Here is a 144,179-nt window from a genome sequence, read left to right on the forward strand (position 1 = left end):
TGAGGAGGTGGTATCTTTACTGACCGCAGTTCCTAATCCTAACACCAACACTAGCAGTAGCCGTGGGATGTTCCTGTCACTCCCTAGACACCTCGTCACAGCCTGAGAACTAACTACCCCTAAAGATGGAAAACAGAAAGCTATCTTGCCTCAGAGAAAACCCCCAAAGGAAAGATAGTCCCCCACAAATATTGACTGTGAGTGGAGAGGCAAATGACATACACAGAAATGAAAACAGAATTTAGCAAAGGAGCCCAATAATAATATAGATAGACAGAATAGGAAAGGTTACTGTGCGGTCAGTATTAAAAACTAAAAATCCACGCAGAGTTTACAAAAAGGATCTCCACACCGACTCACGGTGTGGAGAGGCAAATCTGCTTCCCCAGAGCTTCCAGCTAGCCTGAAGATATCATGATGACAAGCTGGACAAAAGAAACATAACATGAGCAGAGCAATTAAGTCCACAGCAAATGGACAACCAAAGAACTAGCAAAAACTCATCTTATCTGAAATGGACAGGCCATAGGAGAAATCCAAGAAGAGATCTGAATCCAACCCAGAAAACATTGACAGCTGGCATGAACTGAAAACCAGAGCCAGGTTAAATAGCAAAGCCAGGAGAGACGATCAGTGAAAGCAGCTGCTACAGCAAAACTCAAGGAGCAGCACTTCCACTCGAAACCACCAGAGGGAGCCAAAGGGCAGAACTCACAAAAGTACCATTCACAACCACAAGAGGGGGCCCAAGAACGGAATTCACAACAGAATTCTGCGAGGAGAATTGCCTGGCCACATGCGTGTCTGCTGTGACTTCAAGCGTTCCGGAGTCACTTCTGGATTTTGTGGATGTGTTTTCTGAGAAGGGTTGTTCAGAGTTGCCGCCACATCGCCCCTATGACTGTACTATCAGATTTAAACCAGGGGCCAAATTGCCTAAAGCAAGAATGTTTAACATCTCCGGTCCGGAGAGACAAGCATTAAAGGATTACATTGCTGAAAGTTTGAGCAAAGGGCACATCAGACCTTCATCCTCGCCTGTGGCAGCAGGGTTCTTCTTCGTGAAGAAGAAAGATGGCGGATTACACCCGTGTTTGGATTTCAGGGAATTGAACCAGATTACGGTTCGTGATTCATACCCTATGCCACTAATACCAGATTTGTTCAACCAGGTGGCAGGTGCTAAGTGGTTTACCAAGCTTGATCTCAGGGGGGCGTACAACCTCATAAGAGTCCGTCAAGGTGATGAGTGGAAGACGGCTTTTAATACCCCTGAGGGTCATTTTTAAAATTTGGTGATGGCATTTGGGTTGACTAACGCACCTGCAGTGTTCCAACATTTCATTAATGATGTGTTTTCGCATGTTTTGGGGAAAATTTGTTATTGTGTACCTAGAGGACATTCTCATATATTCTTGCGACCGTGATACTCATTTAGATCATGTCAGGCAGGTGTTACAACTTCTCAGAGAGAATAAGCTGTATGCTAAACTTGAGAAATGTGTATTTTCTGTTCAAGAAATCTCATGTGCAATCTCATGTGCATCTCATGTGTTTTTTCATAGATTTCACAAGCCATTATGCTATTCACATTTCATGTATCGCACATTTCCTTGCTTTAGTACAGTAAAATTGAGTGCAGCCATTGATCTATTTGCTATATAAGTCTTTTTTGGTTATGCACCAGTTCAGACTAGATTGCTGTTCAGTCAGTTTTCCTATATTTACTATGTACTATTTTTTCTGACTTGAACGCCCCGCCCTTCACCATGCTGTGATTTTAATTACATCCAAACACAGTTGGTTCTGACTTTCCTATAAATGCTGGCTTTACCATGTTATTAGCCATAGGTAAGTGTTCACACTAGGCAGACAGGAAAGGTACCCATCCGATCTGAGATTACCTTGATGTTTGGTGGATGGGCTCACAATTTTTGGCCAAATCTTGTGCTAAGCATCTCATGTGTTTTTTCATAGATTTCACAAGCCATTATGCTATTCACATTTCATGTATCGCACATTTCCTTGCTTTAGTACAGTAAAATTGACTGCAGCCATTGATCTATTTGCTATATAAGTCTTTTTTGGTTATGCACCAGTTCAGACTAGATTGCTGTTCAGTCAGTTTTCCTATATTTACTATGTACTATTTTTTCTGACTTGAACGCCACGCCCTTCACCATGCTGTGATTTTAATTACATCCAAACACAGTTGGTTCCGACCTTCCTATAAATGCAGGCTTTACCATGTTATTAGCCATAGGTAAGTGTTCACACTAGGCAGACAGGAAAGGTACCCATCCGATCTGAGATTACCTTGACATTTGGTGGATGGGCTCACAATTTTTGGCCAAATCTTGTGCTAAGAATCTCATGTGTTTTTTCATAGATTTCACAAGCCATTATGCTATTCACATTTCATGTATCGCACATTTCCTTGCTTTAGTACAGTAAAATTGAGTGCAGCCATTGATCTATTTGCTATAGCCGTGGTAATTGCCACAAGGAACACAGTCTTAAGCGTTAGGATTTTAAGGGGTAATGTTGGCAAGGGATCAAAGGGGGGCTGAGTTAGACTATTGAGCACAAAATTTAGATCCCAGGGGGGAACCCGACTAGGGAGTCTAGGACGTAATCTGCTTGCAGAAGTTATGAACCTTTTGATCCAGCGGTGATCGGCAAGGTCCCGGTCAAAGTATTAACTAAGGATTGAAACCTGAACCTTTAGCGTACTTGGGGTAAGCCCTAGATCTAAACCCTTCTGGAGGAAGTCTAGGATTTGAGCAATGTTGGGGTGGAAGGGATCAGGGACACCGGGAATACAGCAGGAAGAGAACTTCTTCCACACTTTGCCATAGATGGCATTGGTCACAGGTTTCCTACTCTTTTGGAGAGTTTGGATTACCCTGTCTGAGAGGCCCCTGGCTCTTAGGATGCCGGCCTCAGTAGCCAGGCTGCAAGGTTAATTTTTTTGAGCCCTGGGTGAAGTAGGGGACCCTGACATAGGAGGTCGGTTTTTTGAGGGAGAAGTAGGGCACCTTCCTGGGCCATATCCATCAAGGCGCTGTACCAGCTCCACCCCGGCCACATTGAGGCAATTAAGATTGTCGTGACTTGGTTTGACCGGAAGCCAGGTTGAAAATCCATGGATGGGCAAAAGCATCGATCCCCTGAGCCGTGACTGAGGGAGAAATATGTTTTCGATTTTGCATTTTGGGCGTTTGCAAATAAGTCAACCTCCGGGTTCCCCCATCTCGAGGTAAGGGATAGGAAGACCTCTTGGTTCAGGCACCATTCCCCGGGATGGACGTCCTTCCTGCTGAGGAAGTTCGCCTGGGTGTTGTCCGAGCCCTTCATATGTACTGCTGAGATTGATAGCAGGTGTTTCTCTTCCCAGAGGAATATCCGTGCTGCAATTAGTTTCAGGCTGGCATATGTCGTGCCCCCTTGATGTCGGAGAAAGGCCACTGCCGTTACATTGTCGGTGTAGGCACGGACATGATGGCCCTGGATGAGAGATGAAGCGGCTATCAGTGCTTCCTCCACTGCCGTTAATTCTCTCAAGTTGGAAGGTCTGGATCTTATGTCCGGGGACCATAGTCCTTGAAAATATGTTTCCTCCACCACAGCGCCCCAACCTCTTCGGCTGGCATCTGTATGAAGAACTTTTAGGGGAAGCTGATCCCAGCTTACCCCTCGCCGTAGGTTTCGGTCATTCAACCACCATGAGAGGGCCGGCTTCACGTGTCCCGGAAGCGGAATCTTTCTGGATAGAACCTTCTGATATTTCCGTGAGTATGGGAGGACGTGAGTTTGGAGGGTTCGTGTATGTGCCTGTAATAATTATAGGGGATAACTCAGGAGACTCTTTGCGTGGAACAAGACAACTACAGGACACAGTTTTATAAGTGGAAAAGTCTATATTACCACACGGTGATTCAAACAGGTGCAGAGAGAAACTCAAGTCCACAACACTTGGTGCAAATAATAAATGCAGCTCAGCAGTCTATAGGAAACTTCAGAGCAAAATGCAATCAAGCAGAAAGTCTATGAAGCACAGTTATTCTTGTGGATACTTGACACGAATAAATCCTTGTCTTAGTCCAGACACAGATAGATATGCTTATAGGCAGTTCAAATCATATCTTAGCTCAACCAGGGAGGCCTGGTTTATAGTCTCAGGTTAATGCAAAGCAGCAGCAGCTTACATGTCCAGCAAATGCAGGTGGAAGTAAACACGAGCAGCAGATGAAGCAGGATTACTGGAAACTTGTGTATGCAGCAGGAACTCAGAGCAGAGTAGCAGGATCACCACACAGGTTCACAGGAGCAGGTGTATAGCCAGGGAGTAATCAGAGGTCAGGAGCTGGATACAAGGCAGAATACTCTAGCACAGACTGAAGGCTGGGGTAGAGTTTTATAGCAGGAAGACACAGTGCACATGAGACCAAAGATGCCATCTTGGAAAAGGGCAGTAATGCACAAAAGGTAAAAAATGTTCAGAGTCCTGACATTACTCCCTCCTTAGAAGCGGCCTCAGGACGATCCTGGACCTGGTTTCTCAGGGAATCTCTGATGAAAACGAGAAATCTTCTGTTGGGCATTGATGTTTTCCACAGGTTCCCAAGAGTCTTCCTCAGGGGGATATCCCTGCCATCTTATCAGATATTGGAGCCGATTCCTGCGAATCCTGGAATCAATAATTTCCTCCACCACAAATTGTTCTTGCCCATCAATCACCACAGGCTGCGGAGGTGGCACAACACGTCCCTGGAAGGTATTAGGAGATACAGACTTTAGTAGAGATACATGAAAAACTGGGTGTACCTTCATTGTCCTAGGCAGCTTCAGCCAGCAGGCCACAGAGCTCACAATACCGTTGATCTTGAAAGGACCAATGAATTTCTGTCCAAGTTTTTGTGAAGGAACGTTTAACTTCAGATTCTTAGTTGCTAACCACACGGAATCTCCTACCTTGAACATGGGTGCAGGTTTACGGAATCTATCAGCCGATCTCTTATAACGTTCTTGAGCTGTGGTCAGGGATTCCTTCAGAACCTCCAGATTTTGTCTCATCGCAGTCAGCCTTTCCTCCACTGCCGGAACCGGATAATTAATTGGAGACCTAGTTAAAATACACGGATGATAACCCAGATTGGCAAAGAAAGGTGTAAATTTAGTGGAGGCGCTCTGAGAATTATTATATGAAAATTCGGCTAACGGCAACAACTCCAACCAATCATCCTGGAGATGGCTGACATAGCATCTTAGATATTGTTCCAGTGTCTGGTTGGTACGCTCAGTCTGACCATTTGTCTGGGGATGGTAAGCAGAAGAGAGACAGACATTAATATTGAGTGCAGAGCAAAACCCCTTCCAGAATCTTGAAGTGAACTGTACTCCACGGTCGGAGATGATCTCATCCGGAACCCCGTGCAACCGAAAGACATTCTGTATAACCAAGCTCACTGTATCTTTAGCTGAGGGGAGGGTGCATGGAACAAAATGAGCAGCTTTAGTCAGGCGATCAACTACCACCATGATTGTATTCATGCCCCCTGATGTAGGCAGCTCCACAATAAAGTCCATTGATATAGACCCCCAAGGGTGGGACGGAACAGGTAATGGTTGTAGAAGACCCGTTGGTGCCACATGAGGAGTCTTGTAACGGGCACATACCTCGCAAGAGAGAACATAGTCCTTGGTATCCTTCAGGCAAGTTGGCCACCAAAAGAATCGGCTCAGGAACTCTTGTGTCTTCTGTACCCCCCTGTGACCAGCCAACTTGGAGTCATGTACCAACTTGAGGATCTGCAGACGGACGACCTCCGGGACGTAGATACGTCGCTCTCTGAACCACATGCCACCCTTAAAGACAAGATTAATATCCACAGGTGGGTTGGCCAGAAATACATCACCTTCATAGGCCTCCCTGCACTCCTTCCACAAGTCCTGATCGTGGATAACTCCAATGAAATTGGCATCAGATAGAATGGTCTTGGACGGGGCCCCAGGTACGGAATCCGCAGCATGGATTCGGGATAAAGCATCAGCCTTCCCATTACGAGAACCTGGATGGTACGAGATAACAAAGTTAAATTGATTTAAAAATAAGTTCCAACGAGCCTGACGAGGAGAAAGACATCTAGCGGATCTAAGGAACTCTAGATTGCGATGGTCAGTTAGCACTATGATCTGTTGTGCAGCTCCTTGCAGATGATGCCTCCATTCCTTGAAAGCCACATAATAGCCAGCAATTCCTTGTCTCCCACGTCGTAATTCTTCTCTGCTGAGGTTAGTCTACAGGAAAAGAAAGCACAAGGATTTAGCAGACCCTTCTCTCCAGTTCTTTGGGAGAGAATAGCCCCCAAAGCATTATCAGATGCGTCCACCTCCACAATGAAAGGAAGTGTTGGATCTGGGTGTATCAACAACGGTGCTGATGTGAAACAGATCTTAAGCCGATCAAAAGCTTCTTGAGCCTGTGATGACCACTTAAAGGGCTTTTCCTTCTTTGTCAAGGAAGTAATGGGACGGACAATATCAGAAAAATTTTAAATGAAGCGTCTGTAGAAATTTGCAAAACCAATAAAACGTTGGACCTCCTTAACGTTCTTGGGTATCGGCCGGTCAAGGATAGCCTGAATCTTACCAGATTCCATGTTCAGCCCCAGGGGAGAGATTATATATAAATATATAAGAACTGTATTTTAGAATGATGGAACTCGCATTTCTCCGGCTTAGAATACAGATGGTTCTCTTTTAGACGTCTTAAAACAGTTTTGACATGTTCTTCATGTTCCTGTAGAGAGTCAGAAAAGATTAGTATATCGTCCAAATAGATCACCACAAACTGGTCCAACAAATCTCTGAAAATGTCATTAGCAAGGTGTTGAAATGTTGCAGGGGCGTTACAAAGCCCGAAGGGCATCACAAGAGATTCAAAGTGTCCATACCGGCATCTGAATGCTGTCTTCCACTCATCCCCTGGACAAATACGCACCAAATTATAAGCCCCACGAAGATCCAGTTTAGAGAACACCTTAGCATGGCGGACTCTTTCCAGTAATTCGGGAATCAGAGGCAAAGGGTAACGGTTTCGTATGGTTACCTTATTGAGTTCTCGATAGTCAACACAGGGTCTCAGGGTCCCATCCTTCTTCTTTACAAAAAAGATAGGTGCCCCTGCTGGTGAGGAAGAAGGACGTATGAAGCCTTTGGCCAGATTTTCATCAATATACTCTTTTAAGGCTTGAAGCTCAGGTGCCGCCAAAGGGTGTACGTTACCAAAAGGAATGGCTGCCCCGGGAAGCAGCTCAATGGGACAGTCATAATGCCTGTGTGGAGGAAGCTGATCTGTATTCTTCTTGTCACAGATGTCAGAGAACTCTTTATAAGCTGGAGGTAAAGAAAATACCTGTACATGTGGTTCCGTAGTTGTGGACTCAGGGACAGCTTCTGTTAACGCTGAGTTGCTCCTTGTTGTTAAGATAATCTCCTTGGTCTCCCAGTTGATAATTGGGTTCTGAGAACGCAACCAAGGAATGCCTAAAATCACAGGAAAATGAGGAGAAGAAATTAGCAAGAAAGAAAGTTGCTCCTGATGATTAGGCTCCAACAAAATTTCAAGGGGTACGGTCTCCTGATCCACAGGCCCAGAGATTAAAGGTGACCCATCCACTGTTTCCATGGTAATTGGAGAGGCTCTTTGCTGAATTTTAATACCATGTTCCTTGGCAAATGCAATATCTATGAAATTGCCACCTGCACCAGAGTCAATCATAGCTGAACTGGAAATCCACTGTCCTGAACACAGGATCTTAATAGGGAGAGAACAGTGAGAGTTCTTTTCCTTCAGCTCCTTGGGGGGTGAAGTCATAGAAAGTGAATGGAATACAGCGTTTAAATGCAGGCTATATTCAGAGATGTCAGATTCATCATCACAGTTGTCATACTCCCCTATTGCTGATAGCACCTTGATAGGCCATCTAGGACACTTAGGACAATTGATCAAGAAGTGGTCAGACTGCCCGCAGTAGAAACATAGACTTTCACGAAGGCGATGCTCCTGGCGCTCATTGATCTCACGCCTCTGAACGGAATCAATTTGCATGGGCACCTCCTCCACCTCCCGAGAGGTTTTACCTGCAGGCTCTTTGGAAGGAAGGGAAAAGTTAGACACACGGTTATATGGGAAACATGCTCAAGCAGGAATTAAAACATAACTTTTAATACAAAACCATAAAAAATATTTAGAAAAATTGTCACCAAAACACGTGTCAATAAAAAGTACCACTAGGTATGCTCAGTAAAATAGCATAACATACATAGGTTAGTACTAATAAGGTATTTCTGTGAGGGCACAGGCAGTGGTCCAGTGTCCTGTCACTTAAACCAAGGAACCTAGTTTAAAGATGAAAATGCCATAAACCAGTGGCATTTATCAAGTGCCAATACAAATAAACAGGTGCCCTGGTTGCATTAATATTAGCAGTCAATCATATAATGAAAAGAAAAGAGGGGTAAACAATTGGAAAAAGATAATAATACTGGAACAATCTCACCATTTGTCGAGGATAGGAGCTCGGGGATTGAGACTTATTGTTAGCCCCTCAGGGATGGACAGGGAATTGTCTCCTGAAGTCGTGCTATGACAGACTCTTCCATTGAAGCAAAATTGGGGCTCCATCTGTCCTATCCTCGACAATTGGTGAGATTGTTCCAGTATTATTATCTTTTTCCAATTGTTTATTATAATTATAATTACCTTATTAGTACTAACCTATGTATGTTATGCTATTTTACTGAGCATACCTAGTGGTACTTTTTATTGACACGTTTTTTGGTGACAATTTTTCTAAATATTTTTTATGGTTTTGTATTAAAAGTTATGTTTTAATTCCTGCTTGAGCTATGTTTCCCAAATTTTGGTAGGATCATGTGATATATTATATATTATTATTTTTTGCTGTTTTCACACACGGTTATATGCAGCAAATTTCTCCTGCCTACGCTCAGTAAGGCGAATATCTATGCGCACACAATGCTGTATAAATGTCTCTAGCTCTTGTGGTGACTCAGAGCGGGCTAGTTCATCTTTTACAATACTAGACAGACCCCTTTTAAAAATAGGCAATTGTGCATAACTGTTATGATCCGGTGACCTTGGAGCCGCATGAGACTTTCTCCGGAGTAGGTGGAACCTGTACTGACCGCAAACCCTAAACTGTCACCGCAACTAGAAGTAGCCGTGGGGTGTACCTAACACATCCTAGACACCTCGACACAGCCGGAGGACTAAATACCCCTATAGATGGAAATGGGAATTCTGTCTTGCCTCAGAGCAGAACCCCAAAGGATAGGCAGCCCCCCACAAATATTGACTGTGAGTATTAGAGGAAAGACACACGCAGGCAGAAATCAGGATTTAGCAAAAGAGGCCACACTAGCTAAATAGGAAAGGATAGGACAGAATACTAAGCGGTCAGTATTAAAACCCTAAAAATATCCACAGCAGATAATACAAAAATTCCACCATCTAACTAAAGACATGGAATGTATATCTGCATCTCCTGAGAATCCAACTTGACTGAAATATCCAAACACAGTCTAAGCTGGACAAGAAAAAACATTGAATAGTACTAAATTGTAAAGCACACAGCATGTGTGCTGTAGAAACAAAACCAGACACTTATCTTTGCTGATTTGGCAGCAGGGCAGGAGGAACCAGACAGAGATGCAAAACCTCCAAGAACAATGGACAACTGGCAAGGGCTAATGAATCCTGCACACCTAAATATCCCAGTCAGAGCTGCAATCAGCAGGGACACCTGCCCAGGATTGCAACCCAGGGACAACTGCATTACTACCAACAACCACCGGAGGGAACCCAAGAGCAGAATTCACAACAGTACCCCCCCCCCTTGAAGAGGGGTCACCGAACCCTCACCAGAGCCCCCAGGCCGATCAGGACGAGCCAGATGAAAGGCACGGACCAAATCAGCAGCATGGACATCAGAGGCAAAAACCCAAGAATTATCCTCCTGGCCATAACCCTTCCATTTAACAAGGTACTGAAGCCTCCGCCTCGAAAAGCGAGAATCCAAAATCTTCTCAACCACATACTCCAACTTCCCATCAACCAACACAGGGGCCGGAGGATCAACAGAGGGAACAACGGGCACCACATATTTCCGCAATAAAGATCTATGGAAGACATTATGGATAGCAAAAGAAGCCGGAAGGGCCAATCGAAAAGACACCGGATTAATAATCTCAGAAATCCTATAAGGACCAATAAAGCGAGGCTTAAACTTAGGGGAAGAAACCTTCATAGGAACATGACGGGAAGACAACCAGACCAGATCCCCAACCCGAAGCCGGGAACCAACACACCGACGACGGTTAGCAAAACGTTGAGCCTCCTCCTGAGACAATACCAAATTGTCCACCACATGAGCCCAAATCTGCTGCAACCTGTCAACCACAGAATCCACACCAGGACAGTCAGAAGGCTCAACCTGCCCCGAAGAAAAACGAGGATGAAAACCAAAATTACAAAAGAAGGGCGAAACCAAGGTAGCCGAACTAGCCCGATTATTAAGGGCAAACTCGGCCAATGGCAAGAAAGCCACCCAATCATCCTGATCAGCAGACACAAAGCATCTCAGATAAGTTTCTAAAGTCTGATTAGTTCGCTTGGTCTGGCCATTTGTCTGAGGATGAAATGCGGAAGAAAAAGACAAATCAATGCCCAGCTTAGCACAAAAGGTCCGCCAAAACCGAGAAACAAACTGGGACCCTCTGTCGGACACAATATTCTCCGGAATACCATGCAAACAAACCACATGCTGAAAAAACAATGGAACCAAATCAGAAGAGGAAGGCCATTTAGGCAAAGGCACCAAATGCACCATCTTAGAGAACCGGTCACAAACAACCCAGATGACAGACATCTTCTGGGAAACCGGAAGATCAGAAATAAAATCCATAGAAATATGCGTCCAAGGCCTCTCAGGGACCGGCAAAGGCAAAAGCAACCCACTAGCACGGGAACAACAAGGCTTGGCCCGCGCACAAGTCCCACAGGACTGCACAAAAGAACGCACATCACGCGACAAAGAAGGCCACCAAAAGGACCTACCAACCAAATCTCTGGTACCAAAAATACCAGGATGGCCAGCCAACACAGAACAATGAACCTCAGAAATCACTCTACTAGTCCTTCTATCAGGAACAAACAGTTTCCCCACTGGACAGCGGTCAGGTGTGTCAGCCTGAAATTCCTGAAGAACCCGTCGTAAATCAGGGGAAATGGCAGAAAGGACCACCCCTTCTTTCAGAATGCCGACCAGTTCAAGGACCTCAGGAGAATCAGGCAAAAAACTCCTAGAGAGGGCATCAGCCTTAATATTCTTAGAACCCGGAAGATATGAGACCACGAAATCAAAACGGGAAAAAAACAAGGACCATCGAGCCTGTCTAGGATTCAGCCGCCTGGCAGACTCGAGGTAAATCAGATTTTTATGATCGGTCAAGACCACAATACGGTGCTTAGCTCCCTCGAGCCAATGTCGCCACTCCTCAAACGCCCACTTCATAGCCAACAACTCCCGATTGCCGACATCATAATTGCGTTCAGCGGGCGAAAACTTACGGGAAAAGAAGGCACACGGTTTCATCAAGGAACCAACAGGATCCCTCTGAGACAAAACGGCCCCTGCCCCAATCTCAGAAGCGTCAACCTCAACCTGAAACGGAAGAGAAACATCTGGTTGACGCAACACCGGGGCAGAAGTAAATCGGCGTTTAAGCTCCTGAAAGGCAGAGACAGCTGCAGAGGACCAATTCGTCACATCAGCGCCTTTCTTCGTCAAATCGGTCAAGGGTTTAACCACACTGGAGAAGATAGCAATGAAACGACGATAAAAATTAGCAAAGCCCAAAAATTTCTGAAGGCTCTTCAAAGATGTGGGTTGAATCCAATCATGAATGGCCGTTCTGAACCTTAACCAGATCCATCTCTATAGATGAGGGAGAAAAAATAAAGCACAAAAAAGAAACCTTCTGCACTCCAAAGAGACACTTAGACCCCTTCACAAACAAAGCATTATCACGAAGGATCTGAAATACCATCCTGACCTGTTTCACATGAGACTCCCAATCATCGGAAAAAATTACAATGTCATCCAAATATACAATCATGAATTTATCAAGATAAGTCCGGAAGATATCGTGCATGAAGGACTGAAAAACAGATGGAGCATTAGAGAGCCCGAATGGCATCACAAGGTATTCAAAATGGCCTTCGGGCGTATTAAACGCAGTTTTCCATTCATCACCCTGCTTAATACGAACAAGATTATATGCCCCCCGAAGGTCAATCTTAGTAAACCAACTAGCCCCCTTAATCCTAGCAAACAAATCGGAAAGCAGAGGTAAAGGGTATTGAAACTTGACCGTGATCTTATTCAAGAGGCGATTATCAATACAGGGTCTCAAGGAGCCATCCTTCTTAGCAACAAAAAAAAACCTGCTCCCAACGGTGAAGAAGATGGCCGAATATGTCCTTTCTCCAAAAACTCCTTAACATAACTCCGCATGGCGGTATGTTCAGGCACAGACAGGTTAAAAAGTCGGCCCTTAGGAAACTTACAGCCTGGAATCAAGTCAATCGCACAATCACAGTCCCTATGCGGTGGAAGGGAACTGGACTTGGGCTCATCGAATACATCCTGAAAATCAGACAAAAACTCTGGAATTTCAGAAGTGGAAGAAGAGGAGATTGACATCAAAGGAACATAATTATGAACCCCCTGACATCCCCAACAAGTCACAGACATAGACTTCCAATCCAACACAGGATTATGTGCCTGCAACCACGGAAAACCCAGCACGATAGCATCATGTAAATTATGCAACACCAGAAATCGACAATCTTCCTGATGGGCTGGCGCCATGCACATGGTCACCTGTGTCCAGAACTGGGGCTTATTTTTAGCCAAAGGTGTAGCATCAATGCCCCTTAAAGGAATAGGGTTCTGCAAAGACTGCAAGAGAAAACCACAACGCCTGGCAAACCCAAAGTCCATTAAGTTCAAGGCGGCACCTGAATCCACAAACGCCATGACAGAAAATGATGATAATGAGCAGATCAAGGATACAGATAATAAAAATTTAGGTTGTACAGTACTGATGGTAATTGAACTAGCGATCCTCTTTGTACGCCTAGGACAGACTGAAATGACATGAGAAGCATCGCCACAATAAAAACACAACCTATCCTGACGTCTGAATCCCTGTTGTTCCGTTCTAGACGGAATCCTATCACACTGCATTGACTCAGGCATCTGCTCTGAGGACAACGCCACAGCGCGCACAGTTCTGCGCTCCCGCAAACGCCGATCAATCTGAATGGCCAGAGACATAGAATCACTCAGACCGAAAGGCGTGGGAAACCCCACCATAACATCTTTAACGGATTCAGAAAGACCCTTTCTGAAAATTGCCGCCAAAGCATCATCATTCCATTTAGTCAACACAGACCATTTTCTAAATTTCTGACAATACAATTCTGCCGCTTCTTGACCCTGAGACAGGACCAACAAGGTCTTCTCCGCTTGATCCACAGAATTTGGTTCATCATATAATAATCCCAAAGCCTGAAAAAAGGCATCTACATTAAGCAAGGCCGGATTCCCAGATTCCAGGGAAAATGCCCAATCCTGAGGATCACCACGCAGCAGGGAGATGACAATTTTAACCTGCTGAATGGAATCACCAGAGGATCGAGGTCTCAGAGCAAAAAACAGTTTACAGTTGTTTTGAAAACTCAAAAATTTGGACCTGTCCCCAAAAAACAAATCAGGAGTAGGAATCTTAGGCTCTAAAACTGGAGTCTGAACAATATAATCAGAAATACCCTGTACCCTAGCAGCAAGCTGGTCTACACGAGAAGCTAATCCCTGAACATCCATGCTAGCACAAGACTCCTCAGCCACCCAGAGAAAAAGAGGGAAGAAAAGACAGAGCAGGCTACAGAAAAAAAATGGCTCTTTCTTCCCTTCTTCTGAGATGCATTTAACTCATTGTAGGCCAGTTGTACTGTTATGATCCGGTGACCTTGGAGCCGCATGAGACTTTCTCCGGAGTAGGTGGAACCTGTACTGACTGCAAACCCTAAACTGTCACCGCAACTAGAAATAGCCGTGGGGTGTACCTAACACATCCTAGACACCTCGACACAGCCAGAGGACTAAATACCCCTATAGATGGAAATGGGAATTCTATCTTGCCTCAGAGCAGAACTCCAAAGGATAGGCAGCCCCCCACAAATATTGACTGTGAGTATTAGAGGAAAGACAAACGCAGGCAGAAATCAGGATTTAGCAAAAGAGGCCACACTAGCTAAATAGGAAAGGATAGGACAGAATACTAAGCGGTCAGTATTAAAACCCTAAAAATATCCACAGCAGATAATACAAAAATTCCACCATCTAACTAAAGACATGGAATGTATATCTGCATCTCCTGAGAATCCAACTTGACTGAAATATCCAAACACAGTCTAAGCTGGACAAGAAAAAACATTGAATAGTACTGAATTGTAAAGCACACAGCATGTGTGCTGTAGAAACAAAACCAGACACTTATCTTTGCTGATTTGGCAGCAGGGCAGGAGGAACCAGACAGAGATGCAAAACCTCCAAGAACAATGGACAACTGGCAAGGGCTAATGAATCCTGCACACCTAAATATCCCAGTCAGAGCTGCAATCAGCAGGGACACCTGCCCAGGATTGCAACCCAGGGACAACTGCATTACTACCAACAACCACCGGAGGGTACCCAAGAGCAGAATTCACAACACATAACTGTCCCAATTGGTATCTACCGCCAATCTCCTGAATTCAGTGGCATACTCAATAACAGAACGTTTAGCCTTGCGTAAAGACAACAAAGCAGATTCAGCGGTTGCACGGCGATTAGGGTCATCAAACATTAATGCCATAGCGGCCAAGAAATCATCCAAGTCATTTAACCGTGGGTCACGAGACTCAATCATCGGATTCGCCCAGGCGAGTGCTCGTGAGGTCAGTAGCATTATTACACACAATACTTTGGATCTATCAGTAGGAAAACGGTCAGCATGCACATCAAAATATAGCATGCATTGATTCACAAAGCCACGAAATTTGTCACGATCACCATTAAATCTGAATAGGGGCAACTTAGGTGGGCTAGCTGGTGGCGGTTGCCCAGAGGGTAAAGTCACTTGTGCAGCTATTTGAGTGCTTATGTCCTGAAAAGCCCGTCCATACTGGGACTCTATGCCAGCAAGTTTGTTTTCCTGGGCTGCCATGCGGTTGCTCAAGTCCTGCCAAGTCTGCCCAAACACTTGTTGATTGAGTTCAAAGCTTCCAAACTTCTTTTGCAGACCTTCCACATCTTTCTGCAGTGATCTAATTATGGAAAACACCTGCTTTAATCTGCTTTCTGCAGTCATTGTTCCAGCAGTCTCCTTTTTTTTTTTAGGCTAGAGTATCCTGTAATAATTATAGGGGATAACTCAGGAGACTCTTTGCGTGTAACAAGACAACTACAGGACTCAGTTTTATAAGTGGTAAAGTCTATATTATCACACGGTGATTCAAACAGGTGCAGAGAGAAACTCAAGTCCACAACACTTGGTTCAAATAATAAACGCAGCTTAGCTTAGCAGTCTATAGGAAACTTCAGAGCAAAATGCAATCAAGCAGAAAGTCTATGAAGCACAGTTATTCTTGTGGATACTTGACACGAATAAATCCTTGTCTTAGTCCATACACAGATAGATATGCTTATAGGCAGTTCAAATCATATCTTAGCTCAACCAGGGAGGCCTGGTTTATAGTCTCAGGTTAATGCAAAGCAGCAGCAGCTTACATGTCCAGCAAATGCAGGTGGAAGTAAACACGAGCAGCAGATGAAGGAGGATTACTGGAAACTTGTGTATGCAGCAGGAACTCAGAGCAGAGTAGCAGGATCACCACACAGGTTCACAGGAGCAGGTGTATAGCCAGGGAGTAATCAGAGGTCAGGAGCTGGATACAAGGCAGAATACTCTAGCACAGACTGAAGGCTGGGGTGGAGTTTTATAGCAGGAAGACACAGTGCACATGAGACCAAAGACGCCATCTTGGAAAAGGGCAGTAATACACAAAAGGTAAAAAATGTTCAGAGTCCTGACAGTGCCTGAGCCCAGGACACTGCCTGAATACACGAAGTTAGGGACCCCAGAATGGACATGGACTCTTAAGGTTGGTGACCTTTGTTGTCTGAACCTGGAGATCCTCTGACGAAGGTCGCGCTGACGATCTTCGGGAAGAAAGGACGTTCTTTTTTCTGAGTCTAAGAAACCCCAGGAATTTTTTTCTTGTGGAGCGGTGCAGGTTCGACTTCTGGAGATTCGAGATCCAGCCCAGGGACTCGAGTATACCTAGTGTCTTCGACACCCCCCGGTTCAGCTGAGATATTGATGGAGCGATGATAAGAAGGTTGTCTAAGTATGGCACGAGGCAAATTCCCTGAAGACGGATGAAGATGACTGCTTCTCTCATAACCTTTGAGAACACCCTCGGAGCTGAGGATACGCCGAAGGGGAGCACACTGAACTGACAATGGGTGATCCTGCGGTTGTGGGAGATTGCGAACCTGAGGAACCTCCTGTGATCCAGATGGATCGGAACATGATAATAGGCATCCCTCAGGTCTATCGCAGCCATCATCCAGTTCTGGCCGATAAGTGGGATTGCCATTCTGATTGACTCCACCTTGAACCTCTGGTATCTGATGAACTGATTCAGAGGTTATAAATTTATGTTCACTCTGCATTTCCCCGGAGGGCTACCTTATGAGGAATAGACGAGAGTAATGAGTAATGGCCTCTGCCTAAATCTGGCTTAGGTACTTGAGAAATTACTTTTTCTCGCAAGAGATCCTGTAATTGTAGGAGAAGGGAGTCCTGGAGGTCTGGGGGCTGTTCTGGGGTAATCCTCAGGCATTGGAGGGGGGGAGGACTCTCGAACTCCAACTTCAACCAGAATTGTATGGTGTGGAGGATCCACTGGTTCATGGAAATAGACTGCCATTGGGCGAGAAATTTCGAGAGTCGGCCCCCACACCGGAGAGTCACTGTTTATCAGGGGTCTGCTGTTGTTGTGGGAACAAGGATGTTCCTGCCTCTACCCCCCTTCGGTTAGCTCCATCGGCCAGATTTACCTTTACCCCTGAACTCCTTCTGGGAGGACTGTTCATGAGGGGGACGAAAAAAACGCTTCCTAGTGATTTTTTGTTCGGGAAGCGAGTTTTTCCTATCAGACACCTTTTCAAGGATGTCATCCAAGACTGGCCCGAACACATGGTGTCCCTGAAAGGGGATGGCGCAAAGTTTGGTCTTAGAGGTGATATCGCCTCCCCATGATTTCAGCCAAAGGGCTCTCTTGGCTAAGTTAAAGAGGACTAAAGACCGAGCAGCCACTCGAACAGATTCTCCTGAGGCATCGCCTAAGAACCCAGTCGCCTTTTGGAGGAGAGGTAAGGAGTCCAGGATTTCCTCTCTGGAGGTCCCCTGGGAGAGGTGTTCCTCTAACTAGCGAAGCCAGAGAACTAGGGCTCTGGCGACGCATGTGGAAGCAATATTTGCTTTCAGGAAATTCGTAGAGGATTCCCAGGACTTTTTTAGGTGACTTTCTATCTTTCGATCCATGGGATCTTTTAATTGGGAGGAATCCTCGAATGGGATGGACGTCTTTTTAGTAACTTTAGATACTTGGACGTCCACCTTATGGACTTCCCATATAGAATTATCACCTTCAAGGGGAAAGCGGTTCCTTAATGCTGAAGGAACGCTAAGGCCCTTCTCTGGGGAAGCCACCCCTGAAAAATAAGATTTTGGACATTTTCATGGATAGGAAACCCTTTTTTACTTTTGGGTTTCAGACCCCCAAACATCTCATCCTGAACTGAGTGCCTTTCCTCCACCTCCTCGAACCCCATGGTGTTTCTTACTATGGAAACCACCTCATCCATATCCTTCGAAGAAAAATAGTATTTTTTCCCCATCAGGTTTAGGGGTGGATGTGGAGCCCTCATTCTCCCAAATATCTTCTGACCCTGAAGTATGAACTTCGCCCGAGTCAGAGTCAGTTTCAACCGATGCCATTTTCCTCTTTTTAGGGGGAAGGACGATGTGACACCAGGGGCTGGGGAAGGGCTGCCATGGAGGTTAGTACCTCCTGCTTAATCAGTGTTTTAACGCTGTCCAGGAGGGAGGGCTGTCCCGCACGTAAAATGTCATCCGTGCAGGGTTGACAAAGGGTCTTCTTATAAGCGGAAGGCAGTCTGGAGCCACAAACGCCACACTTTCGGCTAGGTTTGTTCTTTGGGGCAGAGACCTTTTCTCCCTAGAAGAGAGAAAAGGCATACTAAATGACCCATACTAACAAGTCTGGACAGTGAAGGACCAGCCCGGCTACTCATGATAGGAGGGTGAACGCTGGGTTCTGCAGATGTAGCAGTGGGTTTGTCGCCGTCCATGGTCAAACTGTCAGCAGTCACACAGAGACATAGCGTCTTACCTGGAGGCCCCTGACCAGGATATGAAGGCATCGAGGTCAAGCATCAATTGTGTACTCCTCCTCCCCTTGGTCCGTAGGGAGGATCCCATGAACGACCCTAGCAGTGATCCAGGCATCAAAGCACCTGGAACACAGGAGGTGGCGTGTGCGTTCCAGCATGGAGCCCCAGGACGTGAACCGGAAGTGCGCTGCTGATGTCACATCTGGCGTGCATGGTTCCCGGAAATTCAGCTGCAAGCTGGGAGGAGGACACCAGAGAGCTTCGGAGGACCCTGGCAGCACATCACCGCCCCACTTTACCTCCCAAGGAGGCGCGGGAGGGGCAGGAAGGGGGTCCCGAGTCCACGGAAGATGGAGATGGGAGCAGCCATATGGAGGAGAGGAGAACCGCCCGACTCTCGGCTGCCCAGCATGGTAAGAATTCCAAGGGCTCCGTTCGCTAGCCATGGCAGCACCTGAGAGGAACCTCTTCATGCCCCACTGGGGACAGAAAAACACTGGAGGTAGAAGGAAGGGGAGAGTTATTTAACCTCTTTGTGTTTCCTGTCCCCCATTAGGGCGGGGAGACATCCTCCAAGGTGACTAGAGAAATGCAGTTTTTAAATGAAGGTCTTTGTTATTAAGGGAAAAAAATCCAAACCTACAGGGCCCTGTGTGAAAAAGTGATTCCTTCCATTAAAAAAATAATAATTAAACTATGGTTTATCACATATTTGGGAAGCTGAGTTCAAATTCCCTAACCACACCCAGGCCTGATTACTGCCATACCTGTTCTCAGAAAAGAAATCACTTAAATAGGACCTTCCTGACAAAGTGAAGTAGACCAAAAGATCCTCAAAAGCCAATCATGCCGCGATCCAAAGCAATTTGGGAATAAATGAGAAACAAAGTAATTGAGATCTATCAGTCTGGAAAAGGTTATAAAGCCATTTCTAAAACTTTGGGACTCCAGGTAACCGCTATGAGATCCATTATCATGAAATGGTGAATACATGGAGCAGTGGTGAATAGTGTTGAGCGATACCGTCCGATACTTGAAAGTATCGGTATCGGAAAGTATCGGCCGATACCGGCAAAGTATCGGATCCAATCCGATACCGATACCCGATACCAATACAAGTCAATGGGACTCAAGTATCGGACGGTATTCCTGATGGTTCCCAGGGTCTGAAGGAGAGGAAACTCTCCTTCAGGCCCTGGGAACCATATAAATGTGTAAAAGAAAGAATTAAAATAAAAAATATCGCTATACTTTACCTCTCCGACGCAGCCGGGACCTCAGCGCAGGAACCGGCAGCGTTGTTTGTTTAAAATTCCCGCTTTTACATGGTTACGCGAACTCCCGGCTTGTGATTGGTCAGGGCGCCCATGTTGCCGGGCCGCGGACCAATCACAGCAAGCCGTGACGAAAATACGTCACGGCTTGCTGTGATTGGTCCGCGTCCCGGCAACATGGCCGCCATTAACCAATCACAAGCCGTGACGTCACGGGAGGCTGGACTTGCGCGCTTTTGAAAAAGCGCGCGTGTCCAGCCTCCAGTGACGTCCCGGCTTATGATTGGTCACGGCGCCATGTTGCCGGGACGCGGACCAATCACAGCAAGCCGTGACGAAAATACGTCACGGCTTGCTGTGATTGGTCCGCGGCCCGGCAACATGGCCGCCATTAACCAATCACAAGCCGTGACGCCACGGGAGGCAGGACAAGCGCGCATTTTAAAATTGCGCGCGTGTCCAGCCTCCCGGCTTGTGATTGGTTGATCGCGGCGCAACCAATCATAAGCCGGGACGTCACTGGAGGCTGGACACGCGCGCTTTTTCAAAAGCGCGCAAGTCCAGCCTCCCGTGACGTCACGGCTTGTGATTGGTTAATGGCGGCCATGTTGCCGGGACGCGGACCAATCACAGCAAGCCGTGACGTATTTTCGTCACGGCTTGCTGTGATTGGTCCGCGGCCCGGCAACATGGGCGCCCTGACCAATCACAAGCCGGGAGTTCGCGTAACCATGTAAAAGCGGGAATTTTAAACAAACAACGCTGCCGGTTCCTGCGCTGAGGTCCCGGCTGCGTCGGACAGGTGAGTATAGTGATATTTTTTATTTTAATTCTCTCTTTTACACATTTTAACAATGTTAAAATGTGTAAAAGAGAGAATTAAAATAAAATGTTGTTCCGATACCCGATACCCGATACCACAAGAGTATCGGAATCCCGGTATCGGAATTCCGATACAGCAAGTATCGGCCGATACCCGATACTTGCAGCATCGGAATGCTCAACACTAGTGGTGAACCTTCGCAGGAGTGGTCAGCTGACCAAAATTACCCCAAGAGCACAGCGACGACTCATTCAAAAAAGACCCCACAACAACATCCAAAGAACTGCAGGCCTCAATTGCCTCAGTAAAAGTCAGTGTTCATGACTCCACCATAAGAAAGAGTGGGCAAAAATGGCTTGCATGGCAGAGTTCCAAGACGAAAAGCACTGCTGAGCAATAAGAACATAAAGGCTCATCTCAGTTTTGCCAGAACACATCTTGATGATCTCTAAAACTTTTGGACTTCTGTGGACTGATGACACAAAAATTTAACTTTTTGAAAGTGTGTCCCATTATATCTGGCGTAGTGGTAATATACCATTTCCGAAAAGGAACATCAGGACAACAGTAAAATATGGTGGTGGTCGTGTTATGGTCTGGGGCTGCTTCAGGACCTGGAAGACTTGCAGTGGTAAAACACACCTCTGAATGGCTTAAGAAAAACACAATGAAGACTTTGGAGTAGCCTAGTCAAAGTTCTGACCTTAATCCGATTGAGATGCTGTGGCTGAATTACAACAATTCTACAAAGATGAGTGGGCCATCTCCACTCCCCAAAAAATGAAATAAAAATTAATCAAATTGTCAAATGTACAACAAAATTATTATTTAATTTTAAAGCACCATTGATTACAGAGTGCTGTACATGTGAAAAGGATTTACATCAAAATATTTATATAAAAAATACAGAGGGGGAATGGACCCTGTCCTCTCAGACCTTACAATCCACAGGGTAATGGAGAAGGAGACAGTAGGTTGGAGCAGCTCCGATTGTAGTGAGGTAACAGTGGAGTTATTGTTGGCTGCATGGATTCCTGAACGGATGTATATTCAGATTACCTCTCAAGGATTGAAATGTTGGAGACAATGGGTGCTCATTCAGACAATGAGTTATTTCTCACATATGCAAAAAAAATGGTCCGAGTGTCATCAGGGTTTTGGATTTGAGTGTCATCAGTATCTGGTCAGTTTTCACCGTTAGAGTGTCATTGTCACGATGTGACTGAAGCGGTGTGACACGACCTCACGATAGGTCGGTTACCAAATGGCACAACACACCAGGGACACAATTACAACGGTGGGCTCTGCGATAGGGAATGGGGAAATGGACACCTCCTGAACTCTAAGGATGTGCCCTTATCTTCATATACAGGTTTTTTCAACCTGTCGCCAAGCAGGATACCTAAGCCCTCGCTTGCCCTGCACCTATTATTATTATTTATTTATATAGCACCATTGATTCCATGGTGCTGTACATGACAATGGATTACATAAAAATGACAGCTATCACTTACAGTAAGCAAACTAACAATGACAGACTTGCGGGCTTACATTCTATCCCTAGGTAGCGAATTGGCAAGTGCGGACACTGGTCCCACCGCTGCACTAATACAACACAAAGGGAAGGTATGACAGACAAGGTAAAGAAAAACAACACTTAGATCACTGCTGCAAGGCACAGCACAGCATGAATGAAACACCAGACTCAGCTGAAGAACAACTGCTCCCAGCAAGCTCCTTTTTCCAGCTTGGTCGCTGCAGAATGAACTTAGCACCGACAGTCAGCTGATGCATCAGATGACCTCTTGAAGGATGGTGGGAGTGGTCGCCACCCACATCAGCTGGCCCAGCAGCAAGGCAATTACACTAGCAGGCCACGGGGGGGGGGGGGGGGGAAACTGCATTAACCCCCGATGACCTGAAAAGATAAAAAGTTTTAATCAGAGGGAAACCAGATCTGCCACAAATCCAAAAATGGATTGTAACAGTACCCCCTTTTCAATGAGGGGCCTCTGGACCCTCAACACTGGACCTCACCAATAACCTGAGGTGAGGACGTCTCGATTCACCAGAGTTCACCTTGGCAGTCACCTGACCCCCAAGTTTACAGTGAACGCAGCACGATGGAGATAACGTTGGCGGTACAAATCTCCAGAGCGCAGACCTGTGGAATGAGTTGTGTACGGGCATTACTGTGGGTAACTCCAGCTGGTAAATCCCTGGGCTGAGAATGCCCGAAACCCGATATGGCCCAATTACCCTCGAACTCCAGATTCCAGTACCACACTTCCACCTGATGTTTTTGGTGGACACCCATGCGTATTCATTCACACACAGGTCTGGGCCTGAACGTTTATTTTCACGCATGCATCTGCCACAAGATGGTAAACTCTTTACAGAACCGACAACAGAGGCGTCCCCCTGTGTCACCAAACTCACACCCCCACTATGCACAGGGGGAACCACCACCCTCCTCTGACCCCTCCTCCTAACAGGTCTCTGACATACCAGGTTAGCATGTAATGAGGGTAGAATCTTGCCCCTACTCCCTGGCAGCACCTCTGCTGCCCCCACTGGAGAAGAAGGGGTAGGTTGTAGAAGGACAGCAGAGATCGTAGCTCCCAGGCAGCAGTCCTTACACGACTGGCCCCAGTTGACTACTTCCCTGGACCTCCAATCTATGACCGGGTTGCGTTTTTTCAACCAAGGAAGTCCTAAGACCATGGGAGTTGGCATGCCCTCCAAGACGTAGCACGACAGGGACTCTTCATGGCAAGCCCCTATACGAAGATGTATATTGTCTACGCCTTGGGTAACGCTCCCCTGGCTGAGCAGGGCAGACGCTTAGGGGTCTCGCTAGCGTCCCACTCATCAGACCATGGGTCTGGACAAAATGAGCATCCACCAAATTGACTCCTGCTCCACTGTCCACCAGCACCGGAATATTCTCAGTTACCCCACCAACAACCACCTCAGCAGGTAAGGTACACTGAGACGAGAAAATGGAGGAAATATACACACCCTGGTCGCCTCCCTCCACACGACCAGGAGGAGGCCGCTTTTTAGATGGTGCAGGTACTTTGGCGCGCTGGGCAGATATTGATAAAATGACCGGTCTGCCCACAGTAAAAACATGCCCCCACTCCACGGCGAACCGCAGGCAACCCCGTTTGAGAACAAACTCTTCCTATCTACATGGATTCGTCCGCCTGCTCAGGTGTGTCCTCCTCCCTAGCAAAGACTACAGGGGGCACATTTGGTGTATGCCTCTCCCTCAAGTGTCTATCCACCCGGATGGCAAGGGACATGGCAGCTTCCAATGACCTGGGGGCGGCGTACTGCACAAGAGTATCCTGCAACTTTAGGGACAGACCCTGCATAAAATGGCTCCTAAGGGCAGGGTCATTCCACTGTGTGTCAGTGGCCCACCTCCTGAACTGTGAACAGTACTCCTCAGCTAGCCAGCCCCCCTGCTTGATCTTACGGAGTCGGGATTCCGCCAGGGAGACGCCATCAGGATCACCATACACCAGAGCCGCAAAAAACTCATCCACTGACCGTAGAGATGGAGAACAGGTCGGCAGGGAAAAGGCCCAGGACTGGGGATCACTCTTAAGAAGGGAAACGATGATTCCCACCCGTTTTTCCTCACTCCCTGATGAACGAGGGCGGAGCCTGAAGTATAGCTTGCAGGCCTCCTTATAAACCAAAAATGTATCTCTCCCTCCAGAGAATCTGTCAGGGAGATATCTTTGGTTCTGATTGAGCTTGTACCTGAGCCGAGACCCAGAACCCCAACAACTGCTGCACCACCTCACCATGCAGTTCCTTAAGCTCAGTGGTGAGAATCTGGAGCAGTTGGGCAAAGGCCTGCATTTGGGCCATGGCTCACCAGAAAAAATGTGACGGTCGGTGTTAATGTCACGATGTGACCGAAGTGGTGTGACACGACCTCGCGATAGGTCGGTCACCAGACGGAACAACACACCAGGGGACCCAAGGGACACAATTACAATGGTGGGCCCTGCGATAGGGAATGGGCTAATGGACACCTCCTGAACTCTCCTAAGGATGTGCCCTGATCTCCCTGATGTCCCTATACAGGTTTTTTCAACCTGTCGCCGAGCAGGATACCTAAGCCTTCGCTTGCCCTGCACCTATCTCTAGGTAGGGAATTGGCAAGTGCGGATACTGGTCCCACCGCTGCACTAATACAACACAAAGGAAAGGTATGACAGACAAGGTATAGGAAAACAACACTTAGCTCACTGCTGCAAAGCACAGCAGGAATGAAACACCAGACTCAGCTGATGAATAACTGCTCCCAGCAAGCTCTTTTTCCCAGCTTGGTCACTGCAGAATGAACTCTAAGGCTGCTGTCACACTAGCAGTATGTGGTCAGTATTTTACATCAGTATTTGTAAGCCAAAACCAGGAGTGGAACAATTAGAGGAAAAGTATAATAGAAACACGTCCCCACTTCTGCATTTATCACCCTCTCCTGGTTTTGGCTTACAAATACTGATGTAAAATACTGACCAAATACTGATAGTGTGACGGCAACCTAACACCGACAGTCAGCTGATGCATCAGGTGACCTCTTGAAGGATGGTGGGAGTGGTCGACATCCACATCAGCTGCCCCAGCAGCAATGCAATTACACTAGCAGGCTTTGGGGGGAACTACATTAACCCCCCCGATGATCTGAAAGGAAAAAAGTTTTAATCAGAGGGAAACCAGATCTGCCACAAATTTAAAAATGGATTGTGACAGTCATCACTGATTTTCAAGTGGATAAATTAAAAATGTTCTCCTATCCTATGAATATTAATCATGGACAGCACATGAACCGATGCTATTTGTGTGCTGAATGCGAATTTCAAAGACCCAGAGACTTGTATCGGTACTTTTCATCCTTGACTCTAAAATAACCAGAAATATGAACAGCCCCATTGGCTTAAATGAGTTTGTATTTTATACATGAAAACCATGTAGAGATCATGCACATGGAAAACGTATGTCTGGTGACCTAAGAATGTGAATGTACTGCTAAACCTCTGAAAGCGGTGTGAACAGGTACTGTGTGGCCAGGTACAGTGTGAACAGATACAGTGTGGACAGGCACAGTGTGGCCAGGTATGGTGTGGACAGGTACAGTGTGGATAGGTACGGTGTGGATAGTCACAGTGTGGACAGGTACAGTGTGGACAGGTACAGTGTGGACAGGTACAGTGTGGACAGGTACAGTGTGGATACATACGATGTGGACAGGTACAGTGTGGATAGGTATGGTGTGGACAGGCACAGTGTGGATAGGTACGCTGTGGATAGGCAGTGTGGATAGGTACGGTGCAGCCAGGTACAGTCTGGCCAGGTACGGTGTGGATATTTTGTAGCCTAGTACGGTGTGGATAGGTCCGCTGTGGTCAGGTACGGTATAGTCAGGTACAGCGTAGTCAGGTACGGTGTGGATAGGTACGGTGTGGCCAGGTACGGTGTAGTCAGGTACAGCGTGGTCAGGTATGGTGTGGCTAGGTACGGTGTGGTCAGGTATGGTGTGGATAGGTACAGTGTGGCCAGGTACGGTGTGGTCAGGTATGGATAGGTACAGTGTGGCCAGGTATGGTGTGGATAGGTGCAGTGTGGCCAAGTATGGTGTGGATAGGTACAGTGTGGCCAGGTACGGTGTGGTTAGATATGCTGTGGATAGGTGCAGTGTGAAAAACACCAAAAAAGGAACAATTCAAGAAAACACACCAAAAACAGGCAGAGATGCTTACCTGTCTGAATAGGCCTCAATACAAATGCACAAGCAGGGTGCAGCGGACCCAAATAAAATAGCAAATGCACAGGTGCAATACCTAATGAAACAGCCAGCCTTCAATCAGGGATTGGCCGTGTGGTACACCAATGCACTAAGATAAAAACTGTATGTGGCGTGTTCACACAAGGAATGCAAGCATAGGATAGGATAGGTGCAGTGTGGCCAGGTATGGTGTGGTCAGGTATAGTGTGGATAGGTGCAGTGTGGCCAGGTATGGTGTGGATAGGTACAGTGTGGCCAGGTATGGTGTGGATAGGTACGGTGTGGTTAGGTATGGTGTGGATAGGTACAGTGTGGTTAGGTGCAGTGTGGCCAGGTACGGTGTGGATAGGTGCAGTGTGGTCAGGTACGGTGTGGATAGGTGCAGTGTGGCCAGGTACGGTGTGGTCAGGTATGGTGTGGCCGGGTACAGTGTGGTTAGGTGCAGTGTGGCCAGGTACGGTGTGGTTAGGTGCAGTGTGGCCAGGTACGGTGTGAATAGGTGCAGTGTGGCCAGGTACGGTGTGGATAGGTGCAGTGTGGCCAGGTACGGTGTGGATAGGTGCAGTCTGGCCAGGTACGGTGTGGTCAGGTATGGTGTGGCCGGGTACAGTGTGGTTAGGTGCAGTGTGGCCAGGTACGGTGTGGATAGGTGCAGTGTGGCCAGGTACGGTGTGGATAGGTGCAGTGTGGCCAGGTACGGTGTGGATAGGTGCAGTGTGGCCAGGTACGGTGTGGTCAGGTATGGTGTGGCCAGGTACGGTGTGGATAGGTGCAGTGTGGCCAGGTACGGTGTGGATAGGTGCAGTGTGGCCAGGTACGGTGTGGATAGGTGCAGTGTGGCCAGGTACGGTGTGGATAGGTGCAGTGTGGCCAGGTACGGTGTGGATAGGTGCAGTCTGGCCAGGTACGGTGTGGTCAGGTATGGTGTGGCCGGGTACAGTGTGGTTAGGTGCAGTGTGGCCAGGTACGGTGTGGATAGGTGCAGTGTGGCCAGGTACGGTGTGGATAGGTGCAGTGTGGCCAGGTACGGTGTGGATAGGTGCAGTGTGGCCAGGTACGGTGTGGTCAGGTATGGTGTGGCCGGGTACAGTGTGGTTAGGTGCAGTGTGGCCAGGTACAGTGTGGATAGGTGCAGTGTGGCCAGGTACGGTGTGGATAGGTGCAGTGTGGCCAGGTACGGTGTGGATAGGTGCAGTGTGGCCAGGTACGGTGTGGTCAGGTATGGTGTGGCCGGGTACAGTGTGGTTAGGTGCAGTGTGGCCAGGTACGGTGTGGATAGGTGCAGTGTGGCCAGGTACGGTGTGGATAGGTGCAGTGTGGCCAAGTACGGTGTGGTCAGGTATGGTGTGGCCGGGTACAGTGTGGTTAGGTGCAGTGTGGCCAGGTACGGTGTGGATAGGTGCAGTGTGGCCAGGTACGGTGTGGATAGGTGCAGTGTGGCCAGGTACGGTGTGGATAGGTGCAGTGTGGCCAGGTACGGTGTGGTCAGGTATGGTGTGGCCGGGTACAGTGTGGTTAGGTGCAGTGTGGCCAGGAACGGTGTTGATCGGTGCAGTGTGGCCCGGTACTGTGCCGGCCTGTGGTAGAGGCCTGCAGGGCTACACCATTGCTTCTACAGGTCCTTCTCAAAAAATTAGCATATAGTGTTAAATTTCATTATTTACCATAATGTAATGATTACAATTAAACTTTCATATATTATAGATTCATTATCCACCAACTGAAATTTGTCAGGTCTTTTATTGTTTTAATACTGATGATTTTGGCATACAACTCCTGATAACCCAAAAAACCTGTCTCAATAAATTAGCATATTTCACCCGACCAATCAAATAAAAGTGTTTTTTAATACCAAACAAAAAAAACATCAAATAATAATGTTCAGTTATGCACTCAATACTTGGTCGGGAATCCTTTGGCAGAAATGACTGCTTCAATGTGGCGTGGCATGGAGGCAATCAGCCTGTGACACTGCTGAGATGTTATGGAGGCCCAGGATGCTTCAATAGCGGCCTTAAGCTCATCCAGAGTGTTGGGTCTTGCGTCTCTCAACTTTCTCTTCACAATATCCCACAGATTCTCTATGGGGTTCAGGTCAGGAGAGTTGGCAGGCCAATTGAGCACAGTAATACCATGGTCAGTAAACCATTTACCAGTGGTTTTGGCACTGTGAGCAGGTGCCAGGTCGTGCTGAAAAATGAAATCTTCATCTCCATAAAGCATTTCAGCCGATGGAAGCATGAAGTGCTCCAAAATCTCCTGATAGCTAGCTGCATTGACCCTGCCCTTGATGAAACACAGTGGACCAACACCAGCAGCTGACATGGCACCCCACACCATCACTGACTGTGGGTACTTGACACTGGACTTCAGGCATTTTGGCATTTCCTTCTCCCCAGTCTTCCTCCAGACTCTGGCACCTTGATTTCCGAATGACATGCAAAATTTGCTTTCATCAGAAAAAAGTACTTGGGACCACTTAGCAACAGTCCAGTGCTGCTTTTCTGTAGCCCAGGTCAGGCGCTTCTGCCGCTGTTTATGGTTCAAAAGTGGCTTTACCTGGGGAATGCGGCACCTGTAGCCCATTTCCTGCACACGCCTGTGCACGGTGGCTCTGGATGTTTCCACACCAGACTCAGTCCACTGCTTCCTCAGGTTCCCCAAGGTCTGGAATCGGTCCTTCTCCACAATCTTCCTCAGGGTCCGGTCACCTCTTCTCGTTGTACAGCGTTTTCTGCCACATTGTTTCCTTCCAACAGACTTACCATTGAGGTGCCTTGATACAGCACTCTGGGAACAGCCTATTTGTTGAGAAATTTCTTTCTGGGTCTTACCCTCTTGCTTGAGGGTGTCAATGATGGCCTTCTTGACATCTGTCAGGTCGCTAGTCTTACCCATGATGGGGGTTTTGAGTAATGAACCAGGCAGGGAGTTTTTAAAAGCCTCAGGTATCTTTTGCATGTGTTTAGAGTTAATTAGTTGATTCAGAAGATTAGGGTAATAGGTCATTTAGAGAACCTTTTCTTGATATGCTAATTTATTGAGACAGGTTTTTTGGGTTATCAGGAGTTGTATGCCAAAATCATCAGTATTAAAACAATAAAAGACCTGACAAATTTCAGTTGGTGGATAATGAATCTATAATATATGAAAGTTTAATTGTAATCATTACATTATGGTAAATAATGAAATTTAACACTATATGCTAATTTTTTGAGAAGGACCTGTATGTGAGAAGTGTCCTTCCATGACGACCAGCACCGGACTAGCGGTCCTATACATTATCAGTCGTGTTCGGTGACTTCTGCCTCCATGATAGAAATAATTACTACCAGATGACATGATATGCAGTTACATAGCTGAGGAACGGCTGCTGGACGTGAGGCGCATGGACATACAGGCCATCACTGCACCTACATTTTGTCCACATCCACAAAGCGACTTTTTCCCGGCATAATATATAAGCCCACCGCTAGATGGCGCGAGATCCCATTTTCCTGCCACAACTAACATGGCGCCTCCACACTGACGTGACGTAAGGGAATCACGCGTTCTCTCGCGGTGCTCCACCATCCTGAGCTTAGTTGAGGCCACACCCCTTCCTCTTACTTCCGGGCTGCCTTCGTAACAATGGAGAAGATGGCGGAATAAGGAGAGGTCTGGGCGGAGGAGCCGGAATAGAGCGGATACCGGAGCAAGAGGGCTCTACGTGAGGTCTGTACCGTGAGAAAAATCATTATAGTAGGCGTGGGGGATGAAACAGTCGTTGGTTTCCCGGCCGGGTCACGTATACCGGGGCTTCGCTGTGTGGCGAACTTTCGGTTGGAAAACTACGCGAGGCCCAGGCTTTATGGGGATGACTAGGCCCAATGTGTTAGGAGCGGGTGTTTACAGCCGGGGTCGTGTGGAGCGGGATTATGGCGGGAGGGGAGCGCTCGGGCCGTGTGTACAGGGGGCGGCCCTGCTCCGTGATGCGCTCCCGTACGGAGGCCCATGACTGTGCTGCAGGGCAGTGCGGCGTCATGTGAGGAGCTCCTTCCTGTACAGCGCACGGCCATGACACACTGCCGCTCCGTGTGACCGTGTCTCCTGGCTGGGTGGCGGTTATAGAATTGCTCAATGTCCCCCGCCGTTATATGTCTTAGATGGGGGTGGTGTCCTGGGCAACCAATCAGAATTCAGTTTTTTACAGTCATTATGCAGAAGAAATGAGAGCAGCAATGTGATTGGCGGTTGTGGCGACTCCTCCACATTCCTGTGTGGATGGATCTGCTGCAGCTCCTGTTACAGGTTTCCTTGTTCTGCTCCCTCCTGCAGGTGGCAGTAGAGCTCCTGCCCTCTTCTGAGGCTTTCTATGGGTTCTTTACATAGGAGCAGATTGGGGAGCAGCGAAGCAGAGCAGGCGCTAGGACTGTGGCTTCCTGTGCCACGGACAACACCTGCAAGGAGTTTAAGGTGTCCCTGTGTGTTTCCTCCCACACTCCAAAGACATACTGATAGGGAATGTAGATTGGGAGCCCCATTATCCGGACAGTGCCGATACTGTCTGTAATGTGCTGTGGAATTAACAGCGCTGCTTAAGTGAGTAGAATAAATATCTCGTTGTATATGCAGGACAATGTTGTGGGAAATCTGTGAAATTCGTAGGCGATTGCAGTTTTAAATTTACTGATACATTTTTCTTCTGTGTGCAAGAACCTTTAGGCCTGGACTATGCAGCTCTTGCGGCCTTAATCGCAGTATACTGCAGTTTCTGGGCGGCGTAGAGCAAGTGAATCTGCTGGGTACCATGACCGCCACAAGCAAGTCCGGAATAGAAGCGTTTGGATTTCCTTGTGACTTGCTTGTTGCTGATTTATCTGCAGGACATAGTGATCCTCGGCTGCATGATCTGTGTCACGGCAATGTCTCCTTCCTGCAGTCGAAACATCCGCCTGTGTAATAATGATTTGCTGCAGAATTCTTGGGATTTGCCTGCTTTACTTTGAAAAGGGTGAGATCTGCAACAGAAATTGATGCTGAGGTTTTTAAGAGCCTCGGTCACAGACCGTAAGAATTGTGACAATCCCTTTCCTGGTACTAAGGATATCTGCACATTTTTGTGCGTAGATCTGCATGGATTTCTGGCTCATGTGGATGGACTCTTGTGCGAAATATCTCCAATGCAGCCCATTGCAGCTCTTCTGACTCAGGCAGCGGCTGTAGTGTTTGCTACAATCTGTACAAGATTTTATCATTATGGGTGACGATGCTACTGATACTCCCATAATATTGGTGTGCTGATGGCGGCCCAGCCCGTGAATGAGGCATCAGGAAAGACTGCAGTGTTTTCCTAAGTAATAACAGCCATAATCCAGCTGGACTGTGACATCAGAGAAGATGAGGTAGTGAGGAATGCAGGAAGTGCTCTGTATTGCCTCTGTGTCTTGTCTGACATCAATCAGGCACATTACACAGTGGCTGTGGCCTTGAGCCTAATCCGTCCTACTGGTCACATGAGACCCCTGCAGTGGACACTGATCTCACATTAAGGGCTTATACCCATGTGTGAAAAAGGAATAAGTTTAGATTTCGATACAGAAAAGTAGGACGTGTCATGCGATTTTCATGCAAGTACAGTCCGATCTTTCAGACTTTGCATCTGATTTCCATAATAATCTTAATATAGCTTCAACATATTCCGCAGTGCTTTACAATTCAACAGTTCATATACAAGTCATAACAGCGTTTAAAGATGATACAATAATTAAAGCATGAGGCTAGTAATGGGGTCGTCTTATTGATACCTCTCCATTACTAACCTCGGTGCTTGATGTCACCTGACAATACAAAGGTGACATCAACACCCCCTCTTTCCCAGCTATCGCCCCACTTGCCACCGTTACAGGGCAATTGGGAAGAGCGAGGCTAAGTACCAGAATTGGTACATCTTATAGATGCGCCTTTTCTAGAGCGGCTGAGAGCTGATGTTTTTAGCCGGGAGGGGGTCAATATCAATGGCCCCTTCCTAGGCTATTAATATCAGCGCACAGCTGTCTGCCTAATCTTTGCTGGTTGTTATGGGGGACCGTACGTTATTTTTGTTTTGGGATCCCCCATTTTAATAGCCAGTAAAAGCTAATTATACAGCTGTGAGCTGATTTTAATAGCCTGGGAAGCTCCATGTGTATTATCCCCTTCCCAGGCTCTAAATGACTCTCCAGTTGTTGGCTTTCTTTCTGCTGGTTAAGAAAATTAAGCTGGAGCCCATGCCATATTTTTCAGAAAAATAATCTTTTAATAATTAAATAACATGTACAGAAATACATGTACATGAATTGCTGGCTTTCCAAAGGACATTGGTGTGAAAATGGGACAGCACTCGCATGGTCCAAGTGCTGTGCGATTTTATTTTTTTTATTCACTTTTTTTTTCCCTCGCACCCATTGACGTGCATTGGCGAGTCTCGTCCGAGACATGCGGCAAATCACAGCATGCTGCATTTTTTTCTCAGTACGATTTCAGCTGAGAAAAAGAAAATTGAAAAATAGCATATGAGACATAACCCATTGAATAACATTGGTCAGAGTGCAATCCAATATTTTTTTTTTTTTTAAATCTGATTACACTCATCCGTTTTTGAGTATGAACCTTAATGGCGTTTATGGCAGCGCTGTGGAGACAGGGAGCCAAACGTACAAACCTCCGACCCTACAGTTCTGCCTCGCTACTGAGCCTGGACATAAAGTGCAGCACAATTCGTCTCAACTAAAAGCCCAGATCCTTAGATCAGGAACAGACATTTATAGGACGTTGCATAACTTTCCCAAATTCTCATGAAAAAAAAATTAAGCACTGAACTACTGTACCCAATTATATACTTTTGGAGTTGGTCCATTTTATACCGACTCTCCGAGTCCGCTGTCCTGGTTTATGGGAAACTTCTTAATTCAAGAATCTCGGGTTAAAGGGGGTCTGTCCCCACGTTTGACTTATCTGAACTATAATTTGGGGCATACAGGTTATAGCCACCTTTTGGCTCTGCATCCTTTTTATTATTGGGATTGGTAGGCTGCCTTTTGAAGTCTGTTGCTTCTTTCATATGTGAACTATTACAGTTCAGTACAAAACGTAGAAACATTGAGAAATGTGAATAAAAAATAACTTAAAAAAAATAATTTAAGATTAAAAACATTTGTGTAGTTTAGTTGTATTAATAGGTGATTAGAATATAACTTTCTAATTGCTGAGGGTCTGACCCCTGGGGCCCCCACCAATCCCGGGGACTAGGATTCTGAAAAATGAATTGCTGTTGATTTGTAACGTTTCCTCCCCCATCTTATTTTTACTACTTTAGGCTTCCAAGGCTGTGAAATGGCTCAAAGTAACCTGATCATTCTTCAGGCGGCTTTTGCTTGGAATCCATCACTATCTTTTTTTGTGAAGTGAAAAAAAAAAATGCAAGACTACGCTTCTGGAAAAACACAGCTGACGTTTTCCTGTAGCGGCTTCCGCTTCAAAAATAATGCAGGTTATGCCAGTAAAAGCAGTCTTGTGCACATAGCCTTAGGGCCAGGACACGGTGCCCACGTGGTACATAGCTGTCACAACTGAGATACACAAAAGACTTTAATCCCATGTTTTATTCCATTCCCATCTCTTAGTTTTGTAGTGACATGGAAGGGGTGTACAGTGAATGAGGTAGGGGGCACCTCTCTGAGCAGAGCCGTGTACCCAGCAGACCCCGGACATGCTGATCTAGCTCTAGCATTACAGAATAGTGGCGGTACCCAGGGCACCTTATAGGTGGCAGCATACTACTTGACTGTGTACTGTGGGGGTATATTCTCCTTTAGAACAATAGTAAAACAATATTTGCTTGGCATGGGAAAAGTATTATTCCACACAGAGAATGATGGAGAAATCCTCCTTTGACAGCGGGTGCTTAGTCAGGCCCCACGTATAACGTCTGTGTGTGTGAGGCCTAATATACTACAATCCCTCCTTTAAGCACAGCAGATCCGGATTGTCCACACTGCTGCTCCTGGGTGCAGTCTGTAGAGCGGTTTCCATTTTATCGTAGTCCACCTGGTGGAAAGAAACAGGGAAGAGTAGAAGGAATCGGCTCACCTGGTGTAGTTGTGCAGGTCAGGCACAACTCTGATGAGCGTGGTAGTGAAGTGGCATACTCTTATAGATCGCTGCTGCACCCGTTAAAGGCGACAGAATAGCTCATTAAAACAATTGCTAGTAAAAGAAACAAACAAAAGAAACAGTTGTTGTGGGTGTTCTTACCATGAAGACAAGGGTGAGAAATACCATGAACATTTATTAAGACCGCAACGCATTTCAAAATCGATCTGAAGAAGAAATCGGATCAACTTTTTTTTTTTTTTAAACACGTTGCTATATTTTAATACATTCATTGCTTTCCTACACCACCGCACCTTGTCTTCATCGTGACTGCCCAACATATTTATTTTTGTCGCCATTTTGTTTTTTTTTTCTTTTGCAGTATTGTCCTATTTTTTTGGGACTGCACAACCCACTTTGTCAAGAATTAATGTTGACGCACATCATGGTCATCCTGCTGCCACGGAGAGAAGTCTGAAGGATGCACAGATTTCTGCGTGCGCGACACAACAGAGTAATATAGGAGAAACATTTAATAGGATGATACAATAATGTTGGTGTGTGCCATTACAGATCCGTAGTCTAATGACACTGGAACTTTAACAGGAGCCGCATGTTAACTATTAATCCCTAGACTACAGAAATTGGTGACATTAACCCCTCCACTTTTTAGAGCCATGTTCGGAGTGAGTATTTTTTGAGGCTGTGAAAAATTACTTTACAGTGTAAACCACTTCAGGAAACGTTCCTTCTTTGGGAGTTTTTTATTTCATAAAGCAGGTTTGAAGAGCTTTTTCCTGAAAGAATAAGTCATGTTCATTTTTATTGCCTAAATCCATAGTACATGTGAAAATAAGCAACTTTTGTAATATGTTATCACAGAAATCTGATACTTTTTTCTTCCTGATCTTTCATTCTCAATTCTTGGGTAAACTCTGTATTCCGTGAAGACAGCTGATTATTCTATTGCTGAGAGATGACCGTGGGTGCTCCACCTCATATAGGGAGGAGCTAGAGGCAGACATTCTGCTGCAAGTTCTCCTGAATACAGTTCTCCATAGAACTTCATGAGCACCAATTCTCATCTCTCTCAGTAATGAAAGCCTGCATTCACCCAAGACAGATTTTGAGAATGAAAGATCCAGACCATGAGGAAACAGAACCAGATTTCTCTAATAATATATAAGAAACCAAGTTTTATTCTCACCTGAGCTAGGGATTTATAAAATTAGAAAAATAAAAGGAGTTGAGATTTTTTTTTGTCCCACTCTTCTTATTGGACGGTGCTTAGTTTGTGAGCTGCTAGAAGTTACTTGCACTTTTTTTTCACCAGGCAAGTTTCAGGACCTGAAACTGAAAACACTCCAAACACTCCCCAGCCCACTACTGACGGTGCGCATAGACATTCCAAATGATAGAATTGTGTTTGGGGGGGGGTCACTTCGCTTGGATTTTTTTTCCCAGTTCAGTAAATGGTAAAATTTATGTAATTCAGAACGACAACAAATTCAGCAAAAATCAAACCGTCATATGTACAGGAAGAAGGGGAGGAAAAGGCGAGGGTACAAGAAACACCGGAAAATCATCCGAGTGGGGAGATGTTAGTGTCTGCCTCTCCCTAGAAAGGTACCGCTAGGTAAACGGCCCATTAGTGTTACTATTTCTGTAGATCTGTATTCATGCAACCATATGCTGACACTTTACCTGGTTACAATGCTTGTGTGGGGTACTCTCTAGCAGGGTGGATTTGATTTAAATCTAACTGATTTAAATCACTAGTCAGGCTTGATTTAAATCAGTGATTTAAATCAAAGTTTCTACCTAAACTAGTTCTTGCTACTTTAACATGCAAGTAGATGAAGATTTTTAGAATCACTTTTTATATTACTTTTTTCTCCCCAGTTTAATGGGTTAATCATTCATATTTGGACACCACTGTTCTGTTGTACTTAGAAAGGAGAAAAATAATCCTGACCTTAATAACAATTGAAATAGATTTATTCAACTGAAACAATAAAAACATTACAGAATAAGTTATTTGCTTAAACAAACATCCATGTTTGTTAACTAATTTGGCTAAACAAAATATATATATATTTTAAGAAACTTAGACTGTCAGCCCAGCCGACACATATTGGCAAAAAAATAAAAAACTTATGGCTCTGGAAACAAGGGGAGCAAAAACTGAAAACGCAAAAATGAAAAAAAGCTGGGGTCATGAAGGGATTAAAGTCTGAAAACTGTGACATACTCCTTCAAGACATTGCTGTTGCCAGCAGCCTAAAGCCCATTTCCACTGATTCCCCTTTTTTTTTCTTGTCACATGCAAAGTCTGACAGGACTAGAACCCTTCAATGGACTAAAGGTGCCCATATACCTTTGATGTGCTGATTCAGCCCCTGGATGCAGCTTAGTGATCACTAATTGGCCAGAAGTCGTTTCTCACTTACGATTGTTCTGCCCCCATACAGTATCGTGCTGATGGTAGCACATCCCTTTTATACAGGACTGTGCTTCTGATGAACATGACGTTTTGCAGATATAAACAATCCAATCACCCGACCATTGAATGATCTCTGACATGTTTACATGAACAGATAGTCTGTAAAGAACGAGTGTTTGTAGGATCGCTGATGATTATCCACTCTCCTACTTTTCGGGCTCTGGACTAAGCTGGATTTACCGTGAAAGATTCTTGTGAATGACAGGCTATATTAGACAGTCGCCTATCGGTAAATGTTTACTCATCGGCGGTTATTTAGTGCCTCTGTCAGTCCGTGTGAACAGACCCTTAAGGTACCGTCACATTAAGCGACGCTGCAGCGATATAGACAACGATGCCGATCGCTGCAGCGTCGCTGTTTCGTCGTTGTGTGGTCGCTGGAGAGCTGTCACACAGACAACTCTCCAGCGACCAACGATGCCGAAGTCCCCGGGTAACCAGGGTAAACATCGGGTTACTAAGCGCAGGGCCGCGCTTAGTAAACCGATATTTACCCTGGTTACCATTGTAAATGTAAAAAAAACCAAACACTACATACTTACATTCCGGTGTCTGTCGCGTCCCCCGGCGTCCGCTTCCCTGCACTGTGTAAGCGCCGGCCGTAAAGCAGAGCAGTGACGTCACCGCTGTGCTCTGTTTTACGGCCGGCCGGCGCTGACACAGTACAGGGAAGTGGACGCCGGGGGACGCGACAGACACCGGAATGTAAGTATGTAGTGTTTGGTTTTTTTAACATTTACAATGGTAACCAGGGTAAATATCGGTTTACTAAGCGCGGTCCTGCGCTTAGTAACCCGATGTTTACCCTGGTTACCAGTGAAGACATCGCTGAATCAGCGTCACACACGCCGACTCAGCGATGTCAGCGGGTGAGCCAGCGACGAAATAAGGTGCTGGCCATCTAGCTCAGACCAACGATGTCACAGCAGGATCATGATCGCTGCTGCGTGTCAAACACAACGATATCGCTATCCAGGACGCTGCAACGTCACGGATCGTTATCGTTGTTCAGTGTGAAGGTACCTTAAGTGTTCATGTGTTTGCCACAGGGACAAGGAACTAAGCGGTTGCTAGACTCCTGGCCACGACTTTATCTCCAGGGACAATAAAGAGATCTGTTTAACCCCTTAGGGTACTGTCACACAGTGGCACTTTGATCGCTACGACGGTACGATCCGTGACGTTCCAGCGATATCCATACGATATCGCAGTGTCTGACACGCAGCAGCGATCAGGGACCCTGCTGAGAATCGTACGTCGTAGCAGATCGTTTTAAACTTTATTTCGTCGCTGGATCTCCTGCTGTCATCGCTGGATCGTTGTGTGTGACAGCGATCCAGCGATGCGTTCGCTTGTAACCAGGGTAAACATCGGGTTACTAAGCGCAGGGCCGCGCTTAGTAACCCGATGTTTACCGTGGTTACCAGCGTAAAAGTAAAAAAAAAAAACCGTACATACATTCCGGTGTCCTTCAGGTCCCTTGCCGTCTGCTTCCCGCTCTGACTGACTGCCGGCCGGAAAGTAAGAGCAGAGCACAGCGGTGACGTCACCGCTGTGATCTGCTTTCACTTTACGGCGGCACTCAGTCAGAGCGGGAAGCAGACTGCAAGGGACCTGAAGGACACCGGAATGTGAGTATGTACGTTTTTTTTTTTTAAACTTTTACGCTTGTAACCAGGGTAAACATCGGGTTACTAAGCGCGGCCCTGCGCTTAGTAACCCGATGTTTACCCTGGTTACCCGGGACCTCGGCATCGTTGGTCGCTGGAGAGCTGTCTGTGTGACAGCTCTCCAGCGACCACACAACGACTTTCCAACGATCACGGCCAGGTCGTATCGCTGGTTGTGATCGTTGGAAAGTTGCAGAGTGTGACAGTACCCTAAGTGACAGCCAATTTGGTACTTAATGACCGAGCCAATTTTTACAATTCTGACCACTGTCACTTTGAGGTTATAACTCTGGAACGCTTCAACGGATCCCGCTGATTCTGAGATTTTTTCGTGACATATTGGGCTTCATGTTAGTGGTAACATTTCTTCGATATTATTTGTGAAAAAAAACGGAAATATGGCGAATTTTTAAAATCTTGCAATTTTCAAACTTTGAATTTTTATGCCCTTAAATCAGAGAGATATGTCACACAATAGTTAATACATAACATTTCCCACATGTCTGCTTTACATCAGCACCAGGGCTGTGGAGTCGGTAAGCCGCAGTTGCGACTCCGACTCCTGGATTTTATCAGGTTCCGACTCCTTCATAAATGGCCAATCCGTAACAATAAATTTACTGTTGTAAAATATTAACATCGTGCTTATTCAGTTTCTCACCATCATATAAGTAATCAGACCACTTAGAGCAAAAACTATATTTATTAGAATACAATTAGAATATAGCAAATAACTTTTATAAACTTTTCTAAACTCTTGTAAGTAAATATGCAATAAACACTGTTATGCAGTTAATAAGAAGAAATCTATAAATTTGTCCTCAGAAAAAGTATTGCCTCTGTCAGATCCTCCTTCATGGATGCCCTCAAATCTGATCTAATTATTTTGAGAGCAGAGAACAACCTCTCTACACTAACTTGGGTTGGTGGCAAAGCAGTAACCACTCGGGCAACATCTCTGACAATGTCAGGATACAGAGGAATCACTTGTTGCACTGTTATTTTTGATGAACGGTCAAATTTCTCAATTTCTTTTAGTGCACATGAAAAATTCTGCTGAAATGTACTGGCTGTGTTCTTTGATGGGGATGACTCTTCTTCTATGCGGGGAACGCTTTGCACGGTCCTTGTGATCCAAATATTTTTCGAAATTAAATTGTTCATCAGTTGATGAGGGTGAAGATGTGGCAGGACGACCAAATTCTTCTTGTTCCTCCTGACTGTTCTGCAACCCTTTCATCCTTACTGCTATTTCAAACAGAGCTTCTTTTCCTTTAGTTAGCTGTTGATCATCTAGAAGAATCCGATGCATTGGGTCTACATAAACAGCTGCCAAAAGAATGTTATTTTGTAATAGTAGCTCCTCTCTCCGTTTCATTGATGTAGCAATGCCACTTGCAATTAACCCTCCTGTTTGGGACAGGCGAAACATCAGGTTCTTCCACTCCTTTAAGAAAATACCTGGAGTTAAGTCCTCTGCTTGTAATTTTTTAGTCACTGTAAATGGGTGCTCTAGCAATTTTTCCAGCTCAGTCACCTGATTCCACTGACTTTCATTTAGCGTCAGTTGAGGGTTAGCCATGTCTACAAGAAAGGTTTTCAGTTCAACCAAGTGCTGAATCATTAAGTACTGCCCCATCGTGTGGCTTGATGAATAATTGCCCCATTTCCAGCACGTCTCTTCAAAATTGGATCAACTTTAGGGGTTCTGGCAACAGTTGCCAATTTTCTCACCTTGCCAATCAGTGCAGCAGCATGTCCTTCTTGCAGACTGTCTCTTATAGCCAGCTGTAGCGTATGCACAACACAGCGCATGTGATGAATGAAAGAACGTACTGACACAGTTTCAACAAGATCATCTAAACTATCATGTTGCTGTTCATCTGAAGCAACTGCAGTTTGCTCCTCAGTTACAATACTGTGTTCCTCTATTTCAAACATTTCTGTCTGTGGACCCAGAATGTTCTTCTAGCTGCTGGTCACCATCATTACTCTCATTCATTAGCTTAATAGTACTTATCATATTTGAAGCATTGTCAGTTACGACAGAAAGAACTTGCTCTTTTTTAAGTTCATAGTCTTGCAGAACCTTTTCCACAAAGACCTTGAGAAACTCACTGGTGTGATGAGCTTTGGTGTCTTTTACTACCAATGTCTTGGTAACTATTTCATTTTTGTCACAAACAAATCGGACATTGATGGCAAAATAGTTCACTCTGTGACGTGTGCAGGCATCCATTTTAAGAAACAAAGCGTCCCTTGAGAGTTTTTTTTAAGTTCTTCCTTTTGTTTAAAAGCTTCTTCGATTACTAATTTTCTAATACTCTCTCTCTCCAGAGAAACACCAAGCTTGCGGGGCCATTTCCCCATTCAGACACATAAAAGCTGGTCGTGAAAATAATGAAATAGGCACACTATCCTTTACAACAAGCTCTATGATCTGTTTTTTAAATGTATCTACTGTCATTGTCACAGTAACTTTGTCACTGACAAAATATCTTGCAACTGATGGCTGCAAAGTTCTCTGCTCCTTTGTTTGGCTGGAAGAGCTGGGCACTGGTTCATTGGTTTGGATGCAGTCTTTCTCATCCACTGCTTTCAGTACTTCTGGATGAAAGCGCTGTCAGGCCATGTGCACACGTTGAGTATTTTTAGCATTTTTTTTCGCTATAAAAGCGTGATAAAAACGCGAAAAAAAACGCTTACGTATGCCTCCCATTATTTTAAGTGTATTCCGCATTTCTTGTGCAAATGTTGCATTTTTTTCCGCGAAAAAATCGCATCGCGGAAAAAAAAGCAACATGTTCATTAAATTTGCGGAATTGCGGGGATTCCGCACACCTAGGAATGCATTGATCTGCTTACTTTCCGCATGTGGCTGTGCCCACCATGCGGGAAGTAAGCAGATCATGTGCTATAGGACAGTGGCGTCCATCTATAGGAACGGACGCCGCTGAGGAGATCGGCTGTCTGCAGAGGGGGAGTATAACCATTTTTTAATTTTTTTATTATTTTTAACATGATATCTTTTTACTATTGATGCTGCATAAGCAGCATCTTTAGTAAAAAGTTGGTCACACTTGTCAAACAGTATGTTTGACAAGTGTGACCAACCTGTCAGTCAGTTTTCCAAGTGATGCTACAGATCGCTTGGAAAACTTTAGCATTCTGCAAGCTAAAATGCTAAAAAAAAAGCGAAAAAAACCAGGGAAAAAACGCAAAAAAAAAATGCGGATTTCTTGCAGAAAATTTCCGGTTTTCTTCAGGAAATTTCTGCAAGAAATCCTGACGTGTGCACATACCCTCAATGTCTCTTTAGATTAGAAGCTCTGGTAGGAGCATTTTTATCTTTGCCTGAATATGCACTAATCTTGGCTTCACAGCATTTGTTTTCGTCTGGATCATTTGTCATACACTGACAGACATAATGTTTTCTATCTTGAGTGATGGTGAAGTGTTCAAATACAGCTGATTTAATGTGACGCTTCTTTGACATTCTCAGTTTTTAATTCTGCATTCACAATCCAAATGACAATTGTTTTTCCTAAAAACAATTGTACAAAATTATTGCCAGGTCGTACAACTGATATAGTGGTCAGTAATACTGTTATTCCTCATGTACTCAGTTAACTGATGCAAAGTTTGTTGAAAGGATAATACTTCTTACAGTCTTCCTCTTCTGAGTAGCAGCTGTGAGATGCTTGGAAGACGCACACCTAGTAAACATCTAGTCTAGAGGAGGAGCTTTACTACTAAGAATTTGCAACACATTTTCACTTTCAGTTTCATACATTGTAAGTAGGGGGGTTGGGGCAGCATGAGGTTAACCAAGTATAAGATTAGATAAGGGCAGTGGAGAACAGTGACACACAAGAAGTAAGAAATGTCTCGATCTCCAGCAGAACTGCTTATCACTGTTCATAGTTTGAACATATATATTTGAGTAACATTTATAAAATTCATATGAAAGTTCAATTATGAAATATTAATACTTTTTTTTAAAGCTGGAGTCGGTACATTTCTACCGACTCCGACTCCAACCAAAACTAACTCCGACTCCGACTCCACAGCCCTGATCAGCACAATATTTTTTTGTTAGGAAGTTATAAGGGTTAAAAGTTGACCAGCGATTTCTCATTTTTACAACAAAATTTACAAAACCATTTTTTTTTTTAGGGACCATCTCACATTTAAAGTCACTTTGAGGGGTGTACATGACAGAAAATACCCAAACTTGACACCATTCTAAAAGCTACACCCCTCAACGTGCTCAAAACCACATTCAAGAAGTTTATTAACCCTTTACGTGCTTCACAGGAACTGAAACAATGTGGAAGGAAAAAATGAACATTTAACTTTTTTTTTTTTTTTTTTTTTTTAAACATTTTACTTCAGAACCAATTTTTTTTTTGTTTTCACAAGTGTAAAAAGAGAAAATGAACCACAAAATTGGTTGTGCAATTTCTCCTGAATACGCCAATACCCCATATGTGGGGGTAAACCACTGTTTGAGCGCACAGCAGGGCTTGGAAGAGAAGGAGCGCTGTTTCACTTTTTCAATGCAGAATTGGCTGGAATTGAGATCGGACGCCATGTCGTGTTTGGAGAGCCCCTGGTGTGCCTAAACAGTAGAAGCCCCCACAAATTACACCATTTTGGAAACTAGACCCTCTAGACGTGTGGTGAGCACTTTAAACCCCCAGGTGCTTCACAGAAGTTCATAACGTAGAGCCGTGAAAATAAAAAAATCGCATTTTTTCTACAAAAATAATCTTTTTGCCCCAAAATTTGTATTTTTACAAGGGTAACGGGAAAAATTAGACCTCAAAAGTTGTTGTGCAATTTCTCCTGAATACACCAATACCCCATATGTTGGGGTAAACCACTGTTTGGGCGCACCGCAGAGCTTGGAAGAGAAGGAGCGCCGTTTGACTTTTTCAATGCAGAATTGGCTGGAATTGAGATCGGACGCCATGTCGCGTTTGGAGAGCCCCTGATGTGCCTAAACAGTGGAAACCCCCCACAAGTGACCCCATTTTGGAAACTAGACCCATCACGGAACTTATCTAGATGTGTGGTGAGCACTTTGAATCCCCAAGTGCTTCACAGAAATTTATAACGTAGAGCCGTGAAAATTAAAAATTCTGTTTTTCATCAAAAATGATTTTTTTAGCTCGCAATTTTTTATTTTCTCAAAGGTAACTGGAGAAATTGGACCCCAAATTTTGTTGTCCAGTTTGTCCTGAGTACGCTAATACCCCATATGTGGGGGGGGGGCACTGTTTGAGCGCCTCGCAGAGCTCGGAAGGGAAGTAGTGACGTTTTAAAATGCAGACTTTGATGGAATGGTCTGCGGGCGTCATGTTGCATTTGCAGAGCTCCTGATGTACCTAAACAGTAGAAACCCCCCACAAGTGACCCCATTTTGGAAACTAGACCCCCCCCAAAGAGCTTATCTAGATGTGTGGTGAGCACTATGAACCCCCAACTGCTTCACAGAAGTTTATAATGTAGAGCAGGGGTCTCAAACTCGGCTGGGTATATGGGCTGCACACAAAAAAAACATTTAGCTTCAGGGGTCGCATTATTTGCATGACAAAATTACATTTTTAGTGATACCCTTTTTTTTTTTTCTCTATACATCTTTTGAACTGGTCCCTATCTTGTAGTAATGTGCCCCAAGCTGGTCCCTATCTTGTAGTAGTGCCCCATGCCGGTCTTCATCTTGCAGTAATGCCCCATGCTGGTCCCTATCTTGTAGTTATGCCCCATGCTGGTCCCTATCTGGTAGTAATGCCCCATGTCGGTCCTCATCTTGTAGTAATGCCCCATGCTGGTCCTCATCTTGTAGTAACTGGACCCCAAAATGTATTGTGCCATTTATGCTGAGTACGCTGATACCCCGTGTGTGTGTGTGTGTGTGTGTGTGTGTGTGGGTGGGGGGGGGGGGGGGGGAACCACTGTTTGGGCGCATGTCAGAGCTCGGAAGGGAAAGAGCGCCGTTTTGGAATGCAGACTTTGATAGAATGGTCTGTGGGCGTTATGTTGCGATTGCAGAGTCCCTGATGTACCTAAACAGTAGAAACCCCCCTCAAGTGACCCCACTTTGGAAACTAGACCTCCCCCAAGGAACTTATCTAGATGTGTGGTGAGCACTTTGAACGCCCAAGTGCTTCACAGAAGTTTATAATGCAGAGTCGTGAAAATAGATGTTTTTTCCCACAAAAATGATTTTTTTTTAGCCCCCAATTTTTTATTTTCCCAAGGGTAACAGGAGAAATTGGACCCCAAAAGTTGTTGTCCAATTTGTCATGAGTACGCTGATACTCCATATGTGGGGGGGACTACTGTTTGGGCACACATCAGGGCTCGGAAGGGAAGCATTGACAGCATGTTACATTGTTATTGTATGTAACATTATTTGTTATGTTATGCAGAGCCCCTAATGTACCTAAACAGTAGAAACCCCCCACAAGTGACCCTAATTTGGAAACTAGAACCACAAGGAACTTATCTAGATATGTGGTGAGCATTTTGAACACCCAAATGCTTCACGGAAGTTTGACGCAAAGCCATAAAAATTTAAAAAAAAATTCCACAAAAATGATTTTAGCCCCCAATTATTTTTTTTTTCGCTAGGGTAACAGGGGAAACTGGACCCCAAAAGTTGTTGTCCAATTAGTCCTGTGTACTTTGATACCCCATATGTGGGGGTAAACCACTGTTTGGACGCACGGCAGAGCTCAGAAGGGAGGGAGCACCATTTGACTTTTTGAGCGCAAAATTGGCTGTCGCGTTTGGAGACCCCCTGATGCCCCTAAACAGTGGAAACCCCCCAATTCTAACTCCAACCCTAACCCCAAAACACCCCTAACCATAACCCTAATCACAACCCTAATGCCAAAACACCCCTAATCCCAGCCCCAACTTTGGCCCTAACCCCAACTTTAGCCCTAACCTTTAACTTTAGCACTAACCCTAATTGGAAAAAGGAAATACATACATTTTTTATTTTATTTTATTGGTTTTTCCTAACTAAGGGGGTGATAAAGGGGGGGGGGGGGGGTTAATTGTTATTTTTTTCTATTTTGATCACTGTGATAGGATCTCGCAGTGACCAAAATAAAACAAGAGGAAGAATCTTCCTCTGCCGGCCGGCACATCACGGCGGCCAGGAGGTGACGCAGGAGGACCCAGGGACACCGGTAAGTAGAACAGGGTCCCCGATCCCCCTATTGCTCTGTCCTCTGATGTGCGATCACATCATAGGACAGAGAATGACACACCGCTTTTTTTTTTTTTTTTTTTTGCGGTCGCCCGTAAACGGTTAATTACCAGCGATCGCAAAACAGGGGTCGGTAAAAACCGACCCGATCATGTTCTTTGGGGTCTCGGCTACCCCCAGCAGCCGAGACCCCAAAGATCTGCCATGTGCCGGCCGGCCGGCGCACTGCGCATGCGCCCACCGTTATTTTTCCCGGAAAAAGATGACGGTGCCCATCGGGAGCCACGAGGAGCATCGCGGGAGATGGTTGAGTATCGGGTGGCGATCGGGGACCCCATTTCTCTGTCCTCTGATGTGCGATGACATCGGAGGACAGAGAAATTAAATGGGGAAATCGCTTGTTTTGGTTTTTTTTGCGGCCGCCGGTAAACGGTTAATTACCGGCGATCACAACCTGGAGGTTGGTAAAAACCGACCCCAATCATGTTCTCTGGGGTCTCGGCTACCCCCGGCAACCGAGACCCCAGAGAAAATCCGACTCTGGGGGGTGCTATACACTTTTTCCACAGCACCATTAATTAACGGCGCTGTGGTTTAACCCCTTCCCGACATTTGACGTACTATCCCGTCGAGGTGGGGTGGGCCCGTATGACCGCCGACGGGATAGTACGTCATCATCGATCAGCGGCGCTCACGGGGGGAGCGCGGCCGATCGCGGCCGGGTGTCAGCTGCATATCGCAGCTGACATCCGGCACTATGTGCCAGGAGCGGTCACGGACCGCCCCCGGCACATTAACCCCCGGCACACCGCGATCAAACATGATCGCAGTGTACCGGCGGTATAGGGAAGCATCGCGCAGGGAGGGGGCTCCCTGCGGGCTTCCCTGAGACCCCCGGAGCAACGCGATGTGATCGCGTTGCTCTGAGGGTCTCCTACCTCCCTCCTCGCCGCAGGTCCCGGATCCAAGATGGCCGCGGCATCCGGGTCCTGCAGGGAGGGAGGTGGCTTACCGAGTGTCTGCTCAGAGCAGACACTTGGAAAGCCTGCAGCCCTGCACAGCAGATCGTCGATCTGGCAGAGTGCTGTGCACACTGCCAGATCAATGATCTGTGATGTCCCCCCCTGGGACAAAGTAAAAAAGTAAAAAAAAAAATTTTCCACATGTGTAAAAAAAAATAAAAAAAAAAATTCCTAAATAAATAATAATAAAAAAAATATATTATTCCCATAAATACATTTCTTTATCTAAATAAAAAAAACAAAACAATAAAAGTACACATATTTAGTATCGCCGCGTCCGTAACGACCCAACCTATAAAACTGCCCCACTAGTTAACCCCTTCAGTAAACACCGTAAGAAAAAAAAAAAAAAAAACGAGGCAAAAATCAACGCTTTATTACCATACCGCCGAACAAAAAGTGGAATAACACACGATCAAAAAGACTGATATAAATATCCATGGTACCGCTGAAAACGTCATCTTGTCCCGCAAAAAAAAAGCCGCCATACAGCATCATCAGCAAAAAAATAAAAAAGTTATAGTCCTCAGAATAAAGCGATGCCAAAATAATTATTTTTTCTATATTTTAGTTTTTATCGTATAAAAGCGCCAAAACATAAAAAAATGATATAAATGAGATATCGCTGTAATCGTACTGACCCGACGAATAAAACTGCTTTATCAATTTTACCAAACGCGGAACGGTATAAACGCCTCTCCCAAAAAAAATTCATGAATAGCAGGTTTTTGGTCATTCTGCCTCACAAAAATCGGAATAAAAAGCGATCAAAAATGGTCACGTGTCCGAAAATGTTACCAATAAAAACGTCAACTCGTCCCGCAAAAAACAAGACCTCACATGACTCTGTGGAGCAAAATGTGGAAAAATTATAGGTCTCAAAATGTGGAGACGCAAAAACTTTTTTGCTATAAAAAGCGTCGCTGGTTTCACACTTGCGTTTTTGTCTGCAGCGTTTTTTGCACAAAAAAACGCATGCGTTTTTTCCCTATATTTGACATTGAAAACGCATGCGTTTTTTTTGTACGCGTTTGGTCGCGTTTTCAAACGCATGCGGTTTTTTTCTGCATGCGTTCATTTTCAGAAATACAACCTGCAGTATTTTCTTGCGTTTTTAAGCACATGCGTTTGTTTGCGTTAAAAACGCATGCATTTTTATCGAAAAAAAACAGAAAACACACTGAAAAGCCACCCACCACCATCAAGGTGATAAAGGGATCCAAACCCTAACCCTAACTCTACCCCTAACCTCACCCCTAACCGTTTAATGAACATTTTCTGACAGTCATAGTGCCACGTATTTCAGTGCCACGTATTTCAGTGCCACGTATTTCAGTGCCACGTATTTCAGTGCCACGTATTTCAGTGCCACGTATTTCAGTGCCACGTATCACGTATTTCAGTGCCACGTGTTTCAGTGCCACGTATTTCAGTGCCACGTATCACGTATTTCAGTGCCACGTATTTTAGTACCACGTATTTCAGTGCCACGTATTTCAGTGCCACGTATTTCAGTGCCACGTATTTCAGTGCCACGTATTTCAGTGCCACGTGTTTCAGTGCCACGTGTTTCAGTGCCACGTGTTTCAGTGCCACGTGTTTCAGTGCCACGTATCACATATTTCAGTGCCACGTATTTCAGTGCCACGTATTTCAGTGCCACGTATTTCAGTGCCACGTATTTAAGTGCCACGTATTTAAGTGCCACGTATTTCAGTGCCACGTATTTCAGTGCCACGTATTTCAGTGCCACGTATTTCAGTGCCACGTATTTCAGTGCCACGTATTTCAGTGCCACGTATCACGTATTTCAGTGCCACGTATCACGTATTTCAGTGCCACGTATTTCAGTGCCACGTATTTCAGTGCCACGTATTTCAGTGCCACGTATTTCAGTGCCACGTATTTCAGTGCCACGTATTTCAGTGCCACGTATTTTAGTGCCACGTATTTTAGTGACACGTATTTTAGTGACACGTATTTCAGTCACGTTTAGGGTTAGGGTGAGGGGTAGGGTTAGGGTTAGGGCTAGGGTTGGAGGTAAAGTTAGGGTTAGGGTTTGGATTACATTTACGTTTGGATTAGGGTTGGGATTAGAATTATGGGTGTGTCAGGGCTAGGGGTGTGGTTAGGGTTACCGTTGGGATTAGGGTTAGGGGTGTGTTTGGGTTAGGGTTTCAGGTAGAATTGGGGAGTTTCCACTGTCCAGGCACATCAGGGGCTCTCCAAGCGCGACATGGCGTCCAATCTCAATTCCAGCCAATTCTGCGTTGAAAAAGTAAAACAGTGCTCCTTCCCTTCCGAGCTCTCCCGTGCGCCCAAAAAGGGGTTTACCCCAACATATGTGTTATCAGCGTACTCGGGACAAATTGAACAACAACTTCTGGGGTCCAAGTTCTCTTGTTATCCTTAGGAAAATAAAAATTTGGGGGGCTAAAAATCATTTTTGTGGGAAAAAAAAGATGTTTTATTTTCACGGCTCTGCGTTATAAACTGTAGTGAAACACTTGGGGGTTCAAAGTTCTCACAACACATCTAGATAAGTTCCTTGGGAGGTCTAGTTTCCAATATGGGGTCACTTGTGGGGGGTTTGTACTGTTTGGGTACATCAGGGGCTCTGCAAATGCAACGTGACGCCTGCAGACCAATCCATTTAAGGCTGCATTCCAAATGGCGCTCCTTCCCTTCCGAGCTCTGTCATGCACCCAAACAGTGGTTCCCCCCCACATATGGGGTATCAGCGTACTCAGGACAAATTGGACAACAACTTTTGGGGTCTAATTTATCCTGTTACCCTTGTAAAAATACAAAACTGGGGGCTAAAAAATCATTTTTGTGAAAAAAAAAAAAGAATTTTTATTTTCACGGCTTTGCGCTATAAACTTTAGTGAAACACTTGGGGGTTCAAAGTTCTCAAAACACATCTAGATAAGTTCCTTGGGAGGTCTAGTTTCCAATATGGGGTCACTTGTGGGGGGTTTGTACTGTTTGGGTACATCAGGGGCTCTGCAAATGCAACGTGACGGCTGCTGACCAATCCATTTAAGTCTGCATTCCAAATGGCGCTCCTTCCCTTCCGAGCTCTGTCATGCGCCCAAACAGTGGTTCCCCCCCACATATGGGGTATCAGCGTACTCAGGACAAATTGGAAAACAAATTTTGGGGTCCAATTTATTCTGTTACCCTTGTAAAAATACAAAGCTGGGTGCTAAAAAATCATTTTTGAGAAAAAAAATAAAAATTATTTTCACGGCTCTGCGTTATAATCTGTAGTGAAACACTTGGGGGTTCAAAGCTCTCAAAACACATCTAGATAAGATCCTTAGGGGGTCTACTTTCCAAAATGGTGTCACTTGTAGGGAGTTTCAATGTTTAGGCACATCAGGGGTTCTCCAAACGCAACATGGCGTCCCATCTCAATTCCAGTCAATTTTGCATTGAAAAGTCAAATGGCGCTCCTTCCCTTCCAAGCTCTGCCATGCGCCCAAACAATGGTTTACACCCACATATGGGGTATCATCGTACTCAGGACAAATTGGCCAACATTTTTTGGGGTCCAATTTCTTCTCTTACCCTTGGGAAAATAAAAAATTGGGGGCGAAAAGATCATTTTTGTGAAAAAATATGATTTTTTATTTTTACGGCTCTGCATTATAAACTTCTGTGAAGCACTTGGTGGGTCAAAGTGCTCACCACACATCTAGATAAGTTCCTTAGGGGGTCTACTTTCCAAAATGGTGTCACTTGTAGGGAGTTTCAATGTTTAGGCACATCAGGGGCTCTCCAAACGCAACATGGCGTCCCATCTCAATTCCAGTCAATTTTGCATTGAAAAGTCAAATGGCGCTCCTTCCCTTCCAAGCTCTGCCATGCGCCCAAACAATGGTTTACACCCACATATGGGGTATCATCGTACTCAGGACAAATTGGCCAACATTTTTTGGGGTCCAATTTCTTCTCTTACCCTTGGGAAAATAAAAAATTGGGGGCGAAAAGATCATTTTTGTGAAACAATATGATTTTTTATTTTTACGGCTCTGCATTATAAACTTCTGTGAAGCACTTGGTGGGTCAAAGTGCTCACCACACATCAAGATAAGTTCCTTAGGGGGTCTACTTTCCAAAATGGTGTCACTTGTAGGGGGTTTCAGTGTTTAGGCACATCAGGGGCTCTCCAAACGCAACATGGCGTCCCATCTCAATTCCAGTCAATTTTGCATTGAAAAGTCAAATGGCGCTCCTTTCCTTCCGAGCTCTGCCATACGCCCAAACAGTGGTTTACCCCCACATATGGGGTATCAGCGTACTCAGGACAAATTGTACAACAACTTTGGGGGTCCATTTTCTCCTGTTACCCTTGGTAAAATAAAACAAATTGGAGCTGAAATAAATTTTGTGTGAAAAAAAGTTAAATGTTCATTTTTATTTAAACATTCCAAAAATTCCTGTGAAACACCTGAAGGGTTAATAAACTTCTTGAATGTGGTTTTGAGCACCTTGAGGGGTGCAGTTTTTAGAATGGTGTCACACTTGGGTATTTTCTATCATATAGACCCCTCAAAATGACTTCAAATGAGATGTGGTCCCTAAAAAAAAATGGTGTTGTAAAAATGAGAAATTGCTGGTCAACTTTTAACCCTTATAACTCCGTCACAAAAAAAAATTTTGGTTCCAAAATTGTACTGATGTAAAGTAGACATGTGGGAAATGTTACTTATTAAGTATTTTGCGTGACATATGTCTGTGATTTAAGGGCATAAAAATTCAAAGTTGGAAAATTGCAAAATTTTCAAAATTTTCGCCAAATTTCCATTTTTTTCACAAATAAACGCAAGTTATATCGAATAAATTTTACCACTAACATGAAGTACAATATGTCACGAGAAAACAATGTCAGAATCGCCAAGATCCGTCAAAGCGTTCCAGAGTTATAGCCTCATAAAGGGACAGTGGTCAGAATTGTAAAAATTGGCCCGGTCATTAACGTGCAAACCACCCTTGGGGGTGAAGGGGTTAAGTACCCTTAACTGCCGCCGTTAAAAGGCGTATTGGTGGTCATTAAGGGGTTAAAATAAAACTGCCCAATCTGTATCTTCCACAACATCTGATTGTGGCGCCTCCCAATGCCTGTCTAACAGTTTATTGATCCTATCAACTTAATTTAATCTGTTGGTTTGTAAGTTCATTTTTACACACACATTGTATGGGCACAAGTTGTAGAAACTGTGAAATGGATAGACATGTTAATGATATGCTATTGATGAAAAGCGAGAACCTTCTTAAAGCAACAGTGTTCATTATAGAGTATGAGTGCTACATGGCAGAAATCCCGACACTTACAGCCTTGGCTGCTATCAATGAAGGTATTAATGGATGTCTGAGGAGTGTTTTGTCACACTAAATGCACTTGGTCACGCAAATCATCAAGATCTGCTGCTGTTAGCTCCATTTGTAATTACTGATCAATGATGTCCCAGATGTACCCGATAGAAGACAAATCTGGAGACGCTGCAGGTTTAGGCTACACAGTAGTATGAGAAACGTGCAGTCTGATGTTGTCCTATTGAAAAATGGCTCCTGGGACACTCTGGTGAATGGTCATACCACTGGTTCCGCTACCAAGTCAATGTAACACCAAACTACGTGCAGGGCCTTGCTTAATACAAGTGAATTGAGCGAGGCTGCGTATGTATAGTAAATATTGCATATTTGCTGTCACATAGTTTTTAAGGTTGAAGGAAGACTTTAAGGGTATGTGTCCACGTTCAGGATTGCATCAGGATTTGGTCAGGATTTTATGCAGGTAAAAGCCTGACCAAATCTGCACCTGAGGTCACTGGCAGGTCACCTGCGTTGTCCTTGCGTTGTTTCAGCAATGCAAGGACATGCTGCGTTCTGAAAAGATGCGCCGTATGTCCGTTTCCGCAGGTGTGCCGCATGCGTCTTTTAATGCATAGTGGAGATGGGATTTCATGAAATCCCCTCCACTATGCTGTAACATCTGGACGCTGCGTGTTTGACGCTGCGGCTCTACTCAGCGTCAAACACGCAGCGTTTCCTGAATGTGGAAACATACCCTAAGTCTATCTAGTTCAACCCATATCCTAACCTAACATGCCCTAACGTGACCGCTTGGTCTCTCCATCGGTGAGTTGCACTGTCTGTGAGGATTCACAAGTCTACAGCCACAGAGTGAGTTCAGACTTTTGTGATTAAACATGGACAACCTTTTTAATTCTGGTTATGTAGAGATTACAAATTGTGTTTATCATTACTCTGCATTTAGTGCTGAACTGATGATTTAGCTCTCAAGTAGTTTTAGGCTAAGTTCACACTAGGCGTTTTTACTGCGTTTTTTTTTTCTGCTGCAAAACCTGCACTTTTTGCAGAAAAGAAAAAACTGCATGCTTTGGTGTGTTTTTGGCTGCGTTTTTTAGAACCCCAAAGTTCAGTTTTGCTTCCACCACAGAAGAATAAACACAGGTCACCAATACAAGACATGTTCATGAAACAATATACATACAAATGTAACAGCGGGGAGAGGTGAATTGGTCTGGAATAATTTACCTAGGACACTGGCAGTGCATTCACACTTTGGTCTGCCATTGATTTGCTCAGGCATTGTGCAGTCTCACACCTTGGTCAGCTACAGGCATTGTTCAATCTCGCCCCTTTGTCGGCCAATGTTTACTTTGTACGCATCTCTAATGTAATTAAAGTGTACTAATCCCAACTGCCATCTCCGGTGACCAAGACAAGATGGTAAACCTGGGAAAGTCACAAATAAGGTAAATGGGTTTAATATACTGCTGTACTTGTTTTTTTTCATTACCCATTGCTTTCAATGGGTGAAAAAAAACGTTGAAAGTGACATGCTCTATGTCCAAAAAACCAAAGCACAAAACACTGATGACAAAGTGTGTGCATGAGATTTCTGAAATCTCATAGGCTTTGCTGGTAGTGTAAAACGCAGCTGAAAATTAGCATAAAAAAGAGCAAAAACACCTAATGTGAACTCAGCCTTAGGCCATGTGCACACGTTAAGTATTTTTCGCGTTTTTTTCGCGTTTTTTCGCTATAAAAACGCGAAAAAACGCTTACATATGCCTCCCATTATTTTAAGTGTATTCCGCATTTTTTGTGCAAATGTAGCCTTTTTTTCCGCGAAAAAATCGCATCGCGGAAAAAAAAGCAACATGTTCATTAAAATGCGGAATTGCAGGGGATTCCGCACACCTAGGGGTCCATTGATCTGCTTACTTCCCGCACGGGGCTGTGCACACCATGCGGGAAGTAAGCAGATTATGTGCGGTTGGTACCCAGGGTGGAGGAGAGGAGACTCTCCTCCACGCACTGGGCACCATATAAGTGGTCAAAAAATAAGAATTAAAATAAAAAATAGCGATATACTCACCCTCGATGTCTTCCCGCCTCCACTGCACGCTGTCGCTTCGGTTCCTGTAGCTGATGTGCGGCGAAGGACCTTGCCGATGACGTCACTGTCCTGTGATTGGTCGTGAGCGGTCATGTGACCGCTCACGTGACCGTGACGTCACGGAAGGTCCTGTGCGCACAGACCAGCTATAGGAAGACGAACGGACGCCGCTGATGAGATGTCTGGGTGAGTATAAGCATTTTTTTATTTTTTTAATTATTTTTAAACATTCTATCTTTTACTATAGATGCTGCATCTATAGTAAAAAGTTGGTCACACTTGTCAAACAGTATGTTTGACAAGTGTGACCAACTTGTCAGTCAGTTTTCCAAGCGATGCTACAGATCGCTTGGAAAACTTTAGCATTCTGCAAGCTAATTACGCTTGCAGAATGCTAAAAAAACGCGAAAAAAACGCAAAAAAAAAAATGCGGATTTCTTGCAGAAAATTTCCGGTTTTCTTCAGGAAATTTCTGCAAGAAATCCGCAACGTGTGCACATACCCTCAAAGTGTATTCAGATGTGGCAGACTTGCTGTGTTGTGTGCACACACTGCAGATTTGATGTGTATTTGTCGCTATTTTTATGCGCAAATTTGTGGCAAAACCTGATGCCTGCAAAGTGAATGAGAAACCTGAAGTGTCATGCACACGTTGAGTATTTTTGACTTGCAGATTTGGTGCAGAAAATAATCTGCATCAAGTCAATTTTGAGTCTTGCTCTGCATTTTTTTCCCCCTTCATTTCACTAAAATCAAAGACGCAAAAAAAAATGCACTAAAAACATGAGTCACCAAAACTGCGGCAAAAGCTCAATAAAAACATGGATTTTTGCAGCTGCTTTTTTCCTGCCAAGAGATGCAGAATTGGTGTTGACATTTTCCTCAACGTGTGCACATGTCCTTAAAGTATTCACTGTGTTTGATTGATTAGATTGGAATGTAACCAGAATTGTTCAGATGTTGAGCCCTAAGCACTAAGCCCCAAGCAGACAAAAGTTTGTGATGCTTTTTCCAATCTGCAGCATATTAGTGACCATATACATGCTACAGGTTGTGCAAACCTCATCAGCACCACAAGTGCTTGTCCTCAAGTAGCTGCAGATGGTTTATATTAAGTATAATGGAGAGATTACACCAGATTAAAATTGCAGAAGAAATCTGCGTTTTATTTCGCAGCTAAATTAGCATTGCAGGTCTATCCGCTTCTAAGTTTACAACGAGTAAGGGCCCCTTCACACTGTGCAATCAAAGTCTGAACGAGCGTTCGATTTGTGACGTTTATCCGTCCTCGTTCCGAGGTTGCAAAGTGTGACATGGCGTTACGATTTGCGACGCAGCCCAGCATCGTACGATGTGAAAGAAAGAGCAGAACTTTCTTTCGTCGTAAATGTCCCGCTGTGGCGGTCGAAATCGTAGTATGTGACGGCGGTCATACGAGCTCGTAATGCGACTACGTGGGTTGGGCTTCCGCATACCTGTCTCCTGATTGGGCGTGACGTTTTAGCACGCCCATGCTGGTAATACGTCACGCTCGGAGTCGTAGGACTATGGCGGTGTGAAGGGTAGCGTACGATTGCGACGCGTGACGTTCACATCGCAACTACGTCAGAAAAAGAGTTAACATCGTAGAGTGTGACCGCTGGCTACGAGCTCGTACTGCGATGTCGAATATGACGCAAATGCGTCGTAATCGTAGCAGAATCGACCAGTGTGAAGGTACCCTTAGAGCCTGTGCACACGTTTCAGTATTTGCAGAAATTCCTGCATCTCTTGTTTTTGGCACGGTTTTCCTGTGTTTTCTTTACTTGTGTTTTTGGTGCAGATTTTTTTCCACTCATTAGCATGGGTAAAATCTGCAGCAAAACACTGAAATAATTATTTTGCAGATTTACATTTTTGCCAAATCTGCAAATCACAGAGAAGCAACGTGCACATGAGACTTCAGGATTCTCACTTTGATGGCACCAGGAAACACTTTAGGATTTGTGACATATCTGCGCTGTAAAAAACACAGCAATAATGCAATGTGTGCACACAGCCTAAACATAACCTTACATTTTTCCCCTTTACCACCTTTTGATTTTCTGTTTTTTTTTGTTTTTTTTTTTGTTTTTTTTTTGCTCCCCTTCTTCAGAGCCATAACTTTCTTACTTTTCTGTTAATATGGCCATGTGAGGGCTTGTTTTTTGTGGGACAAGTTGTATATTTGAATGACACCATTGATTTTTACCATATAGTGTACTGGAAAATAGGGAAAAAAATTCCAAGTGCGGTGAAATAACAAAAAGTGCAATTCCCATAATTGTTTTTTGGGGGTTTTATTTACCATGTTCACTATATGGTAGAACTGACCTGGCAATGTGATTCTCCAGGTCAGTATGAGTATGCAGATACCAAACATATACAAATTTTTTTTTTTTCTTTTACCGTATATACTCGAGTATAAGCCGACCCGAGTATAAGCCGACCCCCCTAATTTTGCCACAAAAAACTGGGAAAACTTATTGACTCGAGTATAAGCCTAGGGTGGAAAATGCAGCAGGTACCGGTGAATTTCAAAATTAGAAATAGATACTCCATACCATTCATTATGGCCCCATAGATGCTCCACATAAAGCTGTGCCATATATAATGCTCTGCACCGTTGCCCCATAGCTGTGCCATATATATAATGCTCTGCACCGTTGACCCATAGCTGTGCCATATATATAATGCTCTGCACCGTTGACCCATAGCTGTGCCATATATATAATGCTCTGCACCGTTGCCCCATAGCTGTGCCATATATATAATGCTCTGCACCGTTGACCCATAGCTGTGCCATATATATAATGCTCTGCACCGTTGACCCATAGCTGTGCCATATATATAATGCTCTGCACCGTTGCCCCATAGCTGTGCCATATATATAATGCTCTGCACCGTTGCCCCATAGCTGTGCCATATATATAATGCTCTGCACCGTTGCCCCATAGCTGTGCCATATATATAATGCTCTGCACTGTTGCCCCATAGCTGTGCCATATATATAATGCTCTGCACCGTTGCCCCATAGCTGTGCCATATATATAATGCTCTGCACCGTTGCCCCATAGCTGTGCCATATATATAATGCTCTGCACCGTTGCCCCATAGCTGTGCCATATATATAATGCTCTGCACCGTTGCCCCATAGCTGTGCCATATACACTCACCGGCCACTTTATTAGGTACACCTGTCCAACTTCTTGTTAACACTTAATTTCTAATCAGCCAATCACATGGCGGCAACTCAGTGCATTTAGGCATGTAGACATGGTCAAGACAATCTCCTGCAGTTCAAACCGAGCATCAGTATGGGGAAGAAAGGTGATTTGAGTGCCTTTGAACGTGGCATGGTTGTTGGTGCCAGAAGGGCTGGTCTGAGTATTTCAGAAACTGCTGATCTACTGGGATTTTCACGCACAACCATCTCTAGGGTTTACAGAGAATGGTCCGAAAAAGAAAAAAAATCCAGTGAGCGGCAGTTCTGTGGGCGGAAATGCCTTGTTGATGCCAGAGGTCAGAGGAGAATGGGCAGACTGGTTCGAGCTGATAGAAAGGCAACAGTGACTCAAATCGCCACCCGTTACAACCAAGGTAGGCCTAAGAGCATCTCTGAACGCACAGTGCGTCGAACTTTGAGGCAGATGGGCTACAGCAGCAGAAGACCACACCGGGTACCACTCCTTTCAGCTAAGAACAGGAAACTGAGGCTACAATTTGTACAAGCTCATCGAAATTGGACAGTAGAAGATTGGAAAAACGTTGCTTGGTCTGATGAGTCTCGATTTCTGCTGCGACATTCGGATGGTAGGGTCAGAATTTGGCGTAAACAACATGAAAGCATGGATCCATCCTGCCTTGTATGGAGCATCTTTGGGATGTGCAGCCGACAAATCTGCGGCAACTGTGTGATGCCATCATGTCAATATGGACCAAAATCTCTGAGGAATGCTTCCAGCACCTTGTTGAATCTATGCCACGAAGAATTGAGGCAGTTCTGAAGGCAAAAGGGGGTCCAACCCGTTACTAGCATGGTGTACCTAATAAAGTGGCCGGTGAGTGTATATAATGCTCTGCACCGTTGCCCCATAGCTGTGCCATATATATAATGCTCTGCACCGTTGCCCCATAGCTGTGCCATATATATAATGCTCTGCACCGTTGCCCCATAGCTGTGCCATATATATAATGCTCTGCACCGTTGCCCCATAGCTGTGCCATATATATAATGCTCTGCACCGTTGCCCCATAGCTGTGCCATATATATAATGCTCTGCACCGTTGCCCCATAGCTGTGCCATATATATAATGCTCTGCACCGTTGCCCCATAGCTGTGCCATATATATAATGCTCTGCACCGTTGCCCCATAGCTGTGCCATATATATAATGCTCTGCACCGTTGCCCCATAGCTGTGCCATATATATAATGCTCTGCACCGTTGCCCCATAGCTGTGCCATATATATAATGCTCTGCACCGTTGCCCCATAGCTGTGCCATATATATAATGCTCTGCACCGTTGCCCCATAGCTGTGCCATATATATAATGCTCTGCACCGTTGCCCCATAGCTGTGCCATATATATAATGCTCTGCACCGTTGCCCCATAGCTGTGCCATATATATAATGCTCTGCACCGTTGCCCCATAGCTGTGCCATATATATAATGCTCTGCACCGTTGCCCCATAGCTGTGCCATATATATAGTGCTCTGCACCGTTGCCCCATAGCTGTGCCATATAGTGCTCTGCACCGTTGCCCCATAGCTGTGCCATATAGTGCTCTGCACCGTTGCCCCATAGCTGTGCCATAAAGTGCTCTGCACCTTTGCTCCATAGCTGTGCCATATAGTGCTCTGCACCGTTGCCCCATAGCTGTGCCATATAGTGCTCTGCACCGTTGCCCCATAGCTGTGCCATATAGTGCTCTGCACCGTTGCCCCATAGATGCTCCACATAAATCTGTGCTGCTGCTGCAATAAAAAAAAAAAAAACACATACTCACCTCTCTTGCTTGCAGCTCCTCGGCGCCATCTTCCCGGCGTCTCTCCGCACTGACTGATCAGGCAGAGGGCGGCGCGCACACTATATGCGTCATCGCGCCCTCTGCCTGAACAGTCAGTGCAGAGAGACGCCGGGAAGATGGCGCGACGCCCGGCGTGTGGAACGCGGACAGGTGAATATGCGATACTTACCTGCTCCCGGCGTCCCGCTCCTTCCCCCTGCCTGTCTTCGGTGCCGCAGTCTTTCTCTATCAGCGGTCACCGGCACCGCTTCATTAGAGAAATGAATAGGCGGCTCCGCCCCTATGGGAGGTGGAGCAGCCTATTCATTTCTCTAATGAGCGGTCCCACGTGACCGCTCAGGGGAAGAGGCTGCGGCACCCGGAGACCGTGGGACAGGCAGGGGGAGCGCCAGGAGCCCCGGAAGCAGGTAAGTATATGACAGTGCTCACCCGCCGACCCCACCACCGATCATGACTCGAGTATAAGCCGAGAGGCAGGGGCGTAACTACCGCGGTCGCAGCGGTCGCCATTGCGACCGGGCCCCGCAGGTCAGGGGCCCCGGGCTGGCAGGTCTGAGCAGGGCCAGGCTGGCCATCGGGCACTTCTGGCAAATGCCAGAAGAGCCGATGCCAGTAGTGGGCCGCTGCACTGTTCCTCCCCCGGAACCCCCCCAGTGCCGCCGCCGCATTTAACTATACCGGCGTCTATGACACCGGTATAGTTCAATGCAATGATGGGAGGAGAGAGCGTCACCTGACGCTTCCTCTCCCATCATTCCCCGCTCTGCCTCTGACAGTACACTGCGGGTGCGCGATGACGTCATATCATCGCGCACCTGCAGTGTCCTGGGCAGACTGCAGCCGCCAGGAGCAGCGCGGGCAAAAGGAAAGGTGAGGAGAGTTTTTTTTTTTTTTTTTTTCTTTTTAACCGGACTGTGGGGCCATTATCGGGGGGGGATGAGATGAGATGTGGGCTGTGCTCTATATACCCCTGTGCGGGCTGTGCTGTATATACCCCTGTGGGGGCTGTGCTGTATATATCCCTGTGCGGGCTCTGCTGTATATACCCCTGTGGGGGCTCTGCTGTATATATCCCTGTGCGGGCTCTGCTGTATATATCCCTGTGCGGGCTCTGCTGTATATACCACTGTGCGGGCTCTGCTGTATATACCACTGTGCGGGCTCTGCTGTATATACCACTGTGCGGGCTCTGCTGTATATACCACTGTGCGGGCTCTGCTGTATATAACACTGTGCGGGCTGTGCTCTATATACCACTGTGCGGGCTCTGCTGTATATAACACTGTGCGGGCTGTGCTGTATATACCACTGTGCGGTCTCTGCTGGATATACCACTGTGCGGTCTGTGCTGGATATACCACTGTGCGGTCTGTGCTGGATATACCACTGTGCGGTCTGTGCTGGATATACCACTGTGCGGTCTGTGCTGGATACCACTGTGCGGTCTGTGCTGGATATACCACTGTGCGGTCTGTGCTGGATATACCACTGTGAGGGCTGTGCTGGATATACCACTGTGCGGTCTGTGCTGGATATACCACTGTGCGGTCTGTGCTGGATATACCACTGTGCGGTCTGTGCTGGATATACCACTGTGCGGTCTGTGCTGGATATACCACTGTGAGGGCTGTGCTGGATATACCACTGTGCGGTCTGTGCTGGATATACCACTGTGCGGTCTGTGCTGGATATACCACTGTGCGGTCTGTGCTGGATATACCACTGTGCGGTCTGTGCTGGATATACCACTGTGCGGTCTGTGCTGGATATACCACTGTGCGGTCTGTGCTGGATATACCACTGTGAGGGCTGTGCTCTATATACCCCCTGTGCTGGCTGTGCTGTATATACCCCTGTGCGGGCTGTGCTGTATATACCCCTGTGCGGGCTGTGCTGGATATACCACTGTGAGGGCTGTGCTGGATATACCACTGTGCGGTCTGTGCTGGATATACCACTGTGCGGTCTGTGCTGGATATACCACTGTGCGGTCTGTGCTGGATATACCACTGTGCGGTCTGTGCTGGATATACCACTGTGCGGGCTGTGCTGGATATACCACTGTGCGGGCTGTGCTGGATATACCACTGTGCGGGCTGTGCTGGATATACCACTGTGCGGGCTGTGCTGGCACCCAACACCATGTTGCAGTGCAGGAGATTCCTGCAACAGTCCGAGGCGTATCTAGGGGAAGCGGGGTGGGGGGGTTGCGGGGGCGGGGGAAGGTGGGGGGGTAGGGGGGGGCCCCATTTGGAAGTTCGCACCGGGGCCCATAACTTTGTAGTTACGCCACTGCCGAGAGGGGCACTTTCAGCCCAAAAGTTTGGGCTGAAAATCTCGGCTTATACTCGAGTATATACGGTACTTAACCCCTTAGTGAACAAGCCAATTTTTACAGTTCTGATCACTGTCACTTTGAGGTTTAGGCCATGTTCACACTTTGCGGTTTTTACCGCGGATCCGCGGCGATTTTGATGCTGCGGGTCCGCAGCAGTTTCCATAGCGTTTACATTAACATGTAAACCCTATGGAAACCGCAAACCACAGTGCACATGCTGCGGGAAAAACCGCGCAGAAACGCAGTGGTTTACAACCCGCAGCATGTCACTTCTTTGTGCAGAATCGTGGCGATTCTGCACCCATAGGAATGCATTGAACCGCTTACTTCCCGCATGGGGCTGTGCCCACGTTGCGGGAAGTAAGCGGATAATGCGCGGTTGCTACCCGGGGTGGAGGAGAGGAGACTCTCCTCCAGGCCCTGGGAAGCATAAATAGTGTAAAAAAAAAAAGAATTAAAATAAAAAATGATGTTATACTCACCTGTCAGCGCTGCACGCGGCCGTCCCCGGTCTCAGTTGCTGTGCGAACAGGACCTGCGGTGACGTCGCGGTCACATGACCGTGATGACGCCGCGGTCACATGACCGTGACGTCACGAAGGTCCTTCTCGCACAGCATCTTTGGAACCGGAGCGCCGCGTGCAGCGGTGCAGCGCTGAGGAGATCCGGACATCGGAGGGTGAGTATAACCAATTTTTATTATTTTTAACATTACTATTGATGCTGCATATGCAGCATCAATAGTATAGGAGTAATCCCGCAGCGGAAATCGCGGAACAAACCGCGATAAATCTGCAGGGATAACCGCAGCGGTTTTGCCCTGCAGATTTATCAATTCCGCTGCAGGAGAACCCGCAGAGCACGCCGCAGAGTGTGCACATAGCCTAAAGCTCTGGAATGCTTCAACAGATTCCACTGATTCTGATATTTGTTTTCTCGTGACATGTTGTACTTTATATTAATGGTAACATTTCTTCGATATGACTTGCATTTATTTATGAAAAAAGCAAAATTTGGCAAAAATTTAGAACATTTTGCAATTTTCAAACTTTTAATTTTTGTGCCCTTAAATCAGTTATGTTGCACAAAATACCGTATTTCGCGGACTATAAGACGCACCGGACCATAAGGCGCACCCCAAATTTGGGGTGAAAATTGCAGAAAAAAAGATTTTTTTATAAGATGGGGGTCCGTCTTATTGTCCGAATTTACAGTATCTTACCTGAAGGCTGGCGGTGGCAGAGCAGGGTCACAGGAGGCATGGTGTCGGCAGAGGTGGGGTGATGCGGTACGGCGTGCACCTGAGCAGGGTCCCTTCCTGCTTAGGTGGGCGACGCTACGGCCTGGTGTCCATGGGAGGGTTGCAGCACTGGTTACCGGCAGAGGTGCTGGGATGAGGAGGGGCTGGGATGAGGAGGGGCTGGGATGAGGAGGGGCTGGGATGAGGAGGGGCTGGGATGAGGAGGGGCTGGGATGAGGAGGGGCTGGGATGAGGAGGGGCTGGGATGAGGAGGGGCTGGGATGAGGAGGGGCTGGGATGAGGAGGGGCTGGGATGAGGAGGGGCTGGGATGAGGAGGGGCTGGGATGAGGAGGGGCTGGGATGAGGAGGGGCTGGGATGAGGAGGGGCTGGGATGAGGAGGGGCTGGGATGAGGAGGGGCTGGGATGAGGAGGGGCTGGGATGAGGAGGGGCTGGGATGAGGAGGGGCTGGGATGAGGAGGGGCTGGGATGAGGAGGGGCTGGGATGAGGAGGGGCTGGGATGAGGAGGGGCTGGGATGAGGAGGGGCTGGGATGAGGAGGGGCTGGGATGAGGAGGGGCTGGGATGAGGAGGGGCTGGGACAGGGTCCCTTTCCCCGGTGAGGTGATGCAGCAGCCCGGTAAGCAGCGGAGCCGGGTGAATGCTGTTATCGGTGGTGGCGGCCATCTTCCGGGGGCCGCGCGTGCGCAGATGAAGCGCTCTGCTTCCCGGGGCTTCAGGAAAATGGCCGCGGAATGCCGCGCATGCGCAGATGGGGATCGCGGCGGCCATTTTTCTGAAGTTCTTAGCTTCAGGAAAATGGCCGCGCGATCTCCATCTGCGCACGCGCGGCCTCCCGTGGCCATTTTCCTGAAGCCCCGGGAAGCAGAGCGCTTCATCTGCGCACGCGCGGCCCCCGGAAGATGGCCGCCACCACCGATAACAGCATTCACCCGGCTCTGCTGCTTACCGGGCTGCTGCATCACCTCACCGGGGAAAGGACCCCGCTCACTGCGCCTCCTCATCTCCGCACGTCTGCCGCCGCACCTCTGCCACCGCACCTCTGCCGCCACGGGTAAGCCTGCATTTCGACTATTAGACGCACCCCCCATTTTCCCCCCTTTTTTTGGGGGGAAAAAGTGCGTCTTGTAGTCCGAAAAATACGGTAGGTAATAAATAACATTTCCAACATGTCAACTTTATATCGGCACAATTTTGGAAACAATTTTTTTTGTTGTTAGGACGCTACAAGGGTTAAAAGTTGACCAGCGATTTCTCATTTTTCTAACAAAACTTACCAAACCATTTTTTAGGGACTATTTCACATTTGAAGTGAGTTTGGGGGGTCAATATGACAGAAAATACCCCAAAGTGACACCATTCTAAAAACTGCACCCCCTTAAGGTGCCCAAAACCACACTCAAGAAGTTTATTAACCCTTCTTCAGGTGCTTCACGAGAACTAAAGCAACGTGGAAGGAAAAAATTACCATTTTACTTCTTCAAACAAAAAATAATTTGGACAAAAACTTTTTTTTTTTTTCACAAGGGTATCATGAGGAAATGTACCACAAAATTTGTTGTGTAATTTCTCCGGAGTATGCTGATACCCCCCATATGTGGGGGAAAGCCACTGTTTGGGCGCACGGCAGCGCTCGGAAGGGAGGGAGCACCATTTGACTTTTTGAATGCAAAATTGGCTGGAATCAATGGCGGGCGCCATGTCGCGTTTGGAGACCCCCTGATTTACCTAAACAGTGGAAACCCCCCAATTCTAACTCCAACTCTAGCCCCAATGCTACCCCTAAATGCAAAGAAAAAAAAAACCTTTTATTTATACCTAACAAAGGGGGGACCCAATTTCTCTCTCCTTGTATGCTAGATCATATCAGAGGATGGAGAAATTAATTGAAAATCTGACTTTTTTTTTTTTCTGCGTTCGCCATTATTCAGTGAAGACTGGGGATGGTTAAAACTGACCTGAATCATGTTCTCCGGGGTCATGGCTACCCTGGAGATTTTCTGACTCTGGGGGCGCTATATACTTATTTCTCAGCACTGTTAAAAAGCGGCGCTGAGGAATAAGTACCCTTAACTGCCGCCGTTAAAAGGCGTATCGGTGATCGTTAAGGGGTCAAAAGGTGAACATTTCCGAAATTTGTAAGAAAAAAGTTGTGTTTTTTTGTATTGTCGGCAGTTTTCAAAACCTGTAGCATTTTCATTTTTATGGGGCTGGGTGAAGGCTCTTTTTTTTTTTTCGCCCTGAGCTGACTTTTTTTATTATCATTTTAGGGTAGATGGAATGTTTTGATCACCTCTGTACTGTGTGTACTGCTAACTCCTCCCCACCACCTGTGGGAGTACTGTTCTTTAAGCCACTGTGTGTACTCCACCCCCTCCGCTTGTGGGAGTAGTGTCCTTGAAGCAGTTGTGTGTTCTCTGCACCCATATCTGTGGTAGTAGTGTCCTTGAAGCAGCTGTGTGTACTCTGCACCTATATCTGTGGGAGTACTGTTCTTTAAGCCACTGTGTGTACACCCACCCACTTGTGGTAGTACTGTCCTTTAAGCTGCGCTGTGTACTTTATTGCAATGTTGTGGTGATTTAAAAAAAAAAAACAAACAAAAAACTGGCTTTGATTTGTTTGTTTTTTTCGTTATGCCTTTTACCAATCGGATTAATTTACTTTATAGTTTGGATATTTCTGAACCAAATATAATTTTTTTTTATTTGTTTTATTTTCAATGAGGCAAAAGAAGGCTATTTTAATGTGTTGGTTTTATTTTTATTCATGCACTTTTTACTGATTTGTCCCCTTAGGGGACTTGAAGCTGTGATCGTCCAATCGCCTATGCTATGTATAGAAATCGTGATCTATGAACGCTGGCCACGAGCCGGCGTTCACAGGATATTCATAATGACAGGCACAGGGTTCTTCTGCAGACCACTGGCTGTTATGGCAACCCACTGGAACATGTGATGGGTGCAGATGGGTGGTATTTGTGACTCCGTGGTGCGTGTTAAAGCTCTTGGTCAGTGATTGACAACAAGGTGTAACAGCTGCGAACAGAGGGGGAAAAATGCTTTTACATAGTTATGTATAAAAAAAAAACCTGTGACCACAGAGCAGCGAGAGTGACATTTCCACAGAAAATGCTGTGTTTTCATCCTTAGAGAGGACAGAGATTTCCCCAGTATATTTCCTTGCACGTTTGCTATTGTTACATGGATTGTTGCTGATGTAACAAGTCTCATTTCTTACATAACTTGTCTCTTAGACAGATTCACCTTTACATCCATAAATCAACATGGAAAATACGGATTCACCTGGGAAGGGAAGTTCTGAACAATCTGATTCTCAGCGTCAGAGTCAGATGGATCGGCTGGACAGAGAAGAAGCTTTCTATCAGTTTGTGAATAACCTGAATGAAGAGGACTACCGGTTGATGAGGGATAATAATTTATTAGGAACTCCAGGTACAGCCAATTTGGTCAATCTGAGCAAACCATCATAACAATTGTTACTCTTGTAGCGCTGTTTCTGCAAACTTCGCTTGGACCTGTAAGAAGTTTTCTGAATTTGAAAAATATAATAAGCAGGTTGGGTTAAGTTGCTGGTGGGTTCAGCGTTTCATTGCCCCAGACAATAATCTTAGTATTGCCTGCTTGCTTCTTGCTGTTAAATGTTTAATCAACAGGATTTTGCTCTTTGCTCTAGATGAAGTATACTGGGTATGAATTCATAGTTAGTCATGGGAATTATCATGGAAAAAGCAGCCATCTGTACCAATACCTGATCCCAATACGAATGCTCTACAGGAAGTCTAGTAATAAAAATTCATTCAAGTCAATGGAGAATAATCCACAAATAAAATGCATATTTCCTGAAAGACATGAATATATATTGACATGTTGCAGATTTAAAAATCACACCCCAGGTTAGTTTCTTCAGCGCAAAAAAAAGCACATTGGGTCAGAGGTCTATAAATTCCATAAACTTCCTAGAAGTGTAACATGCTGTGTTTTTACATACGAAATGCTCCTCAAATACTCATAGGAATTTAGGCTAGTTTCACATTGGCGTTTAAAAACGCAAATGCAGGTGGTGAAAAAAACGCATGTAAACGCGTGCAAATGCTGCGGTTTTTAGACGCATGCGTTTTGTCATGCGGTAAAAAAACGCGGCGCTTTGACGTGTTTACATGCGTTTTTTCATGCGTTTGCGTTTTTGAAAGAAGTGAGAAGTGTGTGACAGCTGCCAATCATCAAAATCATCTAGAAAACCCACTATAAATAGAAATAGCTAGGGTTGGGGTTAGGGGTAGGGTTAGGGTTATGGTTAGGATCCCTAGGGGTAGGGTTAGGGTTATGGTTAGGATCCCTAGGGGTAAGGTTAGGGTTAGGATCCCTAGGGTTAGGGGTAGGGTTAGGGTTTGGATCCCTTTATCACCTTGATGGTGGGGGGTGGCTTATCAGTGTGTATTCTTGTTTTTTTCTATTGAAACGCATGCGTTTAAAATGAAACCAAGCGCATGTGCTTAAAAACGCATGCGTTTACATAGACAGCAATAGAAATTACTACATGTTGCATTTCTGCAACAAAACACAAGCATAGAAACGACGCATGCGTCGTCAAACGCGGCAAAGCGCATACAAAAAAATGCATGCGTTTTTAATGTGAAATATAGGAAGAAAAACGCATGCGTTTTTTTGCGCTAAGACGCAGCGGCAAAAAAACGCAAATGTGAAACCAGCCTTAGCCTCATGAACATGAGTGCTCTTGACCCTTCCTTCAGTAACAATAGCTCCTGTACATGTGTCCCCAGATCCGCACCCCCCGCTCTTTGGGATGTGATCGATAAGTGGGGATTTTTGCCTTCCCCCCAGTTAGGAGCTCTTTTTTTTTTTTTTTTTTTCCCCCCCTCTCCTCGTGAAAATGGCTTGTCACTAGAAACGTGCAATTTCTGATGATCTAAAACCATGTGTGAGACTTTCTTTGTAATTTGTATTAGTCTAATTTTTTGCTTGTCGTTTTTTTTTTTTTTTTTTTTTTTTTTAAATCAGCTGAAAAATGAGCTTGAAATAATTCTCATGTGTTTTTAAAGCAAAATCTTGCACTTCTCATCTGGAAGTGGAACTGTTTTGTTATAGGTTTTTTTTTGTTGTTGTTTTTGCTTGTTGGTTCATATCTGACTTTTTTTATTTCTCACTTTAGGTGAAATTACTAAGGAGGAGCTGCTGAGAAGGTTGCAGCAAATTAAAGAAGGACCACCTCAAACGAATGCTGAAAACAGAGGTACTTAACAAATAAACTCACATAGCATATTAACCAGCACCAGCAAATACTAATATTGCAGGGGGGATATGAAATCTGTTTTTTAGTTGAGCTGTGTGGCTGATAGCTGGGAAAACATTGCGATCAGCATCCTGAAATAGGACATGCACAATTGACATCCCTCCTGACCACCAGTCAGCCGGTGCCCCCAATTGCCTTAGACCATGGGCCGAACTCGTTGACGTTTGCAGACTCAGCCAATATTGGTCTGTGTATGGGGGCCTTACCGTGCAGCTTGTTGTATGACTTTCTATCTGCATAAATCCAGAAGATATATTTGTACCGTGATTGGATAGTGTAAAGAAACTGGCCATTTATCACAGGCTAAGCTTGATTTCATGTGCAGTATTGTCAGACATTGGCACATTACGAAGACCCGCAGGAGGCAGTTAAAGCACAAAATGTATTAAAATGTAACCTTTTGTTAATTGACACATTTGACCCCTGAGACGGGGGGGGGGGAGAGTAAAAGCATGTCAGTCATACAGGTAATAAATGTCACTTTTAGTTAAAGGGCTTGTCTGGGATTTTAACATTGATGGCCTATCCCTAAGATCAATGCCTGATCAGTAGAGATCCGGCACCCCCGCCGATTTAACTGTTCATTGGCAGCTGGAACTGCTCAGTTGCGGAGCTGCAAAGCTCTTTCAGTGGAATAGTAGCCACTGCCAGGTACTGCACTTCTGCCCTTATTGATTCGAATAGGGGACAGAGATGTAGTACCCAGCTGCGGCCACTATTATTACTATTATTTATTATTATTATAGCGCCATTTATTCCATGGCGCTTTACATGTGAGGAGGGGTATACATAATAAAAACAGGTACAATAATCTTGAACAATACAAGTCACAACTGGTACAGGAGGAGAGAGGACCCTGCCCGGGAGGGCTCACAATCTACAAGGGATGGGTGAGGATAGAGCTGGTCGTGCAGTGGTTTGGTTTGGCTATACAGTTAATGGAGCTGTGCAACTGAGCAGTTACGCACATCATTGGGAACAGCTGATGGGTGTGGATGGTGGGTGTTGCACCCCCACTGATCAGATATTGATGACCTATTCTAAGGATAGTCCTCAGTGTTAAAGCGAACCTGTCATCCTTATTTTGATAAGTAAACTAGAGGCATTGTCAGGTTTGCACTGTTAGGCCAGTCTCACACGTCCAGATAATTCCGGTACTGGAAAAATCGGTACCGGAGTTAACTGTGTCCGTGTGCTCACGTGGCACATCAGTGTTTCACACGTGCGGCAGCCGTGTGCCGACTGGGTACCACACGGACCGTGCAGGAGACAGCGCTAGAGATAAGCGTTGTCCCCTGCATCTGGTGCTGAAGCCGGAATTCATTCCTTCTTCCCAGCAGCATTCGCTGGAGAGAAGGAATGAAATATCTTTTTTTTTTTTTTTTTTTTTTTTAAATAAAGATCCTTGTCACCACCCCCCTCCCACCCCCTGTGCGCCCGCCCGCTGGAAATAAAATACTCACCCGGCTCCCTCGATGCTTCCTCTCAGTGTCGCAGCTTCTTCCTGTATGAGCGGTCATGTGGTACCGCTCATTACAGTGATGAATATGCGGCTCCACCCCTATGGGAGGTGGAGCCGCATATTCATCACAGTAACGAGCGGCACCACGTGACCACTCATACAGGACAAGCTGCGGCGCTGAGAGGAAGCATCGAGGGAGCCGGATGAGTATTTTATTTCCAGCGGGCGGGCGCACAGGGGGTGGGAGGGGGGTGGTGACATGGATCTTTAATTTAAAAACAAAAAAAAGTAAAAAAAACGATAATTTTTCATTCCTTCTCTCCAGCGAACGCTGCTGGAGAGAAGAAATGAATGGCGTCTTCAGCACCACAAGCTGGGGGGACAGCGCTTACTGTAGCGCTGTCTTCTGCACGGCACACGGACAGCATCCGTGTGCGGTACATGTTTTACACGGACCCATTGACTTTAATGGGTCCGTGCGCTCCCACGAACACTGACATGTCTCCGTGTTTTTCAAACGGACACACGGTTCGTGAAAACACGCTGACATGTGCAGAGACACATTGATTTTAATGTGTCTACGTGAGTCAGTGTCTCCGGTACGTGAGAAAACTGTCACCACACGTACCGGAGCCACTGACGTGTGAAACCGGCCTAACACTGAAAAAAATAATACCTGGGTTGAAGAAATCTGTCTTGTGGTTCTTGTTTAACCCCTTCATGACCTTGGGATTTTCCGTGTTCGTTTTTCGCTCCCCTCCTTCCCAGAGCCGTAACTTTTTTATTTTTCCGTCAATTTGGCCATGTGAGGGCTTATTTTTTGCAGGAGGAGTTGTACTTTTGAACGACATCATTGGTTTTACCATGTCGTGTACTAGAAAACAGGAAAAAAATTCCAAGTGCGGTGAAATTGCAAAAAAAGTGCAATCCCACACTTGTTTTTTGCTTGGCTTTTTTGTTAGGGTCACTAAATGCTAAAACTGACCTGCCATTATGATTCTTCAGGTCAGTACGAGTTCATAGACACCTAACATGACTAGGATATTTTTTATCTAAGTGGTGAAAAAAAATTCCAAACTCTGCTAAAAAAAATAAATAAATAAATTGTGCCATTTTCCGATACTCGTAGCGTCTCCATTTTTCATGATCTGGGGTCGGTTGAGGGCTTATTTTTTGCGTGCCGAGCTGGCGTTTTTAATGATAGCATTTTGGTGCAGATACGTTCTTTTGATTGCCCCTTATTGCATTTTAATGCAATGTCGCAGCGACCAAAATAACATAATTCTGTCGTTTAGAATTTTTTTCTTGCTACGCCGTTTAGCGATCAGGTTAATGCTTTTTTTTTATTGATAGATCGGGCGAATCTGAACGCGGCAATACCAAATATGTGTAGGTTTGATTTTTTTTTTTTTTTATTGATTTATTTTGTTTGGGGCGAAAGGGGGGTGATTTAAACTTTTATATATATATATTTTTTTTTTTATTTTTTTTTTTTACTTTTGCCATGCTTCAATAGCCTCCATAGGAGGCTAGAAGCAGGCACAACGCGATCGGCTCTGCTACATAGCAGCGATCTGATGTTCACTGCTATGTAGCAGAAATGCAGGTGTGCTGTGAGCGCCGACCACAGGGTGGCGCTCACAGATGCCGGGGATCAGTAACCATAGAGGTCTCAAGGACCTCTATGGTTACTATTCAGAAGCATCGCCGACCTCCAATCATGTGACGGGGGTCGGCGATGCGATCATTTCCGGCCGCCCGTCCGGAAGCGGTAGTTAGATGCCGCTGTCTGCATTTGACAGCGGCATTTAACTTGTTAATAGGCGCGGGCAGATCGCGATTCTGCCCGTGCCTATTACGGGCACATGTCAGCTGTTCAAAACAGCTGACATGTCCCAGCTTTGATGCGGGCTCACCGCCGGAGCCCGCATCAAAGCGGGGCTTCTGACCTCGGACGTACTATCCCGTCCGAGATCAGAAAGGGGTTAATGTGTTTCCAGTTTTGAGTTAATGAGCTTCTCGTGCTGTGGGGGTGACTTTTTTTTTTTGTGCTCTGTCCATCTTCATCATTGTGAGCTTAAATTACAGGTCACTGAACCTTCAGTGACCTGCCTTGTATTGTAAATACTGCGCTTGCGCAGTTAATATTGTAGGCTTTAAAAAATAAAATGTGACTCCAGCAAAATGGCTGCGTCTGTGCTGTAGCATCTGTCAGCAAGCAAAGCTCTTAATGTGTGCAAGCCCCGCCCACTGTTTGTGCGACGCTTGTGCAAATTTTGAACATTACTTGTTGATGGATGCTGCTGCGCATGCGCCACCGCCATTTTATTAGAGAAAAACAAAAAATACAAAATTTGTCTCCAGCAAAATGGCGGCGCATGCTCGGTAGCATCTACCAACTAGCGATAGATGGCACTGGGCACGTGACAGCGCCATTTGGCTGGAGTTGCGTTTTTTGTTTTTTTTTTTACATAGGAGGCAGGTCACTGACTGCTCAGTGACCTTGATTTTAAGCCACAATATTAACACAGATTAAACAACTACAAGACCAATTTCTTCAACCCGGGTATCATTTTAAACAGTGTAACAGCGCCAACCTGACTGACTGTAGTTTACTTCGCAAAATCCTGCTAAGGCCATGTTCACACGCTGCGGGTTCCTCTGCGGGTTAATCCCGCAGCGGAATTGAAAATCTGCAGGGCAAAACCGCTGTGGTTATCCCTGCAGATTTATCGCGGTTTGTTCCGCGGTTTCCGCTGCGGGATTACTGCTGTACTATTGATGCTACATATGCAGCATCAATAGTAATGTAAAAAATAATAAAAATTGGCTATACTCACCCTCTGACGTCGCGATCTCCCCGGCGCTGCAAGCGGCTGTGCCGACAAGGACCTTCGTGACGTCACGGTCATGTGACCGCGGCGTCATCACGGTCATGTGACCGCGACGTCACCACAGGTCCTGTTCGGCACAGCAACTGAGACCGGACGGCCGCGGGCAGCGCTGAGAGGTGAGTATAGCTTCATTTTTTATTTTAATTCTTTTTTTTACACTATTTTATGGTTCCCAGGGCCTGGAGGAGAGTCTCCTCTCCTCCACCCCGGGTACCACCCGCACATTATCCGCTTACTTCCCGCAACGTGGGCACAGCCCCATGCGGGAAGTAAGCGGTTCAATGCATTCCTATGGGTGCAGAATCGCTGCGATTCTGCACAAAGAAGTGACATGCTGCGGGTTGTAAACCGCTGCGTTTCTGCGCGGTTTTTCCCGCAGCATGTGCACTGCGGTTTGCGGTTTCCATAGGGTTTACATGTTAATGTAAACGCTATGGAAACTGCTGCGGACCCGCAGCATCAAAATCGCGGCGGTTCCGCGGTAAAAACCGCAGCGTGTGAACATGGCCTAACAGGTTGGCTTTAAAGTCCTGGACACCTCCTTTAAAGCTATACACAGAGCAGTGTGCGAACTCAGTAGAACGTATTAGCAGATTCCGAACTCTGCGCTCCCGTCCACAGTGCAGGGAGATTCTGTGGAAAGGGTCTCTACCATAAAGAGAGAATTTCTCCTTGCCTTAAAGTAACTTGATATATTGTTAGGTCGGGTTCACATTGCATTTTAGCCCACTGTCAGGGCTGACGTCTGTAACCCTGGAAAACGGAATTTGGGCGATTGCATTGATGGGTGCTCTGTTGGATTTTTTTTTTTTTTTAAGCCGGCTTCAGGATGTGATCAGCTGCATGTTGGAGCCCATCACAAATAGGCGTATATGGCCGAATTGATGTCTGACAGAGCACAGTGACCTCGACTGCATCATTAGTCATTGGTTCTGTCTGTGCAAATGTCCAAACCTTGTTTTTCTGGGCTTCAGATGTAAGCCCTGACTGAGCCACTGGCTGTAGCGCAAAATGTGACGTGAACCCGACCTTGGGTGTATCCTGATTTAAGATTTGCAATTCCGTTTTGTGGTGTGTTTTTGTTTTGTTTTGTTTTTCTCCTTGATTTCTATACAGCGTTAACCTATTTTAATGCATTTTCTTCTGTTTTTAAGCTCCTACAGGAGAGGGGACTGAGGACTCTTCCAATGGCGATTCAATAATTGACTGGTTGAATTCAGTCAGACAGACAGGAAATACAACAAGAAGTGGCCAGCGTGGCAACCAGTCATGGAGGGCAGTGAGCAGAACCAATCCGAATAGTGGAGATTTTAGGTTTAGTTTGGAGATAAATGTGAACCGTAATGCTGCTAATCAGAATCTGCCTCCAGGAGAGCAATCGTCAGAAACCAATGCAGCTGAAGATATGGAAGTTGTCAGCCAAGGCGAGGCAGAGCCCGAGGCAGAGCCAGAGGTGGAACCAGAGCCTGAACCTGAGCCTGACCCAGAACCTGAGCCTGACCCAGAACCAGAGCCTGAACCAGAGCTAGAGCTGGAACCCGAGCCGGAACCCGAGCCGGAACCCGAGCCTGAACCGGAACCTGAAATTACACCCCCTGTTGTGGTACAAGAGCAAGTAGTTACCGAGGAACCAAGTCCTCAGAGAGGTCAAAGGAGGGCAAGAAGTCGCAGCCCAGACCAGCGAAGGATGCGGGCAAGGACTGATAGAAGCAGGTCACCTCTGAATAGACCTGTGGAGCCGCCCACTCGCAGGGCTCTACATAGTTTATCACAGACTGTTGAAGCTCCCACTGTTGATGAAGCAGAGGGGAGCTCTAGAACCAGGCAGCTTGTGACTGCGTACCTGAGCAGTTCCTCATCTGAGGCCGAGGGAAGCTCGAGAACTAGACAGCATGTAATTTCCAGGCAACAAGTACTAGCCCCCGAAGCTCAGAATCCTAGTGTAGTACTTTCAAATCCAGAGTCCACAGCCTCCCCTCAGCCTCCTGCCACAGAGACTCCAGAAAATGCAGAAGGTGCAGGTACTGGTCAGAGGCCACCAACCATAGTTTTAGACCTTCAGGTTAGGAGGGTACGACCAGGCGAGTATCGTCAACGGGATAGCATTGCAAACAGGACACGCTCGCGCTCTCAGACCCCTAACAATACTGTCACTTATGAGAGTGAACGTGGAGGATTCCGTCGCACTTTCTCACGGTCAGAGCGAGCTGGAGTCAGGACATATGTGAGTACTATCAGAATCCCAATCCGTCGGATTCTAAACACAGGCCTGAGCGAGACCACCTCTGTTGCCATCCAGACCATGCTTCGGCAGATAATGACTGGTTTTGGGGAGCTCAGCTACTTCATGTACAGTGATAACGATGCAGAGCCTGGCGCCCCAGCAGCTGCCTCTCAGCCAGTCACTGTGGGAGTAGAAGCTCCCAGTGAACCCGTTATAGAAAGTGTCCAACAACCCGCTCCTGTGCCAGAGCCCGTCGAACCTCCCATGCCTGTGGTGGAACCTGAAGAGGCCAATGCAGAAATCGTTTCGACATCGGGAGGTCGGAGAGAAGCTCGAAATAACAGAGGATCTGTAACGTTTGAAGAAAGTGGATCTCTGCCATTTCTTAGGCTGGCCCAGTTTTTTTTGCTTAATGAAGATGATGATGATCAACCCAGGGGACTCACCAAAGAGCAAATTGACAACCTGTCAACCCGTAATTATGGTGAAAACGACGCCCTGAAAACGTGTAGTGTGTGCATAACGGAGTACACAGAAGGTAACAAGCTCCGCAAGCTCCCGTGTTCACACGAGTACCACGTCCACTGTATCGATCGCTGGCTTTCTGAAAACTCTACTTGTCCCATCTGTCGCCGTGCAGTTCTGGTGCCTGGCAACCGAGAAAGTGTTGTGTGAACTGGTTGCTACGAACTGTCTACCAAGCCGCCATCGTTTCTAGGCTCGGAGAAGGAGAAAATTGCTTTTTATGACCACTTTTTGGGTGGTGCTTAAAATAGGATTTTGGCTTTGAGTGAGTTGTCCTGTTGAAATTAAACATTTCTAATTCTCCCTCCCAAAATCTCCACAATTCACAACCTGTTAAGAGACGTGGTCCACGAGGAAAAGAGTAACTTTATGGAAACATTGCATTTCACGACAGCCGGAATATCTATTTTGTGAGGATGGCTTTCCTTACACCCCCTGCAGGAGCAGAAGCTGAAACACTCAGTGCTGGAATGATACCTAGGAAGAGCGCCTCAGTACTGGACTTTTCAAGTGGAATCATTGTGAGAATCACTTGTATTTTAAGTCAAAGTTTAATTACAGGAATAGCCTTAAATATATGCAGTGGTATATTTTATGCTTATTGTCTTTGCCTACAGATTTTTTTTTTTTGACAGTTTGTGATGGTTAGACTTCCGTAAATCCTCTGGCCATATGACAGCATTGCCAGCATAGCAAATACTTGTAAATAGGCACCAGTTAATTGCTCACATTGTGCTTTCCTGGGTTCTAGTTGCATTATGTGTGCGCTTAACTGGTAAGACACCTAAACTTCGGGGCATGTGCCCAGCACCCACATGATCCCATGCAGTGAAGCATCCTCAGCTCTAAAGTGAACTCTGATCATCTAAGAACATAAGGGTTGAGGTCTCTCTTGTATTTTCCTTTTTCACTACAAGGTGCTTTAATCAAACCGCACAGGACGTGCCCAGTAAGTAGCGCTGTACTAAAAAAATCAGTTTAGGTTGAAACAATACGTTGCCGGGGTTTTGGATTTTTTTTTTCCACCCTGAATAGTCAGTTTCTAACATTGCAGAACCATGATGCCCCACATACATATGCCAGGGCTATGCTGGTGGCACTGAGATGACACTATTGGAATATAGAAGACATTGTGTCTGAAATCACCCCAGCAGGTAGGGGACATTGCAGCACTTTGCCAAAACCGTAAAGGGGCGCAGCTCGCTCGATCTGTGCCCAGGGCAACCTTCGACAATGGCCGGTCATTTGCTTGTTCCAACAACATAGTAGGCGTTGGGTTGGAGCAGTCGTCTTTGAGAAAGCAACATGCCGCTCTCTGAATCCTTTGTGCTTAGCACTTATAAATTATTGAGATGCTAATGTCCTAGTCCTCGCATTTTTTTTTGTAAATCCGTTCATTACATGGTTTATCTTGAAAGCAGCAGGTAAATATTCTTTTTTTAGTATTTTTAAAAACTCTTTTTAGGGTGTGACAACTAAATGGTCAGTTAGCACCGCTCAGACATTGAAGGTACCCTCCTCCATATGGTAAAATATATGAACTCTTCAAGGAGAAAGCTAACGTTTAATGCCAACAGTCATACGTTTTTTTTCTCCTCTAAAACAACTTGCCCCCTATCATCCGGTTAGGGTCTTTCTGCACTGTAGCATGGGGTGTCGGATGCATCTGTGCCTTGCATTCTAGATGTTACTCTGTGGTAGTGAATACGCATCAAGTACATGACTCAGCATAGCTTTATCTAACAAGTGACCATTTTTTATTTTCTTTAAGAGGGTTTTCCTTTTGCACAGAATTTAATCCATTTTATGTTTGTATATAATTCCTAAACTTCTGTGGGGGGGGGGGGTCGGGGGGTTGGGGTATTCTTATTTACAAAAGCTGCTGGGAGGTATAAAAAAACCTAAAAAAAAAAAAAAATTTCCTTCCAGTACCAAAGGGTGAAATGGCCACAAAACGATTCTAAATGTCTGAGATTTAGTTTGTTGAAAACCCGAGGACAAAATATACATGTGTAAAACTCACGTTAGGATTTCTGTAAATAAAGACACTTGTCAGATTTTTTTTTTTTCTTTTTCTCATTCTGTATGTCTGATGGCCCATTTTAATTGACATACTGTAGAAATTGTTGATTTAGTTTCAATTTGAGATATTTATCTTGTGAAATATAGCAAATGTCTATGCTTGTTGAAATAAAATAAAAATACAAGAAAACTTTTTCTTTAAAATATAGCTTTTTGTAGCAGCAGCAGCAGCGATGGCTCCATCGTCCGGCCACTGTCCCTGCACAGTGTTTGTAATGTGTAGCAGACAATCTGTCTGACATGACGCTTGCTCATAATTCACATATACACATGGCTATCCGTATCTGACCGTGCAGCGGGGGACGTCGTTCTTGTTTTTATTATGTCAAATATAAACCTGAGGCTGCTAACTTCAAATAAGAATAAAGGTTTTAAAGCTGAACCATGAAACGGATCGATGCTTCTATTTCTTGTCCGGTCAGGACTTGTACATGTGCTGCCGCATAGTCCACTGTATATCAGGTTGCTGACTCTTGTTCCCGTTTCATTAGCTTTCCTTTGTTTCATTACACATTCCCAAATTTTGATAAATGAACCTATATAATGTTTTTTTTTTGTGAGAGTAACATGTCCATAACTGTATGACCCATTCATCAGGTTCTGCAAGTATTCTAATAAATGGTGTACTTTAAGCTGTGTGGAGATTTGTCCCCAACCTTCCCCATGTCTCTTACTACATCTTTAGGGTTTGGCTTGCAAAATCTTTTAAGAATGGACTACTGAAATATTTTTCTGTCTTAAAGAAGCACTGCTGTCAAAGATTTTATCCTCCTTAATATATTGCAGTCATCATATTATATAGCACTGTGTACTTACAATTGCTCATTTTGCCTTTCTTCCCAGTTAATTCTTCCCTGCTCTATGTAGAAACATAGTCTCTTGTCCCTGCATTTATCATCCCCATCTTCAACTCCTGACCTGCTGCTATGCTACTGCCAGGGAACTTTGCAGTGACTTACCTTATGCAGGGAAAATAGACTTTGTTTCCATATAAAGCTTAAGGATTCGCTGCACGTCACAGTCCAGTATCCAGCTCGTGCTTGCAGCCAGTGAAGGCCGAGGAGAGATGGAAAGTGTGTGCTGGATAGTGGACTGTGACGTGCAGTGAGATGCCGCCCACAGCCCTGTCATTCGGGAGGTGCATGCTACTGGGTCACGCTGGGTGAATCCAGGAGATCTGGAAGTTGACCTGACATTAGCGAATGTCAGCAGCGGCTGCAGCCGTGGTCACGTGCTGAATACTGAGCGAGCGTCAATTGTGCCACTTACAGGCACATATATGCAGCAGAAGGTATTTACAAAAATAGTTAAAAGGTGTAAAACAATGGGGGCATTGTGCAATGTAGTGGGCCATCTCTTTAAATTCTGTACTTACTGTAAAAAAAATTAAAAAAAAAAACTACCCGCATGCTGTACTAGTGAGGTTGAAGTATATTATCAAGCTGATGTGTGACGATGTGCTACATGAGAGCTGCAGCCAGTCAGCAACCGCTAATGGCTGCTTCGTTCACACTTTTCTCTCGTATGTCCATATTTTGTATTAAGGAAATGTGAGCGGAGTAACCCATTAGAAACCATTAACTGGGATCTGGCAATGAGTGATGGAATGGTGCACTGGATGAGTAACTTTTTTTTTTTTTTTTTACAACTGGGGAATACATTACCTAAGTAACTGAGGAGTAGGCAACCCATGTAAACTCTTGTTTACAAGTGTTTTTTTTTTTTTTTTGTTTTGTTTTTAAATGAAAATCAGTTTATTTTGGAAAGCTTTAACTTCCTGTAGTGGTTTGTGTCCATTCTTTTTGAACATATGCAAAGTGTACGTATATTAAGAATTGGAGTGGGAGCCAGCATGTTGTAATTGTTTTTAATGGCCTTGTGCACATTGCCTCATGTCTATACAAGGTCAGAGTTACATAGTCTCCCACCAGAGGTCTAGAAACCCTAGTAAGGCCATGTTCACACTTTGCGGCGTCCCTCTGCGGGTTCTCCCGCAGCGGAATTGATAAATCTGCAGGGCAAAACCGCTGCGGTTATCCCTGCAGATTTATCGCGGTTTGTTCCACGGTTTCCGCTGCGGGTTTCCGCCTATACTATTGATGCTGCATATGCAGCAATATGCAGCATCAATAATAATGTTAAAAATAATAAAAACTGGTTATACTCACCCTCTGATGTCCGGATCTCCTCGGCGCTGCACGCGGCGCTCCGGTTCCAAAGATGCTGTGCCGAGAAGGACCTTCGTGACATCACGGTCATGTGACCCGGGTGTTATCACGGTCATGTGACCGCGACGTCACCGCAGGTCCTGTTCGCACAGCAACTCTGACCGGCCGGCCGCGTGCAGCGCTGAGAGGTGAGTATAACATGATTTTTTATTTTTATTCTTTTTTTTTACCCCAAATAATGGTTCCCCGGGTACCACCCGCACATTAACCGCTTACTTCCCGCAACGTGGGCACAGCCCCATGCGGGAAGTAAGCGGTTCAATGCATTCCTATGGGTGCAGAATTGCAGCGATTCTGCACAAAGAAGTGACATGCTGCGGGTTTTAAACCGCTGCGTTTCTGCGCGTTTTTTCCCGCAGCATGTGCACAGCGGTTTGCGGTTTCCATAGGGTTTACATGTAAATGGAAACGCTATGGAAACTACTGCGGACCCGCAGCATCAAAACCGCAAAGTGTGAACATGGCCTAAGACTATGTACACAGGGGTCTTTGGTATGCCCACTGTAGTATGGAAAGGGTAAGATGGCAGGGCATGAATGAGTAGGGTTGGATTTGAAGTGGTGATTTATTAATTGGTCACAACAATTCCTTTACTCTGACCACTTTGAAGGGATGGGGGAATCTTTAAAGGGAATCCATCACCACATTTGACCTATCTAAACTATTAATATGGGCATACAGGTTATAGACTGCTGAAACCACTCCTCCCTGTGTGCCTCATATCAGATGCCTTGTTGTGGAGAAATCATCTTTTAACAATGACGTCTTCCAGGCTGTGGGGAGGATGCTGCCAAGAAGATAACTCTGCCTCCAGAGCTTGCTTTAAATATAAGGGGGAGTTACCATTGTTATGTGTAATGGTTACCACTGTTATATAGCTTCTCTCCTGATCTCACTACAGAGCTGTGTGTGATTACACCTGACACATCTGCAGGTTCCCCTCAGCTCACAGGCAGATAGGATTACAATATTGTTACAATACAACAGAGCTCAGAGAGAAGCAAAGCGTGTCTGCAAGAAGACAAAGTTCTGTTCTCCTGTTCCTTGTTAGTTACTTGTCTTGCTGGTAACTTGCTTTCATGTAATATACAGTAAGCTCTGGAGGCAGAGTTATTTTCCAGGCCACGTCTTCCCCAGATACTGGAAGAGGTCATTTATATAAAGTGATAAAAGATGGTTTCTCCACAACAAGGCATCTGAATAGAGGCACATAGAGAGGACTGATTTCAGCAGTCTATAACCTGTATTCCCATATTAATAGTTTAGATAGGTCAAATGGGGTGACTGATTCCCTTTAAAATGGCAATGTGAGTGACCTGAATGCTAATGGTCTGTAATGTGTTTTTATAACTGAGATTTACTGTGAGGTTAACTCTTGTGCCATTAGGGGGTAAATATTGTGCCTCTTCCACCCATGGCTATAGCTGGACATCCTTATGTATGGAGTGTCAGAGAAAACATGACTAGAGGTACAATAATGCACAACCCATACCACACAATTGCTTTCCATTAGTCTTGACAATGTGTGAGCAACCTGCAAATCGTCCTGTGCAGTACAGGGGTGGGGGTTGAGGCCGTGCCGCACTACTTTTGCTCTTTGGACTCCTTCAGACGACTGTATATTTACATTCATGGAATAAAGTGTAGCCAATGTGCCGGAGCATATAAGAATCCTTCCGGATCAAATCTTAGCGGGTGCTACTGTTGCTTGATGTATTAGATTAGCTCATGCCTTAGAGAACAGCACCTTCTTTTGTCTGCACTGTTTGAACCCATCGTTAAGTGGTCCTGAGCTCATAAACACTTCTTGCAAGATGTTGTCCAAATCTGGCCAGTGTGTTCATTAAGATGCCCTTTTTTGTCAGCTTAGACCAAAAGGATTTTTTTTTTTCTTGAATAAGAATACCGTAGCAGTTGGGTGTTGGGGGGTCTGCTGTGTGCAAAAAGCAATGGTGCCAAATCTCTGAATATCCTGTATAATCTTGTGAACCTGACAGCTGATAGATGCTTGCCAATCCATGGGCACCATGTAGCCTAGTCACTGGTTATATGATCTCAACCAGGTATGTTTGACGGAAACACTGCATTTGTGCAAAACAATATCTTAAAAGCCATTGGAGACCAGGCTTGCGTTAGTCTAGTCAGACAGGTGTCTGCTCCCCTGGGTTGACTGGTCTCTGCCTCTACGCTCACGTAGATCGAGACCTGTCAATCGAGGCGGGGAGCAGCCGCTGAGTACCTGCCTGTCTGACTAGTCTCACGCACTGCATGGTTCCTGGTGGCTTTTATAAGGTTTTTCTCCTGAAATGCTGCAGTGTGGAGTCAAACATACCTGAGGTCACAATGCCTTATACTTGCTGCCCACAGATTGTCTGCTTCCCTTTAAATAATCTGTAAGCTCATTGTTTTCCCTTTTACACCTGTTCACTTTTTAAAGGGGCATTGCACCAGCTCAGTCGCTTTTCATTTGAGGCCTGCGTTGTCTGCTGTACACCATGTTCTCGTCTTTTCCTGGTATTAGTGCCTCAGCCATGTAAACACAAGAAACTATTCCGGGAATGCACTACTTGTCAGGTGACCTCCCCTTCTATGAATGTGTCCTTATGAGTAAAGGTCACATGACAGGAAGGCAACGACATACATACGTCAGCATCACTGTGGCAACACCAGAGCAAAGCAAAATGTGATCCTACAAGATTAGAACCTAAAGGTAAAATCCCCAACATATGTGATCATTGTGTTGTCCCTTCCGATTACCTCCAGTTAGAGCTACAGAGATTGTCACTAGAAATGGTTTCACTCCACCAATGTCTTAGCATATCCTTCCCCTGCCCTGATTCTAGAAGAAATCCGAAGCATGCAGTGTGGACGGAGGAGCGCTATTGGGGGCCCCCAGAGAGCTGCTGCCATAACCCCTCTGCCACTGGTTATTTCAGAGGGGGGTGCACTTGTATAGAAAGTGACAGGAGAACGCTTTGACACGTGGGGCGCTCATGCTGTTGGCACCTCACTTCCAAGGATCAGAAGACCATTAAACTCCTCCATTTTATTTTTGATACAGGTGTTTAGCTTACATGTTTTGGGGACAAAAAAATGGCCCCATCTGGTTGAAAAACCAACCACGGGATGGGGTCCGTATGTCCAAGACCTACAAGTATATGCTAAGCACCTGTATCACTGATATAATAAGGACAGTTTCATTTTCATCCAACCCTTGGCTCTGCTTTTCTCATATTTACTCTACAAAACCTAAGGGTATCTTCACATATTGCAACAGCCGTGCAGTTTTTATTTTTGCTACAACAAAATGTATCATTCCCCTCCGCAGTATTAATGACCAGGTAAAAAAAAAAAAATTAATTTTGCACACACTTGGGGTTGTTTTTGTTTTTCTTTTTTAGTTTTTTTAATTGACCTGTGTTATGAGATGAGTTGTAGTTTAGTTTGTAGATTACCATAAAATGTACTGAATAGCAGGAATAAATAGATGGTAAAAATAAATATGCAAGTCCTCCATCCCCCCCCCCCCCCCCCCCCCGAGGAAAAGATCATCATGGTGTATTATGATCCAAATATGGGAGGAACCAAAAGTATTTTTGAAAAGAATGTGACTGAAATTTCTGAATGTTTTGGTTGCAGTTTAGAGGTACCCTCTCACTTTGAGCCTCCGCAGCAATCTCCTGATCAACTTTCACCTCCTATGATGAAAGGTGAGAAACCTGCGGCTGCTCATATTTCACCCAAAGGAAAGAATAATTATATAATAATCTATATTTTTTATATAGCGCTAACATATTTTGCAGCTCTTTACAGTTTGCACACATTATTATCGCTGTCCCCGATGGGGCTCACAATCTAAATTCCCTATCAGTATGTCTTTGAAATGTGGGAGGAAACCGGAGAACCCGCAGGAAACCCACGCAAACATGGGGAGAACATAGACTCCTTCCAGATGTTGTCCTTGGTGGGATTTGAACCCAGGACCCCAGCGCTGCAAGGCTGCAGTGCTAACCACTGAGCCACCGTGCTGCCCATGTAACAGATTGGTCATGCCTAGTGATGAGCGAATATACTCGTTACTCGAGATTTCCCGAGTACGCATCTGTTAGCCAGCATAAGTACATGTGGGGGTTGCCTGGTTGCTAGGGAATCCCCACATGTACTTATGCTGGCTAACAGATGTAAGTCATTCAGCTGTGGCAAGAAAAACTAAATCTGCGAGCACTAAAAAATACTGAGGACCCCCGAGCATGCTCGAGTAACGAGTATATTCGCTCATCACTAGTCATGCCGCATCGGTTGGTATGGGAGACAATTTTCAGCTCATCTTTAGGCTATGTGCGCATGTTCAGTATTTGCTTGCAGAAATTTCAGCACGGTTTCTGCATCTTTTGGCAGTAAAAATCCGCAGCAAAAACGCACATTTTTTGCATGTGTTTTTGAACAGCAATGAAGGCTCAGTGGCTGCTGGATGACACTGTATGGTCGCATCATGCAGCCTGCCATCTAGATGTAGCAGAGCATGAACCGTCGTGGGACAAATGGATTGGCAGCATCTCTGCGGAAAGGTGAGGAATATTGTTTTTTTTTTTTGTTTGTTTTTAACTCTTGCAGATGACGGGGGAATGGGCAAGGTTGTAAGTATGGTTTAATTAAGATTACTAAAGGAGTCTATCAATTAACCACTTAGCGTCATTGGACGCCTTCCCCTGTTTGGTGCAGGTTCAAATCACTCCCCTTTTTGCCCCATTCAAAATAAAACAATAAAACAAACATACATATATTTGGTATTGCCGCGTTTAGAATTTGCCCCATCTATCACTAAAAAAAAAAAAAAAAAAGATTAACCTGATTGTTAAACGGCATAGCGAGAAAAAGTCAACATGCCAGAATTACGTTTTTTGGGGGTTTTTTTTGTTGCTGCGACATTGCAATAACTGGTGATCAAAAACACCAAAATGGTATCATTAAAAATATTAGCTTGGTGTGCAAAAAAAATAAGCCCTCTCCCAACCCGAGATCACGAAAAATGGAGACGCTACGGGTATTGGTTAATGGCGCATTTTCTTTTTTCTTTTTTTTTTTTTTTTAACAAGGTTTGGATTTTTTTTTTCACCACTTACATAAAAAAAAGAACCTAGACATGTTTGGTGTCTATAAACTCGTAATGACCTGGAGAGTCATAATGGCAGGTCAGTTTTAGTATTTAGTGAACCTAGCAAAAAAGCGAAACAAAAAACAAGTGTGGCATTGCACTTTTTTTGCAATTTCACCGTACTTGGAATTTTTTCCTGTTTTCGAGTACACAACATGGTAAAACCAATGGTGCTCGTCCCACAAAAAAACAAGCACTAATTTTTTGACCAACAAATTATTAAAAAAAAGTAAAAAAATAGACTGGAAGCTATATGCCATAAAATTACACAACTTTTTATTGATACAATATTAAAAGATTAAACGTAAAACCAGTTAGTATGGGGACAGCAATATGCAAAAAAAAAAGCCAAAAAAAGGTACACAAATTACAGGTGAATCATCACCTTTAAGAATGGAGCTGCTATTAGAATTAAAGTGAAGATTAAGTATTTATAAGTTTGTGGTGCAATGAAGCTTCCAAAAATCTTTTTTCTATATCATACATAGTAAAGTAGTCAAAATATAACAAGCCCCATAACAGTGTTTGCAATATCCTTATATATATTCCATTGTTAATCCATTCACACTCCCTTGGAAAAACGCGGAACGCGCGTCAGGGGTGCCACAGTTATTTAAAGGTACGGTACTTATTATCTTCCATCCTTAAGGTTTCCTATCCCTGTTCCTTACTATCATGCCCCTTCTTATGGATTTTTTTGCTGCTTACATAATAATTAGTCACTAATTTAAAACTTTTTCATACTACTTTTGTGGCTGAATCACATGGAGGCAGTTACTATTATATGGATTGACAATGGAATATATATAAGGATATTGCAAACACTGTTAGGGTATGTTTCCACGGTAAGTAAACGCTGCTTGTTTGACGCTGCAGCGTCAAACAAGCAGCGTCCAGATGTTCCAGCATAGTGGAGGGGATTTTATGAAATCCAGTCTCCACTATGCGTGGAAACCCGCACGCGGCGGCCCTGCGACTCCGGACATGCTGCGCGTCTTTTCAGATCGCAGCATGTCCGTACACCTTGCGGGGACGCAGCGTCCCCGCAAGGCATATCACAGGGCCCTATGACGAGGGGTGCGATGATCCCGGATGTGTACTGTACATCGCGTCTCCGGACCGTGGAGCCATACCCTAATGGGGCTTGTTACATTTTGACTACTAGGTATGATATATAAATAAGATTTTTGGAAGCTTCATTGTTCCACAAATTTATAAATACTTAATCTTCACTTTAATTGTAATAACTCCATTCTTAAAGGTGATGATTCACCTGTAATGTGTGTACCTTTTTTTTTTTTTGGCTTTTTTTTTTTTTTTTTTTTTTCTTGCATATTGCTGTCCCCCATACTAACTGGTTTTACTTTTAATCTTTTAATATTGCATCAATATAAAGTTTTGTGTAATTTTTTGGCATATAGCTTCCCGTCTATTTTTTATTTTTTTTTTAATTTATGTAATGTTTGGAAGGGCCATGGATCTAGGCATGGTATATACTCTTAGAAATTAAAAAAAAATTGTGGCCGTGGGAAGAATGGGAGCCAAAAATGCCACTGCAGCGGATGCAGTTTTCAGACGCATCCGCTGCCTGTTATGAGTTTCGGGGAGGAGGGGGCGGAGTTCCGGATTGCGGATTCGACTGACGTGTGCCCATTCGTCGCAATCCGTCGTCAATAAAAGTGTATGGCAAAAAAACGGATCCTGCGGGCACATTTGCAGGATTCGTTTTTCAGCCAAACCGATGGATTGCGAGGTATGCCTAAAAACGGAAGTGTGAAAGAGGCCTAAGCCACAAAAGGTCATTGCTAAAGAAGCTGGCTGTTCAGAGTGCTGTATCCAAGCATATTAATAGAAAGTTGAGTGGAAGGAAAAAGTGTGGTAGAAAAAGGTGCACAAGCAACCGATATAACCGACATTAAGACGACCAGGCAACCTCCGGATCCGGTACCCGTTTGAAGCATCCGAGTGGTGAGTGAGCTCCTAGAAAGTGCAGCACACTAATGTCTTTTCTCTCCTGTCTCCTACCCTCTCCGTGACTTCTTTCTATACATTGGTGGGGTGCAGTATAGGGGGTCCCTAAGAAGAGTAGAGCTAAGCTTAAAAATAGTGTGTCCCATATGAAGCTGACAGCTAGAGGCCTCCTGGAATAAGAAGTTATGTCAGGACTGCATTGATAGGACAATTGCAGAAGAGACTCCCACCTTTTCTGAAAACTTAAGATCTCTGATACAGACTTCGGACTGTATCAGAGATCTTAAGTCCGTTAAGGCATTACAAGCCACAACAGATACAGACCGTAAGAGAAGAGATACCCCAGAGGGACTGGTCCTATCACAAGAAGACTCCTCCGGTTCACAGTCGCATGACTCGGACCAATCAAGGTTGTCATGGTTCTCAATGGCAAGAGACCGTAGTAAGCATACAAAAGGACTAGCTCTTGGAAGATGGGAACTCGAGCTGACTGTGAGCTAAACCTACCGCACAACTAACAGTGGCCGGGTAGCGTGCCTACGTTTTATCCCTAGACGCCCAGCGCCAGCCGGAGAACTGACTGACCCTAGCAGAGGAAAATACAGACCTGGCTTACCTCTAGAGAAATTTTCCCCAAAAGGCAGACAGTAGCCCCCACATATATTGTCGGTGATTTTAGAGGAAAATGACATACGAAGTATGAAGATAGGTTTAGCAAATTGAGGTCCGCTTACTAGATAGTAGGAAGACAGAAAAGGGAACTTCACAGTCAGCTGAAAACCCTTTCAATACACCATCCTGAAATTACTTTAAGACTCTAATATCAACTCATGACACCAGAGTGGCAATTTCAGCTCACAAGAGCTTCCAGCCTCAGAAATATTCAAAAACAGAGAACTGGAACAAAAATGCAAAACAATCTTAGGACTACAAGTCCAACTTAGCTGATAGTAGTCTAGGAGCAGGAACATGCAACAGAAAGGCTTCTGGTAACATTGTTGGCCGGCATAGAAATGACTGAGGAGCAAGGCTAAATAGAAACTCCCACATCCTGATGGAAACAGGTGAACAGAGGAGATGAAGCACACAAGTTCAGTACCACCAGTAACCACCGGGGGAGCCCAGAAACCAAATTCACAACAGTACCCCCCCCCCCTCAAGGAGGGGGCACCGAACCCTCACCAGAACCACCAGGGCGATCAGGATGAGCCCTATGAAAGGCACGGACCAAATCGGAGGCATGAACATCAGAGGCTGTCACCCAAGAATTATCCTCCTGACCGTAGCCCTTCCACTTGACCAAATACTGAAGTCTCCGTCTGGAAACACGGGAGTCCAAGATCTTCTCGACAACGTACTCCAACTCACCCTCAACCAACACCGGAGCAGGAGGCTCAACGGAAGGCACAACCGGTACCTCATACCTGCGCAACAATGACCGATGGAAGACATTATGAATAGAAAAAGATGCAGGGAGGTCCAAACGAAAGGACACAGGGTTAAGAATCTCCAATATCTTGTACGGGCCGATGAACCGAGGCTTAAACTTAGGAGAAGAAACCTTCATAGGGACAAAACGAGAAGACAACCACACCAAGTCCCCAACACAAAGACGAGGACCAGCACGACGACGGCGGTTGGCAAACTGCTGAGTCTTCTCCTGGGACAACTTCAAATTGTCCACCACATGCCCCCAAATCTGATGCAACCTCTCCACCACAGCATCCACTCCAGGACAATCCGAAGACTCCACCTGACCGGAAGAGAAACGAGGATGAAACCCCGAATTACAGAAAAAAGGAGAAACCAAGGTGGCAGAACTAGCCCGGTTATTGAGGGCAAACTCCGCCAAGGGCAAAAAGGCAACCCAATCATCCTGATCCGCAGACACAAAACACCTCAAATAAGTCTCCAAGGTCTGATTAGTTCGCTCGGTCTGGCCATTAGTCTGAGGATGGAAAGCAGACGAAAAAGACAAATCAATGCCCATCCTAGCACAGAACGCTCGCCAAAATCTAGACACGAATTGGGTTCCCCTGTCAGAAACGATATTCTCCGGAATACCATGCAAACGAACCACATTTTGAAAAAACAGAGGAACCAGCTCGGATGAGGAAGGCAATTTAGGCAAGGGGACCAAATGGACCATCTTAGAGAAACGGTCACACACCACCCAGATGACAGACATCTTCTGAGAAACAGGGAGATCAGAAATAAAATCCATGGAGATGTGAGTCCAAGGCCTCTTCGGAATAGGCAAAGATAACAACAATCCACTAGCCCGAGAACAACAAGGCTTGGCCCGAGCACAAACATCACAAGACTGCACAAAACCTCGCACATCTCGCGACAGGGAAGGCCACCAGAAGGACCTAGCCACCAAATCCCTGGTACCAAAGATTCCAGGATGACCAGCTAACGCAGAAGAATGGACCTCCGAGATGACTCTACTGGTCCAATCATCCGGAACAAACAGTCTACCAGGCGGGCAACGATCAGGTCTATCCGCCTGAAACTCCTGCAAGACCCGTCGCAAGTCTGGGGAAACAGCAGATAATATCACTCCATCCTTAAGGATACCTGTAGGTTCAGAATTACCAGGGGAATCAGGCTCAAAACTCCTAGAAAGGGCATCCGCCTTCACATTTTTAGAACCCGGTAGGTAAGAAACCACAAAATTAAACCGAGAGAAAAATAACGACCAGCGCGCCTGTCTAGGATTCAGGCGCCTGGCCGACCACAAGAATTTGATTTATCTTGAGTCTGTCAATACCACCACCTGATGTCTAGACCCCTCAAGCCAATGACGCCACTCCTCAAAAGCCCACTTCATAGCCAAGAGCTCCCGATTACCAATATCATAATTTCGCTCAGCGGGCGAAAATTTACGAGAAAAGAACGCGCAAGGTCTCATCACGGAGCAGTCGGAACTTTTCTGCAACAAAACCGCCCCAGCTCCGATTTCTGAAGCGTCGACCTCAACCTGAAAAGGAAGAGTAACATCAGGCTGACGCAATACAGGGGCGGAAGAAAAGCGGCGCTTAAGCTCCCGAAAGGCCTCCACAGCAGCAGGGGACCAATCAGCAACATCAGCACCCTTCTTAGTCAAATCAGTCAACGGCTTAGCAACATCAGAAAAACCAGTTATAAATCGACGATAAAAATTAGCAAAGCCCAAAAACTTCTGAAGGCTCTTAAGAGAAGAGGGTTGCGTCCAATCACAAATAGCCTGAACCTTGACAGGGTCCATCTCAATGGAAGAGGGGGAAAAAATGTACCCCAAAAACGAAATCTTTTGAACCCCAAAAACACACTTAGAACCCTTTACACACAAGGAATTAGAGCGCAAAACCTGAAAAACCCTCCTGACCTGTTGGACATGAGAGTCCCAGTCATCCGAAAAAATCTAAATATCATCCAGATACACAATCATAAATTTATCCAAATATTCACGGAAAATGTCATGCATAAAAGACTGAAAGACTGAAGGGGCATTTGAAAGACCAAAAGGCATTACTAAATACTCAAAATGGCCCTCAGGCGTATTAAATGCGGTTTTCCACTCATCCCCCTGCTTAATCCGCACTAAATTATACGCCCCACGAAGATCAATCTTAGAGAACCACTTGGCCCCCTTTATTCGAGCAAACAAATCAGTAAGCAGTGGCAAAGGATACTGATATTTAACCGTGATTTTATTCAAAAGCCGATAATCAATACACGGCCTCAAAGAGCCATCTTTTTTAGATACAAAGAAAAAACCGGCTCCTAAGGGAGATGACGAAGGACGAATATGTCCCTTTTCCAAGGACTCCTTAATATATTCCCGCATAGCAGCATGTTCAGGCACAGATAGATTAAATAAACGACCCTTTGGAAACTTACTGCCCGGAATCAGATCTATAGTACAATCGCAATCTCTGTGCGGAGGTAGTGAACCAAGTTTAGGCTCCTCAAAAACGTCACGATAATCAGATAAAAATTCCGGAATCTCAGAGGGAATAGATGACGAAATGGAAACCAAAGGTACGTCCCCATGAGTCCCCTGACATCCCCAGCTTAACACAGACATTGCTTTCCAGTCGAGGACTGGGTTATGAGATTGCAGCCATGGCAATCCAAGCACCAACACATCATGTAGATTATACAACACAAGGAAGCGAATAATCTCCTGGTGATCCGGATTAATACGCATAGTTACTTGTGTCCAGTATTGTGGTTTATTACTAGCCAATGGCGTGGAGTCAATACCCTTCAGAGGTATAGGAACTTCCAGAGGCTCTAAATTAAACCCACAGCGTTTGGCAAAGGACCAATCCATAAGACTCAAAGCGGCGCCAGAGTCGACATAGGCGTCCGCGGTAATAGACGATAAAGAGCAAATCAGGGTCACAGATAGAATAAACTTAGACTGTAAAGTGCCAATTGAAACAGACTTATCAACCTTCTTAGTACGTTTAGAGCATGCTGATATAACATGAGTTGAATCACCACAATAGAAGCATAACCCATTTTTTCGCCTAAAATTCTGTCGTTCGCTTCTGGACAGAATTCCATCACATTGCATAATCTCTGGCGCCTTCTCAGTAGACACCGCCAAATGGTGCACAGGTTTGTGCTCCCGCAAACGCCGATCAATCTGAATAGCCATTGTCATGGACTCATTCAGACCTGTAGGCACAGGGAACCCCACCATAACATCTTTAATGGCATCAGAGAGACCCTCTCTGAAATTCGCCGCCAGGGCGCACTCATTCCACTGAGTAAGCACAGACCACTTACGAAATTTTTGGCAGTATATTTCAACCTCATCTTGCCCTTGAGACAGGGCCATCAAGGCTTTTTCAGCCTGAATCTCTAAATGAGGTTCCTCATAAACAACCCCAAAGCCAGGAAAAACGCATCCACATTGAGCAACGCAGGATCCCCTGGTGCCAAAGCAAATGCCCAATCCTGAGGGTCGCCCCGGAGCAAGGAAATTACAATCCTGACCTGCTGTGCAGGATCTCCAGCGGAGCGAGATCTCAGAGACAAAAATAATTTACAATTATGTTTGAAATTCTGGAAGCGAGATCTATCCCCGGAGAAAAATTCAGGTAAAGGAATTCTAGGTTCAGATATAGGAGCATGAATTACAAAATCCTGTAAACTTTGAACCTTCATAGCGAGATTATCCAAACCAGTAGCTAAACTCTGAGGATCCATTTTAATCAGGTGAAATCAGAACCATTCAAGGATTAGAAGGAGAGAGAGACGAAGGCTGCAGTAAGCAGAGATGCAAGTGAATCAACTAATGAGCAAACTCAGAAAAAAAAAAAAAAAATTCTCTGCAGACTTCTTTTCTCTCCTTTCTTCTGCCAATTATTTTAACTCTTGGCCGGCCAAACTGTCATGGTTCTCAATGGCAAGAGACCGTAGTAAGCATACAAAAGGACTAGCTCTTGGAAGATGGGAACTCGAGCTGACTGTGAGCTAAACCTACCGCACAACTAACAGTGGCCGGGTAGCGTGCCTACGTTTTATCCCTAGACGCCCAGCGCCAGCCGGAGAACTGACTGACCCTAGCAGAGGAAAATACAGACCTGGCTTACCTCTAGAGAAATTTTCCCCAAAAGGCAGACAGTAGCCCCCACATATATTGTCGGTGATTTTAGAGGAAAATGACATACGAAGTATGAAGATAGGTTTAGCAAATTGAGGTCCGCTTACTAGATAGTAGGAAGACAGAAAAGGGAACTTCACAGTCAGCTGAAAACCCTTTCAATACACCATCCTGAAATTACTTTAAGACTCTAATATCAACTCATGACACCAGAGTGGCAATTTCAGCTCACAAGAGCTTCCAGCCTCAGAAATATTCAAAAACAGAGAACTGGAACAAAAATGCAAAACAATCTTAGGACTACAAGTCCAACTTAGCTGATAGTAGTCTAGGAGCAGGAACATGCAACAGAAAGGCTTCTGGTAACATTGTTGGCCGGCATAGAAATGACTGAGGAGCAAGGCTAAATAGAAACTCCCACATCCTGATGGAAACAGGTGAACAGAGGAGATGAAGCACACAAGTTCAGTACCACCAGTAACCACCGGGGGAGCCCAGAAACCAAATTCACAACACAAGGTACTCTGATAGCAGTTCAGAAGAAGAGGTTACGTTCCCAGTAGAGGCAATGGACAGAATAATAAAAGCGGTCCGGTCTACTATGGGACTGATAGAGGAAAAACCTAAAAAGTCAGCCCAGGAGCTCATGTTTGAGGGCTTACAGAGGAAGAGACGTAGAGCCTTCCCCATTAATGACCAGCTACAGGACCTCATTAAAAAAGAATGGGAGAAGCCGGAGAAGAGAACTCAGACAGTTCTTTAAAAAAGAAATACCCATTTGATGAGGAAGCATCTTCATCCTGGGATAAAGCACAGCGAATTGATGTAGCAATCTCAACGGTCTCTAGGAAGTCTTCCCTCCATTTAAGGACTCGGGGTCTTTAAAGGAGCCATTAGATAAAAAGAAGGATAAGCCTCAGCAGGGGCAATAAGACCAGCTATTGCGGCCACCTGTGTGGCTAGATCTCTGAAAGTTTGGGTAGACAATCTTGAAGATCAATTGGAACGAGTCCCTAGAGAAGCCATAAGCAATACCTACCATCACGGCAGCAATGCTATTTTTAGAAGACACTTCAGCAGATTCCGCAAAGCTGGCGGCCAGATCAGCGGCACTGGCCAATGCAGGACGAGCAGTCTGGCTGAAATGTTGGCCTGGGGATATGCAGGCAAAAGTGAAACTCTGCTCCCTGCCTTGTGACAGAAACTTCTTATTTGGGCCAGCACTTGATGAAGTTCTGGAAAAGGTCGGAGACCAGAAGAACGGGTTTCCAAAGCAGCCATTTCCATTCTTTCAGCGCTCCTTTCCAAGGGGTCACGGATCTAGGAGACAGCAATTCAGAGACAGAACAAACGAATCAGAGGAGGGAGAGGCTTCTACTTCGGTAAGCCCTCCAGAGACACTAAGAAGCACCCCCAGTGACTGCTCCTCCCAGATAGGAGGGAGGCTCTCTCACTTACTCCTCGCCTGGGAGAGGATATCGGCCAGCACCTGGATTCGACAGATCATAAGATCAGGTCTGAAACTGAGATTCTGCGAGTGGCCACCACAGAGATACAAACTCCGGTACAGCCCTCTCAGGAAAAACAGCAGAGCCTGGAGGAAGAGGTGGTGTCACTGCTGAAAAAACACGTGCTGGAGGAAGTTCCGGTGGAGGAAAGAAAAAAGGGATTCTATTCCCCCGTATTTCTCATAAAGAAGCAGAACAATTCCTGGAGGACCATCATAAATCTAAAGGGCCTCAACAGTTATCTGATAATTCCGTCATTCAAGATGGAGACAGTAAGATCACCAGTGACACTCCTCTTCCCACAGTGTTACATGGTGGTACTAGACCTCAAGGACGAGTAATACTATGTCCCTATCTGCCAGCAGGATCTCAAATTCCTAAGGGTACTGTCTCACAGTGGCACTTTTGTCGCTATGACGGTACGATCCGTGACGTTCCAGCGATATCCATACGATATCGCTGTGTCTGACACGCAGCAGCGATCAGGGACCCTGCTGAGAATCGTACGTCGTAGCAGATCATTTGGAACTTTCTTTCGTCGCTGGATCTCCTGCTGTCATCGTTGGATCGGTGTGTGTGACACCGATCCAACGATGCGTTCGCTTGTAACCAGGGTAAACATCGGGTTACTAAGCGCAGGGGCGCGCTTAGTAACCCGATGTTTACCCCGGTTACCATCGTAAAAGTAAAAAAAAACAAAAACGTACATACTCACATTCCGGTGTCCGTCAGGTCCCTCGCAGTCTGCTTCCCGCTCTGACTGACTGCCGGCCGTAAAGTAAGAGCAGAGCACAGCGGTGACGTCACCGCTGTGCTGTGCTTTCACTTTACGGCGGCACTCAGAGCGGGAAGCAGACGGCAAGGGACCTGACGGACACCGGAATGTGAGTATGTACTGTGTTTTTTTTTTTACATTTACACTTTTAACCAGGGTAAACATCGGGTTACTAAGCGCGGCCCTGCGCTTAGTAACCCGATGTTTACCCTGGTTACCCGGGGCCTTCGGCATCGTTGGTCGCTGGAGAGCTGTCTGTGTGACAGCTACCCAGCGACCACACAACGACTTTCCAACGATCACGGCCAGGTCATATCGCTGGTCGTGATCGTTGGAAAGTTGCAGAGTGTGACAGTACCCTAAAGGCCCCGTCTCACACAGCGACGCTGCAGCGATACAGACAACGATGCTGATCGCTGCAGCGTCGCTGTGTGGTCGCTGGGGAGCTGTCACACAGACAGCTCTCTCCAGCGACCAACGATCAGGGGAACAACTTCGGCATCGTTGAAACTGTCTTCAACGATGCCGAAGTCCCCCTGCAGCAACCGAGTAACCAGGGTACACATCGGGTTACTAAGCGCAGGGCCGCGCTTAGTAACCCGATGTTTACCCTGGTTACCAGCGTAAATGTAAAAAAAAAAAACCACTACATACTCACCATCTGTTGCCCGTCAGGTCCCTTGGCGTCTGCTTCCTGCTCTGACTGAGCCGCCGTACAGTGAGAGCAGAGCGCAGCGGTGACGTCACTGCTGTGCTCTCACTTTACGGCAGCAGTCAGAGCAGGAAGCAGACGGCAAGGGACCTGACGGGCAACAGATGGTGAGTATGTACTGTTTGGTTTTTTTTACATTTACGCTGGTAACCAGGGTAAACATCGGGTTACTAAGCGCGGCCCTGCGCTTAGTAACCCGATGTTTACCCTGGTTACCAGTGAAGACATCGCTGGATCGGTGTCACACACACCGATTCAGCGCTGTCAGCGGGACCTCAACGACCAAAAAAAGGTCCAGGCCATTCTGACAAGACCAGCGATCTCGCAGCAGGGGCCTGATCGCTGGTACGTGTCACACATATCGAGATCGCTACTGAGGTCGCTGTTGCGTCACAAAACTTGTGACTCAGCAGCGATCTCGCTAGCGATCTCGCTATGTGAGACGGGGCCTTAAGGGTGGCAGATCAGATAAAATCCCAAGAGGAGTTTCCTGGGTACACAAAGCCTCCAAGATAGTAACCACAGATGCCAGTCCCTGGGGGTGGGGAGCACATTTAGATACTCTATGGCTCCAGAATCCCTGGGCTCAAGAAGAAAGAGATTTATCAAACAAATGGGAACTGCTGGCGGTAAAAAAGACTCTGATCGGGTTACTGCTACATCTGCAGGGACAACATGTGAGAGTCCTGTCGGACAACATTTGAGAGTCCTGTCGGACAACCAGTCGACATTGGCCTACATAAATCATCAGGGGGGCACTCGCTCTCGAACATTGATGCGGATAGCAGAGAGAATTCTATATCTGGCAGAAAACTATTTCCTCTCATTGGCCCTGCATATCAGAGGTGTAGACAACCTGAAGGCGGACTTTTTAAGCTGTAATCAGTTGAGACCAGGGGAATGGTCCCTGAAGAAAGCAGTTTAGTCAGATAGTAGACATGTGGGGTTGTCACAGGAGGGATCTCTTCGCTTTAAGGGCCAACAGGGAAGTTCAAAGTTTTTGTTCCCTGAGTCCAGCAGACAGGCCAGTGGCAGTAGATGCCTTCAGAATAGAATGGTCATCAGGTCTCCTGTACAGTGCTGAGGAAAATCCGAGAGGACAAAGCCAGGGTAATCTTGATGGCTCCATTTTGGCCAAAGAGGCTTTGGTTCTACTGGCTGAGGACAATGTCCATAACAGATCCTTCGGTACTCCCAGATGACCAGAACCTTCTAACCTGGGCCCCTTCTGTCATCCTCAGTAATCCGGGCTGCACCTAACAGCTTGGAATATGAGAGGTTATTACTAGAAAGTAGGGGCTTCTCAGCAAAACTAGTATCCACACTGCTTAGTAGCAGGAAGCCGATAACCACCAGGAGTTATGGAAGGATATGGAATAAGTTTTTGTCCGTTGCAGGGCCAATACGGGAAGGGAAAATTCTGATAGTGGCCATATTAGAGCTTCTGCAGAAGGGACTAGAGTTGGGATTGGTGGTTAGCACCCTGAAGGTGCAAGTTTTGGCATTGGGAGCTTTTTTAACACTGACCTGGCTAATGACAGATGGGTGGCAAGGTTTATCAAAGCATGTAGTAGAAAGAACTCTGTCCCATCTCCTACACCTCCTCCTTGGGATCTAAATCTAGTGTTATCAGCTCTAGCAGAGAGTCCCTTTGAGCCATTGAACACGGTATCAGAAAAGATAGTCACGTTAAAGACAGCGTTATTAGTTGCACTCACTTCGGCCCGTAGGATAGGTGACTTGCAAGCACTTTCAGCAGACCCTCCCTACATTCAGGTCATGGACGACAGGGTAGTACTAAGGTTAGACCAAGCCTATCTCCCCAAAGTAGTGTCGAAATTCCATAGGGGTCAAGAAATAGTCTTACCATCTTTTTGCCCTAATCCAAAAAATCAGGAGGAGGAGAGACTTCATTGCTGGATGTTAGGAGGTGTCTCCTACAGTATTTCGAGGTAACAGAACCCAGGAGAAAGCAGAGGGCCTTATTTGTCTCGTTTCACGGGTCGAGAAAGGGCCTTAAAGTCTCTAAACAAACCATAGCTAGATGGGTGAGAGAGGCCATTATGCTAGCATATGGTAGTGCAGGCAGGGATGTTCCCTTAGGTCTGAAGCCCCATTCCACGAGAGCCATGGCAGCATCCTGGGCGGAGAGCGCAGACTCTTCCATCGACCAGATCTGTAAGGCGGCCACTTGGTCCTCTCCGTCTACCTTTTATAGACACTACAGATTAGATCTGTCTGCTTCCTCTGACCTCTGAAAAGCCAGGTCCTCTGGGTGTCTATTCTGGAGTTCTTACAAAGGGTGGGAGAAAGGGCTGAAAAAGATTACCCTTAAAGTTCATGCTGCAGTGCTAGGTACCTTTATGACTGTAAAATTGCTGACCACATTTTAATAACTAGATTATTTAAAGTTGTTGGGCTCACCGGTATACCTTCCCATCCTCGAGCCCCCGCCCCTTGGGACTTCAACCTGATTTTAAAAGCCCTAACCAGAGCTCCATTCTAACCCTTATCAGACTGCCCGATTAAGGTCTTGACACTGAAAACAGCCCTTCTGGTGGCCCTTACATCAGCCAGGAGGGTGAGGGAGCTGCACGCCCTGTCGGTAAACCAGCCCTTTACACGATTCTTGTCAGATAGGCTGCCTCAGGACTGAGTATGACCCTTTCTCCCCAAGGTAGTACCAATCTTTCACAGGATCCAGGAAATAGTTTTTCCATATTTCTGTGATAACTCCAAAAACTAGGGGGAAAAAGGATTTCACACCCTAGATGTTCAGAGATGCCTCTTACCATATCTAGGGTTAACTAGGGAATTCAGTAAGCTACATCCCTGTTTGTTCTCTTTCAGGGTCCCAGTAGAGGCCAGGCAGCATCCAAAGGGTCTATAGCCAGGTGGGTCAAGGCAGGGATTTTTTTGGCCTCCGCATCAGGAGGCTCCACTCCACACTGATAAGGCACACTCCACAAGGGCTGTTTCAACATCGTGGGCAGAAAGGGCTAAAGCTTTTCTAGAAAAAATCTGGCAGCCACATGGTCTTCACCCTTCACTTTTTTTTTTTTCAAGCACGGTGGGTTGAATTTTGGTGATTGGAATCTTGCTTTCAGTGGGAAAAGTCCTACAAATGGTGGTTCCTCCCTAGGGGATTCCTCTGTAATCTCTTTCCATGGTGCTGTAGTGGGGAATGGGAAAAATGATGATTACTTACCGGTAATCGGATTTTCCAGAACCCACGACAGCACCCTTCCTTATTCCACCCTTTTCACTTTTCTCTGATGGATGGCGCACAATTGACTCACAGGATGTCGCAAAATTATTATTATAATTGTGTATGAGGCTCGGTGCTATATTACGGATGTGACACGTATTACCAAACTTGTATTTATTTGTCTATCAAACTAATCAAACGGAGTTCCTCTTATTCTCTGTAAACCACTGAAGCGTACTAGAGGGCTCCGCCTTTTTAAAGCTGTACAGTTTCCTGTCCTTGGGGCGGATCCTCTTTCTCCATGGTGCTGTCATAGGTTCTGGGAAATCCAATTACTGGTAAGTAATCACCATTTTTTTTGTCTCTTGCTGTTTGTCTGTTGCTGTGTCATGTTATAAATAAAGCTGCTTTGTTTTTGATACTTCCTGGTATGTGGCTTTAACAAAACTTTGACTGTCGTGTGTGTGGATTACATGCAATTTTTTTTACGCATTTCTACAACAGACATACACTGAAAATGAATGTGGATTATTTCCCTGCAGATTTTCCAAATCTAATGTAAGTCTATGGAGAAAATCTGCACATAAAACTCAGCGTAGCCGCAAGAGAAATTTACATGTTCCCGATTTGAAACTCGCACCGCAAGTCAGTTTACACTGAGTAAAGAAGCACAGTGGGCAGGAGATTTCTATAAATCTCATCCACTTTGCTGGAACTGTAAGACGCTGTGGTTTTGGTGCTGCGAAATCTCATCATGGGCACAAATCCTTGGGTTTACAGAGGTGTCCCCTCCCCCTACTAAGACTGGATGCCCAAATACACAAATGGACATAGATTCAGGATCAGAAACTCAATGTTACATTTTCAACTGCATCATTTTTGCAGTCAGGATTGAGAGGTTCTAGCACATTTCTTACTCCACTATTTCAGGCCGGGGGTGCACGTGAAGTTTTTGTTAATCATTTCATACTTCTTTGTAGATGGGGAAAAAAAATCTATTCAATGCATTTCTCTTTAATAACCGAGGCAAGTAAAACAAATTCTATGCATTTTTAGTCATGTTACTGAGAAGACTTGGTATTCCTATCCTAATATCTAGTATGTGTAATTAATAATTATATTTGCAAATCCCTCCAATTAAAAATGTAAATCTTTCTTCTAATATGTAATGTCTCTCTAAGGCCATGTGCACATGTTCAGGATTTTTTGCGTTTTTTTTTGCGTTTTTTCGCTATAAAAACGCGAAAAAAACGCTTACATAAGCCTCCTATTATTTACAGGGTATTCCGCATTTTTTGTGCAAATGTTGCATTTTTTTCCGCGAAAAAATCGCATCGCGGAAAAAAAAGCAACATGTTCATTAAAAATGCGGAATTGCGGGGATTCCGCACACCTAGGAGTGCGTTGATCTGCTTACTTCCCGCACGGGGCTGTGCACACCATGCGGGAAGTAAGCAGATTATGTGCGGTTGGTACCCAGGGTGGAGGAGAGGAGACTCTCCTCCACGGACTGGGCACCATATAATTGGTAAAAAAAAAAAAGAATTAAAATAAAAAATTGTGATATACTCACCCTCTGATGGCCCCCGAAGTGTTCCCGCCTCTCCGGTGCATGCTCTCTCTTCCGTTCCTATAGATGGTGTGGTTCAGGACCTGTGATGACGTCGCTGTCTTGTGATTGGTCGCGTGACCGCTCATGTGACTCACGCGACCAATCACAAGCCGCGACGTCATCGAAGGTCCTGAACCACACCGGCATCTATAGGAATGGACGCCGCTGAGGAGATTGGCTGTCTGCAGAGGGTGAGTATAACCATTTTTTATTTTTTTTATTTTTTTTAAACATTCTATCTTTTACTATAGATGCTGCATAAGCAGTATCTATAGTAAAAAGTTGCTCACACTTGTCAAACACTATGTTTGACAAGTGTGACCAACTTGTCAGTTAGTTTTCCAAGCGATGCTACAGGTGTCTTGGAAAACTTTAGCATTCTGCAAGCTAATTACGCTTGCAGAATGCTAAAAAAACCGCGAAAAAAATGCAAAAAAAAATGCGGATTTCTTGCAGAAAATTTCCGGTTTTCTTCAGGAAATTTCTGCAAGAAATCCGGACGTGTGCACATACTCTTACCCCATGTGCAGGGCATTGCAGTAGCTTAGGCATCCATGTATCCATGGCTACAAACACTCATAGTGACAGTTGCTAGTGGTCGTAACCATGGATGTCCTGCACATAGCAAATCAGAAGAACTATACTACATTTCTAATTGGAGGTATTCGCTATAATGTTCTTATTGTTACTACTACTACTACTACTACTACATAATGGGATCAGATCTTGGAAATGGGAATACCCCTTCAAAGCGGTCGTTCATGACATCATATTTGGAGACCAGTGCTTAGAATGACATTCATTGGGGGTCTAACCAGCGCCCTAACAATCAGCAGTGGCTGGTGATGTATGGGGTGGAACACGGCAACCCCGCACACTGCCTAGTGGTCGCAAAGAACTGCATTTTAGCACCTTTTTGTAGCTTTTTCCTTATAGATGTTGGTGAATATTACTATAATACACAGACATAATGTATTAGCATACAGTTCCGTAATGGAACCAAATTTATGAAAAAAAATGGTAAAAAATAAATTCATCACTGCAATTGTTTAGGATTTTTACAGTTTCTTTTTCTTTAAATTCTCTAATACAGATAACTAAAAAATAGAATTTACGGTAATAAACTTAGCAAACAGTAAAAGCATGTGTTCCTGTAAGGCTACTTTCACACTTCCGTCGGTACAGGGGCCGTCGCAAACCGTCGGTCTGACGTACCGACGGACGTTGTGCAAATATTGCACAATGTGGGCAGCGGATGCAGGTTTCAGACGCATCCGCTGCCCATTATGAGTTCCGGGAAGGAGGGGGCGGAGTTCTGGCCGTGCATGCGCAGTCGGAAATGGCGGACCCTTTGCACAAAAAAAGTTACATTGAACCTTTTTTTGTGATGACGGTCCACCAATTACCGATGCATACAGTGCACGACGTATGGAATGTGTCCATACGCCGCGATGCGTCGATAATACAAGTCTATGTGTAAAAAACGCATCCTGCGGGCAACTTTGCAGGATGCGTTTTTTGCACAGAACGATGCATTGCAACGTCTTTATAAAGATGGAAGTATGAAAGTAGCCTAAGAGGACGGCAAAAACCTCTCCAGATTCATTTGTAGAAATGCAGATTTGTGGCACATTTCATCCTTTTTCATTGTAAATGGTGAATCCCAGTTTAATCCTGAGCAAAAATTCACTTGATGATGTCGAATTTATGCTCCAGATTTCATTTGCGGCGGATGAGATTTGTAAACCTTATACAGCATGCTGATCGTGTAATCCAGCTGAAAATCAGTCCATATAATCTGCTGCAGACAGCAGGTGAAATAAGTATTGAATCTTCAGTAGTTTAGAAATTGTTCTGTAACCAATGCCATCAGTATGTTTTGCAGCAATAAGGTTGTGAAGGTCTTGAGACAGCTCACTGGTTTTACCCATCACGAGATGTTTCTCAGATGTGTGGCACCTTGGTAATGAGACTCCTTTTTATAGGCTATCAGTTGAACCAGCTGATATTTTTCACCCAGTGGCAGGATTGCTTTCTAATTAGATATATTTCAGCTGGTGTCATGACATGTCCATGGCTTTTTGCCCCTCTTTCTTTATATGTTCAATGCTTTTTCTCTGTATAATTTCTCATTATTACACATAACTTAATTGGTGTAATTCAATTGGTGTATATTCAATATTTAGTTTGCCCGCTGTATATGACCCATGTGCTCCTATGCTAAAACTATGTTTACACAATGGATTTGGTGTATTTTCTATAGCAGAAATCCAAGAATGACTAAGATGTGCTGCGAAATTTGTATCTTCTTGTCATTTATTTTCATGAGAACTAAGTGACAAGCTTCTAAAAATGTCCAATTAATGGGGCGACGTTGTGAAATCCACATCCCGTGAATGTGCTTCCCACGCAGAAATACATGTAAGGATTCATATGAACATAACGTACCTAATTTGAAGAAATTTGTCACTTTCTTTTCAAAACTCTCTAACCAAAAAGTATCCTCTTCGCAATGAATCGGAGTTCAATTTTTATTCTCCAACTGTTAGGCTGGGACTTCACTATGACTTTGGCCGCTGATGTGATGCCAACGTTTGCTAGGTGCTGCTACTGCCTAGCCTTATGGAAAATTTTGGGTGATCCAGAACGTTATTTTAGACTTATATGGGTCTGACTCCTGGCACTCCCATTAAAAGGGTCTGCAGCGCTTAAGTGCATGTCCCATCTCCATTGTTTACCAGGCACCACTCTGTACATTTTGTAGTGGAACAGCTGCCAATTCTACCCTCTCCTATTTAATGGGACTGAGCGGCAATAATGACACACAGCCACTCGAAGAGTTAGGGCTTTGTAATCATTATATTGGTGGAAAACTCCTTTATAACTTACATGATGGATAGTACCTTACTAAACTGGAGCACATAGGCTACCATATGACACATGTCATTTCCATTACCACCACTAGAGGGCTCACGAACACCAGTTATTTGGACTCTGGCGGCCTCTTTGGATGCGCAGCCTCCGCTATCCAGATGTCTGTGACCAGATTTAATTATGTAACATGCAGCAACACATGAATAAATGAAACATGACTAGTAAGATTTCACTTCAAGGCATAGTTGTATAAATTAAATGAACCAATGCATAATGGAACACTTTGTCTATGCACACTGTTATTAAAACATTCAATTAGGTAAGAATAAATGAAATTATGCATATAATCCAAGACGAGGATTACAGCTGCACAATTATGAGCAAGTTCTTGCTCGGCACCAGCAGCCACGAACCAGGAACTTTGAGAAACTCTCTGGGACGCGGTCTTCTATAACAATATGTGGTGGAAGCCACAGGCCTCGATTCGTCAAAGCAATTTCTCCAGAATTCTGGCATCAATTGCTTTTAAAAGTTGCCAAATTTTTGGGAAAATCGCTAGTCTTGGTAAATCGCGGAGCCTATGGCCCCAATTCATTGTTGGCAGTTTTTTTTTATTTATTTTTTTAAGCCACTCTCTTTCTTGTCTTGTTGTATTTGTTGCCGTTTTCGATGCCAAATTCTTTAAAATGGCGAACACAATAAATTTGGCTCAAATTTTTTTTAAAAAAGTCTTTATTTTTTTTTTTTTTTCTTCCCGTCCTGAACTATTTTTGTGACTTTGGCACCTTGAGTTGCATGTGTAGCAAAATGGTTCAAAGATTACACCAAAATACTGACATACTCAAGAAATACATCAGGGGTGGCTGGAGTTAAATTGTGCCAAATTTTGCTACTTTTTCCAGTTAATGAATCAGGTGAAAACATCTGGAATTGAAAAACTTCACCCACAAAGCGTAAAATAAAATGAAATGGGAACGGACATATGAAACAGACTTAAAAATAGGAGAAAATAGAGTAATGAATTGGGTGCGACCAAAAAAAGGCACAAAACTAAACAAAAACAGTCACAAAGGCGATGAAGAATTGGTTCTAACAATTATACTGAGTTCACACCTGTAGATAAAAGGGTTGTATGAAGGATACAAATTAAGATATTGACCACTGGTGGTCCGATCACTGGGACCCCCATTATTCCTGAGAACATGGCTTTGCAGAGCCTTGTCTGAATAAAGCAGATGTTGGGCATGCGTACCTCCGCTCCATTCATTCTATATGGGACTCTCTGGGAGAATGAGACAGCAGGGAAAGGTTTCCTACTTTGCCCTGAAAGAATCCAATGCTGATTGTCGCCTCAGAGTGCAGTCACACAGCCATATAACACGGACGACTATCGCATCGCAATGGTCGGACTGGCCGGCGGCTCTCCTCACCCAAGTGTGACTGTACGTATTTCTATGCAGCTCTCACGCTTGGGTCAGGAAAGCCACCAGCCATTCCGTGCATTGCGATGCAATTGTCGTCCGTGTTATATGGATTTCTGACTAAGCCCTTAAAGGTAGGGCCAAACCTCTGGTAAGTCAAATCTCCGACTCCTCAATTTCAATGACTCTGACTCCATCAAAATGTGCTCCGACTCCACAGCCCTGCTTAAAGGGCCTGTCCGGGACTTTAACAATGATGGCATATCTTTAGGATAGGTCATCAATGTCTGATCGGTGAGCATATGACACCCCGCCAATCAGCTGTTATCGGAGTCGGCCAGAACTGTTCGCGACTATATAGTGGCCGCAGCCAGGGAACTGCACAATTGCCCTCTATTCAAATCAATAAAGGTCGGATGTGCTTTTCCCAGCCGCGGCCACTATTCCATCAATAGAGCTGTGAAGCTCCTCAACAGTGCTGGGTGTCGCACCCCCACTTATCAGGCATTGATGACTTATCGTAATAATAGGCAATCAATGTTAAAGTGGGGGTGCAACGTTAGTCTGCCTCCACGTGGTGCACCCTGGGTAACGCTAAAGGACTAACAATCTTGACGACCAAACAATCAAACTACATCTAGATATCCTAGTCAATATGTTTTACATCATATTTGATAAAGATAAAGTTCTGGACAACCTCTTTAAAGGGGTTGTATAGGATTATAAAAAAAATCATTTTTTTTTTCCAGAAACAGCACCACACGTGTCCATAGGTAATGTCAGAAATTACAGTTCTGCCCCATTGACTTGAATCTGACTGATTTGCAATGCCAAAAACCTGAAGAAAGCATGGTGCTGATTTTAGGGGAAAGCGGTCTGAGTTTTGGTAACCTGAACAACCCCTTCGTATGGCTCTGTATTTAGTACTTTCTGAAGGAAGTGTGGGCAGCACGGTGGCGCAGTGGTTAGCACTACAGCCTTGCAGCGCTGGAGTCCTGGGTTCAAACCCCACCAAGGACAACATCTGCAAAGAGTTTGTATGTTCTCTCCGTGTTTGCGTGGGTTTCCTCCGGGTACTCCGGTTTCCTCCCACATTCCAAAGACATACTGATAGGGAATTTAGATTGTGAGCCCCAACGGGGACAGCGATGATAATGTGTGCAAAACTGTAAAGCGCTGCGGAATATGTTAGCGCTATATAAAAATAAAGATTATTATATAAAATAAAGATTATTATAAGGAAGATTTCTTGTAACCACAATCAGATAAGCCTTCCATTACTTATAAGGCACCTTTTCTGAGCTGTCATCGTGCACACACAAAAGAATATTTTGCTAGACAGGAGAAAAAAAATGTTATTTTAGATAAATCCATTTTTTCTGATGATAACTTACACTATAACTTACACGATAACTTACAGTATACACGTATACTATTATACGGAGACGCTCGTGAGCCTGGAAATATTGATCAGGCGTGGCATAGAATTACATATACTGGTCATTGCTGTAGTCGGACGTTCTTGGTTGGATTGCATTAAACATTACGAGGTGTAAATCTAGACTAATTGAAGAGCATGAATACAGCTGACCCTCCACAGCGTCACCAGAAATCTAATATTCTAACTACATCTATATCACTGATGGGAAATGAAATGCAAACATGGCAAGTGCTCTCCCGAGGCTTCTCCTCCACGTCTGCTCCTATGCATTTCTATTGCTTTACGATCCTCAGCAGAACAAGCATTTTATCTCTTGTGGATTTTCAGCAAAGATTTCTTGAAAGTTAAACTTTTTTTAGGTTTCCCTGCAGCTAACTGCAATTGTCATGATTACTTGACTTGCCAACAGCCTCAATTTTGAGGGGGCGATTCCAGCAGCACGATTACAAAAGGGCGAGTTTATGCAAAATTTGCCCTTCACAACAGTTTGGGCGTTAGTCCTAGAATTTATAGAGACGGGGAGTAAATATCTTGGAGGGTCGGGATAATGTAATGTTGTTCATATGGCATTGATGTTTCAATATTATTTTCAGGTAATAACGGAACCAATCCGTCCACTACACCCGTCATTATTTCTGTTTTTCTTGGCTATCTCCATTACTCCTTGGTTGAGTTGTCCAGTCACAAGATGTAAGGAAAGATCCTCATCGGTATCAGATCGATGGCCGTCCGACACCATTGATCAGCTGTGATTAGTTTTGGCAGCAGTAGCCAGATATGGACACATTGAATGAACCTGCAGTCCACAGCTCCATTCATTGTGTAGCAGCCGCTGCAAGGTACTGCAGTACAGCTCCTATTAAAGTGCCTAAAACATTTGATCAGTGGGGGTGCCTTGTGTCAGACCTCCACCCATTTAACATTCATGACCTTTTCAAAGGATGGGTCATCAGAATTTTGTGAATCCTTTTAGATTGTAGCTTTTTTTAATATGGAATTCCAAAAGTCATAATGTCTGTTCAGGGGTGGGTCTGTCTCTGCTGGTCTCAATGCTCTTAGCTCACCACATTCTCTCCTTATACAGTACACTTAGGCTAGGTTCACATTGCGTTAGGGAAATCCGTTTAGCGCTAGCGCTAGCGGATTGCGCTAACGCAATGTATTTTTATGGATCGCGTTTGGGGGTCGCGTTAACGTCCCCACTCTCGCAGATCCCCGATCTGCGAGAGCGGGGAACGGACCTCGGGCGCGCCGCGGACGCTGCAAGCAGCGTCCGAGGCGCGTCACAGAAGAACGGCACATCACTAGCGCGAGCCGAAAAAGGCACGTGCTAGTGATGCGCTGCTGGCGAAATTAACATTGCTGTCAATGGGTGCGCTAACGGACCCGTTGCACGGCGTTAATTGCGACATTTTCGCCGTGCAACGCTGTCCGTTAGCGACCACCCACTAACGCAATGTGAACCTAGCCTTAGGCTGCCGTCACACTAGCAGTATTTGGTCAGTATTTTACATCAGTATCTGTAAGCCAAAACCAGGAGCCGGTGATAAATGCAGAAGTGGTGCATGTTTCTATTATACTTTTCCTCTAATTGTTCCACTCCTGGTTTTGGCTTACAAATACTGATGAAAAATACTGACCAAATACTGAATGTGTGACAGCAGCCTTAGGCCACGTGCACACATTCAGCATTTGGTGAGTTTTTACCTCAGTATTTGTAACCCAAAACCAGGAGTGGAACTGTCAGAGCAAAAGTATAATAGAAACACATCACCACTTCTATATTTCTAACCCTCCTCGTTTTGGCTTGCAAATACTGAGGTAAAAAACTCACCAAATACTCAACGTGTGAACGTGGCCTAAGGCTAGGTTCACATTGCGTTAGGGCAATCCGTTTAGCGCTAGCGGATTACGCTAACGCAATGTTTATTTAGGGGCCGCGTTAGGGGTCGCGTTAACGTCCCCGCTCTCGCAGATCCCCGATCTGCGAGAGCGGGGAACGGACCTCAGGCGCGCCGCGGACGCTTCAAGCAGCGTCCGAGGTGCACCACAGAAGAACGGCACATCGCTAGCGCGAGCCGAAAAAGGCACGCGCTAGCGATGCGCTGCAGGCGAAATTTACATTGCTGTCAATGGGTGCGCTAACGGACCCGTTGCACGGCGTTAATTGCGACATTTTTGCCGTGCAATGCTGTCCGTTAGCGTGCACACATTAACGCAATGTGAACCTAGCCTAACAATGCTCTCTCTTGCTGTCTCGTCAGTCCTCATCAGTGCCGGTGAGGGAGTGCACTGTCATTGTGCATTGAAAGTAATATTGCACAGTGATAAGGGAGCTTGTATTGAGCATATGTCAAAATTGACAACCCACACATGCTCGGTAGAGCAGGGACTACCCACCCCCAAAACGGATGTCACTGATGATGCTTTTTCAGGATTTGACAAAGGCTACATCAGTAGCCACAACCTCTGCCCCCTGATGGTATCCCATAGGGGATTCTCAAGCAAACTGTTAACAGACTGGAAATGTGTAGAAAACAAACAAAAAAGATTAGCAAGGGAAGGGACTTTTAAATTAAACCGTATGAGACAAATTATTATAGTATTAAAATAAATAGGGAGACATTAAGGATGAAAATCAATATTGATTTTGGACCACCACATTAACGCTGTATGCTCGAGAAGTTTTCGGTGAGCTTTTGGAACTGTATATTTTTGCTATACAAAAAAACAGCATCTTTTAGTTCCAACAAAGTGAATGGGATTTATAGACACCTCATGTCCACTTTTTTTTTTTTTTTTTTTTTTTACACAGGTCTCTGTTTTCTTAGGGTATGTGCACACGCTGCGGATTTTGCTGTGGATTAGCCGCTGCAGATTCGCAGCAGTTTTCCATGCGTTTACAGTATCTTGTAAATCTATGGAAAACAAAATCCGCAGTGCACATGCTGTGGAAAAAAACCGCGCGGAAACACTGCGCTGTTTATTCCTCAGCATGTCAATTCTTTGTGCGGATTCCGCAGCGGTTTATACCTGCTCCATAATAGGAATCTGCAGGTGTAAAACCGCAGGTGGAATCCGCACAAAAACCACGGAAAAACCGTGGTAATTCCGCTGTAATTCCGCAGGTAATCCACAGGGCGGGTTACCTGCGGATTTACCAAAATCAGTCTGGAAAAATCCGCAAGACTTTCTGCAATTTGTGCACGTAGCCTGTAGCGGACCACTCGGTATGAGGAAAAAAACTGAACATGTAAACAGCCCCATAGACAATTACAGGTTCGAGTAATATCCGTGAAAAATGGACATCTGAATGAGACCTTATACTTCTCAACTGCAAACAAGAAAATGATTAGTTCCTAAAGCTGTAAGGTCATAGAGGTTGTTTATGTGGATTTTTGAGTAGATTCTGCTCCATAATCCACATAAAAATCGTTTTGTAGTGCACGTGGTGCTGTTTTTTTCCTCGTGGAGGAAAAAAATGCAATATTCATTTTTGGAGCTGTTATGCCAGAAAAAATGTTGAGTTGGAAAAATGCATCATAAAAAAGAAAACATAAGCTCAACCAAATGGACTTGTTATGAATAAACTCTTAGGCACCAATTCACAACTGTCTTTGCCCATTTTACTGGAATAAAAGCTATTCTAATAGTATCTTTTATGTTTGCACCTTATCCTTTATGCAATTTGTGCCTTTTTTACATTAATGTTACTTGGGTTCGTCTGGTTTCTGTTCATCAGTGATTTTAGCTATCCAGATGTACTAGCCGAATTCATCATTTGCAACTTTTCTAAATATCGCAATATGTTTGAGCAATTTTACCCTGGTGGAGTAAAATATGTCTCATTTTTAATTCTGTGCAGTTGAAAATAACATGTGACATTTTCAAAGTATTATTACTCTATAAAAAGGTGAAAAAAAAAAATGGGACAAAAAGAGCATCTTTGATTTTGTGCTCAATTCATTAAACTTGTGTGCTATTTTGAAGATCTTGGTACAGATAACTAACTTCTACAACAATATAAAGAAGAAATTAACTTCAAACAAATGGAAATTTAGGATTGGGTCCTAATTTAGTGTCCTGCTCTATACAGTTGTCACTTTTCTACCCAACTGTGGTTCTACCATGAAAGTGACAGTGGATTTCAAATGGATTGTTAGGAATTTAAATGAATTTATTTGCTTGTCGTTAACATAGAAACTTTGTGCAATGACCACTATGTGGGACCATCATATGTGGTGTGAATGAGGCAACCAGGGATAGAGACGAATTCAGGTGTTACAAGTTCATAAGAATGAGGAGGTTGTGGCTGACAGAGAAGGGATTGGACAGTAAGGGTGACAACCCCCACATTGCGTTTTGACTCCTGTTCATTGGTCCCATCTGGTCTTACGTCCAAACCTCCCGCAATGATGCCAAAAGAATGTGCAGAAAATCTGCAACATCAAAAACTTACCAAAAGCTCGTTGTGGGAACGTAGCCTAATACTAATCTTGTGTTGACTTTGAGATGTTTGCTAATCGCTGCGGACCTCCGCACTTTACGGTAGGTAGTAGTAAATCACTGAGCCGATATCTTAATAGTGGATGAAATAGGAATTTATTCATCTATGAAAATGCTCTCCACAAATCATAGGAGCATGGGAGGTGAAATATAATTTGGCAGTACATTCTGTCTGCCTCTTTCAGGAACATCTGAAAACACATGGGTATGTATGAGCAGTTAACTGCTTAAGTACTGGAGGAGTCATGGCTGCACTACACATCAAACCAGATTTGGGGTAGAGAAGGTGTGTGGGGTGGATCACCGTCTCCCACATGGTCATCATTTATCTTATTGGTGTTGGGGGAGGCTAGATGTTCACGTCTTGGGGTCATTATAGGGGAACTAAACGTTATTTTATGTTGAGATGAATGTTCCTCGGCAACTTGTTACGGAACACGAAATTCATCTTGTTTGTTACTTTTTTTTTTTATTAGGTCCTGGAGTTTCTCCAAGGCCTGTTACCATGTAGCCTGTGTGTTCCCTTGCACAGTAATCCCTAAACTCCCACATTTGTTTTAGTACAATAAATAGAATTTATTATAAGGTACCACAGCTGTTCTAGATTAAAGACCTACTTTGTGCGCAGAAGATATCTTTACAGCTCCTTAAGTACTCTCCACAGCTTAGAAATCAGCTTTAACCTATTTGAAAGCGCCGGATGCTGATTTATTTATGGCGGTAGAGGACGTCTATGAATTATTATCCAATTATGATCCACGTCTTATTAATTATTCAGGCTCTTGCCACTGTGCTTATTATACAAATTATATCAATGTACTTTGTGAAATGACTTATTTCTATGCATTAGCCGGGAGTAGGAGCTATGGAGAGTTGAATAAGTTATTTCTTGCCGTGTCTCCCTTGTGTTTTACCTGGAACAATGTGTATATTTATAAGGCAAGGAAAGACCGTATAACATATGGCAGGTTGTGTGTGTGTGGTAGGAGATGGAGCTTCCCAGTTATTATGACAGGTGTACGGCATGGGATGCAAAGCTCGGCATCTCATTACGGAATTAGACCTGTAATCACATTAAAAGCTGGAGAACTTCGCAACAGAAATAGTGGGTTTTTTTTATATACGAGCTATGATTTTTAGCACAGTTCTACACTTCTATGACATATCCAATCAACAGAATTGGCACTGTTTTTAGGGAAAAAAACGTAGAACCAGTTTTAATTCCTGAGCGATCTGTCAGGTTTTTTTTTTTGCAGTATTTTTTAATATAAAATTGAATTCACATTCTGTATACTTTTTTCAGGTTATGTTTAAATTGTGTCATTTGTTCAAAAATACAACCATCCTCAGGTTTTGACATATTTTTGTCATTTTTTTGTGAATTGATAATATCTTTCTACCATAGACCTCTACTGTTTTTTTCCTAATTTCTTAGGCTGGAGTCACACTAGCGAGTTTTACGGACGTAAGAGCGCAGAAAATACGTCCGTAAAACTCGCCAAACAAACGGCACACTTATTCTCAATGGGACTGGTCCTATCAGCCGTATATTACGGATCCGTATTATACGGCTTTCTACGGCCGTACAAAATCGCAGCATGCTGCGTTTGTCAGCGTATTGCGCAAATAATATGCCAATGAAAGTCTATGGGGGCGAGAAAAATACGGATTCCACACGGACCAGCAGTGTGACTTGCGAGAAATACGCAGCGGTGTTAGTGAAAAGCCAGTAATTCAAATGCCGGCTTTTCATTTCTCCTTCCCCAACCCGACAGGATATGAGACATGGTTTACATACAGTAAACCATCTCATATCCCCCTTTTTTTTTTGCATATTCCACACTACTAATGTTAGTAGTGTGTATGTGCAAAATTTGGGCGCTGTAGCTGCTAAAATAAAGGGTTAAATGGCGGAAAAAATTGGCTTGGGCTCCCGCGCAATTTTCTCCACCAGAGTGGTAAAGCCAGTGACTGAGGGCAGATATTAATAGCCTAGAGAGGGTCCATGGTTATTGGCCCCCCCTGGCTACAAACATCTGCCCCCAGCCACCCCAGAAAAGGCACATCTGGAAGATGCGCCTATTCTGGCACTTGGCCACTCTCTTCCCACTCCCGTGTAGCGGTGGGATATGGGGTAATGAAGGGTTAATGCCACCTTGCTATTGTAAGGTGACATTAAGCCAGATTAATAATGGAGAGGCGTCAATTATGTCACCTATCCATTATTAATCCAATTGTCTGAAAGGGTTAAAAAACACACACACGTTATTAAAAAGTATTTTAATGAAATAAACAAACAGGTTGTTTTAGTATTTTATTGCTCTCTCAATCCATCCGGAAGACCCTCGCTTGGCAAAATAATAAACCCACAATATACATACCTTCGGATGAAGTGTCAGGTCCCACGAAGTAAATCCATCTGAAGGGGTTAAATCATTTTACAGCCAGGAGCTGTGCTAAAGCACTCGCTCGTGGTTGTAAAAACCCCGGGTGCTGAAAGGAAAGCTGGGTGATCTGTACTTACATTGAGTCGCGGTGAGGCGCCCTCTGGTGGATGAACTCATATGAACTCGAGCGTGGGAACTTTTCCAAGGCTGCAGTTCATGAGAACATCCACCAGAGGGCGCCTCACCGCAACTCAATGTAACTACAGATCACCCTGATTTCCTTTCAGCACCCGGGGTTTTTACAACCACGAGCGAGTGCTTTAGCGCAGCTCCTGGCTGTAAAATGATTTAACCCCTTCAGATGGATTTACTTCGTGGGACCTGACAGTTCATCCGAAGGTATGTATATTGTGGGTTTATTATTTTGCCAAGCGAGGGTGTTCCGGATGGATTGAGAGAGCAATAAAATACTAAAACAACCTGTTTGTTTATTTCATTAAAATACTTTTTAATAACGTGTGTGTGTGTTTTTTAACCCTTTCAGACAATTGGATTAATAATGGATAGGTGACATAATTGACGCCTCTCCATTATTAATCTGGCTTAATGTCACCTTACAATAGCAAGGTGGCATTAACCCTTCATTACCCCATATCCCACCGCTACACGGGAGTGGGAAGAGAGTGGCCAAGTGCCAGAATAGGCGCATCTTCCAGATGTGCCTTTTTTGGGGTGGCTGGGGGCAGATGTTTGTAGCCGGGGGGGGGCCAATAACCATGGACCCTCTCTAGGCTATTAATATCTGCCCTCAGTCACTGGCTTTACCACTCTGGCGGAGAAAATTGTGCGGGAGCCCACACCAATGTTTTCCGCGATTTAACCCTTTATTTTAAAAGCTACAGCGCCAAAATTTTGCACATACACACTACTAACATTAGTAGTGTGGAATATGCAAAAAAAAAGGGGACATGAGATGGTTTACTGTATGTAAACCATGTCTCATATCATGTCGGGTTTGTGAAGGAGAAATGAAAAGCCGGCAATTGAATTACCGGCTTGTCACTAACACCGCTGCGTATTTCTCGCAAGTCACACTGCTGGTCCGTGTGGAATCCGTATTTTTCTCGCCACCATAGACTTTCATTGGCGTATTATTTGCGCAATACGCTGACAAACGCAGCATGCTGCGATTTACTACGGCCGTAGAACGCTGTATAATACTGAACCGTAATATACGGCTGATAGGACCAGACGCATTGAGAATAATTGTGCTGTTTGTTTGACGAGTTTTACGGACGTATTTTCTGCGCTCTTACGTCCGTAAAACTCGCTAGTGTGACTCCAGCCTAAATGTGAGCTTTTTTTTTATATCACAACTCAAATTTTAAGAGAAATATTGGTATAATGTGATCAATGAATCACATGGTTTGTAAGGACAAAAAAAATGCAAGTAAAATAAACACAACTAGTAGAATATTTGGAAATACAATACAAGTAAAAACTAATTAAAAATATAAAACAATATAAACATTATAAAATTCCAACAGATATAAGTGTGAATCATCCCATTTTCTCATAATGTAAATGGCAAAATCTAAAGAATTGTTGGGCGCAGAATTGTCTGAACTATGTACACAAATATACTTAAGAAGTACCATGAACACCAAAAAGAAAAAAATGTAAAATAGCTTTTTTTTTTTTTTTTTTTTTACTTTTTTTTCCCCTCTTCACATCAGCTCTCAAAATATATAATATATATATATATATATATATATAAGAGATCATAAAGTCAAGTGGATTTCAGAGAGGCACCAATAAAAAAAATATGGCTCTCACAATATGGCAGCTACATTTTTACCATCTGTTTTACATACATTATATGGTAAAATTAATGGTGTCATTCAAAACTATAACTCCTCTTATGGAAAAGAAAAAGTCCTCCCGTGGCTATTTTGATGAAAAAGTAAAAGTTATAGCTCTTTGAAGAAGGGGAGATAAAAAACAAAAGCTCAAAAAATTGCCCAGTCCTTAAGGAGTGAAAATTGGGTGGCACACTGAAACACTTAAACAAAAAAGTTAGTCTTGTGAAAATACAAAATTAAAGGTTTCTATTCCTCAAACTGTATGATCTGCACTGTTGTGTGTCTTCATTTAGCAGGAGATTAGTGCTGCAGGTTTGTGTGGTGGAAGGGAAGTCATCCAGCTGCACAGCCATAATACAGATGCACCTGCTAAAGTAACAGTCAACGCCAGAAATATCCCATTGAACGTTCTTCCCTGTGTATTAGGGGTGGTGAGTGCTTTATGGTCGTCTAGAGATTAATATGAAAATGAGTCCAGTAAATAAATGACCAGTAGTCAGAATTAGTGACAAGCTGCTTTAACAACAGAGATTAAATGGGGGAGTACATATTATTTTAATCTGCATTCACACATCCGTGTGACATATCCTAGTGATGTCCATTTTTTTCTCGGATAATACACTGAACCATAAACCTTCATTGTTTCTCCAGGGCTGATAAAGTCCAAGAAGTAAGTAATTTAAAAAATAACTTTTAATAAACCAAAGTGCAAAACATGAGCATGCTGGACACCAAAAGAGATTCCATATGGTATAAACCGACGCATTTCAGTGAAGAGCCTCAATCATGGTATACTATGATTGTTCGGCAAAAAAAAAAAGCTGCCATACAGCTCCATCAGCGGATTACTGTAAAAAAAAAAAGTTGTAGATCTTGGAATATAGCGCATGCAAAAACAATTCTTTTTTTTCTATAAAATTGATTTTATTGCATAAAAGCGGTAAAAACATAAAAAAATATATAAATATGGCATTGCGGTAATCGTACTGACCTGAAGAATAAAGCTGCCTTATCACTTTTAACACATGCGGAACAGCATTGAAAAAAAATAACTTCCTGAATTGCTGGTTTTGTTCATTCTGCCTCCCAAAAATCGAAATCGAAAGTGATCAAAAAATGTCATGTTCCTGAAAATGGTACCAATAAAAGAATCAACTCATCCAGCAAAAAACAAGCCATAACATGACTCTGTCACCAGAAATATAGAAGAATTAGGGTATGTGCAAACGTTGTGGATTTTGCTGCGCATCCGCAGTGGATTGGCTGCTGCGGATTCGCAGCAGTTTTCCATGAATTTACAGTACCATGTAAACCTATGGAAAACCAAATCCGCAGTGCACATGCTGCGGACAAATACACGCCAAAACACTGCATTATTTATTCTACAGCATGTCAATTCTTTGTGCGGATTCCACAGCAGTTTACACCTGCTCCTCAATAGGAATCTGCAGGTGTAAAACCGCAGATGGAATCGGCACAAAAACTGCGGTAAATCCGCAGTGCGAATTTCCTGCGGATTTACCAAAATCAATGCGGAAAAATCCGCACACCTTTCCGCAACGTGTGCACATACCCTTATAGCTCTCAAAATATGGCAATGCAAAAACTTCTGTAAAAATATTGTCTTTTAGTGTGTGACAGCAGCCAAAGAAAAAAAACTTGTATCACTGTAATAGCACTGACCCGAATAATAACCATCTAATCTAATCGCTTATACCGCACGAGGAACGGCGTAAAAAGTAAATAAAACCAATTCTTCACCTGCTGGTGATTTGTTCATTCTGCCTCCCAAAGATCGCAGTAAGGCTCGGCTTGCATTTATCCTGCGCTTTTTGCATCAGTGTTTCCGAGTAAATCTCTGAAATAAGCAATTCAGACAAAACCCCATGTAAATGCTCAGCGTAAAGCTTCAACTCAATCCACAAAAAAGCAATTCACTTGGGTCTGTCCTCTGTCAATGGAAACATAGTGGGGCTTTCATGTTACTGGTGGTACAAATGCTCTGGAAAAATGCTATGGCTCCTCGCCCCCCCCAAAAGAAATCCAGTGAATTCTGCGCTCCCATGTCCAAACGCCCCCTACCCTTATGACCCCCAGTGTTCCTAAACCATATTTAGCATCCACATGTTTGGCATTTCTGTGGTGATGAGACACTGCTTAATTTTCGTGTGCATTTCAACAGAAGCATGAGCTGGGCACAATTTACGAGTACTACAATGTACTGGGCACTGCAATGTCAGAACTGCAAATTTTCACTCGGCAACATCCACTGCTGCTTGTTTTTGAAAAACACCCATGGAGTCAAAATTGTCCCTACACTTGTAGATAAATTCCCAGAGGGTTGCAATTTCCAAAATGGGGTCACTTGAAGAAGGGGGAGGGTCTGCTCTTTTGGCACTTAAGGGATCAGCATATGGAGTTCACAGACTACGCTGCAATAATTTATTTTCCAAGAGTCAAATAGTGCTCCTTGCCTCCTGAGTCTCGCTATGTTGCTAAGTAGTACTGTACAGCCACATATGGGATATTGACATGTGGCACCCCAGGAGTTCGGGTACCACAGTGGTGCTGCCTTCTTCTCGGGGAGGGTAATGCCATGCCTGGAAACAGGAGGGATCCCTTTGGCAGGTAATCTTCCATTCAACACATTCTGACTCCAGGCCGGAAAGGGGAGCTCAAAACCGGGTTTAAGGGGAGCTTCCCCGAGACATACATCCTGGTCTGGAGTAGGAGTTAGACAGTTGGTAGCAGACAGTGGAGGGGCACAGAGGAACTTAGGAGCTAGAGGAGGGCTGCGACTGGGCCCCTCTCAGCAGAGTGCAGAAACCGGGCACCAGGAGCCCAAGGCTGTGGGGAACTGCAAGTCCCACAGCAGAACCGGAGGGCAGGAAGCTAAAAGTGACTTGCCCACATTAAACCTGAGGTACAGCAGCATTCCAGAGCCCGGAGTCACTGTGTAAAGAGACCCCAGAGAAACTGCTCGAGTTGCCTACCATGCAGATACTGTCCCAGGACAGGAGAGCAAGAGAACCTTGTTAGACAACCACAGGCAGCAAGGGATTAGAAACCAGCGCATAGGGAAAGGATCCCAAACTGACCTGGCAAAGGGATTCCCACTTGCTTTCAGGCTGCATGGACTACATCGACACCAGTTGCCAGTACCCTGGACTGAGGCTGACGACAACATCAGTAAACCAGGTAAAGACTGCAACCCTGTGTCTTCCATTTATTTGCCGGCATTCATCATTCCTGCCAAACACATTGGAAGTGCTGGGGACCTCGCTTCACCTATGGGATGCGTCGCCATCTTTGCTGCAGTAACATCGCCCCAGAGGACCCCTTTAAGCAGCGTCGGTCCCCGCTGACCGAGAACCACAGGTGGCGTCGCGGAAACAAACTTTATTAAAACCCCTTTAAAGACCTTTCCCCTTTTACTTGAGTGCACAGGGCCACGGACCGGGTTGCTGCCACTGTGACTACCCCTTTAATTGCTATAAACATAAGGATGAATGACCTCGGGGAGATCAAAACATCCAACACCGCGGAGACACCATCACGTGTTTCTCAACGCAGTGATCCAGAACACTGCCCCCATCCCTAAAGGGAAATATGCAAATGCATGTAGAAAAGCCGCGGAGACACCATCACGCGTTTCTCAACACAAGCAATAAATAGCCAGGTCTTTCACAGGGAAGGAACAACCACGGGAAGGGCAGCATCCAATAAAGGAAAACCACCTATGCCAAAACATGGTATCCATCCACAGACAGCTGTTTCGGGGTATTTGCCCCTCATCAGTGTGGAGTAGGAAACTGGCTATTAGGAGCAGTGCCTAGTGAAAAGACTATAAACATAAGGATGAATGACCTCGGGGAGATGAAAACATCCAACACCGTGGAGACACCATCACGTGTTTCTCAATGCAGTGATCCAGAACACTGCCCCTATCCCTAAAGGGAAATATGCAAATGCATGTAGAAAAGCCGCGGAGACACCATCACGTGTATCTCAACACAAGCAATAAATAACCAGGTCTTTCACCGGGAAGGAACAACCACGGGAAGGGCAGCATCCAAGAACACGTGATGGTGTCTCCGCGGTGTTGGATGTTTTGATCTCCCCAAGGTCATTCATCCTTATGTTTTATAGTCTTTTCACTAGGCACTGCTCCTAATAGCCAGTTTCCTACTCCACACTGATGAGGGGCAAATACCCCGAAACAGCTGTCTGTGGATGGATACCATGTTTTGGCATAGGTGGTTTTCCTTTATTGGATGCTGCCCTTCAGTGTCTCCGCGGCTTTTCTACATACCCCTTTAATTGCGACTGGACACGGTACTGAATATCCCCACTGCCCTGGTGGGTGACTCAGACACATTCAGAAGGAATAGTGTGACAAATTTTGGTGCCATTTTTACCCATTTCCCTGGTTGAAAATGTAAAATCTGTGGCTTTAAAAAAATTTGTGTGAAAAAGTAATTCATTTTTCTTCACTGCTTAATGTTATAAAGTTTTGGGACACCCCCATGGTGTCACTGCAGCCTTAGATAAATTCATTGTGAGGTGTACTTTGTAAAATGGGGTCAGTTATGGGAGTTCTGCCAATGTAACATGGCACCTTCAAGCCATTCCAGCAAAACCTGAACTCCAATATGGAGGATGGGTGTGATCAAGACATGTTTAACCCCTTAACGAACAGAGATATTTTTGGTTTTGCACTTTCATTTTTTTGCTCCCCTTCTTCCAAGAGAGCCATAACTTTTTTTTTTTCAATATGGCCATGTGAGGGCTTGTTTTTTGCAGGATGAGTTGCACTTTTGAACGACGCCATTGATTTTACCATGTTGTGTACTTGAAAATGGGGAAAAAATTCCAAATGCTGTGAAAACTGCAAAACAAAGTGCAATCCCACAGTTGTTGTTTTTTTTTTTTTTTTTCATACCATGTTCACTAAATGGTAAAACTGACTTGCCGTTATGATTCTCCAGGTCATTACGAGGTCATAGACCTCAAACATGTCTAGGTTCTTTTTTTTATTTAAGTAGTGAAAAAAAATTACAAAGTTTGTTTAAAAAAAAAAAAATTGCGACATTTTCCGATACCCTTAACATCTCTATTTTTCGTGATCTCAGGTTGGGTTAGGGCTTATTTTTTGCATGCTGAGCTGGCATTTTTAATGATACCATTTTGGTGCAGATAGAATCTTTTGATCGCCTGTTAATGCATTTTTTTAATGTTGCAGAGACCAAAAAAAAAATTAATTCTGGCATTTTTACTTTTTTTCTCATTACGCCGTTTAACGATCGGGTTATTTTTTTTTATATTGATCGGGCAATTCTGGATGCGGTGATACCAAATATGTGTATGTTTTGATATTTTTTTTGTTTGTTTTATTTTGAATGGGGCAAATGGGTGGGTGATTTGAACTTTTATATATATTTTTTTAAATATTTGTAAAAACATTTTTTTTAATGTTGGCATGCTTTAATAGTCTCCATTGGAGACTAGAAAATGCCATAACCCAATTGCCTCTGCTACATACAGGCGATGATCAGATTGCCTGTATGTAGCAGAATTGCTGACTTGCTATGAGCGCCGACCACCGGGCAGCGCACATACTCATAGCAATCCAGCAGTGACAACCATAGAGGTCTGCTGGAGACTTCTATTTGTCATGCCAACCCATCGGTGACCCGCGATCATGTGATGGGGTCACCAATGGGTGGGATTTCCAGCATGCTTACCAGAAGCATGCATTAAATGCCACTGTCAAGAGATTGTCAGCGGCATTTAACTAGTTAAAGGGAACCTGTCACCAGTTTTTTTGCCTAACAGCGTGGGAGCAATGTAAAAGGTTCTTATGGGGGATTCATGTGGAGTCGGGGGGTTTCACAAGTAGTTGGGGAATGTATAACTCACTGTATAAGGCTGGTTTCACACTTGCGTTTTGATCTGCAGCGTTTTAAACGCATCTGCAAACGCATGAAAAAACGCATGTAAACGTGTACAAACGCAGCGTTTTTTAGACGCATGCGTTAACACATGCGTTTAAAAAAACGCAGCGTTTGACCGCGTTTACATGCGTTTTTTCATGCGTTTGCGTCTTTTTTGCGCAAGAAGAGAAATTTCACAATAGCAAAAACAAGATAATCAGACACCACCAATGGTACTACAGAGGGCGTATATGATGGGCTCTCTATATATAGACCCTACGGCTACTTAAATTTTAACAGCTTGCTACTGTATCCTGTGTCATGATGGATCTTCGCATGGAGAGCTTTTATTTCAACCTGGATTTCAGCTTCAAGATGTTTCTGGCCTGTGCTTTTGCTTGGGAGCAAGACCGAAACCGCGAAAGATGGAGAAGGAGACAACGTAGGCGTTTTTGGAGGCACCCCATTATTGAAGTGCGTGAGAGGCGTGGAGCCTATCACACGCTCTATGCCAAGCTGAATGCCAACCCGGAGAAATTCCATGAGTACACGAAAATGTCGCAAGAATCGTTCCGGGATTTGCTGTCTCGTGTCCAAGGAGCCATACGGCGACAGGACACCCAGCTCCGTAGAGCGATTCCACCCGAGGAACGTCTGCTGGTGACATTAAGGTACGTTCAAAATCTAAACCAATGACAGTCCAAATTTTGGTTATTCTGACATGTTTTTTTTTTTTTTCAATTTTTAACCACACCATAAAAAGAGTAGATTGTAATGTTGTTTTTTGTTTGTGTTTTTCTTCTAGATTTCTTGCCACAGGGGAGAGTTTATCTTCCCTCCACTTCCAATACCGGCTTGGAATATCCACCCTGTCCGGAATAGTTGTGGACACCTGTCGGGCTTTATGGAATGTACTCCGTGATGAGTTTATACCACTGCCCACCACGGACATGTGGCGTGAAATTGCTGTAAAATTCTGGAATGTGTGTGATTTCCCCAACTGTTTAGGAGCGGTGGATGGAAAGCACATCCGGATTATCAAACCTGCCAGAACCGGATCGGAGTTTTTCAACTACAAGAAATATTTTTCTGTAGTGCTCATGGCAATAGCTGATGCGGACTGTCGCTTCATCGCTGTGGACATTGGAGCTTTTGGCCGTGGCAACGATTCCCAGACTTTCAAGAGCTCGGATATGGGCCGGCGTGTGTATGGGAACAATTTTAATTTTCCCCCTCCACAGCCTCTCCCCAACACTCAAGGCCCACCGCTGCCATTTTTTATGGTTGGGGATGAGGCCTTTCAGATGTGTGAAAATCTACTGAAGCCCTATTCCAGTCGTGACTTGGACCACACTCGAAGGATCTTCAACTACAGACTGACGAGGGCCCGAAGAACAGTAGAGTGTACCTTTGGCATTCTGGTCGCTAAATGGCGCATTCTTGCCTCAGCCATAAATCTAAAAGTGGAAACAGTTGACGAGGTGGTCAAAGCCTGTGTGGTTCTCCACAATTACATAATTACTAAGGAACGACCCCACATTGAACTGGATGAACCAGTTGCACACCCTCTGCCTGATTTCCAGCATCACCCGCTGCGGTCAACTGCAGCCGTTGGTTTCATGCGGGACCAATTTGCTGCTTATTTTGATTCAGATATTGGACGGGTGTCATGGCAGGACAATGTTGTGTAAATGTCCTGTTGTATCTTTATCTGTACCAGTAATTTTCTAAAATGAAAATAATGTTTCACATTAATAAACTTTAGTGTTGGTTGTGTTGACTGTGTCTCCTATCTTTTTCCTCTCCAAACCAAGGTTACCCAAAAACGGGCAGTAAACCATGTCATATCCCCCTTTTTTTTGCATATTCCACACTACAAATGTTAGTAGTGTGTATGTGCAAAATTTTGGCGCTGTAGCTTTTACAATAAAGGGTTAAATCGCGGAAAAAATTGGCATGGGCTCCCGCACAATTTTCTCCGCCAGAGTGGTAAAGCCAGTGACTGAGGGCAGATATTAATAGCCTAGAGAGGGTCCATGGTTATTGGCCCCCCCTGGCTACAAACATCTGCCCCCAGCCACCCCAGAAAAGGCACATCTGGAAGATACGCCTATTCTGGCACTTGGCCACTCTCTTCCCACTCCCGTGTAGCGGTGGGATATGGGGTAATGAAGGGTTAATGCCACCTTGCTATTCTAAGGTGACATTAAGCCAGGATAATAATGGAGAGGCGTCAATTATGACACCTATCCATTATCAATCCAATTGTATGAAATGGTTAAAAAAAACACACACACAATATTGCAAAGTATTTTAATGAAATAAACGCACAGGTTGTTTTAATATTTTATTGCTCTCTCAATCCACCTGAAGACCCTCGCTCTGTAAAATAATAAACCAACAATATACATACCTTCCGATGATCTGTCACGTCCCACGATGTAAATCCATCTGAAGGGGTTAAAATATTTTACAGGCAGGAGCTCTGCTATAATGCAGCCGTGCTCGTGCCTGCAAAACCCCGGGGGAATGAAGGAAATGTAGGTCAATGACCTGTAGTTACCTTCATTCGCGGTGATGCGCCCCCTGCTGGATGTCCTCATGAAGTTGAGCCTTGGAAAAGTTCCCACACTGGAGTTCATATGAGGACATCCAGCAGAGGGCGCATCACTGCGACTGAAGGTAACTATAGGTCATTGACCTACATTTCCTTCATTCCCCGGGGTTTACAGGCACGAGCACAGCTGCATTATAGCAGAGCTCCTGCCTGTAAAATGATTTAACCCCTTCAGATGGATTTACATCGTGGGACGTTACACATCTACGGAAGGTATGTATATTGTTGTTTTATTATTTTTCCTTTGTTACAGAATGATGGTCTTCAGGTGGATTACCAGTATAATAAAATATTACAAGAACCTGTGTCTTTATTTCATTAAAATACTTTGTAATAATGTGTGTGTGTTTTTTTAACCATTTCGTACTATTGGATTAATAATGGATAGGTGTCATAATTGACGCCACTCCATTATTAACCTGGCTTAATGTCACCTTACAATAGCAAGGTGGCATTAACCCTTCATTACCCCATATCCCACCGCTACACGGGAATGGGAAGAGAGTGGCCAAGTGCCAGAATAGGCGCATCTTCCAGATGTGCCTTTTTTGGGGTGGCTGGGGGCAGATGTTTGTAGCCGGGGGGGGGGCCAATAACCATGGACCCTCTCTAGGCTATTAATATCTGCCCTCAGTCACTGGCTTTACCACTCTGGCGGAGAAAATTGTGCGGGAGCCCACACCAATGTTTTCCGCGATTTAACCCTTTATTTTAAAAGCTACAGCGCCAAAATTTTGCACATACACACTACTAACATTAGTAGTGTGGAATATGCAAAAAAAGGGGAATATGACATGGTTTACTGTATGTAAACCATGTCTCATATCATGTTCGGTTTGAAAAGCCGGCAATTGAATTTCCGGCTTTTAACATATATCGCGCTGAAGTAAATATAAATATATATATATATATATGTGTCTCAATGACACATTATATATATATATATATATATATATATATATATATATATATATATAAATATATATATAAAAAGAAACCATACTTTGGAGCGAAGATCGCCGACGGCCAACCCGATCCCACAGTGAGATCGGGTGGGGTTTCACCAATCCCGACTTTGCCAAAAGTCGGCGACTTTTGAAATTGGCCGATCTGTTTCGCTCAACCCTAGTGGTTATACAAGGCAGTTATCTACTCAACAGGTCAGGTGTCATAACTTTTGAGTTTTTGGACACCTGACCTGTTCAGTAGAGGACTGCACTGTATTTCCACCATTTTCTCTTAATACTGCCACACTAGGCATATACAAAAAGAGATTATGGAGATACATGTTATATTTTTGGGGCCACCTCATATCTGTATACTAAAGACACACATATAGCTGCAGTCTTGTATTTTTAACTACTGGAGATATGTTGTGGCCCAAAAAGTAAGTGTGTGGCCAAGTTTCTTGGCGCACGGTGTGTGTTGGCGGTGGCGATATACACAATAAACCAAACATAATTGTGGCAAATCAAACTTTTTTTATTTTGTTAACAATGTAAAAAACTTATTTTTTTGAACCGCGCCGGCTTGGGGTTGAGTGATGTAAACGGGGGGTGTGATGAACTGAGGCCTGGCTAACCGTGGACGACGCAGAGGAGGCAGGAGAAGGGGCAATGAAACTAGAAGGGTCTGGAAGTTCAGGGATGGGGCTTGACACATGAGAGGCTTGAGACGCACTGGAAGGGTGAGACAAAACTGACAATACAGACACATCGGTAGGTGAAAGGGGAGGAATACTAAGAGTTTTTTGTTTTTTTCTTTTCTGATTTTTTTTTTGGCTTTGCCTGGTAGGGGGACGTCTTCGTGGGCTCATACGCTGTAGCGTGGTGGCGGGAGACCCGTCAGGGTCTGGCTGCACTGTCTCACAGTCCATTGCGCTTGTTGAGCGCTCGCCCATGCCAGAGTCCTGCTGCGTAGTGGTGGGGGTGAAACAAAGCCCTGCCAGGGTCCTGCTGCATTGTGGTGGGGCCGGTCCTGAAAGCCATGCCAGGGTCCTGCTGCATCGTGGTGGGTCCGGTCCTGAAAGCCACGCCAGGATCCTGCTGCATCGTGGTGGGGCCGGTCCTGAAAGCCACGCCAGGGTCCTGCTGCATCGTGGTGGGTCCGGTCCTGAAAGCCACGCCAGGGTCCTGCTGCATCGTGGTGGGTCCGGTCCTGAAAGCCACGCCAGAGTCCTGCTGCATCGTGGTGGGGCCGGTCCTGAAAGCCACGCCAGGGTCCTGCTGCATCGTGGTGTCAGTGGAGGAGGTCCAAGCCGGAGCAGCGGTTGTCACGGTGGTGGCGGTGGGATGTCCAACTGCACTCGTCATGGTGTTGGCGCTGTAGTGGAGTCCGCCTGTGGAAGGAATTGAGATGGCCGTGCAGTGGTATGCAGCAGAGGTCGGCATGGAGGTTAATCGTGACAGTGATGGCACAGTTGGATATGCCGCCACTGTCTGCTGTAAATAACGACTCTGCTGCATAGCCTGCAGAAAAGCAGCATTGCAGGCCTGCATAAAACTGAGCTGGAGATCAGGGCTAAGGTGTTTCGACATGCCCTGCTCAATTTGGTTGAAAAAATGATGAGCTGGCCTCTGGAGGTCGGCTTTAACTTGATCAAGGCTTTTGGCGACCTCCTGGATACGGCAATTCAAGAGGTTATGAGAAACATCCATTCGGTCACCTAAAGCCTTGATTGCTTCGTGTAAAACCGAGCTCAAGTGCAAAAACTCGGGCATGAGTGACCTGTCCGAAGCCCTCTGTCGCTGCCGGGATGAGCCCAAAAAAAAGGGTGCAGTTGAAGAGGACTGCGAAAGGGGAAGACCTGATGGGCCAGCTCCCTGGTCTCCAGTTAGTGTGGAAGGCCCACCTGCTGCTGCTCTGCTGGATGGCTGGGATGGGTCCGTGGCTGCCGGATGAAGGACCGCTCCAGAACCTGGGCCGACAGTCGTGCTGTGTGTGCTGTGAAAAAAGGAAACAGAAAATTAATACCAAAAAATAATCAGACGCTAAATCCTGTGGAATTTTAAAATACAGATTATGTCAATACAATACAACCGAAAGCATGTGAGAAAAACTTACGTTCTCTGGACAAGGACCGGTCTTAAAAATGACAGCACGCGATGATATTTGTACAGTCTGATCCTTGCTCCTGAACCACTGGCAGCACGCCTCTCTTGGCGCAGGTCCTTGTTGAAGCGGTCCTTCATGGAACGCCAACGCGTTTTGACTTTGTCCACTGTTAAAAAAAATAAATATATGGTCAGGACATGGAATTTTTGACGTTCAAAGACAACTGTGTGTGATGAGAGAAACTCCGGAGAGTTTCTTTCATCACACACAGTCAAGAGAGCATGGCAAAGGTCTCTGCTGCTTCACACTGCAGTGCAATACTTACCAAATGCACTACGGACCCCTGGCATGGCATTGTCCCATCCATCCCACAACGCTTGGGCCACCTCATTCCATAAACGGCGGAGCGTGGTGTTCATCGAATGCAGTGGATCCCGACTGTCCCACAACGGAACTCGCTCCTGGACCAGGGTTATTAGGAGGTCGTTGTCAATAAGGTCATCGTCCCGTCGTGAAACCTAATAATTAAAGACAATCATTACAGTTTGCTCAATCACATAAGGAAAAGAAAGAGAACAGATGATGAGAAATGGCATGAATACGAAAGCAAACATACAAATTGATTCCATAAGAAAAATTTAAAGGAATACGAGTGTAAAGAAAGGAAGATTCAAGAATTTTACAATGAGGACAGTCAGCCATGTATACATACCCGCTGCCGTCTTCCCACCGGACCTTGACTACGCTGCTCCTGCCCGGTCTGTGCCTCAGTAGAAGTGCTCTAAAAAAAAAGGAAAAATCAAATTGTCACATGTGTCGATGTGACAGTGAATACATACCAATCTGACGAGGCAAATGCTCACCTCACTGACATGCTCCACTTCCGACTGACGTGGTTCAAACTCCTCACCAGATGAAGACTCCGAAGAAGACATTCTGAGGCATGTAGAAAGAAAGAAATGGAAGAAATTAGGACATGTAGGGCCAAAAAATAGAAAATAAAGGCATTGGTAGGATATACTCACATTGATCTGGGTCTTGTCCTCCAAAATGCGGTCCGCCAGTGTCTTGTCTTCTTGAGAGTCTGATGAGAAGTGTCTGGAAACTTTCCCCAACCTCCCTTTTATCACCTTGTTGGCAGGGGTTGTCTTATCAGTGTCTAGACATGGTTATCTTAATTGAAACGCATGCGTTCAAAAATGCATGCAAACGCATGTACGCAAAAACACATGCGTTTCCATAGACATCAATGTATTTTTTGACGCAAAACAAACGCAAATGAACGCATGCGTTTCTATGCGTCCAAAAAACACCTCTGAAAATTACTACATGTTGCATTTCTGCAACAGAACGCGTGCAGCTAAAAAACGCATGCATCGTTAAACGCGGCCAGACGCGTACAAAAAAAACGCATGCGTTTTTTTCAGTACAAACGCTGCAAATCAAAACGCAAGTGTGAAACCAGCCTAAGATGATATTTTTAGTTGATAGGCAAAGAAACTGGTGACAAGTTCCCTTTAACAGTCGTGGGTGGATCGCGATTCCACCCAAGGCTATTAGAGGCACATGTCAGCTGTTCAATACAGCTGACATGTGCAGGAAAAGATGTGGGCTCAGCGCCAAAGCCCACATCAAACGGAGGGAATCTGACATTGGCATACTATTATGCCCTATGACTGAAAGGGGTTAAAGCTTGAGGGGAAGATACCAGTCGTTAGTGATAGGTTGAAGAGATGGATTAGGGTTGGGTTGAAGACTGTAGTGATATTTGGGAGTGGAAAGTTGATCTTCTATAATGGTGGAGAAGCTGGTTTTGGAGGCAAAGTGTTCAGCTGAGAGGAGAGGGAGGAGGTGCTGGGGGACAGAGATGAGAGTTGAATAGCTGTTTTGGGTTGTGTGACACACAGGATATGAGAGATGACAAAAGTTTGTGGACTTGAAAGTGGTGTGGGATTCTTTGAATGTGAGGAAGTGCTCATTGGAGCGAGACCTTTTCCATCTCTGCTCAGCTCAGTTCCCTGTTGATTGTGCGAGCTTGGGTATGTGTGAGAGGGGGCTACGGTTTTGAGAGCTGTAGCTGTTGTGGTGTAATGTAAAGCGGCGGCAGCATCTGTATCGTGTAAGGAGCCTATGTCTGCAAGAGGGAGAAGGGACTCAGAAAGTTGACGTAAATCAATGTGTTTGAGGTTTCTCAAGGGTGTGCAAGTTTGTGAAGAGGGGATTGTGCACCTGCAGAGAAAAGGGAAAATAATATGAGTAGGTTGTGGTCAGACAGATTGAGAGATGAGTTAGATGTTAGTTAGGGAACAAAGGTGGGTGAAGACGAGGTCCAGTTTGTGGCCATCTTTGTGAGTGGCTGTGGAGAATCACTGAGCAAAGCCAAAGGAGGAAGTGAAAGTTAGAAGCTTAGAGACAGCAGAGTAGGAAGTGTCAATGGGGATGTTGAAGTCACCCATGATGACAGTGGGGATGTCAGCAGAAAGGAAATGTAGTAGCCAGGTGGTGAAGTGGTCAAGAAAGGTTGTGGTTGGCCCTGGGGGCGGTAAATGACAGCCAGTTGGAGCAGGAGTAGATGATCACAGAGTGCACCTCAAAATAAGAGAGAGTAACAGAGAGTGACAGTGGAATTTGGGTGAAGGAGCAGTTATCTGACAGGAGAAAACCAACTACTCCACCATGCTTGCTGTTGTGGTGGCAGAGTGAGAAAGATTGAATCCACCATAAGAAAGTGCAGCTGGCGAGGCTGTGTCAGAGGGGGTGAGCCAGGTTTAGGTGAAGCAGAGGAAGGGAAGTTTGTTATTTATATAAAGGTCATGGATGTAGGAAAGTTTGTTGCAGACAGCGAGCGTTCCACAGTGGATGGGAGGTAGAAGTGACTGATGGGATGTGGCGAGGAGGACCAGGATTTTCAGAGATGTCACTGGCAGTGAGGAGGAGCAGAGACAATGTTAGGTGGGAGCAGGAGAAAACATGAGATGGCTGTCTGTGTTTGGAGGCACAGTATTTTATGTTGAGGAACAGTTCTGAGGATGAAGTGAGATGGATGGGGAGGATGGAGGGGAAAGATGGGCAGTTCATTACTAGGTGCAGTAATTAGGGGGGTTAGTAGGAAATGAAGGACTATGGAGCTGAGACTGAGACAAAAACAGAAACATTGTTTACAGCGACTATGTATCCAGTTACTTTCAGTTCCCTTGTAGTTTAATTCTGGTCTAATTCATTGCAGTGCACTTATATGATGCACTTGGTTGATGCAGCGCAGACTAAGTCTATGCAGGCTTGTTACTCACAATATATATCCTTAGAAATACATTTAGGTGAGAAACAGAAGGAAGAGCCAGATGAAGGATATCATAGGCAGAGTAAACAAGTAGGTCGTGAAGAAAAGTGGGGAGGGGGGGTAGTGGAGTGGTCACTTGCAAACATACCAGATGGATACAAGCAGTAGACAAGGGATATCACAGGTGGGGAAAGCTGGGTAGCAGTAGCAAACATAGTTGTGGGAAGAATAGATTAATAGACATGTTGATGTGACAAATACATAATAGGAGGCTGAGTGCTTTTGGACAAATCGAACATCAAGAGGAGGTCAGAGAGCAGCCACAGACCTGACTGCCTGTTGATGTTCGATTTGTCTGAAGGCGGGGACAGTGAAGTCGCCATTGACTGGGCACCAGGCTCACCTGTCATAACAACCTCACGTGAGTCCCAGGAACACAAGTTATTTTAACTGAGCCAAACATGAGGAATGAGTAGAGGATAACCCATTTAAGACTTGGAACATATATAACTTCTGGAGATAGTAGCAAAATGGATGCATGTTTAGTAGCTGGAGCACACAAATGAGATTTGCTACAAGAAAACAATGTAGATCCTCAGGCAATCGCCATATCGTGGCTCTGTTCTGCATAGAGCAAAAAACATGTTTCCATAAATACCAGTGTATGCATTGAATTTCATACCGACAAACAGGACATGCTCCATTAGCTGCCACAGTATTGCTTTTAGCAGAGACTATTTCTGTATATACAACATCCAGCAGATCCTGTGTGGCAACATGCTAGGATGCTGCACTAGCTCCATGCAAACAGCTCGGATGTGTGGATAAACCCTAACCTGTATGCTGTAATGTCTATTGTCTGTACAAGTCCCCTCTATAAGTTGTAAAGCGCTGCGGAATATGTTGCCGCTATATAAATAAAAATTATTATTATTATTATTATTAACCTGACTCTGCAGTCTCCTTCCTTTCGATGGCTCGTGTCTATGTGGCAATGACCTTATAATCCGCTCACTGGTCACCATTGCGAACAGGAGGCCATTACTTACTGAGGTTTAGTCAGTCTTTGCTTAATGAGTTTAGACTGAAGGCTCAGACCACCATCCATGATGACTCAGAAAATCCACTACCCAGGTAGGCCTTACTTTAGTATTTTGTACTTTATAACGTTTTGCCCTTTCTGTAAGCTCCATTCATGATGATCCAATCACATACTGCAATTTCAGATTCGCAAATAACAAAATAAGTTGTGCTGCTCAATAACAGAGCTGATCCAGATAACCGTATGAAATGTCTTAACAATGCAACTAGCCTCATCAGAGAGGAAGAGGACAGGACCTATAATACCTCCTATTGGAGCAGCAATGTTATAAGTCACTATCTACCCTTAAAAGGGGCTTGACACGTGACGTCGGATAAGAATCCAAACCAGAAACTACATTTCCAGATGTATTTTGTGGTGTTTGCTCCCTCATCAGTGCAATACAGGAGAACTGGTGTGGCTAAATGAGAGAGGCTTCTGAAATAGTGCTTTGTTGGCATATGGAGATATATAGGCTATGCAATGTCCTTTAAATATGCAAATAGCCTCTTCAGAGAGGAAGACGACAGGAACTAGTCATCTTGGAGGTAACAATCCTAAAAATTAATATTGACCCTTAAATTATCAACTTTTAGGATTGCTACTTCCAATAGGTGGCACTATTGTTCCAGTTCTCTTCCTCTCAGAGGAGCATTACCTAAGTCTCCTTATGCCAACATTGTGCTCTGCACAAAGGAAAAGTTCACCCCTTAGACTACATGTCTTTATTACTGTCACAGACATTGACACAAATTTGGACATCTAAAGTCCATTAGTAATAGAAATGTAGAACTCCACCAGGTGAGCAGAGTCCATCTACTCTTCCCTGTTTCTTATCACCAGGACTTCATGATGTTTTCTAGAAGTAATATAAATGAAAACAATTGAAGAGAATCGGTCTTGGTGCACCACACATGCAATGGTGTCTCTACACTGCGTGGGGCCATAGCCTGTTTCAGATTTTGTTGCCAATCCACCTACACATAAACCCTGAATTGACCTGCACGAGTCAATTTACACTGTGACTTATCTTTGCAGTGTGTGAATTAGATTTTGTGAAGTCTCATCCATGATGTTGGTACATGGTGATTTTGTGTACAGTTAATATGGAGGAAAAATCCACTGCAAATATGCCCTCTTAGGTACGTAACGCACTAAATAGTAGATGTAATACATTCACACTGTAAGAATGTCCTAAACTGGGCTCTGACTGTCTCAAACACATATGTAGGGTGGGCAAAAATACAAGGTCCCTTCCCTCGACCACAAGCCCTCGCACAGATGGTCCATGCTGCATATTGATAAAGACAAAGGCAAGGCTAACAATATAATGGGGGAGACTTACTAAGCTACATCTTTTTTTACATCACATTTATTATGTGCTTTTAGACATTTTTTTGCAGTTTGCTCAAGAATGGGTTAAGGCTTGGGCATGGATTAACTGAAAAATGGTATAGCCAAGAGTGCAATGTACAATCCCAATTTCAATAATGTTGTTGAGGTACTGTGAAAAGTGTAATGAAAACAAGAATGCAATGATTTAGAAATCTACTACAGCCATATTTTATTCAGAACAAAAAAAAGAACACAGATCAGAAGTCGAAGGTCAGACACTTTTCCATTTTGTTTAAAAACAATATTAGAAATTGATGGCTGCAGCAACACATCTCAAAAAAGTTGGGACAGGACCATGCCTACCATTGTGTGGCATCATCTCTTCTTTTTACATCAGACTATGAACTTCTGGGAAGTGAAGAGACTAATTGTCAAAGTTTTGGAAGAAGAATGTTGTCACATTCCTGTCTGATGTCAAATTCTCACAAAGTGGATATACTTCAGTCCTGTTAGTTTGTCGTATATCAGCCAGCCACTTTCTGCCACTTACATTGTGTTGTTTTATGCACAGGGCCTGAGTTTTGGTTCAGTCTCCCCCCCAAAAAAGGGAGATTTAAATTCTCAACAAGTTTATATACACCTTCTACCTTGTTTTACAGTACCATATAACGGTTGTTATTTTGGTTAGATTTTCCAAAAAATGAGGAAGTCTGGTGGAAGAGCCCGTGGGCCGTGGTTGCCAGCTGGTACTGATGGTGGTGGTGGTGCATCTGGTGGTAGTGGCAAAAGCACAATAGCACCTAAGGCTGGAGGTGTTGAGCCAGCGTCATCGTCTGGCTACACAAGGCCTCGAAGGCTCCCTTATCTGAGAGTAGGAAAACAGCTTTTAAAGCCGGAGCAGCAGGAAAAAGTTTTGGCTTTCCTTGCTGACTCAGCCTCTAGCTCTTTCGCCTCCTCCTCAGAAAGTTCCAAATATAAAAGCAGCGAGTCGTCAGTGGATGCTCCCGGCCAGAAACAAGACATTTCCTTGTGTCCTTCACCCAAACCAAAAGTGAAGGATGCGTCAGGCGACACTACAGGTTACTCCATGGAGCTCTTTACACATACCGTGCCTGGGTTAGAAAGGGAAATTGTTAACTGCCCATTACAAGATGAATCGGACATGGAGGGCACTGATGCACAGCCACAGCTAGATTATTATGCTGTTCCATCGACTCAGATCACAACATTGCCCTCGCAGTGTACTGAGCCAGAATCTGACCCTGATGAGACTATGGTGCCCTGTCCCGAACGCTATAGCACCTTACACGGTGACACAGAGGAAGGTGCACATGACATTGAAGAGGAGGTGATAGATGACCCAGTTGTTGACCCAGATTGGCAGCCATTGGGGGAAGAGGGTGCCGCTGCTAGTAGCTCAGAAGCGGAGGAGGATGATCCGCAGCAGCCATCTACATCGCAACAGCTGTCATCTGGCAGGCCCGTATCAGGCCAAAATTGTCAAAAACAAAAACAGTTTTAGGACAGCGTGGCCATCCGGTGAAAGTAGCACAGCGTGCAATGCCTGAAAAGGTATTCCATAGTAGGAAGAGTGTAGTGTGGCAATTTTTTAACCAAGATCCGAATGATCAGTCAAAAGTTATCTGTAAGAAATGCTCAAAAACCATTAGCAGAGGGAAGAATCTTTAAAATTTAAATACAACGTGCATGCTTAGACATTTAACCAGCATGCACTTGCAAGCCTGGACTAACTACCAAACGTCCCGTACCGTTGGTGCACCTGCTCAGAATGAAGGTAGTCAGCAACGCTACATTGCTTCCCTCACTGTAAGCCCTCCGGTTAGGACACCACTAGCAGCAAATGTGGAGGTATCGTCGCTAGGCCAAAGCAGTCAGGGAATCACAAGGTTATTGGTAGGAAACACTGTATGTAGGCCAACATCAAGAATACCATCACCAATCCTCACTCAATCCGCCATGTCCACCACCACCACCGCTAGTTCCACCATATGCAGCTCTCCAGTCCAGCCACCATATGCAGCTCTCCAGTCCAGCTCACCCTACAAGAGACTCTCGTTAGGAAAAGAAAGTACTCATCCTCTCATCCGCGTACACAGGGTTTCAACGCCCACATTGCTATACTAATCTCGTTAGAGATGACGCCCTACCGGTTGGTTGAAAGCGAAGCTTTCAAAGACTTGATGGCCTATGCAGTACCACGCTATGACCTACCCAGTCGGCACTTCTTTGCGAGAAAAGCCATCCCAGCCCTCCACCAGCATGTCAAAGACCGCATTGTCCATGCACTCAGGCAATCAGTCAGTAGAAAGGTGCACCTCACAACAGATGCATGGACCAGTAGGCATGGCCAGGGACGTTACGTGTCCATCACGGCGCACTGGGTTAATGTGGTGGATGCAGGGTCCACAGGGGACAGCCATAGTGGGACAGTTCTGCCTATCCCACGGTCTAGGAAACAGTCGGCTGTAGGCGTTCGCAGCTGCCAGTGTTGCACACGAGGTGTCCCATTATCGAACAGCTAGTGGTAAGCGTCAGCAGGCTGTGTTACAAATGAAGTGTTTGGGCGACAACAGACACACCGCGGAAGTACTGGCCGAGTACTTGCAGCAACAAACTCAGTCATGGCTGGGCAGTGTTCATCTTGAGGCAGGCAAGGTAGTCAGTGATAACGGAAGGAATTTTATGGCTGCCATAGCTCTTTCAGAACTGAAACACATACCTTGCCTGGCTCACACCTTGAACCTGGTGGTGCAGTGCTTCCTCAAACATTATCCGGAGTTACCAGCCCTGCTCCTGAAGGTGCAAAGACTTTGCTCGCACATCCGCCGGTCGCCCGTACACTCCAGCCATATGCTGAACTATCAGCGATCGCTGAATCTTCCCCAGCACCGCCTAATAATCGACGTTGCAACAAGGTGGAACTCCACACTGCACATGGTTCAGAGGCTGTGCGAACAGAGGCGTGCTGTAATTAATTTGTGGGAGGATACACATACACGGGCAGGCACTTGGATGGCAGACATGGAGTTGTCTGGTGTGCAGTGGTTGAAGCTACAAGACCTCTGTCAAGTCCTTCAGTGTTTTGAGGAATGCACACGGCTGGTAAGTGCAGACGACGCCATCATAAGCATGAGCATCCCACTAATGCGTCTGCTGATACAAAGTTTGATGCACATTAAGGAGCAGGCGTCTGCAGCCGAGGAGGAGGGAAGCCTTGATGACAGTCAGCCATTGTCTGCTCAGGGAACTCTCCTGGACGAGGTGGCGGACGAAGAGGAGGAGGATGATGATGGGGATGAATATTTATGGGAGGAGGATGCTTCTCAAGGGGCAATAGAAACTGGTGGCGTTGCAAGGTCAGGTACAGGGTTTTTGCGGGACACAAGTGATGTGGATTTGCAAGAAAGTGCTCCTCAACCCAGCACAAGCAGTGAATTGATACCTGGAACATTGGCCCACATGGCTGAGTATGCCTTGCGAATCCTAAAAAGGGACCCCCGCATTATCAAAATGATGACCTATGACGATTACTGGTTGGCCTGCCTCCTGGATCCACGATATAAAGGAAAATTACAAAATATCATGCCACATGAGAACCTTGAGCAAATATTGGCTACCAAACAAGCAACTCTTGTAGACCGTTTGGTTCAGGCATTCCCAGCACACAGCTGCGGTGATGGTTCTCACACGAGCCATAGGGGGCAACATGGCAGAGGTGTTAGAGGTGCACAAATCCGAAGTGGCGTTGGACAGAGGGGTTTTATGACCAGGTTGTGGAGTGATTTTGCAATGACCGCTGACACGACAGGTACTGCTGCATTGATTCAAAGTGACAGGAGACAGCATTTCTCCAGTATGGTTAAGAACTACTTTTCCTCCCTTATCGATGTTCTCCCTCACAGGTCATTCCCCTTTGATTACTGGTCATCTAAAATAGACACCTGGCCTGAATTGGCAGACTATGCATTACAGGAACTCGCTTGCCCTGCTGCTAGTGTGCTATCAGAAAGTGTCTTCAGTGCTGCTGGTTCAATACTGACCGAAAAAAGGACACGTCTGGCTACCCAAAATGTTGATGATCTAACCTTCATTAAAATGAACCAATCATGGATTTCAAATTATTTTGCCCCACCTTCCCCTGCTGACACGTAGCTTGCCTGAAAAATGTCTTGCTTTTGGCCTCCTCTTACTGACTTCTCCAATTCCTCCATTTGCCGCTGCTGAATGTCCACCATAGGCCATTTTTATACCTCCCTAAATGGGCTGACTCTCCCCACAGGTCCGTGGTCACCACCTGGCGCAAGCACCCGTGCGAGTGCCGTTTGCCTGGACAGGTGGGTGGGCCCACTCTTGGGCGACGGCACTGGCCCAGGGTCCCTCATAGTACAATGAAGTGTCTCTGACGGTGGTGGTGCACAACCAACATCAGGCACACCGTCGTAATATGAGGGGCCCTGTGCCAGTACCGCCGCCCACAAGAGAGTGTTTCCCCCCCCAGCTTGAACAGTGCTCTACCACTTGCAATACTTATCTCTCCCTGCTCCACCACTGTGTAGTCTGTGCTGTTAAATCCTTCAATGGCACTGCCAATACAAATTTGTTGAAATGATAGATGATAGTTAAAATATACAGGGGCCCTGGCCTCCATTTAGACCAGTTAATACTTTGCGCCTACTACCACTGTCTGCTACTCAGCAGAGGAGCTCACCCCTGTACCTAGCTATGCCACCTGTTTATTTATGAACAATTTTTTGGCAGACATTTAGCCCACTTTATTATTTGGGCCTACTAACTGTGTCTGCCACTCATTACAGTTTTCCTCCACTGAACAAAGCAATGCCGCCTGTTTAGTCCTGTTACCACATTTGAACTGCATTTAGCCTACTTTATTATTTGGGCCTACTAACTGTCTGCCACTCATTACAGTTTTCCTCCACTGAACAAAGCAATGCCGCCTGTTTAGTCCTGTTACCAATTTAGAACTGTATTTAGCCTACTTTATTATTTGGGCCTATATCTGTGTTTCCTCCTCATCCTGCCCATTGCCCAGCCACTGCTAGATGAGTCTGCTGGTACATTGACCCAGACCACTACATTCCCCTTGCACTCTACACAGCCAGAATCTGACCCTGCTGAAAGTCAGGTTCCCCTTCCCGCATACTATACCACCTTACACGGGGACAAAGAGGAAGGTGCAGATGAAAGTGCAGGTTCCTTCATCAGGTGGGAGGGGCATACTCGTTGGCGACGTCACTGGCACAGGGCCCCTCATAGTACGCAAAAGTGTCTCTGCCAGCGGGAGGCACCACCCGCCGTCAAACACACCACGGTACTATGAGGGACCCTGTGCCAGAGCCAACGAGTGGGCTCCCCTGCTTGCTCAGGATCACAGCACTTGCAAAGTTGAAATGCTTACCTCTCCCTGCTCCACCGCCGTGATGTATTCCGCGATTCCTGGGCCCACGAAAATCTTGAGCCAGCCCTACCCCCCACAACTTTAGCCAAATGACCCCCAGTTTTCAATGCCTAACTATTATTATAAAGTAAATTAAGATTGACAAGCTTAAGTAATAAGAATTGATATTTTTGGCATTAAAATGGGCACTGTAGGTGTTTTCCTGTCCTCCACTCACTGCCGACTTTGATTCCCCATTGACTTGCATTGGGTTTCGTGTTTCAGTCGGCCCCCGACTTTTCGCAATAATCGGCCGATTTCACCCGACCCGACTTTTGACAAAGTCGGGTTTCGCGAATACCGACTGGATCCGAAAAAAGTAAAAGTCGCTCAACTCTAATTATGTCTCCTCTTAGCCTTCTTTTTTTGCAAGCTAAACATTCCCAGATCCTTTAATCATTCATCGTGGGACACACTTTGCAGTCCGCTTACCATTTTGGTAGCTCTTCTCTGAACTTGCTCCAGTTTTTCAATGTCTTTTTTAAAATGTGGTGCCCAGAACTGGACACAGTATTCCAGATGAGGCGTGAACAAGGAGTATAGGGGGATAATTACTTCCCGTGATGTAGACTCTATGCTTCTCTTAATACATCCTAGAACTGTGTTTGCCTTTCTTGCTGCTGCATCACACTGTTAACTCATGAGCAGTCTGTGATCTATTACTATACCAAAGTCTTTCACACTTGCTGTTGCTTAGTTCTATTCCTCCCATTCTGTAGATGTAATTTTTGTTTTTCTTGTCCAGGTGTAGAATTTTGCATTTCTGCATGTTAAATATCATTTTATTAGTCATCGTCCATTGTTCAAGCTAATCTAGATCCTTCTGAATCCTTTCTCTGTCCTCTCTAGTGTTAGCAAACCCTCCTAGCTTTGCATCGTCTGCAAATTTGATTAATTTGGGCAAAAATAAATATATATCTTTTACATTTTAAAAATTACAAAAAGGAAAATGGGCCAATGCAAAAGTTTGGGCACCTTGCATGGTTAGTACCTAGTAGCACCCCCTTTTGAAAGTATCACAGCTTGTAAATGCTTTTTGTAGCCAGACAAGAGTCTTTAAATTCTTGTTTGAGGGATTTTTATCCATTTTTTCTTGGAAAATTCTTCCAGTTCTGTGAAATTCCTCAGTTGTCTTGCATGCACTGCTATTTTGACATCCAACTGCAGATTTTCAATGATGTTCAGATAGGGGACTGTGAGGGCCATTGTAAAACCTTCAGCTTGTGCCTTTTGAGGAAGTATATTGTGGAATTTTACTTGTGATTAGGATCATTTATCATCCATTTGTAGAAGCTATCCTCTTTTCTACTTCAGCTTTCTTACAGATGATATGTTTGCATCAAGAATTTGTTGACATTTCATTGAATCCATTCTTCCCTCTACCCATCAAATGTTCCCCATGCCATTGGCTGTAACACAACCCCAAAGCATGATTCATCCACCCCCATGTTTAATTGTTGCCGAAATGTTATTTTCCTGAAATTCTGTGCCATTTTTTCTCCACACATACCTTTTGATCATTGTGGCCAAACAGTTCTACACTGCTCAAAAAAATAAAGGGAACACTTAAACAACAGAATATAACTCCAAGTAAATTAAACTCCTGTGAAATCAAACTGTCCACTTAGAAAGCAACACTGTTTGACAATCAATTTCACATGCTCTTGTGAAAATGGAATAGACAACAGATGGAAATTATTGGCAATTATCAAGACACACAATAAAGGAGTGGTTCTATAGGTGGGGACCACAGACCACATCTCAGTACCAATGCTTTCTGGCTGATGTTTTGGTCACTTTTGAATGTTGGTTGTGCTTCCACACTCGTGGTAGCATGAGACTGACTCTACAACCCACACAAGTGGCTCAGGTAGTGCAGCTCATCCAGGATGGCACATCAATGCGAGCTGTGGCAAGGTTTGCTGTGTCTGCCAGCATAGTGTCCAGAGGCTGGAGGCGCTACCAGGAGATGGGCCAGTACACCAGGAGACATGGAGTTGGCCGAAGGAGGGCAATAACTCAGCAGCAGGACCGCTACCTTAGCCTTTGTGCAAGGAGGAACAGGAGGAGCACTGCCAGAGCCCTGCAAAATGACCTCCAGCAGGCTACAAATATGCATGTGTCTGCACAAATGGTTAGAAACCGACTCCATGAGGATGGTCTGAGTGCCCAACATCCACAGATGGGGCTGTGCTCACACCCCAACACCATGCAGGATGCTTGGCATTTGCCACAGAACAACAGGATTGGCAAATTCACCACTGGCGCCCCTGTGCTCTTCACAGATGAAAGCAGGTTCACACTGAGCACATGTGACAGATGTGACAGACGTGACAGAGTCTGGAGACGCCATGGAGAGCGATCTGCTGCCTGCAACATCCTTCAGCATGACCGGTTTGGCAGTGGGTCAGCAATGGTGTGGGGTGGCATTTCTTTGGAGGGGCACACAGCCCTCCATGTGCTCACCCGAGGTAGCCTGACTGCCAGTAGGTACCGAGATGAGATCCTCAGACCCCTTATGGGAGTATGTGCTGGTGCGGTTGGCCCTGGGTTCCTCCTAATGCAGGTCAATGCCAGACCTCATGTGGCTGGAGTGTGTCAGCAGTTCCTGCAAGATGAAGGCATTGAAGCTATGGACTGGCCTGCCCATTCCCCAGACCTGAATCCGATTGAACACATCTGGGACATCATGTCTCGCACCATCCACCAATGTCACGTTGCACCACAGACTGTCCAGGAGTTGGCGGATGCTTTTAGTCCAGGTCTGGGAGGAGATTCCTCAGGAGACCATCTGCCGCCTCATGAGGAGCATGCCCAGGCATTGTAGGGAGGTCATACATGCACTTGGTGGCTACACACACTACTGAGCATCATTTCCTTGTCTTGAGGCATTTCCACTGAAGTTGGATTAGCCTGTAATTTGATTTTCCACTTTGATTTTGAGTATCATTCCAAATTCAGACCTTCATGTGATATCAATTTTGATTTACATTGATCATTTTTATGTTTTATTCTTCTCAACGCATTCAACTATGTAATGAATAAAGATTTGCAACTGGAATATTTAATTCAGTGATTTCTAGGATGTGGAATTTTAGTGTTCCCTTTATTTTTTTAAGCAGTATTTTAACCTTATCGTCCATAGGACTTGTTTCCAAAATGCATCATGCTTGTTTAGATGTTCTTTTGCATACTTCTGATGCTGAATTTTATGGTGAGTATGCAGAAGGGGTTTCCTTGTGCTGATTCTATGAAGGCCATATTTGTGCTGGTGTCTCTGAACAGTAGAACAATGTACCACAACTTCAGGGTTTGCTAAATCTGTATGAAGGTCTTTTCTCTTTTGCAGTAAAACAGAGGTTCTGCTTTGCCTCTCTAGCAATCCTACGAGTAGCTCTCGCTGAAATTTTGCTTGGTCTTCCAGACCTTATATTGACCTTCACTATGCCTGTTAACTGCCATTTCTAAATTACATTTCAAACTGAGGAAAAGGCAACTTGAAAACCCTATCTTCTTATTGCCTTCTCTTGCTTTGTGTGCCTTCATCATTTTTAGAGTACTATGCAGCTGCTTAGAAGAATCCATGGTTGCTGTTTTTTGGCACAAGGTTAGAGTAGGTTGGGTTTTTATAAAGCTAGGAAATTTGCATCACCTGGCTTTTCTAACGATGATGGTGAACAAGCCTATAAGTGGCAAGGAGACGGCTGATGCCAATTATTTATTTAACTATCAAAAGACTGACCGTCTCCTTCCAAACAGAAATCAGGTGTGAACAGGTACTTGCTAAAAGTAGCCATCTCCATATATAACCTACAAATAAAGTAGTGCTATAGCATGCAAACGTGAAATATGAAATTTACATTGCACTACTGCACTAGAAAATATGAAAAATTGAGAATGCTTAGCGCATAAATTGGCCAATTCATGTGTACCCAGCAGCCACGATAAGGCGATTCTCATTGCTGGGACCTGCCTAACGTGAATCCTCTTTTAGACTAAAGTCTACATTTCTATGGGAAGGTAGGATCCTGCTGTAATTAAAAATGCCTGAGGCTATAAATGGCAAGGAGATGGCTGATGCCAATTATTTATTTGCAACACTAATAGAAAAAAAAGTTGCAGAAAAATTATTTCTTTAGCCTGCAAATGGCAATGAGACAGCTGATGACAATTATTTATTTCTCAGACTACTAGAAAACACAAAGCGGCCCAGAAAAAATATTTCTTTGGCCTACAAATGCCAGAGACAGCTGATGACAATTATTTATTTCTCAGACTACTGAAGAGTACACACAGCGCTTAAAGGAACAGTTCTCTCACAGGTGAGAGGTGCAGAGTATACACAGCGGCTTAAATGTACAGTACTCTCACAGGCAATGTTGCAGAGTACACACAGTGGCTTATAGGCACAGTACTCCCACAGATATGGGTTACAGAGTACTCACAGCGGCGCTGCAGCCTTTCAACAAGCTTTATTAGTCTGGCGAACCTGAACAGGAAAACGGATGTACGTTAAAAAGTCCATGTTTAGTGTTCAGTACTGGACACTGGGTGTCCGGTACAGACCTCGAACTTTATCGTTAGGGTTCGTTCATCCCTAGTATTGAATATATGCTCCAATACTTTTTAAGCAGAGAACCACTTTGTATATTAGGTTGGGCACAATACACTAAAGAGTAAGTAACTGAACCAGATGGTCCATCCATAGAAATTGATGAAAATGGGTAAGACACATATACAACCTTATTACAGGTATGGACCACTGTGCAGATTGTGATTGACACTGTTCAGAGGCAGCAGAGGTGTAGTGAGTAGGGAGACCGCTGCAGACAGAATGTGTATTTCAGACCCCATGTACACACTATATCGAAGCTGTCATAGATCACAGTTCTCTGCTATTGGATCTGAGCTGAAAAGCAGCAAACATTGAGGATGATGAATCTCAGGGAAGTGGTACCTACAGGCACAGACTTACATATGTACTCACTGCTAAACAGCCGCTCTAAGAATACAAGTGTATAGAATCTTTTGTACATGAAATTACTTGCCCAGTGCCTTAGGCCTCATCTACATTACCATATTGCAATACAAAACACCGAGAGAGCTGAATGAGGCCATGCTGTTTGTACACAATCGTACAAAATTTATTTTCTGCCGATTTCTATATAATCTTACAAAAATATGCTTTCTAGTAGAGAATATCGCTGACATACACCCAGCAGTATAAACTATAGTGATAACACTTGAAGCATGAAGCAGTACGCTGCATTGCAATATCATTTTTGGAATAATGGTCAATCACGCATTACAAGCTCGTGTCTTATATTTTTTTATTATTCATCTATAGTAATAACTGAATGTAACATATTTACACACGTAAAGCATAGCCAGCAACATTCCAAAATCGATTCTAGAATGGCACGGTTAGGCTCTGTAAGGATGCTTGCTTGGCCATTTTTGTAATTCCCATATAAATTAATGGGCAGTGCTGCACACATGCGCGACCGAGGACCTGTCCATTCATTCCATGCATGGACGTGATGGCTGGTGGCCACCTTGCCAGGCAGAAAGGTGATCAGAGAGATTCTTCTTGAGATGTGTGTAGGTCTCACTCCTATTACATGTCATAAATATTTCTAATGGGAAAAACTCTTTAAGGCAAGTTTAACTTTGCAGGAAGTAACGCGAAATGCCAACAGCTAGTATTTTAATTTTCTCCCAGAGTCGGATTAAGAAAACTAGCCACTACCTTCCTGTTGGCATTTTTGTGTATGTGTAATAGATGTGTCATACTATTTCTATTTACTAACGTAAAGTACTAATCCTTTTTTCTTAGTAAGTGCTATCTTGATGCCAACTCAACAAATCACAAGGTTGCCAATGCAAGCAGAAACTGGCACAACTTTGTGTGTGGTGCAAAACATAGAATGTCTTAGAAGCTTAGAGAGAAATGATTGTGGCATCCCTGATGTGTCCTAGCCTGCAATACTACAGATCAGCGGTGAGTTCAGGTTCCAGGTTCTTGTAGAGTGATGCATCACATTTTGTCTACACATATGAATGAAACACTAATGAACTGTAGTGTTGAAAGCCTTAACTAGTTCAAGACTGGCCCACTTCCCTTGTTTTTGACATAGCACATTTATTTTTTCGTACGTATAGTTTTAAAAGCTTTAAAACATTTTTCTAGTTCAGATATTGAATTTTTTTTGGAATATGTGGGTTCTATTTTTTTTAAATCTCATTTTTATAGCCAATATCTGGTGAATATATATATTTATTTATTTATTTATTTATTTTTCATACTATATACAGTTGTGCTCAAAAGTTTCCATACCCCGGCAGAGTTTTTGCTTTCTTGGCCTTTTTTCAGAGAATGTGAACGATAACACCAAACCTTTTTCTCCACTCATGGTTAGTGGTTGGGTGAAGCCAGTTATTGTCAAACTACTGTGTTTTCTCTTTTTAAATCATAATGACAAC

The 144,179-nt window shown here is 44.8% G+C and overlaps 1 protein-coding gene across 2 annotated transcripts; it reads left to right on the forward strand.

Annotated features, from left to right (window-relative positions):
* Positions 1-30,075: 30,075 nt before the first annotated feature.
* Positions 30,076-78,052, forward strand: RLIM (ring finger protein, LIM domain interacting). Of its 2 annotated transcripts, none has more exons than XM_077285049.1 (4): positions 30,076-30,234; positions 66,394-66,592; positions 68,331-68,411; positions 73,982-78,052. In XM_077285049.1, the coding sequence occupies exons 2-4, from the start codon at positions 66,424-66,426 to the stop codon at positions 75,724-75,726; spliced, it is 1,995 nt and encodes a 664-aa protein (XP_077141164.1). In that variant the 5' UTR covers positions 30,076-30,234; positions 66,394-66,423; the 3' UTR covers positions 75,727-78,052. The 2 variants fall into 2 exon arrangements, with proteins under 2 accessions (XP_077141164.1, XP_077141165.1); XM_077285050.1 differs by having other exon boundaries at positions 30,081-30,234; positions 66,398-66,592.
* The last annotated feature ends 66,127 nt before the right edge of the window (positions 78,053-144,179 follow it).

Source organism: Ranitomeya variabilis, chromosome 2, assembly GCF_051348905.1.
Source record: "Ranitomeya variabilis isolate aRanVar5 chromosome 2, aRanVar5.hap1, whole genome shotgun sequence".
Taxonomy (NCBI): domain Eukaryota; kingdom Metazoa; phylum Chordata; class Amphibia; order Anura; family Dendrobatidae; genus Ranitomeya; species Ranitomeya variabilis.

What these genes read in the sequence shown, in the direction of transcription:
- RLIM (XM_077285049.1), top strand. Translation starts at nt 66,424, where the DNA reads ATGGAAAATACGGATTCACCTGGGAAGGGAAGTTCTGAACAATCTGAT. An exon ending in TAATTTATTAGGAACTCCAG is followed by an intron (nt 66,593 to 68,330) that starts GTACAGCCAATT and finishes TTCTCACTTTAG; the next exon opens with GTGAAATTACTAAGGAGGAG. An exon ending in AACGAATGCTGAAAACAGAG is followed by an intron (nt 68,412 to 73,981) that starts GTACTTAACAAA and finishes TCTGTTTTTAAG; the next exon opens with CTCCTACAGGAGAGGGGACT.